The sequence below is a fragment of the Crinia signifera genome, chromosome 6 (assembly GCF_055691185.1).
Source record: "Crinia signifera chromosome 6, ASM5569118v1, whole genome shotgun sequence".
Classification (NCBI taxonomy): domain Eukaryota; kingdom Metazoa; phylum Chordata; class Amphibia; order Anura; family Myobatrachidae; genus Crinia; species Crinia signifera.
The window spans coordinates 145,640,635-145,784,813 of NC_139222.1; the positions used below are offsets into that span (position 1 = coordinate 145,640,635).

The 144,179-nt window shown below is 43.3% G+C and overlaps 2 protein-coding genes across 2 annotated transcripts; both read right to left on the reverse strand.

Annotated features, from left to right (window-relative positions):
• Positions 1-3,711: 3,711 nt before the first annotated feature.
• Positions 3,712-107,229, reverse strand: RND2 (Rho family GTPase 2). The gene is made up of 5 exons (XM_083147544.1): positions 106,944-107,229; positions 95,200-95,287; positions 48,053-48,162; positions 11,043-11,177; positions 3,712-4,419 (listed from the first exon to the last, which is right to left on the reverse strand). The coding sequence occupies exons 1-5, from the start codon at positions 107,130-107,132 to the stop codon at positions 4,171-4,173; spliced, it is 771 nt and encodes a 256-aa protein (XP_083003670.1). The 5' UTR covers positions 107,133-107,229; the 3' UTR covers positions 3,712-4,170.
• Positions 107,230-108,840: 1,611 nt separating this feature from the next.
• LOC146009660 (uncharacterized) lies at positions 108,841-111,426 on the reverse strand. The gene is made up of 2 exons (XM_083150113.1): positions 110,452-111,426; positions 108,841-110,271 (listed from the first exon to the last, which is right to left on the reverse strand). The coding sequence occupies exons 1-2, from the start codon at positions 111,424-111,426 to the stop codon at positions 108,841-108,843; spliced, it is 2,406 nt and encodes an 801-aa protein (XP_083006239.1).
• Positions 111,427-144,179: the final 32,753 nt, after the last annotated feature.

The following is a 144,179-nucleotide window of genomic DNA, read 5'->3' on the forward strand; positions in this document are numbered from 1 at the left end:
TTTAAAGCATTCTTCATTTACAGCATGTTTTCCATACCTGGCTAAAGCTTTTGCAAAGAACTGTACTTATGCATACTTGTGTATTTATATAAGTCCTTGCTTAAAGTATCATATCCTGTGACATTACCTTACAATTGTTAATGATAGAACCCAATGTACCCGTTGCTAGCACACCTACATTTAGCACCATTTTGTGTGTTCACATGTGTCAGCATAAGAATATACATGGATAGTGGATTTTGTTGCATGCAAATGTAATTAACTAGTAATGTCAACAAATGCCTTATTTGGACATGAATCAGAACAATGTATGTCCAAATAAGGGCCTAATGTAACATGTGTAGAGAGTTAGATTTGGGTGGGGGTGTACTTCAAAATGATCTCTATATTGCAGTGTAAAAACAAAGCAGCCAGTATTTACCCTGCACAGAAACAATAAAACACCCAAATCTAAAAGGTGCCCATACACTGCTGCGACGTCTCGCAGCACTGTTTGGACACCAGATATCCTGGCAAGCCACCAGGACCTTCCAGGCGGCAGGGACGCATGTGATCCGTTGTGATGGATCACATGCGTCCCTGCTTTCCACCTCCCTCGCCATCAGGAGGGAGGTCCCAGGACGGGTTGATGGACGGGCAGCAGGTCCAACCACCCGGTCGGATCCGATGCAAACGGGACCGCACATCAGACCTGATGGCATGTCAGGGAGAGACGATTTGGTCCGATTAAAGAGCTGATTGGTCGCAATTGGCCAAAATCAGACCAAATCGCCTCAGTGTATGGGCACCTTTACTCTCTCTGCACATGTTATCAGCCCCACCTGCAGTGCACATGGTTTTGTCCATTAGAGAGTTATTGTGCCTTTGCGAGTAAACTAGACTAACCCCAAATGTACAAACCAATCAGTTGTTAACTGTCCTTTTACAGCATAGTTGCTGACTTTTTTGGCTGCCTTTGGGCATGGCTTTACTGGGTGTGGGGGGGTCCAATCCGGGAGACATGCCCACGTTCAGCAGCCTTCTGGACATTCATGGAGATGTGCAGTGGTTAGAATTACTGCCTCACAGCGCTGAGGTCATGAATTCAATACCCATGTTTGTATATTCTCCCCGTGTTTGCGTGGGTTTACTCCGGGTACTCGGTTTCCTCCCACAATCCAAAAATATACTGGTAGGTCAATTGGCTTCCAACAAAAATTAACCCTAGAATGTCTGTGTGCGCATGTACATGTGGTAGGGAATATAGATTGTAAGCTCCACTGGGGCAGGGACTGATGTGAACGATCAACTTTACTCTGTAAAACGCTGCGGAATATGTGTGCCCTATATAAGAAACTGTTAATAAATAAATAATTGATCAAAGCTTGGAGAGATAAATTGGAAAGAGGTGAAGTACCAACCAATAAGCTCCTGTCATTTTTCAAACAAAGGAGATCGATCACAGAGCGTATTGAAGTGTGTATGGGGCTTTACTTCATCAAAGCCAGCCAGCTCTCATACTAAACGACTGCCCCATGCTCACTGCCATCTCCACCTGTGTCACCCATATCTGTCCGCGTGCCTCTTCTCTTTAGAATCTCTCATGAGCAGGGCTCTCTCAATTCAAGTGCTCAAGCACTTTTCATTTACTTACTTCTGCTATCATGTACTCCATAACCCCTACAACGCCTGGCTTCTGCATTACTGATGCTTGTTTGATTGTTATGACCGCTGATTTGGCAAAGTTTATAAACCATGTACATGTCCTGCAATGTTTTTTATTGTCAAATCACCGTTTTCTTGTTTTACTCATTTGTTGGTATTACTTTGTTAGGTTCTGCGGAACCCTTGTGGTGCCATATAAATAATGAATAATTATTATGCACACTTAAAGGAAATTCTATACAAAAAAATGCTTGTTGAAAAAAAAATGTGTCATGTGGTTTCCTTCTCAGCAAAGTAGAATGTTTACTTAATACATTATATTTATTTTATCATCATATGGAAGATATGCTCTGAATGTGGGATTTGCACTGCCAAGAACAGATGTCTGCACATCTTTCATTATGTGCTGTGTATTCTTTCTGCTGGAAGACGTCACTGTTCCTCTGTCTCACCTTCTGACCCCCATAAACAAGTCACATTAAACTTCTTCCTATCATAGCTCCACTCTCCCTTTTAGGCTATTACATTGTGTGCCATCTAAATCTCATTAGTGTGGCGTCCTTGAAAAGGCCATTGCAATTTAGAAATAAAAAGCGGCTGATTTAAGATCTTCCTAGCAGGATGAGGGAGAAAGTAATCCTGAGGAACACAGGCCTGCGACAGGTGACCCCCATAATAGAGACAGTACATCACGTACAGGATTGCTAACACAGGGATTAAAAAGGAGTCTTTGTTATCTCTGCTAATAGCTATTCCCATAGACTCGCTATCTTTCTGGCAGTTTCAAGAACCAAATCACACATTTTTCTTATGAAATAATGTCAATATATATAAAGTTTACAATGCTTATACTCCTACATTTAATAAACCTGTATTTCATTTTACTTATCCCAATACAAAGGATTTACATCAGGGAATTGTGTCTGAATTCCTCCCACATTTACAGTTATTTTTATTTATTAACATGTTCTTATAAAGCGCAGCATATTTTCTTGCACTTTACAACTTTTTCTAGTATGCTTGACTGTTGATCAACCGTATATTCATGATATCGGCAAAATGTACTAAGAATCAAATCCAGCCAATGAATGCATAGATACTAAGATTAGTATTGCAAAAGGACAGCTCGCCTGACAAGAGCTTCCCTTTGCGATGTTTGAGTTTCTGGTTTAGGGAGATCCAATTGGATCGCTCTCAGGAAAAAATGCGGAAATAAGCCTATCTTTATGGTAACCCACCACATCCAAGCCACGGAAAGCAGCTTATTCGGGATCTTGGTAAATGTGAGAAATTGGGCCAAAGTCCGAAAACATTTCACCACATTCTCTCTTTAGTACATCCAACCGTATGGGGTTGATCCTATAAGCCACAGTGAATTCAGGGGTGCGAATCATCATTTTAGTGGATTCGCTTTATGGCAGCCCAAATTCGCAGAAAAAAATATCAGCGAATTTGGGGCAAAACAAGCTGGCGAAGGGTGCTATTGCCAGCATTTTAATGCCATTGGAACTGCACCTCGCATCATTCGCAATTTATAGGATTGACCCCTGTGTGTGATAGGTCCTGTTCTAGTAAAAGATACGGTGACACTGCATGTCTCAGTCAGTGGGGTATATTTATTAAAGTGTGGGTTTATAGAAGTACAGATTTTGCTCATAGCAACCTATCAAAATCTAGCGATTATCTTCTAGAAGGTGTTAGATAAGTAGAATTTTATTGGTTGCTATGGGCTACATTTCCACTTCTATATACCCACACTTTAATAAGTATAACTCAAAGAGTGGCCTAGCATGCTGGGAATTGTGGTTCAACAACAGCTACATAGCAGCAGCGTAAGTGTACCTATGACTGCTGTTGAACAACGATCAAAAATGACAAAAGTGTAATTATATTTCTTATAAGTATTTTATTGTTTTATGATTTATATGTGGCATTACCCGCTCTATAAAGCATATAGTATTAATAACAGTGTGAGTGGGTACATGGTTAGAGACCATTAGGTCACCCTCATTAGATTATCCTGTCAACAAGTAAAATTTTAACACCACAAAAATAGCAGCAACAGCATAACAATAAATTGAATTTAATTATATTTTTGGATTACAACAATGCTTCAATTATCAAACCAACACAACCTTCCAAACCTCTCCATTGCACAATGTGCATTATCTGTGTGTGTATATATACATATAAACATACATACATATATACACACATTACATAGGCTTTACACGGACGCCTCCTCTTAGCTCTGTACAATGGGCGTGAGCTGTGTGCGCATATAAATACATTTATGGGGACAGAATCAGCAGGACAAAAGCAAACTCTTAATGCGCTTTTTTTGTTTTGTTTATAACGCCATTGACTTGCATTTTCCATCTATTTTTATTTCTACGGCGATCCAAAAATAGTTCAGCGTCTTAACTATGCTTACACAACACTGGCCAAAGCAAAACCTGCCATTTCTGTGTATTAGATGCCCCAATACTGGTGAAAAGTGTAACATCTACACAGCCAGGCAGATTTTCACATGATAGAACAGCTCTTGGCACGGTCTTTGCGTATCTCTGTCTCGCTCAATAGTTCAGTCCGTCCAGGCAGCTGCGATACGCGCTTCAGTCCCCTCTTGGAGTTGCTGCGTTTGAGATTCTTGTGAATACGGTTAACAGAAGCCAAGGTAGTTACATGAAAGACGTCCCTCACGCTGTTTTCTGACACCTTGGATGAGCACTCAACGTAGGCCACTGCTCCAATCTGCCGGGCCTGCGTGCTGCCCTAGAGTAAGAAAGGGGTAATTTCAGTTCAGTTTTGCAGAAAGATGTGCATATTAATCTTATAATATTCAGACACAGTAGTCAAAATACAAATTCTTTATAATTGCAGTTTACCATATATTTGTCTATTGCTCAGAAAATTTTTTGAATGCTCTCTGTAGAAATAGTGGCATTTGTGGGATTTTTTCGGTTAGTCTCTTGCACCCCTGGAGGACTATGCAGACCTCTCTTATCCTAGTAAAATGGGCAGGATGGGGAGAGAACCAAGGGAACTGACTAATGTCATTTTAGCCCCACCCACCCCACAAATTGCATAATTTTGCTGTGTTATGGGGGGGGCTAATGACATGAGGGCCCACCCACCCCCTGGAGTGGCCAGCAGAGTCTCCTCTCCAGGCTTCTTCCAGACAGGAAAAGCAGTCACATAGAAGTTTAGCATTTGTCTACATTTATTTAATTTATTTCATATTATGATCTGTCAGGATTCTGGGCAATAATGGCCAAGTAGTTTGCCATGGTCATATTCAATAGAATATACTGTTGACCCACGGAAAGGGACAAAATTAATCATGCACAAGTTCACCATGCAGGGAAATCGCTGTGTTTAATGCCTGGAATTATTCACTCAGACATTTCCCTGCATGGTAATCCATAGAGTCCTTGTAAAATGCTGGAATCTCTGGGTGTCCACGCTCCTGCACAGAGTGGCTAGACCTAATGGAATTGGTCAGAGCCAACAATTAACAGACAAAAATAGAATTTGATGGTAGGTACGAGCCACATGGCCATCTAGTCTGCCCTACACACAAGATAACCCCCATGTCTAACTGAATATGCCCCATGGTGCTATATTCTAAAATATATAAGAAAACTGAATTTTAATAAGCCGAAAACAAAAATTGACATTGTATACAGACTGCAGCTGTATGTCTGTAATGTTGTAATATGTGAATGGCAGTGGTTCAGCTGCTCCTCATAGCCTTAAAGGCTTGTTGTGCAGCTTCTGAAGTTGATAAAATGTGTAACAGATTCTTTCTAAGTTCATTTTCTCATCTGCATGTATAAATAACATTTTCGCTTTTTCATTTTTGTTTAGTCTGCAGAGGATAAACTGAAAAAGAGTTAACATTTTAAATCCATGGTCTAGGTATGGGAATATAAGCCTCTTCTAAGCAGTTTTCGAGAGGATGTGGAGTATGACATGGTAGGAATGAAGTGTGGGAAATGTATAAACAGCAGCCAAGTGTTTCCATTTTAGGAACACCAGAAGGTTCTCATCATAAAAAACCACGCCACTGCTTTCCTTGTACAGAGAGTGTTGACATCTCTGTATTTTAGTACCGAGCCAGCATCATATAGAATTATTACAAAGAAAAAAATGTTTATACAGGACATGTATTGTAAGTCTCTACGTGCAGAGTAGATTAGAGTGCTCCTACCCCCCCGACTCCACTGTTCCTGCTCTTCTTCTCCCTCCCTTGGATCTACCTATGCAGACTTCATGACAATAGTAAGTACTATGGACAGTTGCTATAGCATTGACAGTGCAGCCTATGTGATGAGACACTGCTGTAAATAAAAGTACAAATTCTCACTCCTCTCACTTTATATCATGGGTAGGTAGAATACATTTGTTAAAGATGAATGTACTTCCTAGATTCCTTTATCTCTTTCAGACCCTCCCAATCTTTGTTTCCTCCTATGTGTTTACATTTCTAAGATTTCAAACTTCCCATTTTGGGCAAATAAACATTCTGGAATTTGTTTGCAAATATTACAGTGCTCCACACAAAGTTGAACACTGAGTATTCCAGATTTTAGGCAAAACTATATTGCAGCCCAGTTGGACAGATATTGAGGCTGCCAATTTGGGGCTCTCCTCTGTTTCTTCCATTCTCTGGATCTTGAGACCCAAGCAATCCTAAAGGTATAGCTTCCCACCCGATGTGTCTCGCTCTCTGTGTGGGAATATGTAAATAAGAAATATAGCCTAGCTCCCAGCCCATCCCCTATTATCCCTATCTTACATAATTCTGCTTTTCCTCTGGGCATACACAAAAACTTTGTTTCCCCCAGTGGAAGAAACAAGGCATACTGGGGCAGATGTATTAAGCCTGGTGAAGAGATAAACTGGAGATAAAGTGGAAGGAGATACCGCACCAGCCACTCAGATCCCAACTGTCATATTTCAAACACAGCTGATTGGCTGGTGCGTTAACTCTTCCAAGTTATCTCCACTTTATCTCCAGTTTATCTCCAGTTTATCTCTTCTCCAGGCTTAATACATCTGCCCCATTATTTGTTAATGACATTACCAAAGATGAGAGCTTTCCCCAGTTCTCTCAAATCCAAGCCGACAAAGGTATTCCCACTAGGAACTTTTTTCAGTTCCTTCAAGTTAGACATTTTCACTCTACGGTGAAGCATATTATCATCAAACGGCCTTATCTACATTTGAAGCCTTGTTCCGGGATACAATTTAAATCCCGGCGGTCGGGATCCCGGCGTTCAGAATCCTGACCGCCGAAATCCCGACACTTTCTCCCTCCGTGGGTGTCCACGACACCCCTGGAGGGAGAATAAATTAGCAGGCCGAGCGTATCGAGGCACCGGGCCCGCTGCGTGGCGAGCGCAGCGAGCCCGCAAGGGGGGGCAATCCACGTCCCCCCCTTGTCAGGATTTCGGCAGTCGGGATTCCGGCGTCGGGATTTTGAACGCCGGGATCCCGACCGCCGGGATTTCATACTGAATCCCTTGTGCCTTATACTGTCTTCTACTAGAAGACTGAGTGCACTAATTAATACGTTGCTCACCAATATTTCCACACCCCAGCATACATGTGCCAGCCTATTCTCTACAGGAAGAGGAGCCACACAGCACCCACATAATGGTAATACCTGGAGGATGCTGCTTGCTGCTATCAGTGATCATTGCCTTTCTCTGTATTAATCCCAAAAACCAAGGTTGTACCCTTTCAGACAGCTGGGGATCCGGGTTTTTTTAATTAAGTTCTGGGAAAAACCCTGGTAAATTCCAGGGTCAAAGCCCTGGCATTTAAGATCCGGATGGACCCTTTCAGACAGAAAAAAAACCCGGACCTGAACCAGGGTAATTCCCGGGGATTTTTTTCTGTCTGAAAGGGGTATCAGAAATTCAAATCTGTTTGGTCTCCTTGGGTTTCTCTCCAGCAAATCACCTCCACCTTCACTATTTGATATTGAGCCTTGTTGACCGACTCCTAATCTATTATTTTATACTTGTACTCTGCCAAAGATTTACCCTTCTTCTCTCTCGTCCTACCTTCCTTTTCTATCCTCTTGGTCTCTGCCTTTTCTTTTTTGTTTTACTCGCTCTTTCCCTTGTCTCCAGTGGCGGTTTTTACCTATGGGCTGCAGGGCTGCAGCCCCCCAGGTAAAATCTGCCACTGTAGTGAAGCCAGATGCAGTCTGGGAGACTGCACTGGCTTCACCGTGACTGGCAGTGACTTCCTATTGGAAGTCCGACCTACCAGTCACCAAGGCAGTTGCACTGGGAGGTGTTACCTCCCTCCGGGATGCCTTTCTGCTGGCTTCCGCACAAATTCGCTGATTGCGCATGCGCAGTACCTATATCGGCACTGCACACGCGCTGGTCCCGGTGCCTGTAATTTGTATCATGCAGGCGCCGTGACCATGATTCCTTCTCTGGGCTGTTGCCGAAGCAGCCCATAGAAGCTGACAGCATGCGCAGTACAGAAGTTTGTACTACGCATGCGCCAGTCCAGGTGCCTGTCATCAGAGCACAGGTCCCGGGGGGAGGTGCCTGGGGGGGGAGGTGCCTGCATCGTGGTACCCCGGCAGCACCCCTCCCTCCTCAGAAAAGGTACGGGCCTCTACTGCTTGTCTCATATTTTCTCTTCTGGCTCTCCTTTTTTCCTTCATTATTTAGATTTATCTTCTCCTTTTTATTTCTTTATAAAATTGTTAAAATGGATCAGGTTTTAAACTTCATCACAAATTACTCTTCCAATTTATTGTGTGTACTTTTATTCTCTTGTATTATTGAGTTTTTTCTCTGTTGTAATGTGATTTACAAATAAACACATTTTGAAAAAGAAAGTGCAAATTCTCCAAAAGTAAACTTACAAAAATATGCTTCATGAGCATCACAGTATCAAAGAAAAAATATCAGATTTATTACTGATATAAACAGAATACATATGTTTAAAACATAAACAAACATTCGATTTTAAATGTTTCTACAATTAAGAAACGCAATGTCTGGCTAAAATTAATAAATATATTAGAATAACATTGATGATCTCCTTGCCATGGTTCCAATAATGGGTATAATTAAGTGCACTCCTTAAGTGCAAATGAGAGAATCAGCGTATATCTTTTGTGGATACAAGATTATAGGGCGCGATTCAGACTGCGAACTCTCACAGCGGATGCGTCACGCGTCACGCTGGACAGTGATGAAGTCCTCGTACATTTTCTATTCACAAGCCGTTTGCAAGATGATTGACAGGAAGTGGGTGTGGCAACGGGACGTTTACTGGGAACGCCAAGAAAAGTGCTAGGCGTGCCAGAAAAAACACTGGGAACGTCAGGGAAAATGCAGGCATGGCCACCATTTTAGGGGAGGGTGTGTGACGTCAGCAACATGCCTGATATGCCTGTATTCATTGCAGCCTCCAAGTAAGTATCTGGCTACTCCGAGCCTGCAAAGAGTGGTGACCGATGTAAAAAAAACAGATGTTGAGCGTCTTACGAATGGATTTGGTGATTTTCGCTCGGCTGTGCAAAGTCTTTACTAGGCATACATATTAATTTGCAAGGTGGGACTCTAGCAGGGTGGTATCTACCTGATCACTGGCCGCTACACATTTGTGGATAATCTATCAGGTCAAAATTACCCCCATAGTACCTGCAACATCGTTGAGTATTCTCAGAGCTTTAATTTTTGTTTCTCAAAAAGCCAGTATATCCAATGAGTTATATGGGACCTGGTGTGTTCTAGCAAACAATCAGATTGTGCTGACCAGGAGGTCAATGATTCTGGCAGTGGTAATGGTGCCCATACACTTTGCGCAATCTAATGAGATGTGATTTCCCATCGCATCCGAAGTGCTTTTTTCCAGCACCCGATGTCACAAGCCACTTGAGATGATACATCGGATGCTGGAATAGAAATGGTGGGCAGTGGTGTAGCAGAGCTGGTGGCAGGAGGGCTGGCAGGCGGTGGTAGCCAGCGGCAGAATTTAAAAAATAATTATTTTTTTTAAAGACCTCTGACTGGCTGGGAGAGCCCCTCCTTCCACCAGCTCGGTTGACTACAGCCGGCCACCAGCCCTCCTGCCACCAGGATTCTAGCTGTTGCTGCTGCTGTATGAAAGCTTTGGGGTTAAAGTTGCTTAATGCAATAAATAGCAATACATTTATGTAAATGTGTCCCTCTGATTGTGGACGCAGGAAAAGTACTCTGATGCAATGCTAAACATGCATGCACGCACCACTGTCAATGAGAAGTTCAAGGCTATTGCTGGTGCTTTATCTTCTATCCATACAACATATTTATATGCAGCTTCTATCTTTTGCAGTTAAACACTTGAGCATACTAACTAAACAGTTTTATAATTATACTCAGTATTTGATCCACAAATATTAGTATAAAAAAAAAATACTAATTTGTATGCCACTACTAAGCTTGCAATAAAAATCTAACAAAGGGGCATACACACGGAGTGATTTTGTGCTATTTTCTAAGCAATTTGACTAGATTGCTTAGAAAGAAAGCACAGATCTCTCCGTGTGTATGCCCCGAGAGATTAATTGGGATGCAGTCAAAATCCCGACGGTCAAAATATCGACAATAATTGACCGATGGTCAAAATCCCGTCAAGGTCAAAATCCCGGCATTTAAAATCTCAACATGGTCAAAATCCCAACAAGGTCAAAATACCGACATATAGAATGTTGACAGGTGAAAAAGTCAACATGACTTTCAGTCGACACAGGTTTTTTTACTGTTGTTTGACCCGAAATGTGCCGACAGGTGTTATTTCATGCCCTACCATCCACTAGGGCGTGGCGGGAGAATAAAATAGTATTGTGAGTGAAGCGAGGGGCTGCGGTCGACTTCCAATTGTGTCCATGTTGACTGTCGACATTCGGGTCAAAAAACTGTGAAAAAACCCATGTCAACCTCGCGACCTGTCAACCGAAAGTCATGTTGACGTTTTCACCTGTCTACATTCTACATGTCGTATTTTGACCTTGTCGGGATTTTAAATGTCGGTTCAATAGCTGTCGGTATTTTCACCGCCTGGATTTTGACCGTCGGTATTTCATACCGAATCCGATTAATTATCTCCTGCTCTCAGTGCATGCAGATATTTATTGCAACCTCTCATTCTGAACCACTACCCGGCTTTTTTTTTTGCTTAAGCAAAATCGCTTCGCACAAATCTCTGCACATGTATGTGCTTCACATGGGAGATCTGGACACCAGGAAAACGCCTACCATAAATAGCTTAGCACACATCTCTACGTGTGTATGCCTCTTAATTCATCAAACAATATATTAATGATTTAAACAATTTAACAAAATGTTTCTAGAAATACTATGCATACAAACTCTTACCTGTTCATGTGTAACTGGGATAAGTCTCTGTTTGGACAGTTCCCGCAGAGTGTTCATATCTGTTCTCATATCAAGTTTACAGCCCACCAGAATGATCTTGGCACTTGGACAGAACTCCTGAGTCTCACCTTGCCACTGTGAAAACAATGTAATTAGCTCACAAAACCTTTACAGACTGCTGGCTCATGATTCAAGTTATTAAAAAAAAAAAAAATTGGAAACCAACATTAAAACATCAACGCACAAGTTTAAGCAGATTATTTTATTGCTGTCTGACAGTTTAAGAATATCATCAATGAAATAGAGCAGACTTGAGAGTCAGACATTTTCTCACGGTCCTGACTGGCCAGTAGCCATTAACTCAGTGGTTCCCAAACTGTGTGCCGTGGCTCCCTGGGGTGCCTCGGGACACTTACAGGGGTGCCACGGGTTGGTGGTCCAGGACCAATTCAAATTATTTATGATCAATTATTTGTGGACAAAACCAGCGATGGTGGCTGCCAATCATAAAATATGTACAATCAGAAGCAATTCCTGCCCTTTACCACATAACTGAACCTAAGAAACACATATAAACACAATCTACTTCATTTTATATATTTTTTGGGGGGCCTAGGGGTGCCGTGGAAAAATTCTGCTACTATAGGGTGCCGTGATTCTAAAAGATTGGGAACCCCTGCATTAACTGTTTTCTTGCATTACACCAGTGGTTCCCAACCCTGGTCCTCAAGTACCCCCAACAGTACATGTTTTGCAGGTCTCCACACAGAATCACAAGTGCTATAATTAGCTGCAACTGTGGATCTTTTCAAATGTGCCTGAATAATGAGTGCACCTGCCGGGTGACCTGGAAAACGTGCACTGTTGGGGTACTTGAGGACCAGGGTTGGGAACCACTGCATTAGGTCATGAAACCGCTTATCAGAATCAGGGTCCGGTTCAGGTTTGTACGGAGTTGTGCAACTGCAAGGAAGCGGCGGTACTTCTTTACTTTCACGGCGCCAGCATGGCGCCGTGCTACTTCCGGCTTCTACGCTCGCCACAAACTATGTAAAATAAAGGAACTTAATGCCATGCCAACATGGATAGTTCATACCTCCACTATCCATGTTGGCATGGAGTTGATTTTAAATAGCGTGGCGAGCGTAGCGAGCCACCGAGCCCGCAGCGTGGGCGAGCGAAGCGAGCCCCGCAAGGGGACTAAGACGCACGGCGCCGTGAAAGTAAAAAAGTACCGAAGCGGCTGAGCAAAGTCATCTAATTAAAATTCAAATGCATTAGGAGGCATCTGTAGTAGATTGACCCTTGCTAATGCCAACAGGGGGAATCTGAGTACTGAGGATATAGCCTTGGACCACAGACCTAATTTGTGATAGTCACAGGTGCCGGCCTTTAATTATTTCTGAAGATTACTTGGATTGGCCTTTAAATCTAGACATCAGGGTCCAGGAAGTCTGTGTCCAATGGCGTAGAGCCTGGACTCATCACAACTTTAAAACGGAGTGAAACGCCCTGGTTCTGGGTGCCGCCCCTCAAACTTTGCTGAGGCTGAATGGAGGCTGCGAGCGACATCACAAGACCCGTTCTTCACATGCAAAAATGTGAATCAGGCCCTTAGTCTGTAGTTCTGATCATTGTTGGATAAAATGTCTGTGAAGACTTGTCCAACGTAAAAGATCCATTATGCCTCATATGACTACATAGATGGAAAGTTCAGTTGGACTGTCTGCATTGGCTCTTTAATTGTTGCTTACCCTGCCTTTGCCAGATGCCTGTACAAATACGCTCATGTCATGATATAAGTGAGGTGGAATTTGAAGTCTTGGCATGTAATAACAATCAAATGTACTTGAGTTTTTACAATTGTCACCATTCGGAAAGTTGTAGTTGGGAGAAACAGATTCTGCAAATTCCTGCCTCCTAGTAACCCTGTTCTAATCACACTGAGCCTGCAGTCTGCTTATGCAGAATTATACAGAACATAGCACATAATTGATGAACTGCACATGAAGAGTATTGCTAGTCCAGAACAAGGTCACAGATGCAAGACATACAGCAAGGAGCCTCATACAGGCAAATCTCTTCTGCTTAGTATTAGTGTACTTTCCAGTGCTCCCTGCGCAGAAGATTAATAAATTATCTGCACAGCTCCTGAACCCCTCAAGTTCATTTTCTTGTTTAATGGAATATATTCATTCCCCATGCTGAATACTGAGTAGCTACAGTACATTCTTCTAATTTGCTGTAATCTGTTTGCTGCAAACAGACCTAAACATCACATGAAAACGAGGAAACAAATGCAGCAGAGACCTCCCAGTGAGTGCATGTAGTATTATACAGTGACAACAGCCCATGATAATATCCAGTCAGTGTCTGGGCAGACGCCAAATGGTCGACACGGACATAGAAAATAGGCCCCGATTCAGACCTGCTCGCTGGGCTGCGTGTGTTCGGAGCCCAGCGAGGTTAATGCCCTCCCCCAGCGACATCCGACCCCCGTATGCAGTGCTGTAAACAGATGTGTACAGGTACATATCTGTTAGCTAGCGCCCGCACAGAGGAAAACACCTTCGATGGTTACTTACCAAAGGATTTCTCCTCCTCAGTCAGTGTTTCTATGAGCGCTCACTGTTTGTGGGCACGCACATGAAGCCCACAATTGAAAGAGGGCCTGAATTCGCATCTGTGCGTGCAAGTCAGAATCGGCTCCAAAGGCTGATAGAAGCAAAAGTTTGATATGGCAATGGATGGCACATGAAGGTAGACATGATGTTTTTGGTACTTTTTAAATACTCTTTTTGAATATTTTTCAAACTTTACCACCCATGTAGACTCGGATAGGGAATGGCGAGTGAAGAAATCCATTCCAGGGGACACTGTGCATTAATTTGGGGTACATGTGATCAAATCTACAATTTGACACCAAAAAAATTTAAAACCACATGTAGACCTTTTAACCCCTTCACGACATTTGACGTATATATACGTCATGGCCGGGAAGTACTTCCCGACACATGACGTATATATACGTCATGACTTTAAACTGTCACTGCGTCTCGAGACGCAGTGACAGAGGGACGATGTCTGCTGTCCCTGACAGCAGACATGTCCCTGCATGCCCAGGGGGGGCTGCGATGTCGCCCCCCCGTCGGCGATCGCTGTGATTGGCTGTTCAGTGTGAACAGCCATTCACAGCGTTTTCCTGTGTTACCAGCGAATCAGACGCTTGGTAACACAGGTGTCAATCACCGCCGGGCGTCAGGGGGCATGAGGGGGTCATCGGTGACGATGACACCTCACCCCACCCTCACCCCACCTGCCCCCAAGGCTGTGATTGGTCCGTGGGACCCACGGACCAATCACAGCCAAGGCGCGACATTTAAACTAACGGTGACTGCGCTGCAGACGCCATTCCGGTCTGGAGTAGCGTGCAGAGCGGTCACCGTGCCTATCTGCCGTGATACTGACCTGATCCTTGCTAATACTTACCTGATCCTTGCAAATACCTTACCTGATCACTTGATCACTGCTTGTAGCGTGCTGGACGCTTCCTGGATCTGACTTCCTGAGACTTCCTGCTGCTGCTGCAGTGTGATAGAGAGATAGAGAGATAGAGAGAGAGAGATAGAGAGAGATAGAGAGATAGTGACAGAGAGAGCTATATTTTGTGTCTGCTACCCCCCCTTTTTGGGGGTGCAGGGGTTTTTTATATATAAATAACTGTCGCTGCTGCTGCAGTGTCATAGTGATAGATAGTGATAGATAGTGAGAGATAGTGATAGATAGTGATAGATAGTAATAGATAGTGAGAGATAGAGAGATTTGTGTCTGCTACCCCCCCTTTTTTGGGGGTGCAGGTTTTTTTTTTATATATATATAACTGTCAGTGCTGCTGCTGCAGTGTCATAGTGATAGATAGTGATAGATAGTGAGAGATAGAGAGATAGAGAGAGATAGTGACAGAGAGTGATAGAGAGTGTATATTTTGTGTCTGCTACCCCCCCTTTTTGGGGGTGCAGGTTTTTTTTTATACATATAACTGTCAGTGCTGCTGCTGCAGTGTGATAGATAGTGATAGATAGTGATAGATAGTGAGAGATAGAGAGAGATAGTGACAGAGAGTGATAGAGAGTGTATATTTTGTGTCTGCTACCCCCGCCTTTTGTGCTGATCACTATATCTGAGGTGATCAGCAACTTTTTGGGGGTGCAGAGGTTTTTTTTTTTTATATATACCTGTCAGTTGCTGCCAGTTGCACCAAAGGTTGTGCACCTGCTGCCCCTCACTGGTAATCAGTGTCGCATCACTGATCACCTTTTTTTTTTTTTGTGGGTGCTGTGTGGTCTTTTTTTAATTTTTTTTTTACACACACTGTGATTTTGTGGGTGTCCTGTGGCCACTGTGCGCTGATCAGTGACGTACATCACTGATCAGCTTTTTCGGCACAGGGTTGATCTATTTTTTTTTTTTTTTGATCAAATTCCTGTTGCCTTTGAGCGCTGTTCAGTGACAGACGTTACTGACCAACATCTGTGCTCAATTTTTGGTGCAGGACCTTTTTTTTTGTTTTTTTAACCCCTTCAATTTTTTTTTTTTAACCCCTTCAATTTTTTTTTTTTTAACCCCTTCATTTTTTTTTTTTTTGTATAAAGTATTTTTTTTGTTCTGCACTACATACACACAACACACTACATACCCCCCGGGTTGAAATAAAGTTTGTACCCCCCCCCTACACTATACACGTGTTGAAACATTTCACTACCAGTAACACAAAAATAAAAATGTCATCCCAAATGTCATCCCAGTCATCCAGAAGAATGTATTCAGTGGAGGAGGCATATGCCATGCTTGCCTCTGATTCTGACACAGCCAGTGAGGCAAGCGGGGAATTTGAAGGATTCGTCTTAAGCTCCTCTTCCTCCTCTGGTGATGAGGGACCCCCTCAAAGACGCCCCCGTAGAGCAGCTGAGACCCCCCCCCCCAATAATTGATCTCGTATGGACCCCACCACCAGACAATTTTGAGCCCCAGGTTCCTGAGTTTTTGGCCATGCCAGGAATCCAATTTGATTCCACAGGTCTCAGAGAAATTGACTTTTTCAAATTATTTTTCTCTGATGATTTTATAAATTTAATGGTGGACCAAACTAATTTATATGCCCAGCAGTTTATTGCTCAAAACCCCACGTCATCATTTGCTAGGTGGACCCCTGTAGATGCAGTAGAGATGATGACGTTTTGGGGTCTGGTGTTTCATATGGGCATAGTAAAAAAGCCACAAATTAGGCAATATTGGAGTACAGATGTTCTGTACAGCACCCCATTTTACCGTATGGCCATGACTCGGACTCGTTTTGAGGCAATCCATAAATTTATACATTACACCGATAATGCACAGTGCCCACCCAGAGATGATCCCACCTTTGACCGGCTATTCAAAGTCAGGCCGGTCATTGATCATTTCAGTGCCAAATTTGCAGAGCTATACATCCCTGAAAAATTTATTTGTATTGACGAGTCCCTTATACATTTTAAAGGAAGGGTTAAATTCCGCCAGTACCTTCCCAGTAAGAGGGCAAGGTATGGCATAAAAATGTATAAGCTGTGTGAAAGCACCACAGGGTACACCCACAAGTTTAGGGTATATGAAGGGAAGGATTCAAGAATTGAACCGCCAGAATGCCCCCCCTCCCTCGTAGGTGTTAGTGGCAAAATTGTCTGGGATTTAATGCACCCCTTCCTGGATAAGGGTTATCACCTCTATGTGGATAACTTTTACACCAGCATCCCCCTGTTTAAGGCCCTTGGTTCAAGAGGTACAGCAGCTTGCGGTACTGTGCGCAAGAACCAAAGAGGCCTCCCCAAAACGCACATTGCCCAAGTAATGAGAAGGGGTGAAAGCAGGGGAATATGCACCGAAAATATGTTGTTGGTCAAATATAAGGACAAGAGGGATGTCCTTATACTGACAACAATTCATGGAGACAGTACCACCTCCATCCCTGTACGAGGTACCAGTACCCACACCTCAAAACCAAATTGTATCCTAGATTACAATAAGTACATGGGCGGAGTGGATCTTTCAGATCAGGTACTGAAGCCGTACAGTGCCCTGCGGAAAACAAATATCTGGTACAAGAAGCTGGCCGTGTATATCATCCAGATGGCACTGTATAACGCTTACGTGCTATTCCGTTCTACCGGCCAGAGGGGGACATTTATGCACTTTCAAGAGGAAGTCATAAAGGGCCTAATATTTGGGAACCAGCAGGCAGAGGGCCCCAGTACTTCTAGTACTGGCCCCCGTATTGTACCAGGGCAGCATTTTCCCAACGAAATCCCCTCCACTGCAAGAAAGGGCAGGACACAAAAAAGGTGCAAAGTTTGCTATAAAAAGGGAATAAGAAAGGAAACTATTTTCCACTGTGAAACTTGCCCCGACAAACCCGGCCTATGTATAAAGGAGTGTTTCAAAATATACCACACATCGATGGATTATTAGGTTCATCATTTCACCGTGCATCGGGGGTCTTGCTAATGCCACATAGCACCCACCATTCATTCCACCAGAATCTGAGCTGCAAAATCCAAAAATCACTCCTTCCCTTCTGAGTCCTGCCATGCACCCAACTGGTATTTTTTGGTCACATGTGAGGCATTGCCGTACTCTGGAGAAATGGGGGCACAGATTTTGGGGTGCTTTGTCTCCTTCATTCCTTGTGAAAATGAAAAATTTTGAGCCAGAAGTACATTTTTGTGTAAAAAAATGTAATTTTTCATTTTCACAGCCCAGTTGTACCAAAATTGGTGAAACCCCTGGGGGTTTGAAATGTACACTATACCCCTAGATGAATTCCCTGAGGGGTGTAGTTTGCAAAATGGGGTCACTTGTGGGGGGGTTCCACTGTATTGGTAATGCAACATAGCACCCACCATTCATTCCACCAAAATCTGTGCTGCCAAATCCAAAAATCACTCCTTCCCTTCTGAGTCCTGCCATGCGCCCAACTGGTATTTTTTGGTCACATGTGAGGCATTGCCGTACTCGGGAGAAATTGGGGCACAGATTTTGGGGTGCTTTGTCTCCTTCATTCCTTGTGAAAATGAAAAATTTTGAGCCAGAACTGCATTTTTGTGTAAAAAAATGTAATTTTTCATTTTCACAGCCCAGTTGTACCAAAATTGGTGAAACCCCTGGGGGTTTGAAATGTACACTATACCCCTAGATGAATTCCCTGAGGGGTGTAGTTTGCAAAATGGGGTCACTTGTGGGGGGGTTCCACTGTATTGGTAATGCAACATAGCACCCACCATTCATTCCACCAAAATCTGTGCTGCCAAATCCAAAAATCACTCCTTCCCTTCTGAGTCCTGCCATGCGCCCAACTGGTATTTTTTGGTCACATGTGAGGCATTGCCGTACTCGGGAGAAATTGGGGCACAGATTTTGGGGTGCTTTGTCTCCTTCATTCCTTGTGAAAATGAAAAATTTTGAGCCAGAACTGCATTTTTGTGTAAAAAAATGTAATTTTTCATTTTCACTGCCCAGTTGTATCAAAATTGGTGAAACCCCTGGGGGTTTGAAATGTACACTATACCCCTAGATGAATTCCCTGAGGGGTGTACTTTGCAAAATGGGGTGACTTGTGGGGGGGTTCCACTCTATTGGTGCTTTGGGAGTCTTGCTAATGCAACATGGCACCCACCATTCATTCCACCAAAATCTGTGCTGCCAAATCCAAAAATCACTCCTTCCCTTCTGAGTCCTGCCATGCGCCCAACTGGTATTTTTTGGTCACATGTGAGGCATTGCCGTACTCGGGAGAAATTGGGGCACAGATTTTGGGGTGCTTTGTCTCCTTCATTCCTTGTGAAAATGAAAAATTTTGAGCCAGAACTGCATTTTTGTGTAAAAAAATGTAATTTTTCATTTTCACTGCCCAGTTGTATCAAAATTGGTGAAACCCCTGGGGGTTTGAAATGTACACTATACCCCTAGATGAATTCCCTGAGGGGTGTACTTTGCAAAATGGGGTGACTTGTGGGGGGGTTCCACTCTATTGGTGCTTTGGGAGTCTTGCTAATGCAACATGGCACCCACCATTCATTCCACCAAAATCTGTGCTGCCAAATCCAAAAATCACTCCTTCCCTTCTGAGTCCTGCCATGCGCCCAACTGGTATTTTTTGGTCACATGTGAGGCATTGCCGTACTCGGGAGAAATTGGGGCACAGATTTTGGGGTGCTTTGTCTCCTTCATTCCTTGTGAAAATGAAAAATTTTGAGCCAGAACTGCATTTTTGTGTAAAAAAATGTAATTTTTCATTTTCACTGCCCAGTTGTATCAAAATTGGTGAAACCCCTGGGGGTTTGAAATGTACACTATACCCCTAGATGAATTCCCTGAGGGGTGTACTTTGCAAAATGGGGTGACTTGTGGGGGGGTTCCACTCTATTGGTGCTTTGGGAGTCTTGCTAATGCAACATGGCACCCACCATTCATTCCACCAAAATCTGTGCTGCCAAATCCAAAAATCACTCCTTCCCTTCTGAGTCCTGCCATGCGCCCAACTGGTATTTTTTGGTCACATGTGAGGCATTGCCGTACTCGGGAGAAATTGGGGCACAGATTTTGGGGTGCTTTGTCTCCTTCATTCCTTGTGAAAATGAAAAATTTTGAGCCAGAACTGCATTTTTGTGTAAAAAAATGTAATTTTTCATTTTCACTGCCCAGTTGTATCAAAATTGGTGAAACCCCTGGGGGTTTGAAATGTACACTATACCCCTAGATGAATTCCCTGAGGGGTGTACTTTGCAAAATGGGGTGACTTGTGGGGGGGTTCCACTGTATTGGTGCTTTGGGAGTCTTGCTAATGCAACATGGCACCCACCATTCATTCCACCAAAATCTGTGCTGCCAAATCCAAAAATCACTCATTCCCTTCTGAGTCCTGCCATGCGCCCCACTGGTATTTTTTGGTCACATGTGAGGCATTGCCGTACTCGGGAGAAATTGGGGCACAGATTTTGGGGTGCTTTGTCTCCTTCATTCCTTGTGAAAATGAAAAATTTTGAGCCAGAACTGCATTTTTGTGTAAAAAAATGTAATTTTTCATTTTCACTGCCCAGTTGTATCAAAATTGGTGAAACCCCTGGGGGTTTGAAATGTACACTATACCCCTAGATGAATTCCCTGAGGGGTGTATTTTGCAAAATGGGGTCACTTGTGGGGGGGGGGTCCACTGTATTGGTGCTTTGGGAGTCTTGCTAATGCAACATGGCACCCACCATTCATTCCACCAAAATCTGTGCTGCCAAATCCAAAAATCACTCCTTCCCTTCTGAGTCCTGCCATGCGCCCCACTGGTATTTTTTGGTCACATGTGAGGCATTGCCGTACTCGGGAGAAATTGGGGCACAGATTTTGGGGTGCTTTGTCTCCTTCATTCCTTGTGAAAATGAAAAATTTTGAGCCAGAACTGCATGTTTGTGTAAAAAAATGTAATTTTCCATTTTCACATCCCAGTTGTACCAAAATTGGTGAAACCCCTGGGGGTTTGAAATGTACACTATACCCCTAGATGAATTCCCTGAGGGGTGTACTTTGCAAAATGGGGTGACTTGTGGGGGGGTTCCACTGTATTGGTGCAACATAGCACCCACCATTCATTCCACCAAAATCTGTGCTGCAAAATCCAAAAATCACTCCTTCCCTTCTGAGTCCTGCCATGCACCCAACTGGTATTTTTTGGTCACATGTGAGGCATTGCCGTACTCGGGAGAAATTGGGGCACAGATTTTGGGGTGCTTTGTCTCCTTCATTCCTTGTGAAAATGAAAAATTTTGAGCCATAACTGCATGTTTGTGTAAAAAAATGTAATTTTCCATTTTCACATCCCAGTTGTATCAAAATTGGTGAAACCCCTGGGGGTTTGAAATGTACACTATACCCCTAGATGAATTCCCTGAGGGGTGTACTTTGCAAAATGGGGTGACTTGTGGGGGGGTTCCACTGTATTGGTGCTTTGGGAGTCTTGCTAATGCAACATGGCACCCACCATTCATTCCACCAAAATCTGTGCTGCCAAATCCAAAAATCACTCCTTCCCTTCTGAGTCCTGCTATGCGCCCCACTGGTATTTTTTGGTCACATGTGAGGCATTGCCGTACTCGGGAGAAATTGGGGCACAGATTTTGGGGTGCTTTGTCTCCTTCATTCCTTGTGAAAATGAAAAATTTTGAGCCAGAACTGCATGTTTGTGTAAAAAAAAATGTAATTTTCCATTTTCACATCCCAGTTGTACCAAAATTGGTGAAACCCCTGGGGGTTTGAAATGTACACTATACCCCTAGATGAATTCCCTGAGGGGTGTAGATTGCAAAATGGGGTGACTTGTGGGGAAGGTTCCTAACTTTTAGCACTTATGGTGCCTAGAAACCTACATGGTGCCTAAAAAAAAATCTCATAAAAAGGAGGCTCCAAAATCAAGTAGGTGCTCCTTCTATTATGAAGCCTGTGGTTTGGTCAACGTGCACACTAGGGCCACATATAGGATATTTTTGAAAACACAAGAATTGGGGGAATCAATTTTTAGTCACATTTCTCTAGTAAAATCTACTGTATTTGTTAGAAAAATGTATAAAAATTGAAACTCTGCAAAAAAAAAGAAATTTTGAAATTTCACCTACACTTTGTTTTAATTCCTGTGAAACACCTAAAGGGTTAACAAACTTCCAAAATGCTGTTTTGAATACTGTGAGGGGTGCAGTTTTTGAAATGGCATCATTTATGGGGGTGTCTCACATACAAGTCCCTCAAAGTCACATCAGAACTGAACTGGTCCCTAAAAAAATCAGTGTTTGAAATTTTCTTGAAAATTTGAGAATTTGCTAGTCATATTTGAAGCCTCCTAGTGTCCAAAAAAATGAAAAGGGGGTTGAAATAATGATGGCAACATAAAGTAGACATATGGTCTATGTTAGTTATTAACTATTTTGAGTGGTATGATTATTTGTCTCACAAGCAGAAAATTTAACATTTTGCATATTGCTAAATTTTCCATTTTTTCACGATATTTTGGTATTTTTCACAAAAAAACACAGACTGTATCGACCAAAATTTACCACTAACTTGAAGTACAATGTGTCACGAGAAAACAATCTCAAAATCACTGGGATAAGTAAAAGCAAAAAAAAGTTATCCCCACTTAAGTGAGACATGTCAGATTTGAAAAAAAGGGCTCTGTCATGAAGGCACAAACTGGCTCTGTCATGAAGGGGTTAATCTGTCAACATTTTGTCTATATCCACCTTGTGCATGTCGATATTGACTGTCGACCTTTTATACCAGAACTCCCAGGATACTTGCATAGAGATAGAAGTGCACATATTAGGAAATCCAGTGTTTATCTATATTTCCAATCGTTAGCCATATCTGTTATTGGATGCTGTCTGATAGCTCATTTCTATATCTGTATTTACGGTACTTATATGTTAGTTGGGCACCCACTAAGCTATTTGCTTAGTTTTCCGCATCCGCTCGCCACGCTTCGGGCACGGCGGCTCGCTGCGCTCGCCACACTATATAAAATCAACTCCATGCCGACATGGATAGTGGGGGTATGAGCGTAGTAACCATAGTGGGCACCCAACTAACATATAAGTACCATATTTACCAACACAAATAACCAATGAACCTGTGTTTGCTTTTAATGTGATTCATAGATTTCTATGACACCAGTGGAAGGATATACAGTAGCCATTCAAAAGATTGTTAAAAGTTGAACACAGCTGCTAATATGGGATCAGGGATGATCGCGTTCGTTACACCAATGTCAGCATCCCGACTGCAGTCAAAACACCGGCGCCCACACTACGAAAGGATCATGATACTGTCAGAATACTGATTGGGGGTGGGGGGGTTTAGGATTAGGTGCTATTGGGGGGACTAAGTGGTGTTAGGCTGCGGGGAGGGTTACATTTAGTCGGGTGCCGCATGACTGCCCAACAGGGGGATCCCAACGGTCAGAATCCCGACTGCCGGTGCGCCAACAGGGAGGATCCAGACTGACCGAGGCTATTCTCCCTTGTGGGGGCCCAGTGTGTACAGGGCAGAGATGAGGAGTGAGTGCTGATGTGTGCTCCCGCATCATCCCCGGCGGCCACCATTCTTCTGCTGTTTCATCAGCAGATTGAATGGCTTTCCATTGCGTCTCGCTATGGATAGCCATGCAAAGCAGCAAAAATTGCTCAGTATGCATGCACTGTAATGGGGTCTACACATGTGGTGATGTGCTGAACGTTCTGAGTGACGCTAGTTCACTCAGCACACAGCGAGGTATCTGGCGATTAAAGTAGATTTATACAGCATGCTGGATATTAATTGCCGGACGATAGCAATGCATGGGGCCATGCATCACTATGGCCCCTACACACGTAGTGATGTATTGTAGGGGCATTTTCTAAGCAATCTAGGGCGGGATGTATTAATTTACATCGCCGCCCTTCGCCGGCCGCCACGATGCCAGCGCATATGTACTAACATATTCGGCTAGCATCGCGGTGCAGTGATGGAGGCCCCCCCACGATACCTGTAATGTGGTGTGGGGGGGGGGTCTCCGTCACCTCCCTTCCGCCACCTGCTCCCCTCATGCTGGGGACAGCTAAGCAGGCTGTCCCCGGCGCCTCCTCCTCCCCCCTGCAGCCGGAAGGACGTCTGGCTGCTTTACTAGGGGGAGGAAGGGTTTACCTTCCGGGTCTAGGAGGACCTGGACTAAGGTAAGTCAGAGGGAAGGAGGGGGATCGGCAGGTTTGCGGCGGTGGTGGGTGGCGAAAAGAAGCCCAAAGGTGGCGATACCCTGCTATGCGGAAACATTGCGGCAGGGTATTAGTACATATGAAAATGTGGTAAAACAGGGGTTTTACCGCATTTTCCCCGTAGTACCTAGTGAGATTGCTTAAAAAATACTCTGAAATCGCGCCGTGTGTAGGCCCCAGAAGACTCCCTGTAGAGTGCAGAAAGCCGACCCCCTCGGCACTGGCTGAGTACACTGGCCACATAAGTGATGAGGACTCTCATGACTTATCATAGATCAGCATGACATCTGTATCTGCCAGCTCCTCCAGGCCTGCTCAGTTTCCCTTGGCTGCCGTTGATTACAGCAACATCAGATAGTGTTTTCTTATCTCGACCAGAGTGATAGGGAGAACAAAAGAACAACAATGTGCATCAATTCATCTTGATTTCCTGCAGAGAACACAGCCTCCTCCCTTTGATGGAACATGTCTTGTTTAAATTATAAGTGTAACTTACATCAGCGATGAATGAAATCTGCTCTACCTGATGGGCTCCCTTTCACACTCATATACACACACACACTGCATAAACTGCATAATGATATTTAGGACAGATACACATTACCAGCCCCTCGCTGCTCTGCTTAATGAAACCCAGAAGTGTTGATTGCTCAGCATCATTATGCAGGAACTGCAATATTGTGGAGGTAAAAACATCCTTCCCTTAGGCTTACTGCATTATCACAGGGAATTGTATTCTCCCCACAATCGGAATTTAAAGTGATAAAATCAAAAGTGATCAATTATACTGTACATCACCACCAGAGGACATAGGGCCTTATTATGATCGGTGCGGCCAGATCCGAATATGCGGCCAGGACCGTGCGTGCGAAACACCGCCTTCCATACGGATCGCCAACTCCGTCCGTACGCGGTAAGAAGCTGGCCAAACGGACCGCACGTGTATTTTTCATGGAATACGCCTCCTCCATCTCAGGGAACCTCCCCCATCATTCGATGGTCGCAGACCATCGAATGCAGGACCGAGTGGTCCACCAGCTCCCGTAACCTCAGACCACACGGGCATTTCTCCGTGCAAAAGCAGGGATCTGGGCGGGCAGCTGACATCCGGCGATGTCATATGTCCGCCCCCTACACGTGCGTCACGACTGCATTACCATACGTACGCCCAGCGTTTGCATGGGAACGCCCATGAAACGCGGGGCGAATGCATATGGTAATGAGCCCAAATAGCCCTTCACGCCCCTCTCCACCCCCTGTTCGGAGTGTTCACATTTCACGCGGGATTTGGCCGTACGCCCCGCTCGCACATGCGCAGAGACGCCTCTGCACATGCGCAGACACAAAACATCGGCGGCACGAACGCACGCGGATATTACCGCACCAACCAGAATAAGGGCCATAATGACATCAGTTTTTATTATTGGTTCAATGGCTCATTCAGAATAATAATAATAATAATAATAATAATAATTACATTTTAAACAAAAACAACAAGTTTATTCACAATATTTATTCCTGTATACTATATGTGTGTTACTGCATGCCATATTGCACTCAGAATGCAGAGCTTTAGAGGATTACAACAAACACAGTTGGCTGTATACTGTATATAGATGATACAAGTACACAAACACCCACGCACACAAACTGTCTTCACACTCCTAATCGAGCCAACTGGTCTATCCACCACACACGGATAGACGTGGATTTTCCAAAGCTGAAGCACTGTAGTAAAAACTGTACGCGCACAAACATCTCCAGAGTCTTATACAGCTCTGCTTTGTTGTGAACAATGTCCATTCACACAGCAAGTCTGTTATTAGAGCTACTGTGGAATTACAAAGGGGCTGGGATTCAGGAGGCGGAAACCAGCTGCCGCCGTTTTCCACATCTTCAAGCAATGTCACTAACTGCGTCTAATTTCCATGCAGGAGAGCAAAAGGCACTTGAAATCGCAGCCTGCTGTTTGTTTAATAACTATGTATGCATTGCCATTTACAGTAAGACATATTTGTCACTACACAGTGGTCATTTTCAGCATGCGCTCACAGGACAGGGGACAGTTAAGACAGCTTTGCATGTCTCTCAATTAGACAGTCTGCAATATTCCTTTCACTCTTCTGCAAATGTAAAGTTGCTTAGTCGCTCTCCCCTCCATTAAATGCTCTCAACCAGTATAACATATAATACGATCTTACAATTAACAAACATATCTGTGACATCACTGAAAACAAATATTTATGAGAACACAGGATGGAATCCACTGATCTTGCCATACGCTATTGATAATGAACTCATAGGCAAGTATTCAAATTATTATTGGTTCACATGGCAAAACATCTACAGGCAACATAGCTAACCTTATGCCTCTGCAAACCATTCAATAGGACTCATTTCCTGGAACTTTTCTTATAGGGATGGGTCTAGGGAGGCCAATGGAAGCTCCAATCCCAGGATTCCCGAATTTCAGTGTAAAATCACTGGGATTTAAATCATGGGATTGGAGCTTCCAATTCTGGGATTAATCTGAGCATCCACAATCTATTTTCTTTTTAATGCTGGGAAGCACTGAGTAGCCGCAGTGCATGGTTCAGATGCTGCTCGGCATGCACAGCGTGACATGATATTAGAAGTCAGGTTGTGCAACCCACTTGCTGTACCGTGCCTGCCCACAGAAACACTTCCATCCACCACACTACTGATGCCTGCCACCACTAGCCAGCCCCCATGTAAGTGACACTGTGGGTGGTGGGTTGGAGAATCCCAGGATTGAGACAAAATGCTCCCACCCTCATCATCTGAAAGCCACAACTCCTAGTAGCTTCCGTCTCTAATCTGTATCGTCAAAATCAGCAGATCTCTGGAGGCAATCCAAATAAATTACTTGTTCCTCCTGCGATTCCTCACCATCTCTGCAGGTCTGTGGAGTCAGTAAAGCCAAACCATCAAATCAGTCTCTTATATTTTACTAATATGAGAAGTCAGAGTGGAAGATTTGGCCAACAGACCTGCACATCTCACCTTGTTATACAAACCATTTGACAGCATCATGCACACTATTTAATAAATCGTTCTAACCATTCATCAAAAAGTGTGTGGAGACCTCCCAACACTCTTATTGGTGAATTATCAGTGCCAATCACTGTCAAATTCTAGAACTAGTAATTGTGCGTTCATCCGCTGCATATCTAACATCTAGGGCGGACAAGAGAAAATGCTGCCCAGACTTTGTTTTAAAACACATGGGTGCAGCTTTTTGATGAACACATTTAAAATATATCAACCAGGAGAAATTACACAACCCAACACCTCAGCTAATTCTGCATCAGCTAAGGGTGGCAATCACCCCAAATGCTGCTCCTCTGGATCTGGCTGTGCTCCAAAATGAAATTTTGTCATTGCAGTTGTCAGTGTTTTAAAACTCCATCTTATAATGCAGAAAATAAAAATACAATGCAGATTTATGCTGGAAGTTTAGGATCATGGTGGAGGGTCTGCTTTAGTGATATCAGAGTTTAACTCATTTCCACTCAGGAAATTACTTAAACCACACAGATATAGCTAGCCCCTTGTGAGTTACATACACAGTTAGCCCATTAGGATTATGAGGGTGTTTTTAAAGGCTTTAAATCTTTTGTCTAGCTGGGCCCAAGCCTCATTGTCGATTAACAAAACCTACAAAACCTGACCTGTTGGGGGTACTTATGGACTGAGCTGAGAACAACGGATATACATTATAGCACATTGAGGAAGCAAGAAAATATATTTATCAATACAAATGAGGTTAAGACTCCTCCCCCACCCAAACTTGGGCCAAGGTTTTTGTAAGTTGTAAAAGTTCCTTATAACTACAACCATTTTTTAACCCTTTCAGTGCCAATGGAATTTGTCAAAATATGTGTGTAAATTGCCAAGCAAACCTTTTTAATAAACCCTTTGAGTGCCAATGTTGCTGTGAGAGATCCTCAAAATATCCATTCAAAATGCAGCGCAAACAGCAACTGCATTTTTTGGGGTGCACTATGTAACTGAGCTTCAATTAACTGAAATTAAAAGAACAGTCGCTGCGAGCGATGCTGGCATTTTTAGTGGATATTTTGAGGAACGCTCAATGGGATAATAAAATCTTAATTGAAGGTCAGATAGCACAGAAGCCAAATACCCATATGCCTCAATGGCAATAAACTCTGAACCTGTGTTGTATATAGCTGCACAGAAGAGAAGTCGATAGGTTGACCGTAACTAGATACAGTCAATAGGTCAACCACTATTGGTCAACACATAAAAAAGGTTAACATGCATTAGGTCAGGCAAAAGGTCGACACAAGCAATAGGTTGATATGGAAAAGGTCGACTTTTTGTCTTCAAAAAGGTGGTTTTTCATACTTTATTTTTCCAAGTGGGCATAGAGTGAGACCATAATAGTGTGCCCGAAGTATGGCAAGCCATGCGAGGGGACGTGGTACACTTATATGGTGTCCATGCCGACAGACACCATTAAAACGTAACAAACCCCATGTCACCTTTTGACCATGTCAACCTAATGTATCTCAACATTTTGCCACAAATAAATTACGGACAACCCTATGACCCATACCTGCACAGAACAAAAGCATGGCCTCACTAGTTGCAGCAGACAGCTGCATTTTGCAGTACCTGTGGTATGGTCATTGTTGAATTCCCTTAAACCTGTGTTGCAAGCTGATGTGTGTAACTCAGTGGTTCCCAAACTTTTTTGAATCACGGCACCCTAGAGCATCAAAATATTTTCAAGGCATCCCTAGGCCAAATGCTTCTTATTGAGAAATAAAAAAATATAGATATTAAATTAAGTGCATTGTGTTTATGTCAGTTATCTGACAAGGGACAGGATTTGCTTCTGTTTGTCCACATATATTATGCTTGGCAGCCACAAGCACTGGTTTTGCCTGGTACATTGACCACAAATAATATGAATTGATCTTGGTCCACCAACCCAAGGCACCCCTGCAAGTGTCCTGAGGCACCCCAGGGTGCCTAGGCACACAGTTTGGGAACCACTGGTGTAACTAATGAATCATATTTTAGCTTTATTAAATATGAACAAATCCCCAAAAACATATATTTCACTCCGGTCCTGCTGATTAAGGGTTCCAGCCTCCCTAGGCCAATACAGCAGCGTGCACCCCCCAATAGATTCATTATAATTTATTTTATTGCCTAGGGTTACATATGTCCGGTGCCAAGGAGTTACTGCTTAGAGCGCACCAGCGCTTCCAGAATTTGCACTTCCAGGAAGCGCTGGGCCTTCCCCTAGTTGTCAATTAGGACCTTTTTCTCCTAGAAGGCAGTGTCCATTTTTGGGAGGCCGTTTTTGCCGAAGACTATCCACATGGCTCTCTCACGCCATGCTGCACCTGCCAGAGCCCATTGCTCCAGCCTGATCAGATCTGGCCAGATCTATCTGATGCAGACAGATTTCATCAGACTGATCTGATGCACACTTCCTATATCAGATGTATCTGATGTAATTTTAAATATAATAGGCTCGATGGCTGGGCTACTATGGGGGATATATGAAGCAAAGGGCACTGTAAAAATGCCAGTAAAGGGATGAGGTGGCAATCAGTTTATGAGCATTCAATCCCGATTGAGCCACCCATGACCTTCCCAGGCGGCAGGATCGCATGCAATACATCACATGTGGTCCTTCTGCATGTGACGTATCGCATACAATCCCGTTCCCCTGCTGTCAGAGGGAGCCCCAATTTGTCCTGTTAACATCAGATTGGTCTCACAGATCCATCTGCCATCTCTCTATAGATTGTAAAATTGTGTCTGTCTGTAACTACCCAGTTTGCTAGTTCGAAGTTTCCATTGTAAAGCACAACAGAATTTCCTGCAATATATAAGAAATAGTGAATAAAAATATTTCTTTTTCCAAACACAGCCTGTAGAATGGTAGTTAGAAGTGGATTGGCTGGTAGGTTATCCCTCCCCAATGCTTAATTAATCTGCCCCCAGGAGTATGGCTTATGAGTGATAGATAGATAGATAGATAGATAGATAGATAGATAGATAGATAGATAGATAGATAGATAGATAGATAGATAGTTAGATAGATAGATAGATGGATAGATAGATAGTATTTAGGTATGTATCTACACCACCCACCCTACACAACAAAAGGGAATATGGATGCAGCTTTTCGATCCTGTAATTAATGGCAGAAACATCACAGAAAGTGTGTTGCTAGGCACCCAAACCATAGACAATAAAATATAAAGCTAGAACCTTATGACTATAGCTGAACATATTTGGTGACCTAAGCCCTGGGCTTAGGTCACCAAATCTATCCCTGACAACGAGGTGCAGCAGATGACATTTTCATGGGTAAGAAGTTGCTGGTTGCTTCTCCTTCACGTGGGGGCGCAACGGAGGCATAAAACACTAGATGTGTGACATTCTATGGATGACAATGTCACTCAGGGGTAGATCTATGAAGCAGTGATAAGGGAGGAGAAGTGATACAGTGTCTGGTACTTTATCACCGGCCAATCAGCTCCTGATTGTTAAGTTACAGGCTGGGTTTAAAAAGGGACAGTTAGGAGCTGATTGGCCAGTGATAAATTACCAGGAACGTTATCACTGCTTTATACATCTACCCCTCTGTGCTTTAGGCACCCCCTAACTAGCTGGAGTCACCCTTCATTCTAAAATCATATACAATACAGTAATGTTTAGGTTATCACTAGTGCCACTTAAATTGAAGTAGTTCTAGGCCAGGTATTTCCAAACTGTGGCCCTCCGGCTGTTGTGAAACTACACATATAGAAAGAATTTTTGATGTTGGAGCAGCACAGGATGTGTCGCCCCTGGATGTGGCTATTGCATAGCGCAGGAGATTGGGGTGTACTTTTCTTTAACCAAACTACCTTGTTTATTTAATAGGTTGATAAAAAACAACCTTGTGTCCATAAACGGTGCTAGGTGGTGCTCCCTGAGCTAGAGAAATACATAAATTTGCAAGTAGAGAAAGAAAGCTCTGCTTGAGAGCTTTCTTTCTCTACTTGCAAATGTATGTGAAATTACACATCCCAGCATGCCTTGCCATAGTTTTAGCATTCCTTAATAGCAAAACTGTGGCAAGGCATGATGGGACTTGTAGTTCCACAATAGCTGGAGGGCCATAGTTTGGACATGCCTGTTCTAGGCGCAACAAAAAAACTTGCTAGCTATCCATTGGCATTAGGAAAAAGACCAGTGACACCACATTTCATTATGTCAGGCATGCAGCGATATCTAGGGCTTGCTGTCAGAAGGAAGTAGGTGAAGCAACTGAGGATACTTCATACAAGTACAGAGAAATGGTAAAAGCATGATTTTCAACTCCAGTTGTACAATGACAGTCAGTGGCAGAACTTTGGGAGGCAATGGAGTCATCTGCCGCCGGGCTCCTGCACCCAAGGGGGCACCTCTTCTCCCCTGTGAGTTTGAATTAGTTAATGGAAAGCCGTTGATATTGCTTCTGTGGCTGACTCCTCCTCCCAGCAGGACCATAGACCTCACACTCTCTTTATTCTAAACATAATATCCATAACATAACATACATGCATACATATATTTAAGATGATGTCTGTTCATTGGGGGGGGGGCACCAATATTTATCTTGCCTCCGGGCAACTGGGACAAACTTACGGCACTGATGACAGTAGTGTGATCTGCTTGTCAAGTAATGTGTTCAAAAGCAGCAGTGATTTAATCAATATATCTGTTTAGGCTTCAAGATCCTTACTTTTGTTTCCAGCTTCACAGTCTTTTTAAAAAGTCAACATAAGGTGCAGGCTGTGTCGATATGGTAGTGTTAAATAATAAAAGTGGTTTATAACTAGAAAAGGGGATTAAGGGAAACGGAAGCAATTGAACTCCCTGCATAAACCTAATGAGCCATTAGTAGATCCGCTGATACAGTATAACAAGGCTTATGTAGCTGGCTATTAGGAAGGAATCTAAGCCTCTACATACTGCACTCCACTGTCCCCCTGCGCCCTGCAGTGCCCGTTCTGAGTACACACATCTGTCTAAAACACAGAGGCATTGTGGGAGCTTTGTATGGCTCCATTGTGTGAACTGCCCAGGACACTCTGGTTCTCTGGACAAATTCCAGGCACTTCCTATCAGCTGCACAGGATAAACATGGACTTATGTGGGTCAGCAAGAGCCACAAACGTCACAGGATGCTGACCAGTCTAGAAAAAAAGCACCCCGGTCATTGAACCCTGTGGTTGGCACGGTAGTGATCATTTGAACTAATGCAATCTAGAAAACATTTAAGGCTATCTGTTCACTTTCAGAAATGATTGACTTGGTAAAAAAGTTGTTGGTCAGTTAACAAATAAATAAAAATGTTTCAAGGCTGAGTATTGTACTATGCCAATTCTATGCTGTTCTGTAAATACAAAACTGAAGAATCAGTTAGTGTTAGTATTTCCAATATTCTGCGCTAATTCTAATTAAACATACAAAATGATACTACACAACAGCAGTATCTTTTGACAGCGATACCGTGCCTTTATTTACCAGCACCGGACCTGGCAAAAGTGTCGGTGAATAAAACGGATGGTGTAATAGCATTACTGCCTCACAGCGCTGAGGTTATGGGTTCGATTCCCACCATGGCCCAAACTGTGCAGAGTTTGTATATTCTCCCTGTGCTTGTGTGGGTTTCCTCCGGGTACTCCGGTTTCCTCCCACTATCCAAAAATATACTGGTAGGTCAATTGGCTCCCAACAAAAAGTAACCCTAGAATGTCTACATGTGCGTGTACATGTGTTACGGAATATAGATTGTAAGCTCCTCTGGGGCAGGGACCGATGTGAATGTTCAGCTATTCTCTGTAAAGCGCTGCGGAACATGTATGCGCTATATAAGCAACTGTTAATAAATAATAAATAAATAAAAGCACTGAAACATTGTTTGAAGAAACTGGTGTTGTGGGGGAGTGCTGCTGTATGTATGCCGATATATACAGTATGTCGGGGTCGGGTGCTCTTCAGTACAAATACAGACCAGTCCAAGAAAAGAAGGCACTCCAACACAATTTTGTCCAATAAGTATATTAAATAAGCACAGTCCAAGCACTTTTGGGGTCGCAGCCCCATCCTCGGAGTAACAGCCACTCAACAATATGACCAATGTGAACAAACATTTGATTTTATGTATTTGTTATTTGTATGTAGCCACAACTTTAGTAATATAGTATAGCACCAGAAATATATTATATGTTCTGTTACTGTAACGTTCAAAATACAACCCAAGCAACGAGTTGTGTATTAGAACCTCTTCCATACTCAATGTCCCAGTACAACAAATGGTATCCAATGGACTGGAGAACATTTGATCTGTATTAGGGGAACACAATAGTTTTTTCAAGAATGTGGATCATTCAGAAATTATATTCAATATAATATTATATTCAATAAATACAGTTTATGCATTTACTCATATGAAGAAGAAGCAGAGCCATCTCTATTCCCTTTCCCAAGTGCACCTTCTCTGCAAATTTAGTATAACCTTGTTCTGCTTCTATGTAGGACTGTACTATCTGGTGCTGTGGCGTTTCGGTCACCGGTATTACTCGGAGTCTAAATATTACAGTATTAATGCTAACAACTTTGATGCATAATCCAGAGTTAAAACAGACTTGCATACAGTGTAGGGGGTATATTTACTAAAGCGTGGGTTTATGTTAAGTAGAGATGTTGCCCATAGCAACCAGATTCTAGCTATTACCTTTTAGAAGGTGTTAACAAAATGATTGGTGGAATCGGACTTGTTGCTATGGCCAAAATGTCCAATTCTATAAACCTACACCTCAAATACCACCAGGTAGTTGTTATGTCATCTGAGATTTAGCCATTATTTTACTATTACTCATCTGATGAATATAAGACATGAGATACCTCAATCATCTCACTAGCAAATGTGCTAAGCTGCATGATGTGTCATGGAAGCCTTTACTAATATATATATATATCTAGCCATCACCTGCACCATTAAAAACTAAAAAGTTTTTTGGTTTATTGCATTTATTGGAGTGCCGCCCCGAATCTGTATACTATATATATATATATATATATATATATATATATATATATATATATATATATATATATATATATATATATATATATATATATATATATATATATATATATATATATATATATATATATATATATATATATATAAAAGCACTTACCCCCCTTGGTTGTAGAAGGATAGGAACTGGCACACGGGTGGATGGTGAAGAAGAGTTGATTTCTTGTACAAACATGATTGCACACAACGACAGCTGTTTCAACCGAAATAAACGGTTTTCATCATTATCTCTGATGAAAACCGTTTATTTCGGTTGAAACAGCTGTCAGGTGTACAGCTGTCGTTGTGTGCAATCATGTTTGTACAATAAATCAACTTTTCTTCACCATCCACCCGTGTGCCGGTTCCTATCCTTCTACAACCAAGGACCAAGGGGGGTAAGTGCTTTTCATGTTCTAAAACTTTGTTCCTGGCACCAGGACTTTTTCATTTAGAGTGCCATCCTGCAAACCAAAAGTCATACATACATACATACATACATACACACACACACACACACACACACACACACACACACACACACACACACACACACACCAGAGATATAGAGTGCATCTTCTCGTGTATCACCACCACCACCTTTGATTTAGATGGCAAATAATCACTCGTTTCAATATACAATTTATTAAAAATTGGTAAAACAGATTACAGCATTGTATCATTCGGTAGTTCATAAGGAGTCAAAAGATTTAAGTCATCACAATAACCCAACGCGTTTTGTCACTTGGACTTCATCAGGGGTGAAATAGACTCAATAAAAGGAAGCTTCACATTAAAAGCAACGACTAGACTGGTTCTTCTATGGTCTTGAACCAACCAGAATTTAGATGCAACTCCAGTGTGGAATGGGGCAAAAAAAATAGGTTGAGAGGTTTGTCCATCAATCCTCTAATAGATATGAATGATCTCTTGCACCAGTGCCACTCCAGTGACCTGCAGTTACTGGAGTGGCACTGGTGCAAGAGAACACTCCTGCACCGGTATTGCATACCCACCTTCACAATCATCTGCCTATTCCTAATATCAGGTGATTGGGCCATCAATTGTACAAGTGTGTACTCAGCTTAAGTACATATGTGTGTTTAGTATAGTAAATGTTTATGACAGGTGTTCATTTCCATAAGACACAAGAGACATTTGTAAATGACATTATGTTCTGTACTAACAGCATTAGGATGTGAGTGCCTAAAATCAATGCAATCCCCAACACCCTATGAGATGGGTTAAAGTAACTTTAAAACAGGTTTCTGTTTTTATTTTTACCAGGACAAAAAAACAAAACAGAAATGTGAACAGCAATAATTAGTCAATTATCTATAGCTGTGAGGTGGGGGCAGCAACAGGGAAATAAGTGGTTCGTCTATGGGGATCCGGAGGTCGGCTGTGAAACATATAAAATTCGACCTCCCTGTCCCAACTGTTGTAGGAGCATTAAAAGCCACTTTTGTACTGCATTCTTCATTCAATATCAGGGCTGACATCTGTATAGGTGTGTACCTAGCTTTATTATTATCTGGGAATATAAATTCAAATAGATGGAATTTCATTTCTAAACCATAATACAGAGGTTCATGAGCAGGCGTATGAAATGTTTTCATGTGCAGATTGTACTTCTATACGTCAGCTGTCTATAAACATAGTCTAGAATTCACTCTGTTCTATGTGATCAAAGACTTGCCACCCTCACTCACAGGTCCCTGCTAACAAGCTCCACTAGCAGGTTTCTCGCAGCCTCCATCCATGCTCAGGAGGTGCTCTGTAAATAAGGGAGGTGGGAGCAGTATTCATTTACACCTCTTCAGACAGAAGAAGCTCTGTGTGCATCCTCACACCTCACACACAATGTTACATGAGCAGTCTCTGCAGCTGCAAGGAGAGCATCCTTCTCCCAACATGACAGAATGAGGTGTCCATTTGCTCATATATAGTTACCACAGTAAATTCCATTCCATATTTGTATAGGAGAAGTCTTCTAATATGAAAAAAAAAAGCTGCTATTTTGCTTGAAGGAATAAATGCCAGACTAGACCGTGCAGCAGTGAAGCACAGTTTATATTTGAGAATAATGGTATATAATAGGAAAAGGTATGCATGAACATAAGTTTTATTAATTATAGAAATACTTTGGCACATCTAGGCTGCACTTTTTCATTTATCCTTTTGGCAACTTCAGCCCAATTTGTTCCTTAGGTCAGAATATTCTTATGCCCATCCCAAGATTATTAAATTGCTCAATGGTCTTATGTCATCAGTGATGCAACAATTACTGGGGATGGTGACAGGGAGTGTTGGAGAAAATGGTGGCTTTTCCTCTCCATTTTGGGGAGTGCTTAAGCCAGTAACTGCATATTCCGATACAGACACACCGACTTGTCAGCTCTGTTGCTGTGGACATTCTGAGCAAACTTTTTTTTTTTTAGATGCCCAATGGCCCATAGAATGTTCCCCATGTTGATCCAATGCAGTGTCTTTGGGGGGTATTCAATCTCGGCCGCTATTTCCCACCTGGGGAAATAGCATCTGCTGCCTATTCAATGGTGCAGTTTCCGACAACATTGAAGGCAGATTCTGATGAAACAGATCAGACTTTAAAACAAGTTGGATCTATTTTGCCGTAAATGGCTGTGGATGTAGAATTGACCACCGTTTTTCAACGATCCGCTGCAGTTTTTTGCCGACATGCCAACTTTCAGACACTCGACAGCCGTAACATGGAGTTCCAGCTCTTGCTTTACAGTCGAGCTGGGAAAAAACACCCCTGAATTTCGACTTTTGGGATGTTACGACAGTCCGAATCTGGGACTGAATACCCGCCCTTTGTACGGCTCCTCTGGCATTAGCACACGTTGTCAGATCCTCTGAAGATGTAGCACCGATGCCTTTTACATGCTAAATGCAAAGAAGACATTGGTCTGTGTGATATCTTAAATATAACACTTAATAATGGTATATGGCCTGGATAAAATTGTAATAATGTAAAATTGCAAAGGATTAAACTATGGGGGTATTCAGACTGCATTGTTTTCTCCTAATCTGCAAAGCCCTGCAATCAGATCGCTCCTGCCCAACATAGAAATCCCTCCCTGGGTAAGATGCGGAAGAATGGATTTGCACCTTTTAGCCGATCTGAGATATTTTCATCTCATATCGGCAAAAAGCTGCAAATCCATTCGCAATTCACTCATCATCTAATTATTTTTAAGTGCAGCTTGTGCGATAGAAATGGACTAATTGGAGCCGTAATTAGCGTCACACTACTGCCCCTTAAAAAGCCTGGGAATGCCTGCGTTTTTCCCGACAGTCCCAGAAAACCAGGCATGTCCATACTATGGCCCTCCCTGGCTTCCTGTCAGTCAACTTAGAAATGGCTTGTAATTAGAAAAGCCGCTGGATTTATTTTCAAAGAATGGCCTCACACATGCATGCCAAGATTCATATGCATGCGCAGGCGATCAATAATCGGAATTCGCAGCCTAGCGATAAGGTCTGAAAAGCCCCCTAAGTTTTGGAGAGCCCTTGTTGCCGAGTGTGGTAGCAATCATACTAAAAATTAGGCATGTCCAACCTCCAGCCCTCCAACCAAGGGCGTAACTAACATGGCAGTACGGATGGTGTAATGGATAGCATTACTGCCTCACAGCGCTGAGGTCATGGGTTCCATTCCTACCATGGTCCTAACTGTGCGGAGTTTGCATATTCTCCCCATACTGACATGGGTTTTCTCCGGGTACTAGAATGCCTGTGTGTGCGTGTACATGTTGTAGGGAATATAGATTGTAAGCTCCATTGGGGCAGGGACTGATATGAGTGAGTGTTCAACTATACTCTGTAAAGTGCTGCGGAATATGTATGCGCTATATAAGAAATTGTTAATAAATAATAATAATAATACCATAGGTGCAAGGGGTTCAGCTGCTATAGGGCCCATCTTTGCTGTCTAACTAATATGTTTTACATACATTTATCAGTTGCTAAATAGGGGGCCCTTACAAACTTTTGCTATGTGGCCTACTAATATCTAGCTACGTCTGTTTTTGAAACTACAAATCCCAGCATGCCTTGCCATAGTTTTAGCATTCCCTAATAGCAAAACTTTGGCAAGGTATGATGGGACTCGTAGTTTCACAACAGCTGGAGGGTTGTAGGTTGGACATGCCTGCTCTAGATCATCGCAAATTACTTTGGATCTTGACAATCCTTTGTAACTGAAGTGATTATTGTTCTGAAAAAACGGACAAATATGCTTTTAGATAAATATGACAAAGGTAACAAATTGTAAAGCATCTCTGACTCAAACTGTATAAAAGGTTCCTACTGTAACTATGCAACAAATAAATTACGGTTGCCTACCTGACCCTCTCCATGACATGAGGGAGAAAATCCTCTGTTCCTGGACTTCCCTGTAATGTATCATTGCCATCTCCTGTGGGGAGCTAGAAAGGTGTTTCACCACAGGTGATGGCAATCATACATTACCAGGGAAGTCCAGGAACAGAGCATTTTCTCCCCCATGGAGAGGGTCAGGTAGACAACCATGAAATAAATTAATAAATAAATAAATTGTCATGGTGACATTTTCCTGCTCCCAAACTTTTTGAATTAATTAAATGATCTCAGGTTCAGTTCGTAATGATACCAGTTCTAAAAGTTAGTTTTTTATTAATTCATAAATTAATATGGTTCAACAATCCAATAGTCAGTGATGCACTCTAGACTTGATAAATAACTCCCGGCTTACATGGGTGTCTCAGACTGCAATAAAAGGGCACAGACATCCGCTTTCAGACAGTTTTGAAATCTGCACTTGGTGACAGGTGACTAATGTCTATATACACAGACACTTTGGAATCTGAGCTATACAGGTGAACACTCCCTTTCCCACACTGTCAGCTGTGATCGCTGGAATCCACAACAATTAAAGCAGTTAATTGAAGTAATCAAACCCTCTTGCATACACGTTGTGTTAAGTCTGCATGAATAGTGTTCATCTTAACAGATTAATTTTATAAAAAAGAGATCAACCTTTTTGAAACTCATTGTTTTCTATATGTATGTGCTTTCATACAGAAGCAAGTTTAATCAGTGTGTAGCAGAATGACCTGCATCAATGGAGATTTGGAGATTTAATTAGCAAGACTGAAAATCAGCCCTAACCGAATTGTGAAGAGAGGTCCGGCAGCAGCGGAGTATAGCAGGAATGGAAACACAGTAAAGTGCTAGTATTTATTTTACACAATCCTTTGTGATGATCGTTACACAAAGCCAATGTGCAGAAATATGAACCACTGATAAAACTGGCTTTTCACGATCACCCGTTAGTAATGACGCCACCCAATGACTCTGCACCCTGCTTTGAGTTCAGCACAGAACAGTCTGCAGCCTTCCAAACAAAACCAATTGTTGCCTATGAACCGCCTCTTCTGGGACGGGTGCCCATATATGTCCCTGTGCAAACTGCCCTGCTTAATGTGCTGTATTCCCTTCTCACATTCCGAGCACAGCCAGCCAGGTGTACTATAATAACTTCAAGGCAGCTTTACATCACTTTGAATACTGTGAAATTTTGTATTGCGAGACTCTTCAGCATGGATTGTATTTAATTATTCATTTACTCCTTAATCTCATAGAGCACAATGTTCCAACCTTGACAGAGTTAAAAAAAAATAATAATAATCAACATAACACTTAAAAGTAAAAACGTACACCCACGTCTTTGGCAGGTATTCAATGCTGTTTGCGAGTGGTGACAGCGAGCAGAGCTTCCTGCTCGCTGTCACCACTCACCCTGACAGCATTCAACACAGCCCCCTCATACGCCAATTCCCCCTCGCTCCGTTTTTTGAGCGAGGGGGAATTGGCGGATGCGGCTCCAGAAGCAGCGAGACCCGCGGCTAAAAACTGCGAGTTTTCTACAGTAGCCGCGGGTCTCGCTGTTTTGGGGAATTCTCGCTGTCCTGTGACGGCGAGGATTTCCCCAGAAGGTTGAATAGAGCGAGCAGCCAGCGCGGGTGTTAAACAGCGAGGATTGCTGGTTTTCAGCAATCCTCGCTGTTTAACCCCCTCGCCGGCCGCTCGCTGCGGCATTGAATACCCCCCTTTGAATGGATCTTTTTTCTACCTTTTTTTTTTTTTGTAAAGGTGACACAGAACAGTGCTGTCTATAAACAGAGAAAGTGTACGGAGCTAAAGAATCAACCAACCAGCTCCTGTCATTTTTCAAACAGAGCCTGTAACATGGCAGTTTGGTTGATACTTTATCACTCTCCACTGTATCACTCTCCATGGCTTAGCACATAGTCCGCTAAGTCACCATACAGTAGGGAAAAATATATAACATGGCCGTAGCCAAACTGGAAAAGTCAGTGATCAGAGGAGGGCAGTGCATGCAGACCGATGGTCATTACCTTTCAACGGCATGATCAATTGTGGATTAAGCAGTGTTCCACACAATGAAATTGCTGGGTCCAAACAATATGAAAAAGTTTTGAACCTGGACAGTTGTAGAACAATAAATCTCCAGACCCAAAGCAAAATGGCAGATTCAGTAGAGTCTTTCACTCTGTTATGGGTAAAGAATGGTGGATATATAGAGGTCTGTGAACAGGAGTGCTGGGTTTTGGGTCTTCTGCCTGTAGCCCTGGGAGGGAGGAATTTTGTGCCAACTGCAGTCAGTGTTCTTATTGACATACAATGCAATCCTCTATGTATACTTTCAGGAAGGAATTGTCTAAGCCTTAAAAAAAGGAGCTTACCTAGGTATATACACCAACGTTCCTACAATGCATTTACTGTATATATAACTTGGAGTGCCTCCTCAACACTACAGTCCAAACTAAGCACTTTCAGCAAAACTACTAAATTGGCACTCAAGACTGTCCTTTGCTCATTCTACACCACATTAAAATAAAGGTGCAGATACAATTCTGATGGCCAATATACTGTAAGTGTTTTTGAACTATGCAGCAACATCTGATTTTTATTAGAACGGGCAAAATGTGATCAATTGACGACCACTATTGCACTGTATCTGGAATGGTCTATGCGTCCCTAAGGATCCAGCTGTTTAGCTTGAGCACAGTGGAGCAGAATTGGAACCTGTTTGATTTAAACAATTTGAATGTTTTTGTCCATTTTTCTGGGTTTGTTGTGAGCACATTTCTGAATTTCCTTTACCATAGGACAGTACCATATTTTTATTCCATCCAAGCAACTATGGTTAAATGGTTGGAGGAAAGTTGGTCTGATGTGTGGCCAGCATTAGACATGTAATAATTTTTGCCTAAAGTCATATGAAACAGTCATCTGAAACATACAAGCCCTTCATTATGAATTATTATGAGATAAAGAAGCAGACAATTGTTGAAGATGCCCATAGAACAAAATCAGCATTGAAGTAGCCTTTATTAAAGGCATTCTATAAAATTATAGATAGAATCTATACCTTAGTTTTGAAATAACTGCATTAGGACAATGCCAGATGTGGGAAGATCATGACTACGCCATTTTGGAAACAGTCTTTGTGTTAAATATGAACACTAAAGTCTACTAGATATGCTCTTTTGCTGGCAGCCGGGTATGGATCATTAGGTCACCAGCAGGTTGCTCGGCACACAATTTTATTGTCCCACCACGCCCTAGTGGGGAAAAAAAGTGACAAACCCCATGTCGACCTTTTGACTGTCGACCTAACCCATGTCGACCTAGACCCTTGATGGCTAACCAGCATGCTCTGCATCAGATTTAGCATGGCCAAATAGCAAAACTGAAGCAGAGGATGCTGGGATGTGTAGTTCAACAACAGCTTTAATGTCAAGGTTAGCCATCAAGGACCTAGACTCATGTCGACCTAATGGTGTCGACCTAATGACTGTCGACCAACCTGCTGGTGACCCAATGGCCGTTTCCGGATCCTGCATGGTTTGTTTTAGCTTAGCAGTTTTGAAAAGTTGATCATGAATGTAAAATGTGGAAGCCCAGTGATTTACAATCAGATATACTGCAAAGGCCACATGTGAAACTCTCCTGACTTAACAAGGGGGACACATTACTGTCAATTTCAAGAACGAAAAAAGTCTCTATATAACCTAAGCATTCCTACCAAAAAGTCCTAAAATGGTACTCTGAATTTCCATAATAAGCCATTCAGATTTGCTCCACAATATATCCACATGCCCTCAAACCTCCCGTTGCCACACAACCCAGTCATGGAGTCCCATGTGTACTCCATAACCCCTCATGTGACTCACACTCGATCCTTGAACATATAATGCACTCATCTCATGCCATGAAGACAGCCCAATATACCACAAAGAACTCTTTACATGCAAAGCATCCAAACCACTACACCTGCCTCTCACATGCCACCTTTACATCCTAACTTGCCAATTATGCCTGCCAAAAAATGCCTCTCGTATACCAATTACATCTGAGCACCTCCATTCAGGCCTCCACGGATATGCCACTCCAACCTCCAGAAATGCCCTTTATACCACTATTACATAAGTGAACTCCATGTTAATCTAGTAAAAAAAAATGTATCCACACATGCAAAGCTTGCAGAGGAAGGACATGTGGTGCAGAACATACCAAACTTCCTGTTCATCCTCTGTTTTGCAGGGTGAACGACCTCTGTTCTGCAAAAGGTGGTCACATGACCCATATGCCAGCCGCTTATATAACAGAGGCCAGTCACTTGTAGGTCGCCACTTCACCAGCCTTTTATCCGCAAGACCTAAAAAGCTGTTGCATACCCAAGCTGCAGTTTTACTTAAGCTGCTAGGAGAGTTTTTGGGCCATTATCTAAAACCTCTATAAACCATAGAAATAAGCTGCTTCTGCTACCTAGTTATGACACCATCCTAGATTGCATGTTTGATACCAGTGTGGAAGAAAGCAATAAGCATATAGGAGGAATAAACAATTCACTCCTAAAAAAAATGGGCTCTTCATTTTCTAGGCTACCTTTTGTTGTCAAAATGATGTGGTACCAGTAATATAAAGTGATCAGTGATATTTAATTACTGTTATTAATGCATGTGATCACAATCAGTGGCTACACATTTCATGGTTTTTTTTTTTTAGTTTGTTATTCTCAGGTTACATTTTTATTGCTATAGTTTATTTTTATGACTGTGTTGTTCTCCTTATGCTTCATGAAAGAGCAGGAATGATTGGTTGTTGGATCATATTCCTTACTTAATTAACTGCACACAGACTTCAGATAAACAAAGTGATACAGGTTTTAGCACCAGTCACAGATTAGGATACCCAATTTCTATCACAAATTGCAGAACCTTTTACAACTTATGTACATAAAAACAAAAAAAAAACTGCATTACAGAGGCAAGCAGCAATAAGTAATAGGAATCTGGATATACATGTGCCTTAAAAAGTTACACTGTTTTGTAACAGAAGCTGCATATTAATGGCATACAAATGGGGCGAATTAAGTCCCATTTCTTATACCCCTTTTACACCGCCAGTAAATCAGGGTCAGCGGCGTGTCAGACCCGGATCATCGGTGGTGTAAATGAGGTCCACCCGTGTCCCTTTACACAGGACTTTGGGTCCAACCCAGGTAAGGACCTGGGTCGGCTAGGACCTGGGTCGAGGCCAGTGTAAATTGGCCCAGCATGGGTTGGGAAGTGGAGGCAGCGGGGTCGGGCAGTGCAGGCATCATCACCTCCCCCTGCACATCATCATCACCTCCCCAGGGTCTGGGGGACCCCGCAGGTTACTTCCCATGCACTGGAGGGACCCTGCTGGCGACTTCCCATGTACTGGAGGGACCTCCTGCCTGTCTGGTCTGCTGGACCCTGGGATGATGTTGCAGGGGGAGGTGATGATGATGATGTGCAGGGGGAGGTGATGATGATGATGTGCAGGGGGAGGTGATGATGATGATGATGTGCAGGGGAGGTGATGATGATGATGATGTGCAGGGGGAGGTGATGATGATGGTGCAGGGGGAGGTGATGATGATGGTGCAGGGGGAGGTGATGATGATGGTGCAGGGGGAGGTGATGATGATGTGCAGGGGGGGGTGAGGATGATGTGCAGGTGGGGGGGGTGATGTGATTCTGCAGGGGGGTGATGTGATTCTGCAGAGGGGTGGGGGGGAGATTTGGTGCTGCTGCTGAAGGCCATTTGTAATGACACCCACAAGGAAAGGCAGGGCTGACCCAGGTCCAGTGTAAATGATGCAGACCCTGGTCCGACCCAGGTCCAATTGCTGTGTAATTTTTACACCCAAAATCCCAGATCCAACCCGGCATTTGGAAAAAGGATCCAAGAAGGATTTACACCATTTACACTGCGGTGCCCACCCGCAGTGTAGGCGGAGGGGGCGCTTGGAGATGACAACATGTCCAAGCGCCAGGACTGCGGTGATCCCCGCCAGAAACACTGATCGCCGTGCTGGGGACAGCCCAGCACCAGGGTAAGCTGCTGGGCTGCCCCCGGCCCCCGTGCACCCACCCTGCCGTCGTCCGGGAGGTTAATGTATGCCACACACAGGCATCCATTCACCTCTTCCACTGCTGCCGCTGCTGTCTGCAGAGTATAGCAGACAGCAGTGCAGGCTGTCTGTGCCCACCCATCCAACCTTCGGACGCTGCGGTCCACAGGTTGCACGTCCCCCATTGATGTAAGTGGGAGCCGGGTCGAATGAGCCGTGTCCCATTTACACTGCTGCTGACCCGTGTCTGACCCGCCAAAGACCTGGGGTTTTGCAGCGGTGTAAAAGGGGTATAAATGGGGTATGAAGCAGGTTCCGACCCTGGAAACACCGGTGTTCAAAGACCATGGCCGACCACGGTTTTTGGTGTAAAAGGGGTATAAGTGATCTGACTAGATCGCTTAACAATGAAACTCAGATCGCTCCATGTGTATGCACCATAGCGTTGGCAATGCGCAGTCCTGCACGGCGCCATCGCCCACAGATAGTGCATGCACTGTCTATCCTGCTCGATTGCAATGTTTCGCCTAGCAAAATACTGCTCAGCAAAGATTGCTACGCACACATCGCAGGTGCATTGCTTGCATACTACGATATGTGCTGAGCAATCTGTGCTTACGCACCTCGCTCAGCACAGAGGCAGCATTGCCCCGTGTGTAGGGGGCTTAAGATATTCATATGTGGTCAGAATAAGACCTGTCTGTTTGCCTACTCTAAAATCTCAAATCAATTTAGGTTTTCACAATTCACAAGTATCTGCACATATCTTGGTTTCCACTAGTTATTTCTCCTATTTCCAACATAGCTGTTTTTTTCTTTAAACAACTTAAAATTGTAAGAGATTTCAGTTGGCAACATAAATAAAGCCTCCAACAGTCATGTGATTTCCCGCAAAAGCTACTGCAGGCAGATAGATGGACATGGGATGCTGCTATGCAGACATAATTGCTTCTCTGATAAATTGCAGAGCCCTGCGATCAGATAGCCTCTGCCCGCCAGAGTGAAATCACGCCCACACGCATGTGTACTGTAAAGTACCACTCACATACTGCCTGTATGATGCCTGCATACTGTAAAGTACCCCCACATGCATACAGCAATGTACTGCCCATATGAGAATCAACAAAGTTGTTTACTACGGTTTATAATGGGTACAATGTTTTCACATTGAAAGGGCTTTAAACTAGAGATGTGCGGCGGTCACTTTTTCGGGTTTTGGTTTTGGATCTGGATCTCCCTTCGTGTTTTGGATCTGGATTGGTTTTGGCAAAACCACCCTTGTGGGTTTTGGTTTTGGATCTGAATTTTTATGAAAAAATGCTAAAAATGGCTAAAAAAAACAGATTTTGGGCCTGTTTTTGCCCCTAAAGTATTATTAACCTCAATAACATTAGTTTCCACTCATTTCTAGTCAATTTTGATCACTTCACAGCTTACAAAATTGTTTTCATTTACTGTAGTTGGGCCAAAAGGGTATACCGAGGTAGCTGGATGACTAAGCTAAGCGACAGCAGTGGGCATCACATACATGTGGACCTTACACTTCCAACCTGGCAGAGCGGCACTGCAGGGGCAGACAGGGTGGCAGTTTAATAAACTATCCCAAAAAAAGAGAAATGCTCCAAACAGCAAATACAAAGAGGTATCGGCCTTGTCATTACTGGTGGTAGCAGCTTCAGCACCCCCACTATTTCCTCCTCCATCATCCTCCAAAAATGTGTTTTTATTTTATTTATTACTTTTATCTATTTTTCTTACTTTACACTGGACACAGCCTGTCACACTGGACACAGCCCCTTGGACACTGGAAACTGCCCCTGGACACAGCCCCTGGACACTGGACACAGCCTGTCACCCTGGACACAGCCCCTGGACAATGGACACAGCCTCTGGACACAGCTCCTGTACACTGGACACAGCTGTCACACTGGACACAGCCCCTGGACAATGGACACAGCCGTCACACTGGACACAGCCTCTGGACACCGCCCCTGGACACAGCTCCTGTACACTGGACAATGAATATATGTCACGCTGGACACTGGATATATGCCGTCACACAATGGTTAGATGTCACACTGGCCACTGGATATATGTCGTCACACTGGACACAGGATATATGTCGTCACACTGGACAATGGATATATGTCACGCTGGACACAGGATATATGTCGTCACACTGGACACAGGATATATGTCGTCACACTGGACACAGGATATGTCGTCAGTCGTCACACAGGACAGGACACAGTGACAGGATATATGTCGTGAGTGACTCGTGACACTGGACAATGGATAAGATATAGGCCGTCACACTGGACACAGCCCCTTGTATTAATGCTGCCCCTGTACACAGTGTACTACTCAGCAGCACTGCAGCCCCTGCGTGTGAGCACTGCAGCACTGAGTTAGTTAGTTAAATCACAAAAAAAAACACAGGGTTCAGGGCTAAATAAATCACAACACAGGGCTTAGGGCTAAATAAATCACAACAGGGCACGGGCCACAGGACAGCCCCTGGACAGTGGACACTGCAGCCCCTGCGTGTGAGCACTGCAGCACCTAGTTAGTTAAATCACACTACAGGGCTCAGGCCTATAAACAGTCACTGACTCTCAAGTCTACAACACAGGGCAGTGAGGGCAGGTCACGGAGCACAGCACGGAGCACAGCACAGGGCAGTGAGGGCAGGTCACGGAGCACAGCACAGCACGGAGCACATGGCACGGAGCACAGCACAGGGCAGTGAGGGCACAGGTCAGGTCACGGAGCACATGGCACAGAGCACAGCACGGAGCACACGGAGCTTCCCAACCACCCTCTTCCCTCTCCAAGATTGGAGTGAAGATGGCAGGGCGCGCGTGCGTCTTTTATAAGATCCCGCTCCCGCGACAATCCGACAGCGCGATGATGACGTTCGGCCTCGTTATTGGTCCGGAATTCAGGCGGGAACTCCCGAGCCGGCTCGGATCTGGCCCGGATCCCCGATATTCGGATCTGTCGGATCTCGGGAATCCGGACCCGCTCATCTCTACTTTAAACTTATTTAAACAAATAGGAATGTGTTAAGGTCAATAATACAGGTTGAGTATCCCTTATCCAAAATGCTCAGGACCAGAAGCCATTTGGATAATGGATTATTTCATATTTTGGAATATTTTTATATTTGAATGAGGTATCTTGAGGTATCTCGCATTTATGTTGTATAAACACATGACAAACACAGAAATAGATTTTATTTGTGCACGAAACAAAACATGAAACAATGGCACTGCATTTGAAGGCCAATGAATCCTTTTCTTGCACATATTTAGTGCCAGTTACATATCGTGTCCCCAGTAGTGCCAGTTACAGATGTACCCAGTAGGTTTTTAGCAAAAAACTATTTAAAAAAAACAATAAAAAAAACCAGTACATTCTGGAGACTATGGATAACGGATAATTGGATAAGGGATACGCTACCTGTAATGGGTCAGTTATTATTTCTTTACTGATGAAATGTTATTTATATAAAGTCCACAAATTACCAAAAAGAGAATTATATTTTAAGGTTTATATACTAAATGCAGCAGCTATATTTGCAGAAAGTACTCACCTTTTTTAATACACTGTCTAAAGTTTCCGGCCGACTGATATCAAAACAAATGAGTACAGCATCAGATTCCGGGTATGCCAGGGGACGGACATTGTCATAATACGCTGAGCCTGCAATGAAAAAAGAAAAGAAAAACATTAGCCTATTTTGTTAAACGTCTCCATACCTTACCTCAGGGCTATAGGAGATTAGGCAGTTTCTCTCCATCATTTACAAGAGATAATAAAACAATCTTCAGGGAACACAGTAATATCCATAAACCATACAATGGTGGAAGCAATTTTGTGCACTGAACAAATATCCATGAGACAGCAACATATCTAATTCACTGGGAATTTGTGATTATTATTAAGGGATGCCTCAGAGTGTATGCCTGGCTGTCTGCCTGCCTATCTATCTAGCGCTAGTAGAGTAGAGTAGTGTGCCAGTATGTAAAGGTTTTTTTTTTTTTTTTTACAATGATGGACAGCTTACAGTGCGTCCCTCTGCACCGACGGCTCTACCCCATGTGTGTCCTGATCCAGCTGGCCACAGTGATCAGACAACCAGCAGCACCTCTCCCCACCCCCCCCTTCCCCTTAATAATACTGTTTATTAAAAGGAAACCAAGTCACCATTTCCGCTTATCCGTTTATGTACTCTCTAATTGGGTGTTGCGGATCCCTTGTGGCACATATAAATAAAAGGATAATATTTATAATATTCAAAATATAAAAATATTGAAATTAAACAGTATATTAATGTTAGCTCCTTAATAAAATTCTACATTGGGCTAAAAGACCTTGTTCCTCCCTTACCCTAACCCACCCCTCCTGCAGCCTATCCTTAAACGTCCCCCAGCAGTCCCCCTAATTGCCCTGCTTCCCGCAACCTGATTCTAATTGTACCCTCCCACAGTATATTCCTAACCGCTCCCCCCACAGTCTCTACCTAACTGCCCCCTCCAAAACGCAGCCTTTACCACTCTGCCACCCACAGCCTAACCCTCCTGCAGCCTAACCCTAACTGCTCCTTCCCACAGCCTAATTTTAACCACCTCCTCTCACATTCCTACCCTAGCCAACTATTTTTTTTCTGCAGCCAACCCTAGAAGTCTTTCTTCCCTCCAAACATGCAGATATAAATTAGGTGGCACTTTAAGTCCAAATAAATGAAACTCAGAACACACACAGACATACTACCAGTCAAACCAACTGTAGAACATCCCAAGTTTTTATTGAAATGTATGCAGTATTAATAGACTGTGAAATGAGAGAATCATATATAAGTAAAGGCTAACACTGCTCCTCGTCTATATGAGGGGGGGGGGGGGGGGGGGGATCCAAGTGTTTTGTGCGCCAGGTCTCACTAGATGGCACCCAATGGAGCAATTCAAATGTTTCGTTCAGCCGAGCACAGCAGCCGACATTACGGTTATGTTGTTTCATCGTTTTGAAGGGCTAGTAACTAGTAGAACAAAAATAATTAGAAATAAACCATATAATCATTTTGTTAAACAAATGTTTACAGATATTATATAACCATAAAACACACTTCTGGCAATCTTGCTACAATGCAAATCAAATATTGTTTGAGAAGTTTTTAAATGGTTACAGAAATTCCCACAAAGGTGTTGCACTTGCAGGTTGCTTTGCTTTTACCAATCTGTCTAGTTTATTCCAAACCAGTTTATTGGAGTTAAAGTCTGGAGACTGTGCTGGCCTCAGGGTAGTTCTGACATAGCCTGGAGGCATGTTTTAGGTCATTATCTTGCTGTAGCACAAACCATTTTCTAAGTAGGAAAATATCATTTTATAGTGTTGTCAAATGCTCTGCCAACCATTTTGGTTCAGGTTGCCCACTCCGTATAAAGAAAAAAAACAAAAAAACTCAGACTAATAAGTTTCTGCCTTTATGTTTATGGCTTGTAAAGGATATTTACCAGTGTGCTCAAATAGACCCCTATTTAAAAAAAAAAAAAACATAACTCCTTTCCTTATTTGATGGCATAAAAAACCCTGTATGATGACCTAAATAATTATGATTCATTGACTTATAAGACCTTCCCGTCTTCAGTTGCCCACTGCATGCTTATGGCTCTGAAAGATCATGGCTGCAGGACAATGATCAACATATTAATTAAACCCCCCCCCCCCCCTTTTTATTTTTTTTTTATAGAAAACTCCTAAATAATATGTCAGCACTTTTTTATCTAAACTTATTTGTTTATCTCTATTAGTTTACTGCTTACCTTTGTGAAATTTCAGTTTATTCAATGGACTTGAATTTCAATAAAAAAAATGGGTTGTTCAGAAATGTTTGACCTGTAGTATATGTGTTGTTAGCACTCCTAGACAGATCCAGAACTCCACCTATCTTCTCATCACCTTCCCCAAACTATGTCGCTCCCTGATCACCTCCAGTTGAAAAATCTGTCCAGTGCCCAAACAGCGATAACTCTGCCCCAGCTCACTCCCTCCTCCTCACCAACAGCCACTCAAGTAAATACACCCACTCATGCCAAGCCCACTAGCATTCATGTGCGCACATACACTGGACGAATGGCACTGCCTGCATGTGCAAGCAATCACCTCTCTCTTTCATTACTTACTTCTATACTTACCTACTCTTCCAGAAGGTACAGGAGACTCCAAACTTGTAGGTAGTCATTTGGACCCCCAAAAGAGTGGGTGGATCTTCAGCATCCTGTCCAATTCCTAATAAAGTGGGTAGGATGGGGAAATAATACCCAGAACTGCAGGTTTATATGAAGGTAGCGGAGCTAAAAAGGCACGAATCAGGTCAGGGCCAATTATACTTAACGTCAAGAGGATAAACCAAAATATGCTGAAATCTCTTGCCTCCCCCCCACTACCAGCTATTTTACAGTTGCACAGTTTCAACTACTAAGATGTGCTAAGCTTTAAAAATTATAAAGTAGAGAGTGATAAACCACCAACCAGCCTGTGACCAGGCTCTCGGGAGCTTACTGACTGGTGGTTTATCACTCTAATATATTTTATCCCTTTTCAAGCTTAGTACATCTGGATGGGATGTACTAAAAAATATGCAATAAAAAAAGTGTTTTCTGGGTTTTTACCACATTTTGAAATTCACAAAAGCCACTTTACTGTGAGGGTTACACCAGCCCTAGCTGGCGTAACCCCATAGGAGCTTATTGGTTTCTCTTAGCAGAGCTGCTGTGTGGGGGATCGGACACGGATCCCTCCCAGCATGCCTCGTGATCGCCAGCTTCTCTGGTGAGAAAGTCCAGGTAGCTGCAGGGATCGCAAAGGGAAGCTCTTATGGGGAGAGCTGCCCTTTGAGTTGCTCATCGCATATCGTGTGATAGATATGCAATGAGCAACTCAAAGGGCATCCATTGCAACACACATATCATTGTACATATGCGAGTGAAACGTCACGATGGGCGCTGGGATTTACCACCACTGCTTGGTATATCCTACTCAGAGCACACACTGCCACAGAAAAGCACAATCTGACAGCATATGTGCATCTTTGTACTTCTCTCATCAGAGTGTACTTCTCTCATCAGAGAGAAGTTTGAGATAATTTTGCAGTACCTGCTCACCCAAGTCATAGCTTTGACCACTGAATGGACACTTTCGAAGGTAGACAATATTAAGGAGGGGTAAGAAAACAAAAAAACAGGCAAAGAAAGGGGGGATAGATAAAGAGAAGAGAAGAGAGAAAAGAGGGATGGAAAAGACCAAAACAATTGGAAACAAAAGTAGAAGATTTCAGAGGGGAGGGAATGAGAGGCGAGGCGAGAGAAATGGACAAAGGGAAAAGATGGGAATAGAAAAATAAGGGGGGGGGGGGGGAGACAGGCAAGTCAGGTCGGGGAAGCGAGGGCAAAAAAAAAGAAAAGTAAAAAAGTATATATGGAGGTATAAGGTGAGCTTCTATGTCATTTCATGTTTGAATCCTGATGATATTTCTTATTGAAATGAAACGTTGATATAACCAGTGGTGTGTGATTTCTTTCAAATCTCGGAGTGCCGCGCTGATGCTAAGTATATATTCCTAACTTCACTGGTTTGGATGCGGGGGCACCTGAGTGATTTACTTGCTTAAATAGTGCCGGGTCTACAGCAATTGTGTGTGTGTGTGTGTGTGTGTGTGTGTGTATGTATGTGTATATATATATATATATATATATATATATATATATATATATATATATATATATATATATATATATATATATATATATATATATATATATTTATTAATTACTCTTTACCTAGCACGGCGCCCATCGCGGTCATCGCGGGCATTGAATGCACTAAAAAAATCGGGTGCGATGCGACCAACGCGATGCCCGCGATTTCCCATAGGGACCAATGTTAAATTTCTCAATTGACCTGATTTTTCTGTTCAATGCCTCAATTGACACGATTTTTCCATAGGAATCAATGTTAAATGGCCCACAGAGGCCAAATAGCCACCCTGAAGTGTGAAATGGCCCCCACAATTGTTAACGCCACCCCACGATCAACGTGAACCCGAAGCGTGGCGAGCGCAGCGAGCCCGCGAGGGGCGGCGGTACGCGTCCTACGACCTTTTCATACCCCCACTATCCACGTCGGCGTGGAGTTGAGAATAGAATAGTGTGGCGAGCGCAGCGAGCCACCGAGCCCGAAGCGTGGCGAGCGCAGCGAGCCCCGCGAGGGGACGAGGATACATGTGAAGCCCGCGAAGGGACGCGTTTACCTGTGAAGGTATCCGCGTGCGCTCGCCACGCTTCGGGCTCGGTGGCTCGCCACACTATTCTATTCTCAACTCCACGCCGACGTGGATAGTGGGGGTATGAAAAGGTCGTAGGACGCGTACCACTGCGCTCGCCACGCTTCGGGTTCACGTTGATCGTGGGGTGGTGTTAACAATTGTGGGGGCCATTTCACAATTCAGGGTGCCTATTTGGCCTCTGTGGGCCATTTAACATTGTTTCCTATGGAAAAATCGTGTCAATTGAGGCATTGAACAGTAAAATCGGGTCAATTGAGAAATTTAACATTGTTCCCTATGGGAAATCGCGGGCATCGCGTCGCACCCGATTTTTAGTGCATTCAATGGCCGCGATGCCCGCGATTTTTTTACCTGCGATGCCCACGATCAAAATCGTGGGTGCCGTGCTAGGTAAAGAGTAATATATATATATATATATGAGAGAGAGAGAAGGGGGGTTGTGTCCCTATCCTGCGCCTATAGGTGAGCAGCAATCCTCTAAAGGCTCCACCGCTAATGGGAGTCTGATGTACAGGATAGAGAGAAGAAGGTGTAGAGGTGCGCTCAGAAGGTGATATATCACCAATCCACAATTGTAAAAATACAAAATTTATTTCATACAATAAAATAATTTAAAATACATTTGTTATGAGTGGTTTACAGAGATTGTTGGTGGATCGTTGTAATTCATAATGATTCCGAACATAGGTGTAGATAGATCTTGCGAAATAACCCTACGCGTTTCGTCCACTAGGGACTTCCTCAGGGGTAGTACACCAATATCTATGGAATCTTTATACCTTGGTACAATACATATACATTGAAGTACACTCTTTATAAGTTATTTAAGGAAGGTGTGGTCACCGCTGTGAGTCGGATGACCCTGTAGTGCTCCACTATAACAAGCAATGATATCAGGATAAAAAGGCGAAATAACACACCTCTCCGACTGATGTCAATTTCGGCTATATAGTTGATTCCAAATCAACTATCCACAGTCACGATCAGCTGATATCAAGGTATAAAGATTCCATAGATATTGGTGTACTACCCCTGAGGAAGTCCCTAGTGGACGAAACGCGTAGGGTTATTTCGCAAGATCTATCTACACCTATGTTCGGAATCATTATGAATTACAACGATCCACCAACAATCTCTGTAAACCACTCATAACAAATGTATTTTAAATTATTTTATTGTATGAAATAAATTTTGTATTTTTACAATTGTGGATTGGTGATATCACCTTCTGAGCGCACCTCTACACCTTCTTTATATATATATATATATATATATATATATATATATATGAAAATGGAAACGTTCAGAGTGCGCTAAGAAAGGTTAAACACCATTAAAACAAAAGTTTTAATTTAATAAAGCAATGCCCCATGGGCAGCATATGAACCACAAATAAAACACATTTAATACAACACGTGTTGAGAATTTTTTCAAAGCTTTGGTCTTTCCAATAGTATGATAGGACTAACGCGTTTCGTCAAAAAATGACTTAATCAGGGGCTTAGATAGCAGAAAGCCGATTGACACTTCAGACAAGGAAAAATCTCATACTGACATGGTGAAATCTGTGTATCATGCCGCCAGAATATGTACCAATGAAAACTGCCCGATAGTAATCAGTCTCAAGTACTAGATGAATGGGGGTTTTAGCCCCAATGACAGTACAGCATCAAACTTTAGAATAAAAGCCCATATGTATATAGGACTACCGGATGTGTGCTCTCTGGAATCCAAAAGCTGATTCAGCAATAATATATATAACACACACACACACACACATACATATTCATGGAGTGCCACCGCAACCCCTAATGCTGTGTGTATATTATATATATATATATATATATATATATATATATATATATATATATATATATAAAATGGGGAATACCTAACCGTCCGCGCCTTAATGGTGGCTAGCAGCAACTCTGAAAGTCCCCTGTTAGCCGGGACTTAAGACAGATAGAGATAAAGAAAAGGGAACAGAGTGCGCTTATAGGTGAAGGTACACAACTTATTCCTCACTTTTGTTTAAAAAATTTATTCAATAAAAGCCTTAACAATTCGGCTCATATAAAATACACAAATACATATAGTCATTTTGAAGATAACTATTAACGTAATGTACAATTTTTCCAATACAACAGCTGGCCCAACGCGTTTCGTCACCTGCGTGACTTCCTCAGGGGCACTTGATGACTTGGTTGACAAAGGTACAATTGCACTTTATGCAGTATCTCAAAATGAATGGGTACAGAAAATAGTTTTTTTTGCAGGAATATATATTTTACCAGTTAACAGCGCTCTTGTTATGGCTGGCCCATACAAATAAACAAAGTTTTTGTTTGTCCCAGTTTCACTGAGTACACCCACTCAGTGGCAGATATCAACATCCAGGTCAAACAATGCTGTGTGACCAGGAAGCAACCTCTAGTGTATTCAATGGCAGAATCCATATATATATATACACACATACACACACACACACACACACACACACACACACACAAATACATGCGCTGATGGTGCGGCACTCCAACCTGTATAATAGCTTTCAAAGAAAAACACGCAAACACGTGTAGCTGTATCAACGTTTAAAATATAATTTGTCTTCAGGATAATATATATATGCAGTATATATATATATATATATATATATATATGCAGCATTAGGGGTTGCGGTGGCACTCAATGAAAGACACAGCAGACAGTGCTTGGTCACCGACTGCGGTGTCTTTCATTGAGTGCCACCGCAACCCCCAATGCTGCCTTAAACCTAAGACAGCCGTGCCCTGCCAAACGCTGGAGGGCACCTATTTATTCATCTGATAACTTGCTTGTTCTACAAACCGGGAGTGCCACCAGAGGACACACCCACACTTATACATATATATATACATTATATAGCAACCAGCATACAGTAAACAAAGCTGTTGCCCAGCAGAAACAAGCTGACGCAAGTATACACGTCTGTCACTGGCGCACGCCCCCCGCTATCCGAAAGTTCGGCTGCACGCTGCCGGGCAGACTCTGCAAACGGGATCACCTGCACCACTCTTACCTGTATATAAGGTAAGACTTATCACTGTGTTTTTGTTATTGTACACCTTGAAAAAGGGGCGTCTGTAGCCCCGAAACGTCGGATCACCCATTAAATTTAAGATTTTTTCCCCAAGACCGCTGGAGTGACAGTGCTTGTTTGAGCTGAAAACTATATATACACACACATACACACACACACACACACACATATGTCAAATAGCTACACCCGTACATTTGTTTACTTCGAGAACCATTATTTATAGTGCTGCCACAGTCCTGATGTATGATGTATGGCATATCAGCTAGAGTTACCAACAGACGTGCTATGATGCTATATTTTCACCCCAAGGTTTTACCATTCTGGTCGCAAGCCTCCTCTTATTGACATTCAGCTATCCATTGCAACACACGATGAAAAATACTGAGCTGACAAATTTTCAGCAGTGGAATTTGGCTGCGAGCAGAAACCCAAAAATCATTCTCGTTGCATCAAAGCATACCAGTGACATACGCACACAGACCTCGCCTTGTGTAATCACAGAAAGTCACCCAGAGCTCAGCAATCAGGTCAGACTGGATAACAGAATCCAGGAAAGGTAAACCAACTTGCCGTGCTGCAGACACACATGGCAACATAATGCACAAGACATAGATATACGTCAAGGCTAGTGTCCACAGAATCTATCTAATCTTAAAGTAAATGTAACACAGGCAACCTCCATGTTTAAACTAGCTTAGGTCTGGGAGGAACAGTACTCTAGACTATTACTTCAGTTCAACATCCCATGGGCTGTTTCTTCTCAACCCACACAAAAGGTGAACAAGAATACCATACCATGAAAGATGGCTAGTAAAATCATTGTCCTTTAAAATGCAACCACACCAAGCTAGGCTTTCCCTTAAGTGGTCGAATTGGATACAATTGTGTCAGAGAAACCTGTTTGCGGTGGCCAGAACGAATTCGGGCACTGATGGGTCACAGTACATCCAGCCATACCCTCGGTTGCCATGGCAACCCCCCCCCCACTCCCCCCATGGTATGTCATTCCGTAAAGTCTCTTGCGATTAATTACATTGTTAAGACTTCCAACTTCATAACTATACTGCTGTAACTAAACAAAGAGGCACGTCCTGGGTGTTTTCTAGGGTACTTTTAATTGCTAGTCAAAGATATAATCAGCTCTTCAAACTTATGTGATTTAATGCAGTCTGCACTTTCCAGCTGTAGGCCGTCCACTTCTAATCAGAGATTATTACATTGCTAACTGGCATTAGAAAGGATCCTCATTACCTCTTGACATGTAATCATAAATATAGAATCATAAAATATGATAACTCATGTGTCACCTGACGCATGGCTGCCATTTTGAGATGAGAACAAGTGTTTTACAAGCTCCTTTATAAGGTTAATGGTCTGGAAAGTTACATCTTCCCCTTTCCTGTATCCACAAGCACAATGATTTCTAGTTTAGAGAGGAGAGGCAAGGTTCTAAATTATGTATGACCCCCATGTCCAGACAGCATCAGCCACTCGCAGAGCAGGTGGTGACAGCTGCGGGATGACACAAAGTGGCAAAGTGATTTTCAGAGTCAGAGGAACATGTTTAGTAAGTAAGATAATAGAGGTAAAAGGTCAAGGACTGGGTGAACCAGGTACAGAATAAATACCATGCTCACAGATATTGTGCTCACATTGTACAAAACAAAATGCATTGCATTACATTTCTTAATGGGGCATTTATAATTAATTAGCAAATTATATAGCACTTTTATAGTATGCAGGGATTTACAGACATACTAATCAGTCCCTTTTCTCATTGGAGTTTACAATCAATATTTCCTTTCACACAGACACACAACAGGGATCACTTTGTCACCTGACCAGTATGTTTTTAAAGTGTGTAGGATAAAACTGAAGTACCTGGATTCATCCTATACATACAAACATATGGACAACAGGCTCCACAGATAGGCCCTATCTGCTGCTGTTTTCTAAATGGAGCAAGGGATCCATTGTAATTGCACTCGTAGTGAGGTAATGTTTGCAGAGTAATTGACAAGGAATTAACCATTTGTGGGAGGTAACAGGGAATGGCGGCAAAAAGTGCTGGTGTGCCATGACATTTTTTGGGGCGTGTAACCAACATCCACTGCGATAGTGTACTACCACATCATACAGTCAGGTCCATAAATATTGGGACATGGACACAATTCTCATATTTTGGGCTCTAGACACCACCAGAATGGGTTTGATATTAACCAAACAAGATGTGCTTGAACTGCAGACATTCAGCTTTAATTTGAGGGTATTTACATCCAAATCAGGTGAACAGTGTAGGAGTTATTATGATTTCTATATGTGCTTCAAACCTTTTAAGGGAGCAAAAGTAATGGGACAATCGATTCAATAGCTATTTCATGGACAGAGGTGGGCTAGTCCCTCATGATTTCATCATCAATTAAGCAGGAAAAAGATCTGGGGTTGATTCCAGGTGTGATATTTGCATTTGGAATCTGTTGCTGTCGACTCTCAATAGGAGCTCCAAAAGAGCAGACACTATCAGTGAAGCAAGTCATCATTAGGCTGAAAGGGATGCGGTGTAAATCCCGACGGTCAGGATCCCGGCGTTCAAAATCCCGACGCCGGAATCCCAACACTTTCTCCCTCCAGGGGTGTCCATGACACCCCCGGAGGGAGAATAAATTAGTGTGCCGAGCGTAGCGAGGCACCGGGCCGCTGTGTGGCGAGCGCAGCGAGCCCACAAGGAGGGGCGATCCACGTCTCCCCCCTTGTCGGGTTTTCGGCGGTCGGGATTCCGGCGTCGGGATTTTGAACGCCGGGATCCCGACCGCCGGGATTTAATACTGAATCCGGCTGAAAAATCAAAACAAACTCATCAGCGAGATAGAAAAACAATAGGTGTGGCCAAATAAACTGTTTGGAACATTCTTAAAAAGGAAAAATGCACCAGAGAGCTCAGCAACACCAAAAGACCTGGAAGACCATGGAAAACAACTGTGGTGGATGACAAAAGAATTACTTCCCTGGTGAAGAAAAACCCTTCACAACAGTTGGTCAGATCAAGAACACTTTCCAGGAGGTAGTTGTATATGTGTCAAAGTCAACAATCAAGAGAAGATGTCACAAGGAAGACCAGATTAGAGTTTGCCAAACAACAGCTAAAAAAGCCTTTACAGTTCTGGAACAATATCCTATGGACGGAGACAAAGATCAACTTGTACCAGAGTGATGGGAAGAAGAGTATGGAGAGGGAAAGGAACTGCTCATGATCCAAAACATACCACCTCATCAGTAAAGCATGGACCTATGCATATACTTTCTGGCCGTGAGTATTGGGAGTCTAACTGCCCAGCAGTCTTCACCAGGGTCCCCCTCAAGGGAGTTTGGACTTCGCTGCATCTGAACAGCAGGTCACGGCCCCTCGCTAGAAGAACTCACTGGTGGCTAGAAAACAAACAGAGACTGGAGGTAGGTAGAAACACCGTGACTTGAGGAGTAGTAATGGAGAACTGAAATAGCTGACTTGGCGTATAAACTTTGGGTCTTGTAACAGGAAACTCAAAGTGCAGACTTGCCTTCAGGAAAACAAACCTACAGTTGGAGCCCCTGTCAACTTTGTTCCTTAGGTCGTGGCTCACCATGGCTAGCCATGGCTATCCTATTGTTCTCAGCAGCAATACAATACATAGAACAATACAGTAGGAGATTAGCATAGTAATCCTATTACTCACTTAATCCAATTAACAGGCTAAATGATGAGGGCTCCATATGTAGGTAGCAGGATAACTCAAAGGGCCGTGGAAGACTCCGGGTAGGTATAACTGGAACTCAAGTGGGCTAATTGGCTTCAGGGAGGACGGACCTTAGGGTACCAGGATAACTTAAAAGGACCAAACTCGGTAGACAGGAATGCAGGCAGTGACAGGAACAGAGTCACTAGGATCAGTAGGGTCTAATGCAGGCTTTTAGATTGGGAACACTGGTTCAGCACAATAATGACACTGAACACTGCCATCAGCTCCAGAGCTGTGTACCTGCAATTTAGAAGTTGCACCAGCGCAGGAGGTCACAGACAGGGATAGGGCAGGATGATTGACAGAGGACATAAGAGGTCCCGCGACATGAACAAGATGGCAGCGCGCAGTCTCCAGAGCTGGCGCCTCAGCTGCTGGTCTGCCAGAGCCCATGGACCCGCTGATGGCAGCTGCCTGCCGGACCCCCGCCATGCGCCAGGACCGATGTGAATGGAGTGGTGATTAGCCGCGCCCGCCGCCATCAGCCAGCCGGGTTGTGACAATGCATTTCATTTGATGAAGACAGAACTGAATGCCCCAAGTACGAACAGGAACTGAAGATTACTTTGGGACCTTTAAAATGTGGGAGGCACATATAGAAACCATCAAATGATTTGGATGTAAATACCCTCAAATTAAAGCTGAAAGTCTGCAGTTAAAGCACATCTTGTTGGTTCGTCTAGTTGGTTCATTTCAAATCCATTGTTTATTTAGCCAAAAATAAGAGAATTGTGTTGATGTCCCAATGTTTGTGGACCTGACTGTATATCAGGGTTGCCGACCCTCCCGAAATTTCCGGGAGTCTCCCGAAAATCGGGGCTCCCTCCCGGCCCCCCGGAAGGGTGGGCAACCCTCCCGGATTCAGGGGGGACCCCCCCTGTCCCCCGGATCGCGGCATTAAAATGCCGCAATCCTCGGGTCTCAGAGGAGGGGGCGGAGCTAAAATGACACAATCGCGTCATTTTAGCCCCGCCCCCTCCACGGAGATCACTGAATTTGCTGGTTTAACAGCATGGGGGCGGGGCTTAGTGATGTCACGCTTAAGCCCCGCCCCCTGAGTGGCTACTGAATCTCTCCTCTCTGGGCTTCTCCCGGAGAGGAGAAAAAGAAAGTCGGCAACCCTGCTGTATATCCACCTGTCCTAGCTTCACTCTAACACACAGCTCTGTGTATAACATAATCACCTCCTATCCTCAGAACATGACACAGCTTTGTCCATTATATCATCACCGGTGGTATCCAAACTACAAGACTCAGCTCTGTGCATGAAATGAGCATGTGTCCTAACCTCACAACAGGGCCAAACATTGTACCATATTCACCACCAATCCTATCCTTGCTATAGCACCCAGCTGTGTATTATACAAGCAGCTGTCCTATCTTCCCTACAGGACCCACCTCTGTGTATTATACCAGCAACTGTCCTATACTCCATACAGGACCCACCTCTGTGTATTATACAGCACCTGTCCTGTCCTCCATACAGGACCCACCTCTGTGTATTACACCAGCACCTGTCCTGTCCTCCATACAGGACCCACCTCTGTGTATTACTGTATATCAGCACCTGTCCTATCCTCCCTACAGGATCTTGCCTGTGCATAATATCTGCATAGCTGAAAACAGCCTTTCTAGGAAGTAATGTTCCTACTCCACATTACACCAAGTTGGATAAGGAATAATTAGCCACATTGCAGAAAATAACAGCATGAGCGGTATGAAAATCGCAGTGTCTCGAGAAAATGTTTAACTCTTGTACTTCCAGATTCTTACATAAAAGAAAATGGAGCTGCAAGACAACTTCGCCTTAGGCAATACTTTAACACTCCAAAGACTTAAAATAATTTAAGAGTAATTATATTCCTTTTACAATTGAATAGACAAAGCAATAACCTAGCAGCCAGAACCTGCCTTAACCGTTAATATTTAATGTATAAATCAACAGACAGTGCATGCACTACATACTGTATCTGTAGGTTACTGAAACTTGCATAGCAGATTAGTCATTGATAATTCAGTCTTGATAACCGTTTCTAAAACAATTAACTGAAAGGACATGCTGTAAAATCTAAATCATCCTTAGTTATGGTAACGTAATAAACTACAATATGTTGAGTGATCCAATAATGATTTATTGATTTTGGAGTAGATCTGAAGCAGCTGTAAAGCTTTTCATTTTCCACTGCAAACTGCTGTAATTGCTCTATTTCTCCTTTCATCTCACTAAATACACTAAACCTAGCTAATGAGTTTTTTTACATTATGTGCACTATCATTTACTGTACGTTTCTTATTCAGTGGATTTAAATGTAGTTTATTAGCGCTTTATTACACGATAGAGTTCTGATAACCATATATATTAAAATAATTTATTTGAACCAAGGGACCAATTTATTAACACTTTTAACCATTTAAAACTCCTTGCATATGAAAAACGTCACTCCAGCAAATCAGCTCCTGCCCCGTCATTTATCGTATGCAAGGAGTTTTAAATTGCAAAATTGGTAAATGGGCCCATTATTGCTATATGCTTTACAAACTATGAGTGCAAATTAGTATTAAATACCGTTCTTATACCACTTTCACACTAAAATAGTAAAATTGTTCAGTGAGTATGCACCACATCTTTTGTCCAGGACAGAATTGGCCACCAATGTCATTCAGTGCATACATTTTCCAGTGCTTATGCACCCTTGGAAATGCAGCACAAATCGCTCCGTATGTACACCCCATACCAATAGCATTGCACGGTCCAGTGCATATCCATCGCCAGCTCAGCCCTTGTGTGTATGCACTCAAAATCTAGTTAGATCACTTAGCAAGTGAGTTGAAATCGCTAGGTGTGTGCAGACAGTGATCTATTACGTAAAGTTACTTTTTTTGTTTTTCCTTAGCACACATCTTAGCATGTAAAGGGTGATGTAGAAACCGCCTACTCTAAATCACTTGGCACAAAAGGCTAGCACAAATCTCAACATGTGTATGTATACTCATCATTACACTCTAAAGATTTCTGCCACACTTAAGATTTTAGAATTTGGAAAACCTATATCTCACGCTGCAACATATGATGCAAGTACAAGTAAACTGTACTGGTAAAAGGACAATACCTAGAATCCTGAAACACCTTTTCCACACCTTATTTGTCCATAGTCTATGTCAGCGATGGCCGCAGCACCACGGTTACTAGGTGTGCCGCATAGATGCCTGCCTGATAAATTTAATGTGCTCCTACCACCGTTATCAATAGTATGTCAGCAGCTGCTGCCGGGTACATAACTTGCTGCGCTGGGTCCTTCGGCAGGATGGTGTGTGACCTGTGATGACACAAAAGGTCACACATGCCAAATCGCCTTCCCACGCACCGCTGCTGCTCCTTCATCTGCTGCTGTACCTTCGTCCTTCCCTGCGCATCTCTACACAACCTGTGTGAAGCACACTTAGCAGGTATGCCAAAGTTTTTTAACTGAGTCCAACTATAAAGGCAATGCTGTAGCTCCACTATGTCTGGTGTCCCATGGTGGTTAAAAATAATAATAAAATGTCATATGATTAAATTGTGTGCAATTACTAGGCATGGAGAGGGGGGGGGGGGGGGAGTTTGGCAGGCAATTATTTAGGGGGGTGTCGGAAGGTAGTGTGTAATTACACTTTGCCATCAGACACTCAGTATATTATATTTGCTGAAAAATGGTGTGCCTTGGCAATTCTTAAATCTTGTTTAGTGTCTGGTCTAGGTGTTAACCAGCCCTGAAGGTGGGGAACACTGGATGATTATTTGCAATCACAGGTAAACCAGTGGCCAGCATAAAGCTCTCCCACATTGGTATATGTTACATTCTCACTCCATGTCACCCGCATCTCTCTAGTTCCAGAAAGCAGATACTCCCAGCCAGAAGACAGCATACAAATTCTGCTGTTTGTTCTACAATTCAGCTGACTCCTTAACTGCAGAACCTTCATGATTCAAAATCCCTATGTACACACCAGCCAAATACTGCCTGCCTGAAAGTCGAGGAGGAAGGTTTACTCCCTTTAATGTCAATACATTGGGATTACGATATGAACAAGTAATACAAACACTGCATCAGTTTCCAAGGTGCCTAAGCAAGAGTTAAAGTATAATGGTATCACACCATTTGGCACTTTGCCAGATCTTTGCAGTGTCACAGTTCACACACTTCAAGGAGGACAGGAGTGAAATAAATTCTGCAGCCCCGTTACATTTTCTGGCTGTGACTGTATCCCGTGCCAGCCATTGGAAAGGCATCGTTAAGCAGTAATGAACACATTTAGGTCTACCACAAAACACTAGACATATTGCCAGTGTGTTCTCAAAATTGCTTGGGGGGAGAGGAACAGATGTATATTTAGAAAATAGGAGCGAGTCTACAGTGAACTGCACACTGCAAATTCACAGAAATTATAGACAGAGCTACCTTTCTGTAATTACAGATGCAACTCCCCCCCCCCCCCCCCCCCCCATTCAGAGTCAGCATTTGTGAGGTTCGTAAAAAAATAAATAAATGGGGAATTCACATTTTTAAATAATTTTGCATAAGTTTTTTTTTTATTTAGGCCCCTTCACTGTACTGTCTTTTGGGGTTGATTCAGAGATGGGTGTAGATTGCAATGTTGCTGCTGTATGCAGGGGCTGTACGGTAATCTGCTAATGCTGCAGTAGATGAGTTATGTAAATAGATGCCACCTGTAGGCTTCTCTAAAACATCAGTCAGGTTACTCAGGATGGCAGAGAAATTCACGCTGCTGAAGCCAGTAAAGCTGTATCCAAAGGGCACAGCCATTGACTTCAGCACACCCAGAAAATGGTGTTGATGCGCATGATTTCTGCACCACTGCCTGTCGCCACCCTCAAACGTCAGCAGCATGTCGTCTATTACTACATTTGGGGCACTGTGAAGCTTGCCATAAATCAGGGTTGCCTATCAATCTGACCTTCTCCTTCAGGGAGAAAATGTTCTGCTCCTGAATTCTCCCGTGATTCCAGCCCATTCTTGAGCTGGGCAGGAACACATATGATATATTGTATGCAAAATGACTATACAGTGTATCGTAATGCAATCCCAGCCAAGCCTGCCTAAAGGCTTGTTGATCCGACATATCTATCCTGCAACCCTGAGGCTACGATGGGATACAAATGGGGTGGCACATCTCATGTCAACAACATGCAATTTGGGCACCCTGTATGCGATTTATCACCGCAAATCGCATGTAAATCACCATCGTATATGGGCACTAAGACATTGCAACCCCAGATTTGCACATGCACAGTACAACTCCTATGCAGATCTAAAAACATCAGATGTATATAAACATCAGGTTTATGCACATCTTTGGCCCTTTGAGAGATACTTGTACAAAATAGCAATAATTCATACCCCTTTTACACCACCTCAAAAACCAGGGTCATCGGCAGGTCAGACCCGGGTCAGTTGCGCTGTAAATGGGTCATGCCATGTCCCTTTACATGGGACTTTTACCCAGGTCCTGACCTGGGTAGAACACAGCTAGGACCTGGGTAGAGGACGGTGTAAACGGGTACACCGGGTCATCCGACCCGGCTCCCGTTTACATGAATGGAGGACGTCCAACCTGCGGACTGCAGCCTCCGCAGTTTGGATGGGGGGGGACACACACAGCCTCTGCTGTCTGCTATACTCCGCAGACAGTAGTGGCGGCAATGGAGGAGGTGAATAGATGCCCGTGTGTGGCATCCATTCACCTCCCGGGCGACGGTTGGGGGGGGGGGGGGGGCAGCAGCTTACCTTGGTGCTGGGCTGCCCCCAGCATGGCAATCAGCGGCAGGGATCCGGCGTTTGGAGATGATGTCATCTCCAAGTGCAGCCTCTGTCTGCACTGCGGGTAAGCACCGCAGTGTAAACTGGGTAAATCCCTGATCAGACCCGGCTTGGATCCTTGTTCCAAATGCTGGGTCGGATCTGGGATTTTTGGTGTAAAAGGGGTAATAAATAACTTACAGATATAAACGGACCTTTTCTGCAATTTGCTGTTCTTATTGAGGCAGTCAAAGGTTATAGAAACATAGAAACATAGAATTTGACGGCAGATAAGAACCACTTGGCCCATCTAGTCTGCCCCTTTTTTTAAACATGTTGCCTCAAACCATATTTGATCCTTATTTTTTTGTAAGGATATCAATATGCTTATCCCAAGCATGTTTAAATTGTACTACTGTATTTGTGTCTATAGAAACATTTTGCGTCTATAGAAACAATTTGCGTCTATAGAAACAAGGTTGTAATAGCTTTTAATTATTATTTATCTGCTGATTTATCTCCTCAAATACCAAACTCATGGAAATTCCATGCAAAGAACCCTTCAAGATACGCTCACAATCTGCTATTTCCATTTCAGACTTTTACATCTAAAGAAATATCGTACTGTATGTGGGTGCTTGTCATTGCCTGAACAGTCCTAGTTTAGGTAATGGCTACACACCTATACAAGCCTCAGACAAATTTCAACCAGTTTGTGAAATGTAGTAAGAGCGTTGACTATAATTCTTTTATTTGAAAAGCACAGACCTCTAGGTAGACTGTAACAGTGTGTACTTATGAATCTACATATTTAGCTAGACTTAAGTGTGTAGCCAAGTACACATTTTGTTAGGGATTTTTTCCCAGTTGTCCCAACAATTAAGGCAATTTGTTGGCAAATCGAATGTGCCAATATCTGAGCTATACACTAAGCATATTTTCTCTTCAAATAACCAATTTCCTGCCTGCCACAATACCAGAATTAGCAAGCGTTTACCCACAATTAGGTTGATGTAGTCAGGACCTAGACTATTTGGCTCCCAGTACGAACATTTAAAAAGGTGCGTGGGCTGAAGGGGTTTGGCCTCACAAAAGGGATGTGGCCTTGTAGAAAAAGACTAATGCAGGGTACACACCAGAACGACAAGGGCCCAATCCCGTCAATCTAGATCCATTCCCGACCGATAGGATGTAGATTGGGCCCTTTTTTGCGTGTTCTGATCCGATCCCGATCCGATGCGTGGCCCCGCGGGTCGGACGGTCGTTATTGCAGCAGGTAGGATCTGAAAATGACTATACACCCGGGTGCGGGTGCACATTGTGAGCGGGTCGTGCGATCCGCGTGATTGTGAGCGGGTCGCCCTGGTGTGTACCGGGCATAACTTACACCTCAGTTTTGCCCTGCCTGCCCAGAGATTGTCCATCAATGGGGAAAAAAGTTCTGATTCATGCCCCGTAAGGTCCGTACACACGGACCAATAAATTGCTCAGTGTCCCGTCTCTGGTCACTGATGAAAATGAGACACTGTCAGAGGAAGAGGCAGGGAAACAGCTGACTGCCAGGGGAAGCCGACTGTTGCTGCCTCGTACACATGGGGATATGGTTGCTTAACAACCATATCCCTGGCAATTATTGCTATAATCGCACCGTTTAACATTTGTAATTTTCTTCTTTATAGCAATGCCCCTTACATATTATTCCACACACAGTAATGCCCTTTACACAATATGTGAAACACCATAAAGTCCTTTATACAATATGCCACACACCGTAATGCCCTTTACAAAATATGTCACACACATAAATGCTGCCATCTCCATAATATACCCCACACATACAAGTATGCCGCACATAAACGCTGCTAAATACTTTGACACCTGCTTATTGATGGACGGTGTCATGTTCATTTGTCTGGGATTTTATGCTGCACCAAGCCACCTTTCCCGGAGCCCCAGCAGCCAGTGCAACCAAACTCACTATCGACAACCCCACATTCCTGATACTTCCAGGATTGGGCAGTGTAAAGCACTGTACATAGTATTACAGGCAGGTAGTCTGCATGTAATACTTCTCTTTTACACCAGCGGGCGCCCTGTGCTCCACAGGGCTCACCTGCTGGTAAAAGCAGCTCAGTTGTTGAAAGACATGGAAAATATCCCCAAATTGTTAAGAATGCTTTCACCCTGCAGGATATCTGGATAATGAGGCCAAGATTGTAACTTCTGACAGATCAAACTGATTAGCCAACTGCTGTCTTTGTGGGCAAGATTTTCGCTATTAGCCACACCGAAACAGTCATTTGGACACTCTATGAGAAATCGGTCCCATGACCAGATTGTTAGGAAAGTATTAAAATTATTGTACAATAGCATCTCATGTATGACCATATAAGTGTGCACCTAGCTTAGCCAACCTTTAAGTACTATATTTGCTAACAGGGAATGGATGGTCTTGCAAAAACAGATAAAAGCACTTACAGAAGGTGTTGCTTATCTGGAAAAACATGCATAAGCAGTCTACTTCAAAAGCTTTGTATTAGGGGCTTTTGTCATACTTTAAAAGGCTAAAGGGCTAATTTACTAGTTTTGCATTTACAGTTGATGTATTATCAGATTAACACTGGGTGTGAGCATGTCCTGAGGGGTCCCAGGCAAGAAACTCCACAATTCTGGTATCTGGGAGAAAAGGCAAATTGCTGTCAACCACAGCATCCAATTACAGAGCAGCATTTTATCTATTAATGAAAGACAGACTGAGAAAGCAAGTGTCTTATGGATTGCTATGCTATAGGGAAAAAATGCACCTGAATGCGATATAAATAGACCTACTGGATCTGACCATATTAGCCTGGAGAATTTCAATTACAGGAAACAAAGAAAATGTATGAATATTAGCATTATTTATTGATTTACAGTTTCTTATATAGAGCAGAAGATTCCGTTGCGCTTTACAATAGTATTAACCTCCACCATTAATAGACGCCATGCTGAGAACTACTGCTGAAATATGAATAAGCTATGTGGATATCATTGAAGCCTTAGGTCTGTGTGAAAATCACTGAACAACTCTGGAGAGCTGTAGAAGTGTCTTCACTAGCTGCAGTCAGGCTGAACATGACTGCAAAGGCACTTCCAGAAAAAAAGTGGTTGGTAGTGATTCAACATCCCCCATTAAAATGATAGCAACACAGTATATAGCTACATCCCCCCTTTTGAAATAAGATAGTACAACAGGAGTTAAGTGCAGGGACAGCATGCAACAAAGAGCAAAAAAATGAAAAATAGGAGGTTAGATAACATAGGGGGTTCTTCTAATTCACTCCTTCTGACAAATTCCTTCTTAGATGGACAAAACCATGTGCACTGCAGGTGGAACAGATGATACTTGTGCAGAGGGTGTTAGATTTGGGTGGGGTTTTACTCCAAAGTGAGATCTATATAGCAGTGTAAAAATCATTTTCCTGTATAGAAACAAAGTAACTCACCCAAATTGAATTCTCTCTGCACGTTACATCTTCCCCCTGCAGTGCACATGGTTTTGTCCATCCAAGAAGGAATTTGTCAGAAGGAGTGAACCAAAATAACCTCCATAGTGCTAGAATTTTATATTAGGCCTCAAAATTCTCACAGACCTGTATTTCTCCCAATTAGGTGTGTCAGGTTTGGGGTTCTATGTGTTCCTGGCTGTGACTCTAGTGGACCAGTGGTAGAAGAAGCTTGATGTAGAAAGCTGGGTGACACTAGATCCCTGATGGCTAACCTATGGCATGTGTGTCACTCGTGAAACGCCAAGGCACTTTGAGTGACACGCGTGCCGGTGTGCAGAGAGATATGCTGGGCGCTTGATTGGTATGCCTGGGCAGGGAGCTTCACTCTTCCCAGGAGCCGTGGGCTTTCACGAATGCAGCCGCCTGCTGGTTCAGCAGATTCGGAGATCAGCGCATGCCCATCTGTCTTGTCTCCTTCTCCTGCCCAGGAAGCCCACCAAGCAGCATTAACAAGTCACCGAGAAAGTGAGTGACCTATTTATACTTTGCAGGGGTGGCACAAGCTGGCTCAGAATGGGGTGGGGGCAGTGGTGTAACTACTGTATAAGGCCGCAGACCCTGCGATGGCTTGGAGGGGGGACAGCCGTGTCTGCGGTGTGCACACCCACATAAAATGCCTTTTTTCCCCTCCATTCAATCAGATCTGGAACAATGGATCAAGGGCCGGACACTTATGGAGAATGAATGGTTCCTTGGCATGATGGACACAAATATTGCAGAGGGCACATGCAGAGACAAATTGCACAAAATAAGTAACCAACAGGGCATCCTTAGCCCACCATAGAAGCACAGCATACATCTACAGTAAGGAGGTTGTAATTCCATAATATAATATATCTTCTTATTACAAATAGGAGTTGATAAATTTTTTGAAAATTAATTGATCTGATATTTATTCTTCAAGGTTAAGTAGGACACCTTACCCAGTATCAACTTATTTATTAGTTAGGTGATGACAATCTCTTGACTACTGCACTTAATGGTGAACATGAACATGAATCAGCCCCAGTAATGTATGTAGTATAGTATTAGACGTATAGAGGTGTTACAGGATAGATGGGAATCTACAGCTGCCAGATAGATAATTGGCTTTATTACACTTAGTATGGGCTGTCTGACATTGCCAGGGTTTAAAGAAACGAGTGCATTCTGCAGATGTTGTGAGCATTCCCACACTAGGGATGACAAAATAAACAGCCATGACTAATGAACACGTTATCGGTCACAAAAATATGTTAGGAGTTGAACACAGCTATTTACTATGTGTGGAAATTTCCATTCAAATATTTTTAGATTATATATATATATATATATATATATATATATATATATATATATATATATATATATATATATATATATATATATATATATATATAGAGTCTTGTTCTGTTTAGTATTCATTCTTCAGAGTCACTTGGTACTATCTTCAACAGGAATCGTTAACCCTTTAACATGCATGTAGATTATCCACATACATAGAATACCTGTGAGACCGTCCTAAGAGCCCATGAGCTCTATGCAGTGTACATTCCTATTTCTGATCATCCTTACTTATTATTATCATACTTAGTTGTATTATAATACACCAATAGGTATAGTGATGCAGCTGTTGTTTAGCCCCGCTGAGCAGACCTGATATGTTTGTATATTTCTAGGCACGGAAAACCACTGCCCGATGCTAGCAGAGACAGCAGCTGTGTGGTGAACACTGTCTCATTCACAGGCAACACAAGAAGACCAGTGTGCAGATACACAACAGCATTACAGTATTAATTATATATTACAGTGTATGTGTTAAATAGTTCAGCTGGAAGGTACCAGGGTGTATATTTTATTTGCAAGTTGCTAGTTTTATTTACAGAACAACTAAACAGCTACAAATGAAGTGTTCCAAACATTCTAATACAATGGTGTATTCCACAGCTGAGTCTGTAACCATTTGTTTACATGAGATTTAAGCCCCAAACACACGGGCAACCTGGCTTATTGTGCTGAGAGATGTGGTGCAGCATGAACACTGAGCACACTGCGATGCGGTTTGCTGAGCATTCGTGCTGATCGGGGGTTTTGCCTATTTTTATAATAGGCAAACCCTAACGATCTGGAGAAAGCCAGGGCAAACACTGGCTTACCCAGCCAGCGGCACTGATGCCCTTACCCTTCTGCTCCACGGGAGTATTTTGTCCTCCCTGAGCTTGCCTCAGGACACCTTTGTTATGGTTTGACAGTTGTCATGCATTGGCATCACTGCAAGGCATACATACAGAGCCTTGCAGTGATGCCAATAGACAGATCGTTTAGAAAAGGCACTGAAATCGCCTCGTGTGTATGCCCCTTTAATAATTTTGGTGATCGTGCACTGTTCTTGCATGAATTAGACAGGGAAGTGCTTCAAAAGTAGTGGTGTTCCATTCTGAGCAAAGTGCCTCTTGTTGTTGGTTAGCCATAACTGCCTATAACATGACACTAGCCACATTTCTCAGTACAAGATGCCCCTTTTTTCTCAAACTCCAACTGGTCTTCATATCTGTGATTTGGCATATAGCAATGCAGCGAGAATACAAACTTCTAAATAACTGTGGTTGGGGCCCAAAAAGGCAATACTAGCTGATAATCGACATGACAGGTAACGGTGTCAGGCCGTAACTTGATGTCCCGTCCCCTCTTTACCTCCATGGGTCTAGTTAATTGGGTATTGATCATTGGGTAGACAAGTGTCTAGGTCGATAGTGAATATGATGACATTGACAAAATGTCAACATACAAATGGCCAACGTGATTTTTTTTTTTATATGTTATTGTGCCAATTTCGACACCTGATCACATGGACCCCCAATTAGTGTACAGACTTGCTCGCTATGCTTCGGCCTTTACCATTCCCAATCGGAATTCATTAGTATAAGGCTAACCTGTTTAGTTTTAATCAACACATTAATAAATAAATGAAACATAAATTAATTGTGTTTGAGCATTAATCAACGAATAACGATGTCTTCAAGATCGCTCTTAAATAACTAGTCAGTTTAGAAATAACGATTCATATCAATTTTTGTACATTTCAGGCTGAAGCCAGAATTTCTTCACAGCTTAGAGGTAAATGAAATGTTGCAAAGACTTTCCGTGATAAAGAGCTGACTCCATGGGGAACTGGAGCAGTCAGACTGATAAATGCTACAGGCCGCTATGCACAAAAACAAATGTGTACACACATTATCACATGCATCACTGCTGAAGTCACTTCACTAGGACTTTTTATACACAAACACTGGCTGGAGGCATTGGAGTCAATATGTATACGGGAATGGTTACAGCAAACTGCAGGTCTTAAGGCAAACAAAAGCTTACCTCAATAACAGCTGCCTAATGAGGGCAGTTATAGTACAATCCCTGTTCTTTTTAGTTTTCCTGTAATTCAGACTTAACTCAGTGGTCAGTATTAATCAATACCTGGGAACCAATCAATCCAGATTTGGCCAATGCAGTACATGCATGCTTTGTTATGTATGGATGAGGTTGGTCATTAAATATACTTTATATACTATATAAAAGCAGAGGAGCGAACATCGGTACTTGTTTCCTAGCAGGGCGCACAGTGCACTATTTGCGTACAGGGCTATTCTCCGTACCAAAATCGCATTGCATGGGCCATTTTAGTGCGGTGCGATGCTATTTTTTTTGCTATTACTTGTGCCTGTCTTGTGTTTCCCTCCTAGGTCCCTATAGATTGTAAGCTTGCAGCAGGGCCCTCATACCTCCAAGTCTGTCTGTTGTTACCCAGTTTGTTCAATCTCTGATTACAATTGTAAAGCACAACGGGATCTGCTGCGCTATATAAAAAACTGTAAATAAATAATATTTTATAATGTGACCATTGTACAAGCTGTGCATTGTAGTTTAGTGAAACCTCGCTAAACCTTAACCGAGTCAGGCCCAAACCTGGGCACACACGATATTTTCAACAATTTTGCAGATTCTGACTGGCTGGAGTGACAAAATGTGTAGAAGCTGATTGATTAGCATTCTATCTCTCACCAAGCTGAGAATTGAAGTAGAAGTATAGAGTTCCATAGTAAAACTAGAAATTGGCTTTATGGTCAAAACACATATTGCTCTTTATATCAGGTTTTGATATTTCTAAAACTATAATTAACTGAACAAAAGAAAAAAAAACAATTAGAATAATGGTCTTCAGATGTAGATTTATGGCTTATTGGCATAAGATTTGAGTACTGCCTATTGGCACTTAACACCAGCTGGTGCACTAGTCTTCAGAAGTCCTACACGCAACTACACTGCAACAGTGTTCCCCATTTCCCCCATAAACCTCACTGCCATTTCTGGTCCCTGGGTGCTGCCATGTTACTTGTGGTCAACTGATCACATTTCTTCCAATCAGTTCCACCAGTCATCGCTCAGCAGTAAGACTAAGAAGGACTGGCCGGTCATTCAACATTTACCCAGAATCCAGACTTCTGTGCTTTGGATTCCTGACTTCATCAGTTCTGTTCTCAGCATTGTAGTTCCCACCAACTTCAGAATTGCTTGCATTCCATGCAATCCTTTTGCAGCCAGCAGTTTTCCAAATATTACAGTTCCCCGCAATTGCTGCTGGTTCTCTATCTCACTGTTCAATCCAGCCGGTTCCAGTCTGGGCTAACAAGCGAGTGTCCATTCCAGCTTTACTTCTGTACCAATCCAGTTGGTTCCAGTACAGTTAAGAAGTGTCAGTTCTAGCCTGACTTCCATTTAAGACCAGTCTGGCCAAGAATTCTGAGAGTGCAAGTCTCAGCCTCACTCTGTTCTATTCTAGTATACTTGGCCACTTACATCCATATCTTTTATACTGATAATTCAATATCACTTTTACTGCTCCAGTATTATCCTATATGCAAGAACTATTTACGCCCATACAGATTCCTACAAATGAACCACTAATGCAGGAGTGGGCAATAAGTTTCCCTCCAGCTGTTGATGAATTATACATCCAGCATAACTTGCATCAGCTTTAGAATGGGCAAATATCAAATATAAGACAAAGCATGGTGGGATGTGTAGTTCATCAACATCTGGAGGGCATCTTACTACCCCACCCCTGCACTAGCATCATCCTCTGTGACACATGGATCTTCTGATGTGACACTTCTGAAATTCCAAATGTATCCAATATATATATATTATAGTTTTTATAGATCCTTGAAGGCTCTCCTATCTTATGGCCAAGAGCACAATGAGCCATAATGTAGGAAATGGTTGTGCTAGTGTCCAAACTCTATGGTTTATTTAGGTAAGTAGTTGAATGACAGCTCCCTTCAGTGTTAGGAGGAACCTTATGCAGTTCTATGTAAAACCATACAAATCTTTAACGGGAAAAAATTATTGTTTAGGTTTGAAGAAGCAGCCTGGGAAAGAAGACCTGGACAGACATCAACGAGCAATATGAATTCTAAAAGCAAAGTAACTCAATATTCACATTCTCCCAGAATCATTTATTCAGGGCATATTGGAGTTGTTGTCTTGCTCTGATAAACACAACTATTTTACTTCCAGTTACATTGACAAAAGGATGGTGAACTGGCTGATGCAAAGTTCAGCAAAGGCTTCTGGGGAAACGCCATGAAATTAGCATGAGAATGATACAGCTCTGAGTGAACCATTGTCCCCAGCAGGGTTGGGAATGGAGGAGCGTGAAAACAAATGTTAAAAAGCCAAGCTAAAAACCTTCCAGTAAAAGGAATAGAGAGCTGGCTTCTTGTAAACAAGGGGCAGCCTGGGAAAATTGTCACCTCTGCCTCCCTGAAACATAGCTTTCAATGATATCGTGATCTGGCTACTATAAAGATGTATAATGGAGGATTGTGAATGGCTTTTTTTATTCCAGTGGTCAGTGGGGCATAACTCTCAGCACAGGTCTGAACAAGTGGCTAATATAGCCTTTGATACCCCTTTCACACCGCACTTGTTAAACGGTATATTGCTGTTTTTTCCCCCACTTCAAAAACGTCTAAGGCTGCAGTGGGAAAGCGCCAGAGTTGATTTACCGGTTAAAGATAACCGGTATTTCAACACGTTTCACAGCCATTTTCTGAGCCGGGGCTGGTAAAAAAAACTATTTCTCTTACTGTGGAACTACAAGTGCCAACGGGCCCTTTAATGCCCCGCATGCTGGGACTTGTGGTTCTCCAAATCCTAGCATTCCGGGGAGGCTTGCTGGGACTCATAGTTCCACGGTATAAGAAAATAGTTTTTCATCTGTTTTTTACACAGAATCAGCTCGATGCCCAATGCCCAGGGGCATCGAGGACAGCACCAGGCTTCAGCCTGGTCAGGTAAGTCCCCGGGGACACCTTTATTGGGGGGGTCCCTACTCCCCCAGGACCCCTGGCCAGGCTGACTGGTCGGTAGGGTTAATGCTTTGGCCGCGGGACCTTATATAATAAGTGTCCCTCCGGCTGTGGCATTACCCTGCTGGCTGGTTGGGCCTGGGGCTGGTTCTTAAAATACGTGGGACCCCGACACATTTTGTCCCCCATATTTTGGGAACCAGCCCTGGCCCTGGAGCCTGGGGCTGGTTTTAAAAAATCAGCGAAGCCCTATTTGCCGGGTTTCCTGATTTTTTTAATACCAGCCGGGCTCTTCAGCCTGGTGCTGGTTACGGCAGTGAGGGGGGGACCACCGTTTTTTATTTTAATCCACCCCCCCCCCCCCATCTTTACTATGGGTTAAACAGGTTTTTAAACGGCAGTGTGAATGTGACAAATCGGCTTTTAAACAGTAAATTTACCATTTACAAGCTGCAGTGGGAAAGGGTCTTTATGGCTCTTAACCATTTAAAAACCTGTTTTAAATAAAAGGTCATTACTAGAGACAGGATTATATGCAATATAAAAAGCTTGAAATATGCATGCAAATATGCATGAAAAATACTTAAAATATGCATGAAAAGTGTTAAAATATGCTACATTAAATAATAAAAAAAGTCATTTTTAACTTATTTATTTAAAAATCAGCAAATAAACCTCAAAAATACTCCCACAGCATCTGCAGATGTCTAGTGCTATACACAGGGCTTTTTTTCTTCCAGGCTACTACAGCAGACTGCGGCGTCCTAGGCTCTTCTGTTATCAAGACACAGACCCTCATCTCCAGGGCAGATGGATCAAATGTCAGCATAGCATGTGAAAGCGGCACAGTGGAAGGCTTTCTCCCTGCGCCGCATACTCACTGTGACCCGGAGTTTCCTCCGCGCCGCGTGATAGCACAATCCTTCCGCCCACCTCCTCTGCTGCAGAACTCTCTCTCTTGGCGCAAAGTCCCAGGGCAGGGGCAGGCAAAGGTTCAGGAGCTTTGTGGCATAACCCCCCCCCCCCCCAACTGACTTTTATTAAAATAGATTGGCAGCCTAGAGCAATGTCCCCAACACTGCGCACATATTGGCCCGGCCTGCACACTCTACCACTACCTGGCCAGCAGGAGGGCAAATCAGTGCTGTGATTTGTGGGTGGTAAGGTGGTGGGTCCTAAAATATGCACCATCACTAGATTTTAGGTAAAATATGCAATAACAAGTGAGAATGGGCAAAATATGCGAATGCATATGCAAATATGCAAATGCATATAATCCTGTCTCTAGTCATTACCCATTTAGGCAGTATGCGTTTACAGTGAAAAAGAGATTGTTTATCTCAATGTTAACATTTTCTAACTATCCAAATGAAAAAAAAAAAAAAAAAAGTGCACATATATAGACTGTCAGTTGGTGCTGCTACAAGTTGTGCTCAATAAAATGTATCAGCTACACATATACAGTAGGGTTGCCATTGTGTTGGCAAGGTGAGTTCAGGAAGCACTTATTTCAGCAGCAGCTAAATGTTACTGTGCTACAAAGTTGCAACAGACGGTCACGTTTTACAACTATAGGATTGATGTGTAGTGTCCAGCATGAAAAGCATGCCGAAAGAGACCAGTGGAGATGTTTCCCATATCAACCAATCAGCTTTAAAGTGGCAATTATCAAGTGCATGCTATAAAATGATAGGAACACACTGGTTCATTGCAATGCACAATTTATCCATTGCACCCACTTCTACACTGTTACATCAATCCTTATGCACAGTACCAAGCATGCACTTTATGGCTTGGTTAGTACATCTCACCCAATGGGGCAGATGTATGAAGCCTTGAGAAGAGATAAAGTGGAAGGAGATAAAGCACCAGACAATCAACAGACAATCAACTCCCAACTGTCGTATTTCAAAACACAGCTGATTGTCTGTAGCGTTATCACCTTCCACTTTATCTCCAGTTTATCTCCTTGCCAGGCTTAATACATCTGCCCCAATATGAGAAAAGTATAAAATGGAGAATGATAAACCACCAACCAATCTGCTGCTACCTGTCATTTTTTAAACCCAGCCTGCAAAATGGCAGTTAGAAGCTGGTGGTTTATCACTCTCCATTTTATCACTTTTCAAGCTTAGTACATCTGGCCCACAATGTGCCTGGTCTATTGTAAGAGATAAATTGTGGTTGTTAACCCCAATGCCTTCTTGTTCCCAAAACATTTTCCTGAATCTTGTGAGTAAATGCTTTTATATTGATCAAAAAGGCTTTAAAAACTGAATGTGTGAGTAGTAAGTAACGTGTCTAGAAGTGATGAATCATGTGCTTTACCTGGAGTGCTAACCTGAGTGAAAAATAAATAAATAAATGCATTTTGAATTAGAAAACATCACCAAAAAAATGCATTCCAGAATTAGGTATAGGGCAGTATTACGCGATGTGCAGCGAATCCTGTTTAGGATTCGCTGCACGTTCGCAGGGTTCCGGAGGGCTGGAGCATTTGCTGCCAGCCTGCCCTGTCACCCTATTGAATGCTGCAGGGGCTCGCTGCCCCGGATGACAAATTTTAATCACTGCAGCGAACGCCGCTGGGAGCCGGGGGACGGCGGCAGGCATGGAGATGGAAGCCTCCCTGCCTACCCCAGAACATTTGGGGGCTGGAGGAGGGCTCCCGGGGACACAGGCAGCCGAAGCTGCCCCCCCCCCAGGAGAACTGGCAGGGGACAGGGTAGGGAGCAGCTGCACTGCTCCCGCCGTGCATATGTAATGAGCGGGAGCAGTGTGAAGTGAATAAATGAATATCTAATGAGCGGCTCCATGCTCCCAGCCCCCTGCTGGCGAATGTGTTAAAAATGTAATTAAATATATATTCATGTGCTCCAAGCAGATGAATAAAATAGAATGCCCCTTCACAGAAAAAAAAAATATATGATTTTTGACACCAAAAAAAGCCTTTATTTTAAAAGATCACTTTCCAGTTCACCTTAAAAAGATGTTGAATGCAAAACAGTGAATCATGGTTGAAAATCATGCTGAAAGCAGTTCTCCATCCTAGCATTGAATACACTCTCGGCGAATCACGGTGAAAGCCCCATTGAAATACACCAGCGACTTGCAGCAAGCATGAAACGGAGATCTGGCCGGCATTCATGCTTTCGGTGAACAGTGAACATTGAATGGGGTGAATCTGATTTTCAGTGAAAAAGATTCACTGAAAGGAGTGAAAACAGCCCGATTAGCCGAAAAAACGGTGAATCGGGAGCATTGAATATTGCCCATAGTTGTGACTTCATTTGAATGTCAGCTTTTATTTCCCTTGTTCAAAATACCAAATTGTTACCTCAGACAAAATATACTAAACTGAGAAAAAGAAACTACTGTAGCATGGATTAAGAGGTGTGCAGGGTAGAGTCATCGCATTTCACTTTGGTACAGAACCATTAGGACTATGAAATGTGAAAGACATGGACAGTGGATGAAACAAAAAGTTGGAGCATGAAACATGTTCCTATAGTTCCCACAAGTTGAAGGATAGAAACACAATCGTACTCCTAGGAAGGATATGTTGCAGTGGCGTAGCTACGTTTTGGGTGCCCCCCCCGCCGCCACCCCGCCAAGCACCCGCCGCCCATGCAACCCCCCCAATCCCCCGCAGCCTTACCTATTGCGCTGGTCCCGGCGGCTCCGTTCTTCTGCTGAGGACCACCACAAAATGGCCGCCCCCATACAGCAGACAGTTTCAGAGAACTGTGTGCTATATGAGGGCGACCATTTTGTGGTGGTCCTCAGCAGAGGAACGGAGCCGCCGAGACCAGCGAGATAGGCAAGTCTGCGGGGGAGTGTAACTATAGCACCGCAGCCCCCGGCGCCCCCACATGCACAGCGCCCCCCCGCGGTGGCGGGGGCTGCGGTGCTATAGTTACGCGGCTGATATGTTGGCTAATTTAATGGATCTAAAATGTTATCATGATAAAGGCAAGCATTGTGTAACAGAACTTTTCTATTGAAGTATCATGGTCACAACTGTACCATCATTACTGGACTTTGCCCTTTAAACACAAATCAAGGCTTTCAAAGATTTACTTGTAATGCACAGAAAAAACGGTCATAAACCACGCTATTTATTATGTCTAACAATTGCGCTAAAATAAGCACCTTAAAAATGAGGATCCCAGCATGCAAAGGGTTAAAAGAAAATGTAAAACAGTAGTTAATGTTACTTAAAAATCAATAAACAGAATACACAGACAGAAGGCTATTGAACCAATAATCAATTAACGTAGGCAGTAATTAGGAGTCTTTGAATAATGTATCAGCGAGACATTAGTAGAGTAAGAAATCTGTTCAAACTGTAATCATCATCAGTCGGAGGTATTTAAGGGCTTTGGAATTTTGCAAAAAAAAAAAAATTGGAATTAAACAGAAGCTAAACTCAAGGTTTAAGGGCTCCTTCAGATAAGTGGCTCTTGAACAATTACTTTTTGCAGTGAAACGAAGCATAATTAAAGCTATGAGGACATGATGCAGACAAAAATGGTTGTCCACCTTAGAAAAGCAAAGAAGGCGCAAAGGGTGTGTCTCACTTCATACACCTGGGCAGATGCTTCAAACCTATCATGACGAGATGTTTCTAACCAATGCAGTACAAATACATGATAGGATATAACCTACAGATGTGTCATCACTGCAGTCAAGCCACGCTGCCCCCTCTCAGAGCCTGCTCCCATGACCCTCTGCTTGCACCAGGCACCTTTTTTGCAAAAAATGACAAAAGGTTTGGCTAGGTCGCACCAGTGGACTGCGTCGCGTTGCTGCCAAGATGTATTTTTGGCATAAAATGACGTCCAATGCCAGCACGGTTGCATGGAATCTGGTGGCTACCTCCTGCCAGACATCTCTGTGTGGTGTACGGAGGCTAAATGAATGAGGACATATCTGTAGGTCCATCATATATCCATAGCACAGAAGTGTATAGATGGCTATAATCTCTGTGTATGCAAAGAGTTAATGGAGGGGACCTATGAGGAGCTGTGTAAAGCTGGGTACACATATGTACAATTTCCTTTTTCTTGCGACCGTTCGATTGACCGAATACACGTTCGGCCGTCCAAAACATACGACCGTTCTGCGCGTACACATATGTACAATTTTACTTGCGACGTCCGATGTACTCCCGTCCAAACAATCCCAAGAAGAAGTATATGAGAGACCCTGTAACCCTTTGCCTGCTGTTTTAACTAATGTGTGTTTAATGCCTCACTGCTCAACACTTTAGATGCATCACTTTAAGACATTAATCAATGTTGAAGTTTTAATAGTGTGTTATGGTGCCCTAAAAAGAGCTTCCAGCCCACTCTATTAAAACTTCAACATTGATTAATGTCTTAAAGTGATGCCTCTAAAGTGTTGAGCAGTGAGGTATTAAACACACATTAGTTAAAACAGCAGGCAAAGGGTTACAGGGTCTCTCATAATGCAGCATACCACCGTGCTTTGTCAAACTGTCAAGCATATCGATCGAACGTGCGTACACACTTCACTTTTGTTCCGATATGGAGCCGTCCTGTCGGATGAAATATTAAGCAGCAAAGAACCTTCGACCGACCGACCGTGGACGGCCAAGAGCGTTTTTGGCCGTTTATCGGTCGCACAGCAGCAATTGGGACAGCGTACACACCTATACAATCGAACGGCCGTTTGCCCCCAGATTGGAAGAACGGCCCGACGATTGTATATATGTGTACCCAGCTTAACTCCTCAGCAAGAATATCAATACATGGAATGGGCTGTCAAATCATGTACAGGACTACACTGAAGAAACCACAATATTGTTGAATGAATGTGACAATATTCATAAGAATGCAGTGTATTCATTGTTTGAGTCTTGCATTTTTTAAGCATTTTATAGCCAAATCTTTAATGAGGATTGGTTCTTAGCCAAAATTCAGCTACATTCTCATGAACATTGGTCCAGACTACGACAAATGTGCTACTCATAGAGGGACATTTAAAAGAAGAAAAAAAAGGAAGAGGGAACTCCCTATTACCTGGATTATAGCTATTTTCATCCTGACATCGTTCTCTCCTCAAGCACTTCCCCAGTGGTGAAATATTGCCATTTTCTCTACATGGAGGACGGATAAGAGGACAACAAGAAACACAAGGGAGACTGGCAATGGCATGAGGAATCCACAGCCTTGCTGTTTTAGAAAGGTTAGAATAGAACCAATTTGTCTTCGCAACTGCAGTATGGTCACACTGTATGAGCGCATACCCTTATTTTTTATTATACCGGTCTTTATGTCTGGTTGGGTGTGGCTATAGGGTCGACAGTTATTAGACTGACAGTGTCTACTTCAACCCCAAAAGATCAAAAGGCACTAGGTCAATAAAGACAAAAGGTTAACATAAGAAAATGGATACATGAAAAGGTCGACATGAGATTTTTTTTAAAAAAAATATCCTTTTGGAGATTTCAGCACATGGACCCCAAATTAGTGAATGGCTTCACTTGCCATGCTTCTGTGACCACGTGGAGATTAATGTAAAAAAAAAACTAAAAATACACAAAAAACACCTCATGTCAACCTTCTCATGTGCTGACCATTTGCCATGTTGACCTAGACACTGGCGGCATATCATGCATATGTGTATGCACATAGTAAAGCTGGTAAGGATAGGCTGCTATACCAGAATTATATAGTGAAGAAATTTTATGTCAAAACACCATGTTTTGCGTTTTCATGGTAAAAAGGTATTGATAGTGGAAAAAGAGCGCTTAAAGGGATATATAAATAAAGTTAATGGGGTATGAAAATGATAAAAAAAAGGGGAGGGTATATGAGTGTAATAGAGTGGTACCTGTAAAAAAAACTTGTAGGTTAGTAAATAATGTTTACACCCTTTTGGGGAAAAATTATATTATTGTGAGGAGAGGTCCAGTGCTGCTGTCCCTAGCTTACCCTACGATCCAGTGCTTGCAGAACGGCAGTTTCTGATGGTAATTATGCCATATCCATACCGCTATGGCCGGAGAGGTCGTCAACCTTGCTGGAGATGGAATACCTGCCGGTGAGAGGACCGTGGTCGTTGCGGGGTGGTGTGGCGTCCTGTGCACGATGTTGTTTGCACAGGAGACTGATCGCTGCCGTTCTGGTCCGGTTTAAGTTGTATTCACCGCGTGGTGCGGGTACCAGAAGTAGCGGAAGTTACCGGAGATGTTCCGGAAGTCAGCGCCAAGCGCTGTGGGGATCGTGAACGGGTCTGGAAGAGAGCTGAGCTGGGTGTCCCTCCTTGGCTCCAACGCGTTTCATGAACATTTGTAAAAGGCAGGTTTGCTTCTCACACAGAGACTCTGCAATCTCCCAGGCAGCTCTCTTCCAGACCCGTTCACGATCCCCACAGCGCTTGGCGCTGACTTCCGGAACATCTCCGGTAACTTCCGCTACTTCCGGTACCCGCACCACGCGGTGAATACAACTTAAACCGGACCAGAACAGCAGAGATCAGTCTCCTGTGCAAACAACATCGTGCACAGGACGCCACACCACCCCGCAACGACCACGGTCCTCTCACCGGCAGGTATTCCATCTCCAGCAAGGTTGACGACCTCTCCGGCCATAGCGGTATGGATATGGCATAATTACCATCAGAAACTGCCGTTCTGCAAGCACTGGATCGTAGGGTAAGCTAGGGACAGCAGCACTGGACCTCTCCTCACAATAATATAATTTTTCCCCAAAAGGGTGTAAACATTATTTACTAACCTACAAGTTTTTTTACAGGTACCACTCTATTACACTCATATACCCTCCCCTTTTTTTATCATTTTCATACCCCATTAACTTTATTTATATATCCCTTTAAGCGCTCTTTTTCCACTATCAATTCTGTTTAAACTATAAGAGCAGCTAAAATCTAGCGCAGAAACTCCATTTAATCCCAAATGGTAAAAAGGTAGGAAAAAAAATGGAGTGCAGAAAAATGTGGAGAAAAAAGAAAACCATACATAAAATTGATTTTTTTTTTTGTTAAAAAAGAAAAAAAAAAGAAGTGAGAATAATAGCTGAATGCGATACCATACAATTATTATTTATTTACAGTGTTGTATATAGCGCAGCAGATTCCGTTGCGCTTTACAATTGTAGACAGTGATAAAACAAACTGGGTAACAACAGACAGACTTGGGGGTTAGAGGGCCCTGCTGCAAGCTTACAAGCTACAATTACCATAACCCACATATGTAAGTAATCTGCAACCAGAAAAACCTGTTGCAGTAATATCAAGTTGAAAACGCACAATATAATAAGCCGCCCTGAAGCGAGAACACTGAGGAGCAATTAAGCAGGCCTTGTACAGCTTAACTGACGCTATAAAAACTGTATCATTAGCAGTATGCGGGCAGCGTTGTGTAAAGAAATTCCCTCATTACCTTGCTATAATATTTTCTAAGAATGGAGAATCTGAGCTCAAATATATGCAGGTATTTAGTCTGCTTGGGCTACAACTTAATAGTTTCTTAATTTGCCCGTAATTATATGGCTTTTTACATAAATACTTCAAGACTGTTTAATGTGAGATTTTGTTTATTGGGGATGGAGTGCCAAACACAGGATTTCTAGAGGGGGGTTTCCACATGCAGTACACAATCTCCCACTCTGCGGAACATTGCAGCAAGTGTGGGAGTTTGGGGGATGGGTAGAAGAACCTAGTAGTGACACTGGACATTAATGTAAACATTGTATTTTTTTTTATACACTGAACACTGTATGGAATACGGTACAAATATCGAACACTATAGAACAGACATGTCAAAACTATGGCCCTCCAACTGTTGTGAAACTACAAATCCCACCATGCCTTGTCAGTGTTTTGCTATTAGGGAATGCTAAAACAATGGCAAGGCATGCTGGGATGTTTAGCTTTACAAGAGCTGGAAGGCCACAGTTTGGCAACAATTTGGTTTCTAGTTTACGGTAGTCTGTATATAACATTTAAATATAAATTAATGGTCTGGAAAAGGTTAAAATACAGATGATCATAGAGTTCAATTGGTGACTTCTAATAGCATTATACTCTTGAGTATATAGTGCATAGACCATAAATAATTCAGACAACAAAAACAATGTAATTTATATGCAAGTTAATTATTACTATTACTAAATAAACAGTGATAATTACAAGTACATATATCAGGAATTTCCATTTATATGGCAACAAGTTGATGACTTAATTAAAAGCAACAGTATTTCCATAGAAACTGGAAACTATGTTGCACAAATCTGAAACCAGCAAACAACATACGACAAAGAAAACAGAAAGCTAAAGGCTGTTGAAATTTGTTCTTAAGTAATAGGTAAAATTTGTTTTATTAGATATATAGGGTAGGGTTGGTGGGGGGAGGGGGGCCGGGGGAAGGTGTAGTATACTTAGCTAACCCCTGTAGGGATTCACTCATTCGGTATGCCAGCGTCTGTATTCTGACTACAGGCACTGCCGGCCATCCGTAGATATCCCTACCAAACTAATATATAGCAAGGTAGGTGACAAAAAAAAAACAACAACAACAACAACATGGAATACTCCGTTAAATTAGCATGCTTGCCATCTTATTTGATTAACTATCACACCAACATAGAAGGCCCATATGTTACAACAGATAAAGTATGGCCTATCTTTACCACATAACACTCTGCTTCTAAATATGTACAGTCAGGCGATGTGTGATGGGAATGGTTTTCAAACATTTGTCCATTTATTTTTACATGGTTCTATTCAACAGCCTCTATTGTGAGACCTCATATCTGGCAATGTTTTATAAAGGCCCCCATACATTGGTCAGACTTCTCTTACCAGATTTACCTTTAGCTCTCCCAGCAACTCTCCGGAATGGTTCACATCAAATTTTGGCATTTTTTTACATGTGATAAATGGCATTTGATTTAATCGCATGTAAAAGGTCTCCCAGGAAGCTGACAGGGAAGTCAAATGTGATACATCGCCAGTGCTAAATATCACCCGCAAAATGCTGCTGGTGGCCGAACATATGATGTATCTTATGAGCAGCACGTCTGACCTCCAACTCAAAGCGCACAGGCCCGCGCATCAGGTCGGAGCAGATGCCAAACACATGCGATTTGGCCTGATTTCATCTGATTTCTTAGCCCGATCCGTCAGAATAGGGTGAAAATCGGGCCAATACAAACTAGTGCAGGGGCTCTCAAACTAGGTCTTCAGGACCCCACACAGATCACGTTTTCCATGTCACCTGGCAGGTGACCCATTTTAAAAGATCTAAAGGTGGAGCCAATTATGTCACTTGGGATTCTAGGCCAGATGTATCAAGCTTCAAATGTGATAAAATGGAGAGTGATAAACAACCAGCCAATCAGCTCCTACCTGTTATTTTTCAAACCCAGCCTGTAATATGACAAGTAGGAGCTAATTGGCTGGCTGTTTATCACTCTCCATTTTATCACTTTTTGAAGCTTGATACATCTAGCCCCATGTGAGGAAACCTGCAAAACATGTACTGTGTGGGCTCCTGGGGACCGAGTTTGAGAACCTGTGCACGAGTGTATGCGACCTTAAACGATAAATCAGCATTTTTGCATCTTATTTGATTAAGTATCAGATAAACCAGAAGCCCATACATTAATCCCATAAAGTGATTACTGTGCTCCACTTGTAGTCCAAATGTAAAAAGGAGATTTTTGTGTCGTACTTGTTTCCTAGCACAATCACATTATACAATCGCATCGCATGCAATATAGCGGCATGCGATTTTTAATTGTACAAGCAACCTGATGGGTGCTTACAATGTGAAATGCACCCCCCATTGTCAATGCCACCCCCACTATCAGCGCCAACCCGAAGCGTGGCGAGCGCAGTAAGCCTGCGAGTGGCGTCAGTACGCGTCCTCCTTCCTTTTCATACCCCCACTATCCAGTTCGGTGTGGAGTTTGATTTTAGATAGTGTGGCGAGCGCAACAAGCCACTGAGCCCGAAGCGTGGCGAGCGCAGCGAGCCCCCGCGTGGGGACACGGATTACACTTTGGGCTCGTATTCCGCATCCGCTCGCCACGCTTCGGGCACGGTGGCTCGCCACACTATCTAAAATAAACTCCACGCAGACGTGGATAGTGGGGGTATGAAAAAGGTCGGAGAGCGCGTGCCGCCGCTCACCACGCTTCAGGTTGGTTTTGATAGTGGGGGTGGCGTTGACAATGGGGGTGCATTTAACATTGATAGAGAGTAGGGTGTCCAAAGGAGGACAAAGGAAGAACAAAACTAGGTTTTTGGGGCACTCTTCTTAGAAATATAATGTGTGAGGTAGTAAGATGATTGGAATAAAAAATAACTTTTATTAGAATTCACTTAAAAAAGGTGTTTGGCGTCAATAATAAATGAGTGAAACATATCAAGTAAATACAATTTTAGAATGGTGCATCACAGTATGAGTATACAATATAGAGTCACACAGACTAGGCGAAAATGTTTTACACCGAGGGGACCACCCCCTGTTAGGTTGAAAAAAATGTGTTCAACCCGTGAGAATTCCCTTAAAGGGGTAAATGATGCGGAGGTACACGGAAATGACACTTCTAAACTAGTCAGTAGACTGAGTTATGAAAAATGAAGGACAGAAAAAATAGAATTACTAGAATGAGTTAAGAACAGGCGAAAATGGTCATTGGTGTCGTGCCTGATATTCGGGGTGTTCCGCTGTTCATACGACACCAGATATTCCCTATCAGTCGCCCGATTAGGTACTGATCTGGCCAGTGTCTGCACTCGCCACGCTTCGGGTTCACGTTGATCGTGGGGTGGCGTTAACAATTGTGGGGGCCATTTCAGACTTCAGGGGGACTATTTGGGCTCTGTGGCCCATTTAACATTGTTTCCTATGGAAAAATCGCGGGCATTGAGGCATTGAACACTCAAATCGCGTCCAATCACACTTTTAACATTGTTCCCTATGGGAAATCGCGGGCATCGCGTCGCACCCGTTTTTTAGTGCATGCGATGGCCGCGATGGGCGCCGTGCTAGGTAAAGAGTACCGACTTAAATTGTAACAACAATAGCACTGGTATATAATATGATCAATAGACCTGCAAGCACATCATGCAGTGTAAGGGAAAGAGCAGAGCTGCTGCACATGCCCAGTGTAACCAGCTTCTTCTACCACATTTACTGTACGTGTGGATCTGAGCCCTCAAACATCGCAATGGACCAGAGAGTAGATGCCAGGCGGAAGAGACAGGAGCCTTACCATGAAGTGGGAGATTGTGAGCTTAGAAAGTGCAGTACTGGTTCTGTTATGTTTCTGTATTTATTTATTTATTTATTTATTATAGGTTTAACCTTTTCCTGACCACTTATCTTAGTTGTTAAATGTTTGAAAGAGCCTATACTATAGACCATCTGTACTGTTAAATATTAATACTGTATTCCATACTATATCCAGTGTATAAAAAGACCAATTTTCGGGGCTGTTACCGCTCCTCCAGACTCTAATACTTGCTCCAATGCCCTGCAGAGTGGTAGATTTGGAGCACTTTAGGAAACCCCCTTCTAAAATCCTGCATTTGCCACTGCAAGAGCCAGCGACTATCATTGTGAATCATCTTAACATGGCACATTAGCAAAACTTTCATCGCTACCATCTTTTCACAATCTAATATAAGACAGAAAAGTGCAGCAAGTCTAAAGGCCCCCATACACTATGCGATTTGGGCCCGATTTCACCCGATTCTGGAGGATCAGGCTGATAAATCGTGTGAAATTGCCCAAATCACGTAGGGTATGACATCCAATCTGATCCGATGCGCGGTCCCGTGCGCATCGGATCAGATCTGGATGTCGGATGGTCTGCACATAAGATAAATCTTATGTGCAGCCGGCATTGAGCTGGTCTGGGGGAGTGAGGACTGGAGAGCAGGGTCCGGTCCATGTGTGATGCAGAGGGGGTAGTCAGGTGGCGGGGTCCGGTCCAGCTGTAGGAGGAGGGGTAGAGAGCTAGCGGGTGGACTGGAGACTAGGTAGCGGCAGGCGGGGAGCACGGAGCGCACGGCGCATAACAGAGTCCGGCTAGCGGCGAGCGGGAAAATAGGAAACATCCTATTCAAAAGACTGGGCGGCCGCCGATTGGCCGAGAGCTCAGCCAATCAGCGACCACCCTGCCTGCCCAGTCTTTTGAATAGGATGTTTCCTATTCTCCCGCTCGCCGCTACCCGGATTCTGTTATGCGCTGTGCGCTCTGTGCTCCCCGCCTGTCGCTACCTAGTCTCCAGTCCACCCGCTAGCTCACTACCCCTCCTGCAGCTGGACCGGACCACGCTCCCCGTCACCTCTCCTGCCGCTAGCTGACTACCCAATCTGCATCACCCACGGACCGGACCCTGCTCTCCGGTCTCTGGTCATCCCCCCCGCAAGCTCCCCCCAGACCCTGCTCTCCCACAGCTCCCCCAGATTTACATGTGATAAATCGATCAGATTTATCACATGTAAAAAATGGCACATCAAGTGCCAAATCTCATTAGGAGCTGCCGGGGGAGCTCAGGGGAAGTTGGGGACAAGTCGGCGTAGTGTATGGGGGGCCTTTACTAGCATACAGATCTGTAATTTAGGCTGGCAGAGACATATACAAATCCATATATCATTCCAAATCAAGGTGAGGAACTGCCTATGACTCATTAATTGTTGCCTGTAACCGATCTGAATTTAAAAAATTACAGATATTTGGTAATTACAGTGGTGTGCAAATTAAATTGGACATGATATAATCTCTAATATATATATATATATATATATATATATATATCCAATTTTGTTGTTTGGCACTCTAGGATAAGAGTCAAATGCCGGGGTGCCTCCACGGGTTTATATATATATATATATATATAGATCTCACAAGGTATCCGGCACTCCAAACCAATGATACATTACTCACTCCGGTGTCTTCCCAAGGGTACAAGCCCATGTGTATCAAGTAAAGTGCTTTATTCAAGAAGAGGGTACAATCCAACAATTGTTTCAAGCCGTGTGCTCGTCCTCAGCAGGAGTGACAAAATGTGTAGAAGCTGATTAATTAGAATTCTATCTCTCCGCATTATCTCTCACCAAGCTGACTATTGAAGTAGAAGTGTGGAGTTCCATAGTAAAGTAGAAATTGGCTTACTGATCAAAACACATATTGCTCTTTATATCAGGTTTTGATATTTCTAGTACTATAATTAACTGAACAAAAAAAAAAACAATCCAGTTGGTTCCAGTTGGTTCCAGTACAATAAAGAAGTGTCAGTTATAGCCTGACTTCCATTTAAGGCCGAGAAGAGAGTGCAAGTCTCAGCCTCATGGATGTGTCTATGTGGAATTAAGTCGACATGGACACCGTATACTGTAAGTGTACTGCTTCGCTCGCCATGCTCGTGTTGACCTTTTTCATGTGTCGACCGAGTGACTGTCCTCCTGCAGTGGTCGACCAAATGCTTGTAGACCCAATGACTGCATCCCCTTAACACTAGCCTCACCTGCACCTCAACTTGTTTGATTAGTTTAATGGTGTACAAAGACAGAACTTTATGTTTACACCAGAAGTGCAGAGGAGTACCCAACCTACTGTATTTAATATGTTATAATCACCTCTGGTTAAGAAGATATTTAATAGACAATATTAGCAATGCTCTTGTCTACCTACTCTCTTTAGAAGCCATCTTAAAAGGTGCGTACACACTGGGCGATATAATGAAAGATGTCGCTAATTTTGGCCATTCTGTGTAATAATGTTCATGATATCACATTGCTGCCGAGGGCCAAGCTGCAGAATGGCCCCTGATAAATGCCCCACTACTCTCCCCCTTAACCCTGCCGGGTGCCGTAGGCAGATGATATCGGCAAGTGTGTGAGGCTTAAATGATAAGCATATAATTTTCCATTTTGGTGTTGAATCGCCTGCAACAATAGCTGCCAGTATTAGAAAAAAAAGGCCCTCTTCGAGCCAATAGCTGAAATTAAGACTTTTACTGCAGTAATGTGACTTATTAGGAGTTTTCCCTTTCCAACTTTCATACAGAAAAACAGGCAAAAATGACTCCACAGCCAACATCTGGTTTATATTAGCCTGTGCAAAGAATTCATTTGTTTCTCAAGACGTCCAGCTCAATCAATAACCAATTTATGCTTAAAGGTTTACTCCCTCATTTCAGTCGCCATATAAATGCTCGCTTTTTAAAGGTGCATACACACTGTACATTTTTTTTGACCAATTTGGTTGAAAGACATTTCCATTGAACCCAGTGTCCTGGACCGAAGATGTTGACAAAAGATATTGTCAACAAACAAACGAATGAATGATGATGCGCATACCCGCCAGTTGTTCATCAAGATTGTTCGTCAACTGTGCATGCAGCTCAATTTGAATATCTTTCAAAAAGAGCCTATAAACTGTAGCTAGACCTTTCTTCTTTCGTCTGTCGTCAATATCTTTCGTCAACATCTTTAGTCCAGGACACTGGGTTCAATGGAAAGGTCTTTCAACCAAATTGGTCAAAAAAATTGTACAGTGTGTATGCACCCTTAGGACTTCATTTTACTTTTGGTGATTTGTTCACAGAACCGCAGTGATAATAAAGAAATAAATGAAGCTTATCAAAATGTACAACATCTTTTCCGAAGTTGACATTACCCAGTCATCTATGTACCATGTCTCATTTCACCAGAATAGGGAACACGGTGACGATCCTACCTGACAGGATGCCAACAGTCAGAATACTGACCCGAGCATCGCGACTTGCAGCCAGAAGACCGATACCAGAATCCAGACATCAATGAGGATGCCAATGCCGGAATCCCGATCACAAGTATGCAGGGTAGGTTAGCGTTAGGCCAGGGTAGTGGGGGTTTAGGTTTAGACAGCAGGAGACTAAGAAGCCAAGTGGGGTGTTATGGTTAATGTTGCTGGGCAGAAGGGTTAGGTTTAGGCAGCAGTTTTAAAAGTTAGGGTTAGGCTGCAGTTAGGGTTAGGGGCACAGAGAGAAATCCTGTTGAGATTACCTCCTTTGGGATGCCCGGTCTGTATCCATATGTGAACATGGGTTGGGGTTTGTGGGAGAAGCCAGTCATGGTAAACCACAGGATACGTAGAACCACAGTTTATTTTATTATGCAAACCAGATCCTATGTGTATATTGTTACAGATGAAGAAACTTTTCCCGTACAAATGCTTAACTCATTACCATTTCTGGGCTATTTCCTTATCGAGTTTAAACATCTTTCCTAAAGTGTGTTTGGACCTCATCTATTAGGGGTATTCAATGCTCTGCCACCAAGCAGTGCCGATAGCTCCCCGTCAGAGTATTTACACCTCACCGGAAACGGCGAGTGTGGCCATTAAAACGGTAGGGATCGTCACAAAATGCAGTGGACTCGCCATTTAAGGGGATACTCTCCGTGATTCTGGCCAAACATTTAATACGGTGAGGGGGTTTGACGAGGAGTTTGGATTTACCTTGCCGAAAAAAAGCCATCCTCGCCGTAGAAAACCCCTCTCGCCATGGCATTGAATACCGCCCTATGTCTTCAATATGGGAAATGGGAAATCCTTTATTTTATGTTGAAATTTCTGTGTTTCAATGTTTTTGTTACACAGATAATGGGATCACCCATATAAAATACACCTGGCTGCTGTAAATGATGACCCATTAAAATGATAAGCTATGTACCAATTACCACAAGGGGATATTTCTGAACTAACCCTAGAATGCACTCTTCACCCATTAAATGTCACTAGTTTATCCCATGACAAGGTTTTGTTTGTTAATTGGTATAAAAAACTGCTGCCTGGTTATAGATCTCCACTAAACGACCTCTTCACTGTCAATCTCAAATCTCATTTTTACGTGTGGGCCCAGAATAAGGCATTTCCCTGCACCTAGTTTAGAAGCAGTAGGAAACCCCAGAAATATAAATCACTCAAACAAGAAAAAGGAATGCAATTTTCTGGGTGCACTTGGACCCAATAACATTATTTTTTTTTAAAGTCACATTTTTATTGAAGTATTACATTTCTGAATGTATATAGGTCTCAAAAAATGTGAAAATCCAGTGTGAGAAAAAGTGAAAGAAATGTATTGACTTTAATCTCTACTTATTAAGGTATTTGTAATTAAAATGATTATAAAGTAATAGAATATTTATAGGTTTTTGCCCTTTAAAAGTAATATTTCACTGTACATATGCTAATACAAGAACTTTGTGGGCCCAAAGTAAAAATTTGAAAGACACCTTGTACAAATGCTTCAAGAGAGACACCTCTATACAGTAGTCGTTCTTATTTTCATTCCCCATAAAAGTGCCCTAGTTTCTTTTTAACCATAGTAGTGCCTTAGTTAATGTTATACACCATAGTAGTGCCTTAGCGTATTTATGAACCATAGTAGTGTCCTAGTACATATTATATCCCATTACAGGGCTGCCAGTAGATAGTATGAAAACATAGTACCTCCAATTTACATTATGATATACAGCAGTGGTTCCCAAACTGTGTGCCGTGGCTCCCTGGGGTGCCTCGGGACACATGCAGGGGTGCCGCGGCTTGGTGGTCCAGGACCAAATCAAATTATTAATGGTTCATTATTTATGAGCAAAACCAGTGCTGGTGGCTGCCAATCATAGAATGTGTACAAACAGAAGCAAATCCTGCCCTTTACCACATAACTGCCACTAAGAATTGCATATAAACCCAATCAAATTAATTTTTTTGGGACCTAGGGGTGCCATGAAAAAAATTCTGATTCTCTAGGGTGCCGTGAATCAAAAAAGATTGGGAACCCCTGATATACAGTGTTCCTAGTTCATATTGTGCCACATAGTAGTACCACTAGTTCATATTATACCACACTACATTACCTACACTGCATATTGTGCCACATAGTATACATCACCTGATGTAACATTATAAAACCCTCCAAGTTATTTAAACCATTTTACAATGAGCAGGTCCACGGGCATAACCAAATATATTGTATGTCCTAAACAAACTTTTGTACGAGCCCCCATATATGTATATCAAGTGTGAAAAATGGATGCAACATAACTTTGAAAGGAAAGGTGGGCCCCTCTCACCCCTTAGCCCCATAGCAGCTGCATTACATGCCCTTGTACACACAGCAAATGAAGCATTACAACGCTACCATATACTAATCATTAGAAGCACTCTGCAATAAAAATAATTGCAATCAATTTGACAAAAAGGAGGAATGCTTTATGAGACAAATATGTGCCACGTATATACATATTACAATGTTTTAATGTTAGAATTCCCGTTAAGACTTGGGTTTTAAGATGAAGTAGGCTATAAATGATGTGTAATGATAGACTTCTTTGACATTAAACCAACAGGGTATTATAATGGCGTTACTTTGAGAATAAAACACATTTACTACTTTACATTATGACAGCTTCAAAATGCCAATAACTGTATATATAATCGCTGGTTGACCTTACTAGCATTCAAAGTGATTTACATTGTCATGTAACACTTGTACTGAGTAGGTGGGTAGGTCCTGTGACACGGATATGACAAAGCTAAAACGTTTGATATATTGGTGAAGAAAATGGTGCATAATTTTTATTTAAATTCTCTTACTGCACGGGACAACTCAACTTCAAATGTATTAATAACCATCAAATATTTTATAGTCTGAATATAAATCTGTCTTTATTTACAAGAAGAAAAAAAATGTCCATATATCTGGGGACAGATAAATCACTGCTGTGTGTGGGAAGAATGGAAAATATCTTTGGCCAATAAATAAACAGGCCCCAAAAATGCCTGACATGCGAAGATAAACAGTGCTTATAAAGCTGCATTCTGATTTACCCGATGAGCATTTACAGTATCAATGCTCGCTAGTGTATTTCTATGAAAGTATTTTTACACCCACTTTTAAAGGCAGTGCTTAAACAATAAGAAACACACTATCTTATTTTTACTTTTGAATGTGCCGTAGCCGCACTGCGCATATGCAGATCTGGGTCTGCGCTGTTGCTTGTAGTGCCACAAAATGCTGCAGCGTGAGCGAGAAAATGGGGTAGGTCCACATTGTATTCTGAGAATACGGAAGCCACTGGCTTTAATACAAAATCAGGACAACCTAAGCATTGACTAATAATTCCTTATATCTGTTTATTTCATGCCCCTGATTTGCCATACAACTCAGCTCAAAATATTAATATTAAAATCTAGAGTCCCCCATACACTTTGCGACTTCTATGGGAAAGTCGCATCCAATTCCCCATGAGTTGCCTTGGCCCTTCTGCATGCGATGTATCGCATGAAATCCCCGCTCCCTGCTGCCAGGAGAGTGTCCAACCCAGAGATTTTACGTGCACCACGTATGAGGAGACCACGCATCAGATCGGATGTCAGACACATGCTACTTGGGCCAATTTCACCCGATTTCTGGGCTCGATCCGCCAGAATCGGGTGAAATTGGGCCCAAATCGCATAGTGTATGGGGGGCCTTTAGAAAGCATGTTAGAACTAAGGAGCTAATTGTTTACAGGCATTTCTGATTGACAGGCTGCGACCATTTAGGGAAGGGGTCATGCCAGAAAGCATTTTATTAAACCGGGGCAAGTCTTCCAACTTCTGGTCGTTTAGACCATTCACTGTACATATCAACCTCTTGTCAAACCATGTCGACCTATTGTCTTCTGCCAATAGTGGTCGACCTAATAACCACATACATATCTGCGCATGTAGCTTTTATGATGAACATACAAAAAAATAATTGATTTGAGTGTGCGACACCCATCATGCAGATATATATCAGAGGTAGAGACTTACCAGACGTATCCCACATATTGAGCTCGATCCTCTGCTTGTCAATCTCAAAGCTGGCTGTATAGTTCTCAAAGACAGTGGGGACATAATTCTAAAATAGAAAAACAAAATTGCTGGTTAGCCAGGACATAAATAACAAAAGCCAACCGGTCAGTTTGTTGGATGCATGGTATGAATTATGCATGCTTTTTGCCAGTAACTAAACATATATGATGAACACATACCAGCATGGGAGGAAAGATAGTTACAAGAATAAAATGGAGGCCAAACAGTCAGTTGGGTTTCGGAGAAACGACCCTCGGAATCCCAACTGTCAGTATGTCATTTGGCACCCGGTTAGAACAGCATTAACCCCGGGCTTTTACAGCTGTGAAAAAGGTATTGCTTTCTCTGTCAATTCTCAGCCAATCCACACATACACACATGATACATACATGATATAAGCAGAGTGAAGCCTCTTCACAGCATACATTTACATTATACTGTATGTAATCTTTTAAACAGACGTATAACTTGCTGATGAGTGCAAGGTGTCATGGTAGGAGACAAACCCTTTCCCGCCCCCTCTCCCCAGGCCCATAATGGCCACAACTCAATAGTTGTAAACTATATTACGAAGAGTATGATGTTAGGGATTGAGTGCACCCCTTTAATCCCTTGTTACCCAGTCCTGAATTTTGCTTCAAAAGGTAAAATTATTGATCAATACATTATTAAAGCGCTATGTAAAATGCTGCCACTATTTCAATATTGCTAATACTAATAATGCTTAGAATAATGGTGTGTACACACGGTAATGCTGTGTACACACGGTCCGATTTCCTTTCCGATGTTGACGATATAGTCAACATTGGATCGCCATCGGATCAACATCGGATGCAGATCGCAAGGGTTTTAACCCTTGCGATCCCGATGCGCGTTCACGTATCGGAAGCCAGAAAGTCTTGGCTGCCTTGTCTATATAGTGCAGATCTGCACTATATAGTCAAGATAGGATGCAAATCGGATGTGCCTTAAGATCCTATCCACGATCCTATCTGATCAGATCGTGGATAGGATATTAAGGCACATCTAACGTGTGTACACACCATTAGATGTGCCTTAAGATCCTATCCACGATCCGATAGGATCAGATAGGATCGTGGATAGGATCTTAAGGCACATCCGATTTGCATCCTATCTTGACTATATAGTGCAGATCTGCACTATATAGACAAGGCAGTCAAGACTTTCTGGCTTCCGATACGTGAACGCCCATCGGGATCGCAAGGGTTAAAACCCTTGCGATCTGCATCCAATTCTGATCCGATGCCGATCCGATGTTGACTATATCGTCAACATCGGAAAGGAAATCGGACCGTGTGTACACAGCATAAGAATGATAATAATAATAAAAAACAACAATAACAACCAGTCCCAACTGGGGCCAGATTACAAGGTGGAAGCATTAAAAACTTTTAAATTCCAAATATCTCTATGTACCTAACCAACTGCCACCAATTAATTATTGCGGTTAAACAGGCTGACTAATTAGAGAAGAATCTGGCTGGCGGTTGTGGGTTACACAACTTGTAGCAGAACACCTGATTACTCATGCAGGGTGGCGTTTCCTATTTACACATTGTTTTACAGCACGTTCCAGTTGCTGCATGCAGTAATAAACACAAAGCAGCATTTCTCTGCAACCACTCTTTGTTTGCTCTTACAATTTTCCACTATGCCAGCATTTTTTTCTAGATGAATTCAGATTTAAGCTATTAGACTTTCTTATTTAAATATAATCTGAGTGATAAATCAACCACGAGCATTTCTCCATCACGCGATTCATCTTCTAGAGTGAAAGAAAAAAAAAAGGAAGAGGCCCTTGGGATTCAAAAGAAAATTATCAGGTTAACACGTTATGTAAATGAATGTTGGATAGAAGTAAAAGGTACTATTTGCAGATATAGCTACAATAGAAGAGCTGGAGCGCTCTGGATGAACAAAGAAACAGTCTTTGCTTACAATATATCAAAAGTGTGCATTTTACAATAAATGAATACATATAAGGACAAAAAAAAATGTATGTTGCCTATATATATTTTCAAAGACATTTAAAGCTGCACTCGCTATTCTACCATAGACAGCTCAGCACAGGAACTTCTAAAGTAGTAGAAAGGGTAAAATGGAAGCCCTGATATGTTGCATGATGGGATAATAAATAGGTAATATTTAGAGGGGGAGTGCGGGGTAAGGCATGACCTATGTAGAACACAGGCATGTCCAAACTGTGGCCCTCCAGCTGTTGTGAAACTACACATCCCAGCATGCCTTGCCATAGTTTTAGCAAAGCTGTGGGAAGGCATGATGGGACTTGTAGTTTCACAACAGCTGGAGGGCCATTGTTTGTCCTAAATGCCTTTGCTTAAAACAAACTACCACATTCACATGGACCAACCACCACACTTAAATGCAAACTTCCTTTCTGCTTCGCAGGTAGGGGTTACTCCGGCCATGCTAGTGCTTTCTAATGTAGCAAAGAGCTTGCCTAGTAAAGTAGGCATTCCTAAAACTTTGTGGGAATGGATACGGCATGCTTAGGAGAGTTACAGTTCTGTAAGAATTTGCAAAACAACAACTTATGTTGAATCTGGCTCAATATCCCTTAGCAACAACAGGTAACAAATCATACGGTATATCAAGACAGACAGCAATTTTGGCTTACTGTTAACAGCTACTGCCACAGCTAATAGGGTCAAAGTGAACACACTAATTTCTAGCACATACCAATAATGCAAAATTACCTGTACATCCACTTTAGTGGTAAACAGTGTTCCCTCTAAGCTGTGCGCGCGCACACAACTCGATGAGCGTGCGCACAGACATTACAACAGAGCACACAAAGCAGCCGTGGTCCCTTTTTGCAGTTGTGGACCCAATTAATGTGTGTTTCACCCAATAACTACATTGTGTGCTGTGTTTTGAATGTTTAAATGTTTAATATCATTTTGAAGTAAAGTTAACACAAATGCTGAACGTCATTTTCAGTTATATACTGTAAATGTGACGCACAAAAATTAAAATTTCCTTCCAAAGTTGCACAGCCAAAATCTTTTGCCGCACACAGCCTTCGTAAAATTAGAGGGAACATTGGTGGTAAAGGATATTTTGTGATATTTTATGACAATATTTTACAGGAACACAATTTCACATAACTAGGTTGTCTCTAAACAATGAAAGGGTTTGTATATATTACAAACCCATTGTTACTGTGGTATTAAGTAGGTCTTTAGTAGATTTTTATACCGGATGCTGCAGCTCTGCTGCTGGCTGTTATCAGGCGTCCCAAAGAAACATGCGTGTATCTAGTCTTAAGGTGTCCATACACTTATCCGATTTGGGCTGATTTCATCCAATGCCAACGGATCGGGCCGAGAAATCGCTGTTTGAAAAGATATGCTGGTCTATCTTTTATAGGCCGGCCACTGATTGGCTGAGAGTGCCTCTCAGCCAATCAGCGACCGGTCTATTTTTTGAATTTTCTAATTCTGCCGCTGCTGTCTGAAGTGTCCGCTCACTCAGTGCTTCCCTAACACTGCAGACTGCCCACTCCGCCACTGCACCCACAACCCCCAAGCACTTCCTGCAGCCGGGACCCGGACCCCATGCTGTCCAGGTATTTTTTTTTCTGCCCCCGCAGCTGCCGGGGGAGCTCAGGGGAAATTAGGTGTTATCGGGGCCTTTAGATTTAAAGGGCTATGTGTGACAAAACGTGTTGTCTCGTTTGAAGCCAGTTTCAAACACTCCACCTATAAAACCCATACTGAGAGCAATGACATGTGAGTAGGGTACAACAAAGTCCACATGCCCTTGCGGGAGTCCCTTGTGAATGCCATTGGCACGTTAGAATATGTACCTGGGTACATTAGAACAGTTCTGGGTAAATGCCAACTCCAAGAGTATAGACAGTATCCACATAATACACGACAGCTGCTGCATAGTTCCATAGAAGCCGTAGGGACGCATGTTGAATACCCTGCCAAAGACAAAGCAATATTTTTTGCCATAACATTCACCTCTCCGATTTAGGATCATTAGAAGGAATTACATTTTTTGTACAAATCCACATTCAGGATTGGCTACATACAGTATTGCCTTATTTCCAGCGTAGCATGTTTTATTTTATTCTTTTCCATAAAGAGCCTAATTCAATTAGTCGTGGGCTTGTAACAGTGCCAGGGGCTATTCAGTTGCAGCCCACATGATGCATTTGCCACGGATTTGTGGCATCCCCTCCAGAGCCTTGAACAGAAATCTGGGTACTTGTTTCCTATCTGGGCGCCCAGGTTTTCTACGTACGGCACCGTAATGAAATCGGATCGCATCGCATCGGATTCGGTACTCGATGATGTACGATGGCATACGATGCTATCCGATCCGATTTCATTTTAAATCGGATCACATCGCATGCGGTGACGCGATCAACCAGATTTTTACATTGGAATCAATGTTAAATGGTCCCTGAGACCCGATTTTACATTGATTTCAATGTAATAACCCCGCAAACCCACGATTTGTATAGGAAACCCCCCTGATGGTTTAAAATGCGCCTCCATTGTTAACGCCACCCCAGTATTGACGTCAACCCGAAGCGTGGCGAGCGCAGCGAGCCCCGCGAGGGGCGGCGGTACGCGTCCTCCGACTTTTTCATACCCCCACTATCCACGTCGGCGTGGAGTTGAGAATAGAAAGTGTGGCGAGCGCAGCGAGCCACCGAGCCCGAAGCGTGGCGAGCCCCGCGAGGGGACGCGGATACCTGTGAAGCCCGCGAGGGGACACGGATACCTGTGAAGTATCCGCGTCCCCTCGCCACGCTTCGGGCTCGGTGGCTCGCTGCGCTCGCCACACTTTCTATTCTCAACTCCACGCCGACGTGGATAGTGGGGGTATAAAAAAGTCGGAGGACGCGTACCGCCGCCGCTCGCCACGCTTCCGGTTGACGTCAATACTGTGTTTCTGTGCAGATGTGACAAGGGGAGGGCTTTGAAGGGTAAATAAATACAGTAGTGTTCAGATGGGCCATCCTATGGGCCAACCATAAAAGCGGGAACAAAATCGGATCGCATCGCATCGTTCAATATCGTGTATGTGCATTTGTGGTATCCGATGCGATGCGATCCGATTTTTATACGGAGAATAGCATGGTGCGCAATTAACGTAGCGGGCGCCCAGATAGGAAACAAGTACCGAAATCTGTAGTGGGTAGCAGTTAAACTGTACTCTACTGGCTTATAGCGTAAGGAAATGGGATTGTAACTTAATAGCTCCAGGCATTACAACCCAAGGCTACCAACAGTAAGTACTGTGGCTAAATCCAGTCAAACAGTCAATTAAATGCCAGCATAAAATGAATGTGACAAAATACCACCTTTTCTGGTACATGGTTTGTGCTGTGATAATGTCACATTATGTCACCTCTGAAGCTCATAGCAAACCACTGCTCCCACTCCTATCTTTTCAGCAGCTTAGCAGGGAAGGCTTGAACAATTCTAATGAGGTTGATTTCACATGAAATATACACTGGCTTTCATTGTCTGCCCACTGTCTATTACCTTACTTTCCCTTTGTCTTCCCTGCAACCTTTCCGCATAACAGAAACTTGTATCATATAGTATCAGCCTGATGCCACCCCCCCCCCCCCCCCATACCCCCTATGGCCTCCTCTGCCAGATAACAGATACTGATAATTATGTGACAAGATGTCCATCTTCCATTCCAGAGCAGAAGTGCCGAGAATGGAAGCACCTTCTTTTACTTAATGCCCCATACACCAGAACGACATTGGACCTGAATGCACAATCTTGACAGGCCGTGTGAAGGAAGGTGCGCACATTGATGTTCAGTCCTGTGGGTCGTGAGGTTGGCCCTCAGATTAGACGGCTTTCATTGCGGCCGTAAGCCGATCGTATGTGCCTTTTACGCACATACGATCGCTTGTTCGACCGATCCACGACCTGCACATGGTCAGCTCGTATGCAGGTTGTCCTGATGTATGGCTGTCCTTACAAACATAAGTCAGGCCTTTAATTTATTTAGACAACACAGAGGCCATTTGTAAAGAAGGATGCTGCAGCTACTGCAGTCAGTCTACAATGACAGAGCAACAGGGACAGAGTATCAGTTAAGAAAAAGAAGTAATGCTAGGTGTGGGGGAGGGGGGAGGGGAGGGCAAGCAGGCATGCAGCATGTAAAGAGAAATGTAAATGAAAGATCCTGTAGGGAAAAATGTGGTGTGCAGGGAGGCATGTAGCTTGAAACTGGCTGGGCAGTAGGGGTATGGATCATTAGGTCTACAAGAGAATGGTCGACCCAATGCTTGTCAACCTAAGGACCATATCCCAGGCAGTAGGGTATGGGCAGGATGCACTAAAGCCTAAATACAGTAAAGACCCAGTTTTTGTGGTTTTACAACATTTTTGAATGCCAGAGGTACCACTCTGGGGCTTTCCTACAGAAGCCTATGAGTATGAGCTTCTCTCTGCAAAAGAGCTGTCCTTCGCGTTAATAAAAATTGCATAGGTTTGTGCAAAGTGATTTGCGGAAAAATATGGTTTGCAGAAGGCACTATGATAGGCAGAGAGATGCAAGAGAAAAGGGTTGAGGTGTGAGAGAGAAGTGGGACAGAGTGACATGTGAGAGAAATGGATGGGCAGTAGGGGTATTTGGGAGAAAGGAGAGTAAGCTCCAAGGGACATGGGAAGTGGTGGAAAAAAAGGCTGGGGGGCAGTTGAGCAAGTGACCAAAGATTGAAGTTGTACTGGGTGATGGTGACAAGATATTTTCTTTCTTCTTTAACAATATATACTCTGGGAACCACAGTTTTATGGTGGCATATCAACAGTAGGTGCACTATGTATTCAGAATAAGAGCTTGGCCACATGGCTTCACACACTCAGTCATACTTTCCTACATCTTACCAGCCAATACCACTACACCCCATCCCTGAATGATTATGGTGCCCATTCCGGTCATTTTTCCTGGATCTGCCAATGCAAATTCAGAGCAGTTAAATCATGGTCTGCAATCTAAAGGCCCATACACATGTGGAGATTTTGGCCTGTTCTCTAAGTGATCTGTCTAGATCGCTTAGAAAGTAAGCACGGATTGGTTTGTGTGTACACCCTATAGCGATGGCGATTACACGCCCATGCGTCGCCATCTCCGGCTCAGTCAGACAGTACATGCAATGTCTTTCCTAACAAGATCATTAAGCAAGCATAGGAAAAACAGTGGTTAGCACATCACTCAGCACAGAGCTCCCGGTGCCCTGTGTGCATGGGGTTTAATACTGCAACCACAGTTTGACTGACAACATGTTTGAAAAACTCAAAAACAAAATTCTAAATTGAATTATACAAAATAATTACTAATACAGTGTACAAATATGCACACAGTCAATTCAATAAAGTTTTTCAAAGATTTCTTAAAACATCGTGTCCAGGACAACATGATAGCACAGTTGCTGCACAATCTGATTGGTTGCTATGGGCAACATCACATTTGAAAACCCGTACTTTAGTAAATATACCACTAGGCCACTGAAGTATATGGAAATCCCAGCAAAGTTCATGGAACCAGCTAGAGGTGACAAGTATCTTCTAATATAGCATATTACCTTGTTGGGAGTAGCAAACAGAGGGGCAGATGTATGAATCAGTGATACGGTAGAAGTGAGCCATAGGAGAAGTGGCCCACGACATCCAATCAGCACTGAAGTAACATCTATCATTTGCATACTATAAAATTATACAGAGCAGCTGAATGGTTGCCATGAGCCACTTCGCTGGCTCACGTCTCCTCCCTTATCATTGCTTCATTCATCTACCTCAGAGTATATGTAGTCTGTGGGTATGGGTCATTGGATTGACCTACATTAGGTCAACATGCATTGGATGTACAACTGAAGGTCTACATGGCTTAGTTGGGACACCTGAAATGGGTCAACATGCCTAAGGTTGACATGGATGGAAGGTCGACACAAGCATCAGGTCGACACTGGCTATGTCGACAGTCAAAAGGTCGACATTGGGTTTTCACTTTTTTGTCCCAAATGTTGACATAGGCAACCTAGACACCAGTATAGTGTACCGCTATGCTTGGCACACTATTCTGCTCTCACTCCATGACCTAGAAGATGGTAGGGCATGAAATACCGCCTGTCGGCTCACAAATAAGTGAAAAAAAAACATGTCGACCTTTTGACTGTCATCTTAGCCATTGTCGACCTTCCATCCATGTCAAACCTATTTCAAGTGTTAATCGAAGCTATGTGGGCCTTCAGTGGTCGACCTAATATATGTTGACCTTTGGTGTGTCGACCTAACGCCCTTGGACCCCGGCTGCTGAGCATGATGACTATATGACAATATCTTTGACAGGGCTGTATCGGCATGCTCACACAACGATTGCATGCACAGCCTGGTGCAGCAGTTTTACTTTGCATTTACTGCCTGTCCCAGTTGACTTCTACAGCTTCCAGATCATGGACACATTTAATCTGCAGCAGCCATGTCAGTCTAAAACAGCCTAATAGGCTAGCAAAAATCCCACTTGATATAAACTGTCCTGGCGTTTCCTCCTCCAACAAAAAAAGAGTGATGTCTGTATTTAAAGAAAGCTAAAGCGGAGACTGGAGGCTTTACAAGGTAGCATAGAAGGCTACATGTGGTGCCTTACAGGAAAACTAACAATGCACAGGACTTAAAAGAAATAAAAATATTATAAAACATATATAAAGGAACAAGCATAATAACAAAATGTATGAACTGTTCTGTCTATTGCTGGTAAAGAGTGAGGACATATCATAGGGAAAACATGGATTTAAGATGACAAAATTGCTATACATTACAGAAAAAGAATCCACAGGATTTAAACATTTATGTTCAAGGATAAACAGGGTGTGAAGGACAGAAATAACAAACAAGCCCTGGGAAAACAGGCTAAATGCATGAAACCAACATGTGCTTCACACAGAATTTTAGGAATGCAGCTGAAATATATTTTCCATGCAATGTACCATGTTGTTGTTTTTTGTTTTTTTTAATTGACATCTAACATATATGTATGAGGAATCGGTTGTGCAGCCTAGTAATATTTTAAATGTATCATTTATCAATGTATCAAATTGTTCATCCCAAAGTGCATTAACAGCAGATAGGAGTGACTCTCTGCTCACACAGCTCTACAATTTGTTACAGAATAATTATGTATAGCGGTTTCCTATTGAAACCACAGAGGCAAAGGTTGCAAACAAAAAAAAAGGCTATATAATATAGTGTAACAAAATAAATGCAAGTATTGCTTACAGTTGCGGTCTTCATTTATAAATAATTCATATTTCATTCATATGCAGCAGCAACAAATATGTAACTTCTGCATGCTTTAACTCTCCCCACTGTTAAAATATAGCTCTAACAGGGCAGATATATGGGGGAGGGGGGCGACGACAACTATTTTGATCAGCTCACCAATACATATGACTTTTTTTTTTTTAACTCCGCAATCAAGCTAAAGTTACCATACGCCACTATTTGGCCATACCAAAACTGATGCAGGGCATGCTGGGATGCATAGTTCAACAACAGCTGCAGCGTCAAGGTTAGCTATCACTGTCATACACCGTTCTATCTGATCTGTTGGTCAGACTTTGTGCTATGTGGTCAAATTTGAAATATCCAGTAATTTGACCAGGTACATGGTCCTAAACCTAAGACAAAGATTATCCATGGCAGCCATCCTTTCCTGGACAATGATCAGTGGGTGATTGAAGACTTCTGTAATTATATCAACATAAATGATGAGCTGTATTGTCATTTCTTTTAATTGTTTTGTACTGATGTCATCACTTCAGTGATCATTAGGAAAATGCAATGAATGAACAATGATGTGATACCATCAGGATGCACCAATTATAGGAAATGACATCACATATGCATGTAAAAGTCAAAGGAGCTGGAAAGAAATACAGAAAATAACAGTTGCCACATTGGCTAGTACATCAGGAACATGATTAAGGCGAAGAATTAATAGGTTGTAAATTTAGAAGAAATCTCTCTCAGAGACAAGAGTATCCTTGGTGTGAGAATAGTCATTCACAGATTTGTCTTCCCCTTACATAGTGTGTTCTTATAAGCAGTGATACTGGCTGTGGTTATAGAGAACTGCAAATCCGATCTTTATAACAAACAGGCACAGTTTATAAATTATTAACCAATTGCGTAAATGGTGCAGCAAACCTAGTGAATTTTTTTATATATTTTTTTTTTGGGGGGGGGGGGGGGGGAGGTGCTAGAACATTGAACTCCCTTTACTGCAAAGTTGTGCAAAAAAAGTATTTTCAGTGGCATTACATTGAGAGAAGCTACATAGATCAGTTAGCAATAAATCTACAGGCATCCTATTCTGAAAAACAACAGTGCATCATTCGGATTCGTTTGCATTGCATTTATAGATCTATAGGAAACCTTTCTGGAAGACCTGCACAAGGATTATAGGGTCACACTTGGCATCTGTAAAACAAAAATGCCAAGGAACACACAGTGAACTTTTCCTGCAATGCATTTGTGAGTAGAGAGGAGCACACTCTTGGACTTCTATAAAACGGAATATTGTCTGCACTGTTTTAAAAAAAAAAATAGCACTGCACTCCTGGTATATGCATTTACACTGTTGCATTGCACTGCATTTCTATGTATCTAACGCTGCACTAACATTATTTTCCTCTCTACATTTTCCATATGAGTAAAAAAGCATTAAAAGTACAATTACACTGTACTCCACTATAAACTGACATATGATTCCACTTTGGGGCGAAAAAGGGGATATCCAGCCAAGCAGCCTAAAATGAATGTTACTGTAATAGCCTACTTTAACCCTACACCGCTTTTTTTAGCTGTATAAAGAACAGTTAGGATACCAGCGAATCTTGCAAACATAACAGAAATAGCAGTCAACAAAAACAATGAACAGCACACCTGGATATGACAAGTACTTATACCTTCCTAAGAGTCTCTATTCTTCACATATACACTGACAAGCACAGGCTGATATACAGGCTATAAGGGACTAGTGTATTCTGCAAGCAGTGTGCTCATCCTACATACCGTTCAGTTCTGAGCATCTAGTCTAGTGAAAACCAGCAGAAACCTGTGTGATGCGATCACCTACTGCTCTACTGCATGATGACTGTTCCTACAGTGTACACTGCTACTTCTACAGTGCACACTGTTGGAGATAGAATCGGAATGATACAAACAAACCGAGCTGGCTCACAAGACTTTAGTGAATGCAAACCAAATATTTATCCGCCCAATTTAACCCTTCCAAGCCCAGATAATACGGTTCCACTATAACCAAGTACCTGACTCTACACATTTACACACCTTGCAGCTTGCACAGTAAATAGCATTAATACAGGTCTAATAAAGTCACACTTATTGCTAAGGAACATCAACTCAGCCAGACACCCGCACTTGTAATCCGTCGCATGACCTCTGGTATAGGCTATATGCCGGTGTGACTCCGAATTCATAGGAAACTTCACTTTTCCCCATAATAGCCTAGCCATAGATGCACGCCACATAGAGAGAACTCTATACCATGTCAAACAAACAGTACAGGGATAGGGGTCGGCGCGGCGCCGGTGATGTCACTGTATGCAGGAGCAGGCAGGTACAGTATATGTACAGCTTGAGGTTACACAGACCCACCTCTGGGTAGCAGTCCTTGGCGAAGACATGGAGAAGAGCCGTCTTCCCGCACTGGGTATCTCCGACCACTACTATTTTACAGCGAGCCATCTGCTTGTCCATTATCTCCTCTGTGTCCTTACACCTCCGCTCCCGCATGGAGAGCCCCCCTGCCCAGCGGAACACAGCCCCCCGGTACAGTCCGCACATTCACTGCGACCCTCAGCCTCCCAGCATTGCTTCCTACTGCACACGCCGCCCGCCCGGCTGCTGTTAGCGCCGCTGCCACAGAACAGACCTGGCTGCCAATGCCAGAAACACTCCTCTGCTAAGGGATCCTCCAATCAGGAGGCCACGCCAGTTACTTAATCACCATAATGGGCGTGGTATAGAAGCGAGCCCTCGTTATATTCCATGAAGCGAATGCTCTTGGTGCAGGACAGGTATTGTAGTAGTGATACGGTCACACGCGCCGTGAGTGTGTGCTCACTCTACACAGGGAGTAATAGGGAGGCAGAGGGGAGAGTGTTCCAGTATTTGTGAAATTAACTATGTGGCTACATACAGCAAACATGACAGTTCTGTTTACTACAGGCTTTGGGGTGGTAAGTAAGCCAGGTCTCTGAGATGTACTGAGGTCTCTGAGATGTACTGCTACATCTCACAGACGTGTCATACAATGACTTGCATCCAAATGTAGATGAGCCCTAAAGCAGTTATTAAGATCAATTGTACTTGTTGAGGAAAATACTCAGATACGTGTCAGGGCTTGTCCATGTATTGTGTTTTATAAGTGGTACCCAGTGGCGTAACTATTAAATTTGTGTCCCCTGACGCAAATTTGGGCAGCGCCCCACCCCCCTCCCCCAAGGAGGGTTAACAAACCCCCCCCTCCCCCCCCCTGTAGGGTTAACAACCCCCCCCCCTGCGGCCGGTACCGACTGCCGCCGGCGCTTCTTTAGGGTCCTCATGGCTCTCCTGGCTCCGTCAGAAGCGCCGGTAGCAGGAGGTACCGGCCACAGGGGGGGGGTGTTTTTATTGGCAGCAGGAGCTGAGAGATGACAGAAGCGCCGACAGCAGGGGCAGACAGCAGCTGGTAACAATAGCCCCGCACACCTTCTCAGTGCCTCCCCGCCACTGCGGAGGCTGCAGGGCTATAGTTATGCCACTGGTGGTTCCATATAAGTGGCCACAAGAAATTCATTCATTTAAAAGCATGCAGCCATATGGATCATTCATTGGGGCTAGTGTGGCAAATCCTGGGAGCGGGATCCTGGGATTTTGGCCCTAAAATGGATGCCAGGCACTGTCTAATTGCCGGGCGCCTCTAATTGGAGCAGATATCAGTGGTGATAAGGTGGTGATAAATTGGAAGATGATAACGCACTAGCCAGTGAACTCCTAACTGTCATTTTTCAAACACAGCTGGTTGGCTGTTGCGTTGTCACCTCTAACTTTATCACCGTTTTATCACTTTATCACTTTACCAGGCTTTATACATTTGCCCCACTGTACTTTATAACCAATGCAGGGAAATGGCTCTGATGATCCCATTTCATTGTATATATCTCTGATTTATTTTTTTCCCCAAAAAAATGTAACATCTGTATAATGTGGGTTAGGTGATATCAGGGAGTTTCCTGCAGAATGAAGTAGGGTAGGCAACTATTGCATGTGCATTTTTATGACAAATGTGAGACACACTTTGGTACAAGAAAATTATTACAGTTGTACAACATGCATCATTCCGGCTGCTGTGGAACTACATATCCTAGCATGTCTTGTAATAATAATAATAATAATAATTTTATTTATATAGCGCTCTTTCTCCAATAGGACTCAAGGCGCTTAACAGATAGAATGAATGTAATACAGTACAGGAACAATAAAGTACAGAAAAGCTTTTCATAAACAATACTTAAGGGACTGAAGGAAACGCTTGAGTAAATAGGAAAGTCTTAAATCTGTTTTTAAAGCATTCTAGAGTTGGGGTCTCTCGAACTGTGCGGGGAAGTGAGTTCCATAAAGTCGGAGCTGAATGGCTAAAAGCTCGACCCCCAGATGAATTACGGGAGATCCTAGGTACTGCTAAAAGTCCTTCATCTACAGACCGCAGTAATCGGGTGGGACAGTATGGAATCAGAAGCTGCTTCAGGTACCTTGGGCCTTGGTCATGTAGGGCTTTGAAACTCAGTAGATTGATCTTGAAAATTATTCGCCATTTTATTGGCAGCCAGTGAAGGGAGTAGAGAATGGGAGTTATGTGGCCAGAACGGGGCTGGTTAGTTAACAGCCTGGCAGCTGTGTTTTGTACCAGCTGTAATCGGTGCAGTTCTTTTGCTGGTAGACCAAGGTAAAGGGCATTGCAGTAATCCAAACGAGATGATACAAATGCATGTATGACTTTTGGCAGATCTTCAGATGGGATTAAGTGTTTGATTCTGGCTATGTTCCTCAGATGAAAGAATGAGGATTTGATTGTGGCTGATATCTGATGTTTAAGTGTCAATCCACCATCTAGTACCACGCCAAGATTCCGCACATGATCAGAGTTTTGTAATTTTGTACCCCCAATTGTCAGTCCAGTTGGGTGGCTGTGCTGCAGTCTTGTCCTTTGATGTTGAGGTCCAATCATAAGGACCTCTGTTTTATCAGGATTCAGTCTCAGCCAACTGGCGCTCATCCATTCCTGGAGCTCAGCAAGACAGCCATTGAGGGTTGCTATTGGGTTTTCAGTGCCCGGAGCAAAGGACAAGTACAGCTGTGTGTCATCTGCATAGCAGTGGTAGACAAGGCTATGGCGCCTAATTATTTCACCCAGTGGCAGCATGTACACTGCAAAAAGCATGGGGGATAATATAGAACCTTGTGGGACACCGCATGGCAATGGCACAGATGCAGATGAGTATACTCCAGATGAAACTCTCTGTGACCTGCCAGCGAGAAATGATTTAAACCAGCTTAGTACTGTGCCATCCAGGCCACAGAAATTTTTTAGGCGCTCAACCAGAAGCCCATGGTCCACAGTATCAAATGCTGCAGAGAGATCAAGAAGGATTAAGATTGAACAGTCACCTCTGTCTCTTGCCATCAGAAGATCGTTTAGCACATATACCAGGGCTGTTTCTGTGCTATGTCTTCTCCTGAATCCTGATTGGAATGGATCATACATATCATGAGATATAAGGCGGGTTTCAAGTTGATTTGCAACCACTTTTTCAATGACTTTTCCTAGAAAAGGAAGGTTTGATACCGGTCTGTAGTTGGTCATGCACTCTGGATCTAAATTAGGTTTTTTAAGAAGAGGTCTAACAATTGCTTCCTTTAGAGGTTGAGGAAAAATTCCTTTCTGCAAAGAGCACTGAACAATTTTTGCAAAGACAGGGCCAATTATATCCATGCACCCTATTAGGAGCTTGGTTGGGGCAGGGTCCAGATCACAGGTAGTGGGACGCAAAATCTGGACAATTTCAGCAATGTCCTTTACATCCATTGGGTCAAAGCTGGTCCATGAGGATAGGTGGCTTACATTGTCAGGCTTGATAGTTTGGCACTCCTCTGATGGAACTGTGGGGATTCCAGCTCTGATGGCGGATATTTTATCTGAGAAGAATTTTGCAAACTCATTACATCTTGCCTGGGAGAGTGTTTCATCGGGTTGCAGGCATGCTGGCTTGCAAAGCATTTCCACTGTGCGGAAAAGTTGAGCAGGCCTATTGTTTGTTGCCATGATCTCAGTTGACAGGAACTCTGACTTCTTACGGGTTATTGTTGATTGATATTCCTCAATATGCTTTGTTAGTTTTATCTTGTCCTCCAAAAGGTTAGTCTTCCTCCATTGTCTTTCAATTCGACGTCCCCTTTTCTTGAGCTCATTGAGACTGCTGTCAAACCAGGGAGCTTGACGATGTGGTTTGAGACGTTGTACACGCACTGGGGCTATAATATCAATTGCAGCGGTTATATCCCTATTATAGTTATGGACTAGGGAACAGGGATCTTCACAAGCTCCCAGTAATGCAGAGAGATCCAGATTTGCTGCAAGAGCCTGTGGAGTCATACCCCTTCTCGGACGATACCTGGTCAGCTCCATTGGCACTGATCTATTTTGAGGGGTTGCAATTGAGAACCAGAGGGAGTGGTGGTCTGACCACGTGACTGGGTTTATTTTTAGGTCAGTGACTTGTAATCCAATCTGAAAGACGAGATCTAGCGTGTGACCACTTTTATGTGTGGCAGAAGGAATGATTTGTGTGAAGCCCATGCCATTCATTGTGCACAGAAGGTCTTGGCCAAGGTGTGAGAGCTCGTCATCAACCCATGCATTGAAGTCCCCGAGGATGAGCCATCTTTGGTGCTCCAGAACTAGACCAGCAACAGTGTCTGCAAGTTCTTGTAGAAATAACTTTCCATCTCCAGGGGGGCGGTAAATGAGGAGTACTCTGAAACCTAATCCTGTCGAACTCCGGGCAGCAATGCACTCAAACGAGCGAGTGCTTTCCATGTAACAGTTTTGCTTTTAGGGAATGTTAGTATGTGTAGCACCACAGCAGCTGAAGTGTTGTATGTTGCCTACCCTGATATATGGAACTGTATAACAGCTTCTAAAATCGTATTCCTATTCTAACTGAATTTATATGGGGGCCTGTTTATGAAGGAAATGGGTCTGTTATACAAGAAGTAGTTTCTAAATATTTAATAATTAAAACCTTCACCATTGCTGATAAATCTCCACTAATATAAATTTATCAACCTTGACTAATACTTGCCTACTTTTGAAAACTAGTTCGAGGTAGATTATAGTTGGTAGTAGATTTTTGCACAGCACCCCTTTAAGGGGGCGTGTCATGCTCCACCCAAAAGGCATGTCTAGTTATATATATGGAGAAATTGTGAAAAGAGATTGTGAACATGGCACCTAAAAGTGTGGATGTGTACTGCTACATCTGACAGTAAAATTACTTGTATCCAAATGTAGATGAGCCCCAAAGCAGTTAGTAAGAGATAGTATACTTGGTAAAGTGCTGGGAAATAGTGCTGATGATTCAATGTAAATGTATCTATCTCTCATTCCTTTTTTCCCCAAAAATGTAACAGTGTAATGTGGGCTAGGTGAAATGAGGGAGATTGCTAGACTAATGAGGGAAAGAGGGAGATTGCTGCTATTTCAGTGAGTCTCCTGCAGAATGCAGGAGGGTAGGCAACTATGCCTTGACTGTGGGTACCAAAGCTATCTTTGGATTATATTTGCTCGCCATGCTTGGCTCCTTCCTTTTGGCGGGTCTTCCGGCCCACCTCTGGCTCCATCATCTCCTCTGGGTGCTGTCTGCACAGAACGGGGGACTCGCTAGTCAGGTAGCGTTACTTTACTGTATGAGTGCACAGGGCTCCAGCAAAGAGAAGGGGGAGATTAACCCCAGCAGCGTGTGTGGAGGGAGACGTTTTAATATTATTGTGGGTGTGGTAGCAGTGTAGGTGTAATTTAGAGGGAGATTGACTGTAGTCCAGTGTGTAGGGCGAGCAGTGTAGCACGTAGTGTATTTAAGCATATAGTGTAGTGCAGCATGTACTGCCTTTTTTTTCCTATATATTCGATAATCTGGCTAGGTTATTATTTCCTTAATTTTTTATTTATTATTCATTAATTTATTTAATTTGTGTCAGCACATATTTAGAAACCCCTCCATAGAAATCCAGCGTTTGCCCCTGCAAATTGTGGCATTTTGGTGGTATGGCCTAGTGACTTGCAGACACACTTCGTCATAATTCTCTGTGAAATCTCCCCACCCTGTACACTTTATTAGTTAGCAGGTGGGAAGCGGGAGATATGGCCACTTTACCATAGTTGTGGGGAACACACATATGGAGCAATACTGCACCACTTAAGTAGTTTCATGTCTGCCTCCACTAGTTAGATATCAAATTTCCCCTGGGCATGTGCATACCCTCCAACTGTACCGAATTTGCCGGTACAGTACCATTTTTTTAACAGACTGTACCGGCAAATAAATAATGTACCAAATGTACCGATATATTTACTTTGGACCAACTCCCCTGGCATCTCTCCTCCTCCTCCTCCTGGCTCCGGTGCCACGACAGTCTGCTTTCTGACCTGCCACTGTGCGCCGCTCTCCCCTGGCCCAGCATCCGGCGTTCCCAAGGGTGCATTGGGGTCCTGTGCCAGTGTGTGCATCATAACGTCATGACATTGCGCGCTGGCACCGCGGACCCGGTGCACTCGGGATATGACTGTCAGCGCTCTCCACATGTGCAGTGACGGCCTGGGTGGGAAGATCACAGCGATGAGAGCAGGGGGGGAGATCACGGAGATGAGAGCGGAGCTGAGCCCAGCAGTTCAAGGAGCACATGAAATACCCTCCAACTTTGTGTACAGGGCTTCTGGCCACGCCCCCTTTACCAGTGGCCATGCCCCCTTTCCAAATTTGTACCGATTTCTACCCATCAGAAGTTGGAGGGTATGCATGTGTGATTTTTTTAATCAAAAGGCCCACCTGAAGCATATTTATTCTTAAGGAAATAGTCTTGTTAGTATTTAAAAAAGAAAGCAGGAGACATCTCCAATATCTATAGCTTTCCAGTCAGTAGTATTTGCAGAATCTGGTCATTAAAAAGCTTGCTTTTGGGAGCTTGCCTCCGTAAGCTCATTTTGTTCAAAGGAACAGCCCATGTGCCAAGGGGAGCTTATAGGCTACAATGCTTAATGTCATCTAAAGATGGCAATAGCATAGCTAGCAGGGCCAAGCTCCAGCAAGCTAGATTATTTAAGTGTAATAGGACTGCATTCTGCAACTTTATTTAGACTAATGCAAGAGATATTTCTTATACTGTATCTTCTGCAGTAGGCTCTTCTGAAATATGAAAACGGCTACTAATGCATTATTTTATGGTAAAAGGGCTTCATAAATATTTGTTTGTTACATGGTTGACATTTTCTATATGTTGGGCAGTACGGATGGTGTAGTGGTTAGCATTACTGCATCACAGCACTGAGGTCATGGGTTCAATTCCCACCATGGCTCTAACTATGCAGAGTTTGTATATTCTCCCCGTACTTGTGTGGGTTTCCTCTGGGTACTCCGGTTTCCTCCCACAATCCAAAAATATACTTGTAGGCTAATTGGCTCCGAACAAAATTAACCCTAGAATGTCTGTGTGTGCATGTACATGTGGTAGGGAACATAGATTGTAAGCTCCACTGGGGCAGGGACTGATGTGAATGTTCAACTATACTCTGTAAAGCGATGCGGACAATATATGCGCTATATATGAAACTGCTAATAATAAATAAATGTTGAATACCATCATCATTTTCATGCAGATTTTACAACCATAGAATTGAATAAATTGAAATAGTGTTTTCTACAGAAAATGTCCACTGTCAAATCATCTTACTAACATCAGTGATTTTGAAGCCTCTTCTGCAACTCACTTCCTGCATTGGGAATTGGGGAGCTACTAATGTCAGCATATGAGACAGCAGTATCTGTGGGGCTGTAGGATTGCATATAAGCCCGTTCTGTCCAGAGGGATTCAACTGCTAAAATATATAGCTATATTCTGTATCTAATAAACTACAGAAGATAGGCAAGTACGTTGTTGAATGATTCTTTGCGTCTATGGAGTATAATTAATGGGAAAAGAGAGGTAATATATAATTTATTACTGCAATAAGATACTGCTATTGAAAATCTAAATCTATATATTTTTTTATTCTAAAGCACAACCATGCCCCACAGCACTGTCAAATACAAATTTGGAACACAAACGTATCAGAAAAAATTAATTAAAGCATAACACTTGTTAACAATGATCCCTGCTAAATCAAAGGTGTATTCTTGTATTTGATGTTTCCGGTTGCAGTAAGTCTTTGTATATGGCCCTTATGCCATTCTAATTATGTATTCTTATAATGGACTGGTGAGGCCAGTGATTCTACTCTGGAGGTATCCTATCTTTTCCCGGCTTCTACAGCAGACTATGACATGCATAATAAAATGAACTGTTCTATCTGCCAAATCTCTGTTATTGCTAGTGCTTAACATTTACAGCCTCAGCTCAGATGTTACAGTCCTGAAGCATCTACTACATGCAGTGATAATTGTGATGGAACACACAGTACTATTTACTACACCTCTGCTACGGTTTTCCAGAGTAGTAAGGTCTCATGTGGTTATAACTCTTGAATGTATTAATTGAATTAGCTTGACTTCATCTCCGAAGACTTTAGAAAAGATCAGCTATTAAGTGAAAGCACTTTATCTAGTTATACATATTAGCTGCGGCACAGTACACTAAGGGCCTTATTCTGGTTGGTGCGGTTCTGTCCGCGTGCGGTCGGTCCGCCGATGTTTGGTGTTTGCGCATGTGCAGAGGCTTATCTGCGCATGTGCGAAAGGCAGGCACGTCCAAATACCGCATGAATTTTCTACACTCCGAACAGGGGGAGGAGAGGGGCGTGAAGGGCTGTTTTGGCTCATTACCATATGTGTACGCCCAGAGTTTCATGGGCGTTCCCATAAAAACGCTGGGCGTACGTATGGTAATGCGGCCGTGACGCACGTGTAGGGGGCGGACATATGACATAGCCGGATGTCAGCTGCCCGCCCATATCCCTGCTTTTGCACGGAAAAATGCCCGAGCGGTCTGGAGCACTCGGTGCTGCCTGACCACTCGGTCCTGCATTCGATGGTCTGCGACCATCGAATGATGGGGGAGGTTCCCAGAGATGGAGGAGGTGTACACACGAGAAATCCACTCGTGCTCGGTGCGGTCAGCGGCTTACCGCATTCGGACACAGTGAGCGGTCCGTACGGAAGGCGGGGCTCAGGACGCTCGGTCCTGTCCGCATATACGCATCCGACCGCAATGACCAGAATAAGGCCCTAAGTGTACTGATTGTGCCTTACTGCAGGCCTGATTCAGTGGTGGACACAGAAGCGGGCGCAACGTCCGCCAGCAACTTTATGCAAATGCCACTACAAACCCCCCTCTTTGTGTATATCCATGCAACTAAATATGCAAGGACTGAGATGCACACATTTAGCATCCGTATAAATGGGACCGTAACTCTGGATGTGCAAGGGGTGCTGGTGCACAGAGAGGGCCTCACCTCTGTGGGCCTCACCATCGAAGCCATACAACCTTTGCTTCTGGTTAGCAATGTGCCTGGAACAGCACGCTACAGGCAATGTTGCTGCGGCAAAGGATATGCACTATGCTGCCTGTAAGTACAGCCATCCAGAGCATATTTATTTATTTATTAACAGTTTCTCATATAGCGCACACATATTCCACAGCGTTTTACAGAGAATATTTTAACATTCACATCAGTCCCTGCCCCAGTGGAGCTTACAATCTATATTCCCTACCACATGTACACGCACACACAGACATTCTAGGGTTAATTTGTTGGGAGCCAATTAGCCTACAGTATATGTTTGGATTATGGGAGGAAACCGGAGTACCCAAAGGAAACCCACGCAAGTACGGGGAGAATATACAAACTCTGCACAGTTAGAGCCATGGTGGGAATCGAACCCATGACCTCAGTGCCGTGAGGCAGTAATGCTAACCATAACACCATCCGTGCTGCCTGCATATGCAGTATGCTCTGGGGTCTGAGCAGTTCTATATTCCCCCAGTGCTTACAGCCCCACCCCCAGTGTGCAGTGTCATGGCGTAATGCGCTCATAGGCGTGATTCAGATGTGGTTGGAAAGAGCATTGCAGTTGCTGACATGGAAACAAGGACAGACTGCTGCTCGCATTCCAGTCTACACACAAAAATGGGGTGTAGTCAACGTCTCATGGGCACATGCCATGAGTCACAGGTGGCCTGGTTTCTCTGATTGCTATGCAGCTGAACAGAGCACTGGGAGAGTCGGAGCTGCTCAGTCAGCACCTGTCCTTCTGTGTGCTGTGCTGTGCTGCAGAGTAGAACTGTATGGCCAGGCTTCTTGCCCTTTTTGGAAGCAGCAGTGATGCTTGATATTTTAATGAAGCAGGAGGTGTCTGGTATAAGCCGCAGGGCCGGTGCAAGGCACCGGAGCGCCCCAGGCGAGTCGGGGTGGGGGCGCCCCAGTGCCGGGGGGAGGGAGGGGGCGGGGGGGGTGGTACCTGTATAAAAAATTGCTGCCCCGGCGTCCCTGCAGTGCTGGGGCGGTCAGGGGTGTCCGTGCCGTAGGGGTACCTGCGGCGCCGTCATGTGTATAAAGCTGGCTGCGGCCGGCGGGGTCCCTGTAGTGAATAGCAAATAACTAGCGCTTCCGGCGCCGTGATTTGCTGCATATTCACCGCGTTCCAGAGGGCTGGAGCATTTTCTGCCAGCCCTCCCTGTCGCCCTATGCAAGGCTAGCTGCCCCTGACGGCAAATTGTAACCCCTGAGGCGAATGCCGCAGGGAGCCAGGGGACGGCGGCAGGCAGGCAGATGGAAGTCGGAACATGGGGGGGGGGGGGGAGGGCTCCCCGGGACACAGGCAGCACAAGCTGCCCCCCGGGAGAGCTGGCAGGGGACACGGGTAGGGAGCCGTGCATATATAATGAGCGGGAGCAGTGAATATATGAATATGTAATGAACGGCTCTCGGCCCTCTGCTGGATGTTATGTGTAAAAAAAATAAAAAATTAATTACAAATTAAATATATATTCATGTGCAGCACGCACATGAATTAAAATAGCATGCCCCATCACCAAATTTAAAAAAAGACAACTATTTTTTAAAAGGTAACATTCCAGTTCACCTTAAAAAGATGGCGATTGCTACACGGTGAAGCCATCCAAGCATTGAATACACAGCGAATCACAGTGAAAAACCCATTGGAAAACAGCAGTGAATTGCGGCGACTAACAGATGGTGAATTGGCCTTCATTCACAACAAATTTTGAGTGTTGAATAGGGCGAATGACTTTTCCAGTAAAAAAAATTCGCCAGGGAGCACGAAAATAGGACACATTTGCCATGAAAAGCGGCGAATCAGCGTAACTGAATACTGCCCTATGAATTATGTGTGCATTTGTAGCCACAGCCCTGGAATGCCTATCAATTTTCCACTACATTTATGGTACTGTGCATCTCAAATGCAACAGCACATATGTGCGTACACTCTGTGTAACACGTGCACTGTACAAGGTTTTGGGGATTGCATTGCACTGTTTACATTTGTCACTGGCTGTGGTAAAGGCTCCCCAATGCGTTTCCAGCACTATTGGGACTCACATGATTTACCTTTTAAAATGTCACAATAAATTCCCCTTCCATTTCCTATATTTTTTTTTTGTATAATCTGGGAAAATAGTAGCACATAGTTATCAGTGTACAGGGCCTAGTTTTCTTTGTATAACCCCTAAAGCAGCCTAGGAGAAGAACAAGTTGAGTGGAGGGAATGTGTGATATTTGACAATTTTGGTGTCATTAGTGAGAAGCAGAGAAGCCAGCTGAACCAGCTCTTTGCATTGAGTGCAACAGTAACATAAAACCACCACCTTCTCCTCTCCTGCTGACTCACTAATGTTCATTATGAACCCCCTCTGGGGACAATCCATCTCCCTTCCCCCAGTACAATGATCGGGGGCTATGTGCTTTAAAAAAAATCAATCTGCAAAACTTTCTGCATTTAGAAGCTATATTGCAGATATAACTTTTCATTACCTCTGTAATATGGCTAAACAGTTTAACTTGACTAAGTGTATAAGTGTTAATATAATGTTCTCACTGATTAAAAAGTTCTGTTAAAAAAGTACATTCCTCTAACTAATAGATTATAAAAACATCCCACTTTTTAAAAACACATTTCTTAGTTGCTGTAATTCTAAACTAAAGCACATACTAATATTTATGTAATGAATTGGCTACTACAGGACTTTTTTCTTGTAATTTAGAAGATTTCTGAACTGAATGCAGTGATAACCAGCAACTGTAAAAAGTATGAACTAAAATGTAAAATAAACATAAATAATTAAGTGTAGGATAGAAGTGGTTATCAGTGCATCGTGCTTGGTTGGTGCTAGTGGCGGCACTTGCCGTTTTGACCACAACGGCCGGTGTAGGTTACAAATAGTAAAGTTTGTTTGTGCCGCGCTCTGCTCCTTTTGTGGGTGTGATTGAAGACTGACAATGTGTGGGTATTGTGCTAAAAACGTAAATGCTTTACTTGGAATTAAAACAAAGGTATAACATAGGTATAACAATAGCTTTTCATATAATTTGTAAGAACATCAGGGTCATAACACATCACAATAATGCAGTACGAATGATGATCATGATATTACATAATGCGGCAATTGTTAATGAGAAATATTATAAGAAACATCATATAACATTAATGCGGTATGCATTCAAGAGTATAGTTACACATATAATCAAGTGAATGGGATATGATGCACAATTGGGGTGGTGCACAATTGGGATATGATGCACCATTAGACTTGTATGCAGCGTAGGGGGTGGTGGGTCGGGGATTGGGGTTTGCTGCGTGGTAGCAAGAGTTTTTGAGAGGACGTTGGTGGTAACTTCGTGGGAGTTGGCAGCCTCAGCTTGTTTGTTTTTAACCATTGTTTTACATTTTGTTTTATTGTTTGTTTTAATAATCCCCTTTTTTTGGATCATGAATGAGACCTTTTATTCCCTCCTTCCTCATTATATACCACTGCTTGTGGGAATTGAGATGAGGTCTGAAAATGAATAAAGTCTCTCCAAAAAAGATACCTTTATATGCTTCAAACAATAAATGCATCCAGTGAGTACGGTACGCATCTGAGGAAGCGTGATTTTTTTATTTTTTTTTACCTCGGTGTGCAAGAAAATCGCCAATATACGGACAGTCTTCATAAAAGAAAACCACAAGATCAAGGAGTCGAAGAGGTCGGGGGCAGTGCAGACAAAGTCTACGTGCCACAGCTGTGGGATTTCAAATAACTGAGCTTCCTCTTGGAGAAGCAGTCACCGAAGGAGTCCATAGTCGTGATGGCAGAGTCAGAGGAGGTAGGATTTGGAGGAGCGCAATGAGGTAAGTTGTTAAAAAAAAAATTCTGATGGCTTCCTCCTGCCATGCCACAGCTCCCTTCCCATTGAAAAAGCATTTTAGCTTTCATGGACCTGTTTGGCCCTTGCCGTGCCGCATAAGGTTACTGCAGGAGCTGACACTGAGGAAATCTGCACTAGCTCCACTGGCTGGTTCAGGTCTTCTGGTCCTGCTGGGAGCATTCTGCTGGTGGCCTTGTGTCGGATCATGTTGTGCAGCATGCTGTTACTGCATAGTTAATTTTGTCCAGCCTCATGTTGAGGGGTCGGTGGAAGATCCTGAACCGGTTGCTTAGAATTCCAAATGCATTCTCAACAACCTAACGGACCCTAGAAAGGTGGTAATTGAATATGAGCCTTTCGTGGTTCAGGACTCTTTGTGGGTAGGGCTTCATTATGTGTTCGTGCAGTGCGAAGGCCTTGTCTGCCATGAACACAAATCTCAAGCCATTCTTTGTCTGCTCAGCAGGCGGAAGATGTATGGAGTTGGTGGTGAGCCTATCATAGAACCGGGTATTCCTTAATGACCCATTAGCTGAGCATCGGCCATTTCTCTCAACATCCAGGAAAATAAATTCATAGTTTGCGTTGACCACCGCCATGAGAACAATGCTAAAGTAGCCCTGGTATTTAAAGAAGTCTCAGTTGCTGTTGGTGGGTTTGGTGCAGCGCTCATGTTTCCCATCTATGGCACCACCACAGTTTGGGAAATTCCAGCGACTGTCAAATTCCTCTGCTATGGCTTGCCATTCTTCCACACTTGTAGGGAACTGTAGGAAAAAAGAGAATTTTTTTCCCACTACAGTCACAAGACCTACTACAGGCACCTGAAGACTTCAGCCATACCATCTCTTAAATGTAGGGTGATTTTATTGAAGTCTATAATACTGCACCAGAAATGTAAAACCCCTATTTAAAGTTACATTATTATAAAGTTTGAAAAGGTTTGTAAAACCATACCTATTTTAAAATAATAATTTTTTTGTTCACAAATGTATGCATGCCCTGATATTAGTTCTACAAGGGAGCAGGGAACTGACATGTTTGGGTCACACAGCACTCTGAGGGGGAGGTTGGGGAGTTGTTTGTGCTCTTCTGTCTATGGGGGGAGGGCTTTGCTGGCTATCTATAAAGGGCTGTGCTGACTACAGCGGGCTGATCTATCAATGGGGGGGGGGGGGGCTGTGCTGATTGTCTATGGGGGGAGGTGCTCTTCTGTCTATGGGGGTGGGTGCTGGCTATCTACAAAGGGCTGTGCAGGCTATCTACAGGGGGCTGTGCTGACTGTCTATGAAGAGCTGTGCTGTGTATGGTGGGCTATGCTGATTATCTATGGGGGTGCGGTACTAGCTATGGGAAGCTGCTCTGTCTATGGGGGGCTTTGGTATAGAGTTCTGTGCTGTCTATGGTGGGGCTGTGCTGACTATGGGGGTGCTGTTCTATCTATGGGACAGTGCTTACTATCTATCGGGGGTCTGTCCTGTCTATGGGGGCTATGCTGACTATGGGAGGCTGTGCTGTCTATCTATGGGGGAGCTGTTCTGACTATGAGGGGGGCTGCGTTCTCTATGGGGGCCTGTTCTGCCTATGAGGGGCTATGCTGACTATGGGGAGCTGGGCTGCGTTTCTATGGGTGGCTGTGCTGACTATTCAAGGTCTATGGGGGGGCTGTGCTATCTATGAGTGGCTGTGCTGTCTATCTATGAGGTCATTCTGTGCTGGCAATCTATTGGGGGGGGGGTTTATTGGTTCTATAACCAACTATTTGGAAACCCCTTTCAAAATCTGTTTATGGTATCGGGGGACCAATCTTTCTTCCCCATGCTGCATGTGTGCATTGCAGCCGTGTCTGCAGGGCCACTCAACGTCATAGTAGCAGAATGCACCACATCTGTTGTTATATTGTTTGCTAAAGTTCAACCATGTTGGCCACTTATTTATAAGACAGTGGTGTTGTACTGGAGCACCTTAATAATGGCCTTGCAGGTTTCAGGGATGATGTGTCTCAAAGCCTGCGCAGAGATGCATGTCCCTTTAGGTCCTCAAATAACTGCCCAGTAGCCAGATACCACAGGGTAGCCACAAGCCTCTCCTGAGCAGAGATAGGAACCCGCTATCTGGTCTCCCGCTTCTCAATAAAGGGGGTCACCAGACCCAGCAACTCCTGGAAGTTGTTATCCATAAGCAGGAAATTGCGGAAATCATCAGGATAATTTTCACATATATAAGCGAGGAGGACTGATTAGGTCTTTGCAGTAACCAGGCCCTCATCCAGCAAGACCTCTCTCCTCCTGAGCTGTGCTCTCTCCCTGTCTCCCCTCACCTTGAGCACACTGTAGCACCTCAGAGCCTAATAGTGAGAAGAATCCATCTCTACACACAGCAGGATACAAGCACTTTATAATGCAAGCAGAATAAAGCAGCGCACAGTAGCTAGCAATGTGGAATGAGCAGCAGGTATAAACCAAACCTCTCTAGTCACAAAGCAAAAAGGATTGCAGGGAGTTTAAAATGGCTGCCTGTTTATATATCCCCCAGATGACCTAGCAGACCCAGCCCTCTATTTAAATTTTTCGAGATCTGTTCGATAATCTGGTATGTTTTTGTCAGCTCTCGATGCAATCGCATTCAATTTTGCCCGTTTTTTTTTTTTATCACAAGGGGCATGCGATAAATGTGTGCATAATTGTACGGCAAAAAAAAAAGCATTTACAATGTGATTTATCAAAAGATGAGCTTCAAGGGAAATTGAACCCGACATTGTGTCGAATGCAATCGCACAAGTGTATGAGTAGCATAAGGGTGCTTTTATTACTTGTGTGTCTGCTGCATAGAATATTCTATCTGTAGCTGTGGTTGGGTTAGGGAGGCTCTTGTTCTCTTTAGCCGTGAGCTACAACTCCAACCAATTCTGTTATAATCCCCAGCTAGACAATAGACTAGTGCCAGTATTCTGTCATCTCATAGTATAATTACAGACCTCTAATTACAGGAAAGGTACACATTCTGGTTTTATTTTTTTCAACTTAAGGGTTTATGTTTCAGTGAAAACTTTCATTACTGTTCAGAAGCTCTCTCATAACAATCTTCCATTCCTATAGAACACTGAGTCTGATTCAGTGGTGGATGCTGGTGTGTACACATTTGCATCAGTTGGTAGAGATAGAGGAGTGATAATATGCAAATGATAGTTTCAGCATTCCCTTGTGGAGATCCCTAATGTGCCAGCACTGAGAAGCCAACTTTCTTTGTCCCTGATGCAGTGACATCTCCGGTGGTTCTAGACACTCCAACATTGGCAGACCTTCAATACTTGCATCTGACCACAGATGGATCCACTTCTTTCCTGTCCCGTAACAGTGGGCACTGTATGGCAGCGCACAAGCATATCATGCAGGGAGAGAGAGAGAAGGTTGATAATAACAGAATATTTGTCCACTAACAGAATATTTGGGTCATGGTAAACACATTCTTTAAGGGGCCCCCCCTTCTCTGGGCCCATGGCAGATGCAGGCTGTCAACTGAGAGTTTGCCATACGTGATTTATCTGCATATGTGATTTATCTGCAAACAGTGATTTCAGTTGGTATTCACTATTCACATGGAGGAGCACATGGTCCAGGAGACTCCTGCCCAGTAATATAAGCCATGTTATCATCATTTAGCAGTGGTTCTTCCAGCTCCCTCCTGTATCTCTAGCTCCAGTGCCAGTGTCTTTCCAGCCCCCATAGTATCCCTCCAGACCTAAGTGCCAGGGTCTCTCCAGTCCCAGCATCTACCCAGTCGCAGTGCCTCTCTAGCCCACACTGTGGGCCTTATTCTGGTTGGAGCGGCCGGGCCGTACGCGTACGTCCCGGGATTTTTTATAATCTGCGCATGCGTACATTCGCTAATGCGCAGGCGCGAACACTCCACAACGCTTACGGACGGGTCTCTACGTGCGAAAAAACCTATACGCGAGTGTACGGGCATTGGGGGCGGCATAGGGGCGTGATGAGGGGAGCGGCCGAAATAATGAGGGAAAATGGGCGTAAATATGGGCGTACACGGGGGTGTGCACCAAAAATGAGCGGTGCTACTACCGCACGATCGACTAAAGCACCGTTCATTTCGGACACAAAACAGGCGGCCGCCAACCGCCATCTCAAACCACCCCTACAGATACCGCATGCCAGCGTGCGCCTGGATTTGCTAATTTACGCTGATTACTACCAAACACATACACCTGAATGTAATAACCAATGCTGCAGTCTATTAAGTCCAAACCATGATTTCACTACCTGCAAGCCTACACACAGCACTCAAACACATTGGAAGCTTATCTTTCGAAACTTCTCTACATTTAAAGGTTTGTTTAATTTAAGGTAAGAATCTTTGCAAGACCTGCTTATATATGCTAAGGTAGGTATTTGTTAAACAGTTATACACATTCACTACGTGCTTTCATAGACTTTACACAGTAGCACACTCAATCTACACAAGTCGACATGTGTCAACGTGTTCACTCTAATACAAACATAGGTTTTGTATTTAGGATACAATAACATAAACCACATCTAACACCTACAAAGGATGTTTCAGCAATGTTTTAAGCCCATGGCCACTATTTTGCACATTAATTAATTCAATCAATTAATTAATTTTCATAATTATAGTTGAAAGGCAAGATTTGCAGGTCCATATATGTGAAGGGTATGTCAGCGTACACGGACGTACGCTCACTCTCACGAACGGTGACATAAGCTGACTTTTCTATTGAAAACAATAGGGACCCGTCCGTGCAAGCTGGCGTACGCTCAGATAGCCGCAAGAAGTCGGTGGTAAGACGGACGAGAGACGTCCGTAAACGGTGGTGTACGCTCAATTGTACGCCAGTTGTCGGAGTGTAAGGGCTGGCCCGTCCGTGTACGTTGGCGTACGCACATTTGTACGCCACTCCCCTTCGACGTTGTTTCTGGCCGTACGTATGTGGCTGAATTGTGGGTGGACTTAACCCCAACGGCCGCGTACGGATAGCGTACGTTGTTTTGGAATGTACGCACGTTTGGCCGCTACGATCAGAATAAGGCCCTGTGTTACATGCATTTGACATACCAGATAATAACTTTATTTTGGGAATAGCAGCATTGCTTGTGGTTTGTATGCATCTCTGAATTACGATATCTGTATTCCCAGAACTTAAACTCTAATTTGTGATCATTTATCAGGTGCAGTTTTACATGCAATGGCTACTAGTACTACTTTAGTCTGTATCTTAAGGATGTCGTCTAAATCATGAGAAATGGTAATTGGAGTTGACCATGGAAACCTTGGCCTATTCTCTAATCTCAAATGAAACTATTTCTGCAGCATTGCAATCCATGTATGCTACTACTACTACTCCACCCTCCGGCAACTTCACCTAGTACTTCTACCCATTGGGGGTGATGCAGATGTGGGTGGAATAAACATTGCTGTTGCTTACTTGGAAGTGGCAGCGATGCTCAGCTATGGTGATGTAGCAGGAGGCATCTGGTATAAATAGACACCTCATCAATACATGATCCTCTGCTGTGTCCGAGGATGCAGCATGAGGTCACCTGTGACACAATCAGTCAGCTGAGTAACCCATTGGGTTACACAGACCAGCAACCTCAGCTCCATCGCTGAGGCCAGTAAATCCCCATCAGAAGATGGAGGCCGTGGCACTTCCACAAAGCAGATGCGACCTGTCGTGTTTTTTGTAAAGGGAGCCCCAAACCAGCTACACATGGTCAATTAAACTAATGTCTGCAGCCATTACATGTCCACCAGCTCAGGAACCATGTGGCACATGTACAGACCATGTCTGGTGCATGTATAATATACTGGCCATCGAAACGTGTACTTTTTTTATTTGAGACAGGACAAGATTCCAGCAGTAACAACTCACAGTCCCTGCACAGAGGGCTCCATTAGGGAGGGTGCAGCATCACTGATTCCACTTTCTGGAATAAGTGCACTGATGCCAGTGGAGAAGGAATACACACTAGAAGATAAAGTGAGAGATGTCTTTCAGCAAGCCCTTTCTAAAAGATAGCAATAACGCAATATTTTTAATGGAGCGTGCATCGATAACGACCCCCTCCCTCATCCAGCATGTTCGGGCAAGGGAGGTCCTCCTCATTAGTGATGGCCATGATGCAGTAACAGCACGACCATTGCTCATTTCAGATCCGGCATCAGCAAGTATGTATGCACTTGCCGATGCCAGTGTCCCCAGCTGGGTCCCCACCGCTGCTGATATTGGCTTTGACTTGGTTGCCTAATGTGTACGTGGCTTTACTGTTGCTGCCAGTGTGGTTCACAGAGACACAGGGCAGTAGGCTCTTTCAGAGCTCAGCAGTTAGCAGTGCGAAGACGTCAGGACTGAGGAGTCAATCTGCATGTGCTCCATGCTAATGAGCCAGATAATAAGGAGGATCTTAAGGAGAAGGAGATGGATCCAGGGAGCTGCAGCCGCAGAAAGGCATATACATGTATCATGTGGGAAGCATTAGTCTGTATGTACAGAGTAAATGTGTTCATTATTTGTCTGTGCCACATCCACCTGTCTACCTACATTTCTTTATGCCTGCATCACCGCCTGTCTTCCCTACTGTGCCACATCCATCTACCCATCTTCCCTACTGTGCCACATCCATCTACCCATCTTCCCTACTGTGCCACATTCACCTACCCAGCTTCCCTACCCAGCTTCCCTGCTGTGTCACATACACCTACCTATCTTCCCTACCATGCCACATACACCTACCCATCTTCCCTACGTGCCACATCCACGATAAGCAGATAGATGTGATACAGTAGGGAAGATGGGTTGGTGGATGTGACACGGCATGGAAGCTGAGCTGCAGTACCAACCAAAGGCTATAGGGGCAGCCAGCCAGCCCATATCAACATACATGTAAAGTTGTATGTAAGATATGTGCTTATCAGGCTGCCGTACCTGGGGATCAGCAGCCTAATAAGCCCACCCAGCGACCTCTAAGGAAATAGCCAATATCACTCAGTGGTGAGCTTATTGATGATTGAAAGGCTGAGCACTGTGAGTTTGTGTCCAATGTCCTGTGCTGCAGTGGTGGCTGTTGATGCATAGGTAAGGCAGTCAGCACATATCTTATGCTGGGTACACACTTTGAAAACAAAACAATGCCACTCACAATTTCCTTGGAACTCCCATACAAACAATATTGGGGCTTATATAGTAAGACCCACAGAAGGGCAAAAATCCCTATAGCACTGGAAAATCAGGCCCAGAACTAGTCTCCAACACTCCAGGGTCCATAGTCCCTCATCCCCAAGTCAATTATCCAGTCACTAACTGGCATTAGGAACCCTGACTGACCCTCTGCTCTGAAGAGCCCTTTAACAGAAAACCACAGGTGATGTTAATTAGCCGAACCATGATTCCAGGATATCTTATAGGAAAACCTGGACTGGACCTAATCAGTCCTGCTGCTGCTCTACGTTCTGATCCTGTTGTTCCACATTCACTTCATGTGGAACTATGCTGTCCCTGCCACAGCAAGAAAATAGTGCAGTTAACTGCTGCTCCTAACAATTACTATATCATTTGTCACATATATTTGCCAGGAAATACACCCAGTATCATATATATATATATATATATATATATATATTATTTCTAGAAGGCGATTTTTGGTGACAATCCCTTTTTCTCCCTTCATACTTAACCAAAATCGATAAATGAGGCACCATTTTAAAGAATAAGTTCTCCGCTTCTGACATATTGTTACATTTAGAATTGCACATTGTATTGTTTGTTTAAAAATCAAAGTTAAAAATTTACTTTTGTCCCTAGACCCTTTCCCTGGATGCGTCGATACGGCACGGCTAAAATTATCAGTTTTGCTCGGCTACTCGAAATGGCTCTTTCATCCTTCTACAAACCACCAACCTCGCTATAAAATGAATCGTATTTTATTTGCATGCAAAATGTTTGCACGGGCCACCTAGTTAATCATAATGACCTATTCACTACTAATCCGCAATTAAATACTTAACAGTTTATGATGTGTACATACAGTGAGATTCAGGCTAATGGCCAAATTTGATTATCCTATTTTGACTATTTGATTTTAACTAACTGCAAATAAGACTTACTTTAGATGTACACTATCTTGATATTTGACCCTAGGCCAAATACATTCTACAGACAACATACCGTATATACTCGAGTATAAGTCGACCCGAATATAAGCCGAAGCACCTAATTTTACAACAAAAAACTGGGAAAACGTATTGACCCAAGTGGGACCCTCACTCGAGTATAAGCCGAGGGGGGCTTTTTCAGCATTAAAAATGTTCTGAAAAAGTAGGCTTATACTCGAGTATATATGGTAGTTAAGATAGACTTGCCTGCACAGTCTATTTAATCATGCAGGATCCTATGCGACTGAACACTGTGATTTTTACTAACTTGCTATGTGATTTTTCCCTGTATAGTCAAAACTGATAGCCAAAATTGTACCATTTGTACACAGTTAGACTCTGAAGATAACTCCACCCTTAAGTACTGAATTTAGAATCTGCTGTTTAGTGCAATAACATTAAAATAAATAAGAATTACAGCTTTTGTGTGATTAATCTTTGAAGAACAACGAGGGGTTGCCTCTGGCTCTCTAGAACAAAGAGTCCCACCAAATTACTTAATACTGCTCTAAAAAAAGGGTTTCACTCTTTGACTGCCGGAAGAAGCAGCAGACCAGCGCAGAAGCAGCAGACCAGCGCATTGCATTTACTGAGACTTTTCACTTTTATTTTTATGCCATTTATTTTGGCTATTTGATACTGTGACCATATTTCCATTTTATAGTCTAATGTTTCTTTTTTTAAACTATTTTGATGCCATGTATTGTCTAAAATAGCGAGAAAAGTATATTGTGCAATATTTATACATTTATTTCCATGACAATATATTTACTACTTTCTTTCTTTCTTCTAACTTGTCATAAAAAAAAAACCTGTTGTTTTGACCTTTCTCCTATAATTGGAAAATCCTGTTTTTTACAATATACCTCACTTTGGCCCTTATTCTGATTGACGCGTACTTTACCGCATACTTTCGGATCGCGTCTTTACGGCGTCTGCGCATGCGTGGCGAACGCCACGCGCATGTGCCACGCATTGACTCCGTACCTGTTCGGCCAAATCCCGTACAAAACTGTTCACCGCAATCAGTCGGGAAATATGGGCGTATTATGGGCGTCATGCGGAATGACACATGGGCGTAGTTTCAAAGTGGGCAAAACGGGGCGGAAACATGGGCGGACACGGGGGAGTACACTTATGTTGGGGGGCGTACATTCGGATAGCACTCCGAATGCACGCGAACAAAAAGGGAAGAAATGTGCGGTGTCCAAAAGGCCACTATTGCTTTGCGGACACCACTCGTTCCTGCGGGAGGCGAACGGACCGCCTAATGACTACAAGCATTAACACCTGAACCCAATAGAATCGACTCCTTTACTCATTACTCACTAATAGGACGCTTGTCAGTGCTTTAATTGAAACCATTGCACTTCAATTGCTGTAAGGGTTAATGTGTGCAATGCATGTGTTAGGCATGCTTGTAAGGATATATTGGCATCTAATTGATTCCAATTCCAAATAAGAAGTTTTTTATGAGGATAGGTAATTGAATAAGTGGGTCATGTGATGTATTGCAGAAGATACATAATAGTGGGTTGTTTGGCGTAAATACTCCGCTTACGGGCGGTAGCACCGCTTGGCTCCCGTTCGGATGCGGTATTCCCGAGCATAATCTGTAATACTCTGTAATACCGTGCAGAATCTGAGTGTTTCTCCCGCACACGCATGGTTTGTATGTCGTCCGTAAACACGCCCTGTTCTTAAAGAGTGAGTCCGTCCGAATGCGGAGGACCCGTGGGCGTTTCTACGGACGATGGCCGCACGCGGCAGAACACCGTGGCGTGCGGACCGCTCCGTAAGAATGCGGGAATATCCGCACCGATCAGAATAAGGGCCTTTATGTAAGTGAGGTATTTGTCCTATTGAATGACAGAGCGTCATAGACACCAGTCACATAGATGACTCATATTCATGGGAACCAGGCACATTACCCAAAACAGAATTACAGTGTCATAGGGGGATAAGCAATCTGCCGCCGCTATTTTCCGGAAATAGCGGCGGCTCCCTATTCAATGCTGTCATTAACGACAGCATTAATGTGGGATGATGGCAGAACGGGCCCGACTTCAGAAGCTGTCGGGCCTGTTCGGCCGATAACGGCCGTGGATTGTCGTTATCTGGGCTGCAGATCGACAATTCACGGCCGTTTTCACGGCCACGCCCCCTTTGCGCCCATCGGCAGGCAGGACATTGAATCCCGTCTATCGTTATGCGGTCGATCTGACCACAAACGGGCCTGGATCATGGCTGTCGGTGGGTATCGACAGCCGTGATCCAACATTGCATACCCCCCATAGACACTGCACTTAATTTAGATCTGATCGCATAGCAAATTTGTTCTCCAAATGGAAAAACCATGTGCACTGCAGGTGGGGCAGATGTAACATGTGCAGAGAGAATTAGATTTGGATAGGGTGCATTCAAACTAATATCTAAATTACAGTGTGAAAATAAAACAGCCAGTACAGGAGTATCCCTTATCCAAAATGCTCGGGACCAGAAGAATTTTGGATAATGTATTATTCCGTATTTCAGAATATTTTTATAAATATAGTATCATGTGGTATCTTGCATTTATGTTGTATATACACATCAAACACATGAAATACACATAAATATATTTTATTTGTGCATGAAACAAGGTCCTAAAATGTGAAGCAAAGTTTTTGTCCTATCTCAGGCACTGAATTTGAATGCCAAGCAATCATTTTCTTGCACATATTAAGTACCAGTTACATACATATTATGTCCTCAGTAGTGCCAGTTACAGATGTCCCCAGTCAGTTTTTAACCAAAAAAACTGGAAACTATGGATAAGGGATAATTTGGATAAGGAATATTTGGATAAGGGATACTCAATCTGTATTTACCCTGCACAGAAACAAAATAATACCCCTTTCAGACATACGCAAAAATCCTGGGATTTTTTTCCGTGAATAATCCGGTGACTAACGTATGTAGGCCTCTACCCGGGATTTAAACCGACTAAAATCCCAGGTCCTGCGCACCTGCAATGGACCCGAGATTTTTAAAAACCCAGGATTGTATTGGGTTTAAAATCCCGAGTAGTATGTCTGAAAGGGGTATAACCAGTGCTATTTTTGTAGGAAAATAGGTTCAGGAACTGTGGGCGGGGGCACAAAGTGGGCGGTGATGTGGGAGGAGCTACAAAAGGGGCGGGGTATTACATAAAAAAAAAACATAATTCCTCACTCCGTCACTCTTATTATACATATGCCACACACAGAGATTCCCATTATACATATGTCCCACACGCAGGGGCGGATTTAGGGATGAGGGCGCCCCTAGGCACAACAATAATGTTTACTAAGTAGGACAGTTTATAGGGGCAGTATCTGCATGTCCTATCCATTTACACCACCCTCCCTACGCCTCTGGCCACAGAGAGGGGTGCGGGACCCGGCCCAGCTCCCCGCACCCCGGCCCGGACTCCAGGAGAGCTGCTAAAATGCATATCTCCCGCTGGACCGCTAGCCAATAGGCGCTCGCGGTCGAGCAGCCACCAGTTGATTGGCTGCTGGACCGCAAGCGCCCATTGGCTAGCAGTCCAGCGTGAGACGTGAATGTTACTGCTGCACGTCTCTCTCCTGGACTCCATAAACAGCGGGCAGGGGAGAGGGGTGCGGGGAGCGGGCAGGCAATGCGGGTGCTGGGCAGCCTGGAGCAGGTTCCGGAATGCCGTTCCTGATGACGTAATTTTTAATTTGAGCTTCAGGAACGGCGTTCCGGACCGTTCCAGCTGAAAAATAGCCCTGGGTATAACTCACCCACATCTAACTCTCTCTGTACATGTTACATTTGCTCCACCTGCAGTGCAGCATGGTTTTGCCTATTATGAGAAAAATTTTTTCCTGCGATCAGCTTGGAATTAGGCCCACTATCTCTAGTGCTTCTACTTTGCATAATATTCTCCTCTGTGCTTATGACCACACGATTACTGACATCATATTTGTAACACTAGCTTTTCACACATAACATTTTTGTCTATGTCATGTTTCTAGTTTATGAATCAATATGTTATCAGTCTGAGGATCTCTAGGGGCTGATATAGAGTTGAATACAAGTCATTTTTGAAGACGTATCCTGAGTGTTTTCATTTGTGCATACTCCAGAACTGAGTGTACACAGCTAGGACAATGCACAGTTGTTTGCATAGTTGTTTCTATAATAGGTGCAATGTGTGCAGTGCACATAGGCCCCTGGTCCAGGGGGGCCCACAACGCACGCACTGCAGTGTTTTGTTATTACTTACCTTTCCAGAGTCCCGCACCAGAACTGCAGTCATGTTGAAAAATCGCCACCAAAATGGTTGATGTATATGGGCAGTAGCGATTTTGCTTCTGGAACATGGAGGGCACGAGCGCAGTAGTCTGTGACAAGATGCCAGAATCTACTCTGCCATTAAGCTTAGGGCGTCCACCTGGAGTCTACACACGGGACCCCTCCTTTGTTAAAACGCCCCTGGTTGTATGTAAGTAAACCATTTCTTCAAATACAGGTGAAGTGTAGTAACTAGGTGGAAATGAGGTGCTTGTATATAGTCATAGTAGACTGACTTCAGAATCCCAACTGCCGGCACTCCGACAGCAGGGGGGGCACAATGAAGCCCCTTGCAGACTCACTGCGCTTTTTCCATGCTGCAGGCTTGCTGCGCTCACCAAAGGTTTTGTTCTCCCTCTATGGAGGTCGTGGACCCCCACAAGGTAGAATAGTCCCTGTAAGTCAGGATATCAACTGTCAGGCTTTTAACAGTCGGGATTCCCAACTGTCGGGAGGTCACCCAGCACCTCAAATAAAGAGCAAGAACACTGTTAACAGGAAGGAGCTGAGCACCTATAGCCAGGGCTGCAATTGGGGGCTGCCATGTCTCCAACTCCAGGCTCAGACAGAAAGGGGGCCCAGGACTGCAGGACTTCAAGTTCTGAAGACATCGGTGGTCTCACCAGGCACACTGGTGGTTCCATAAGGGGGAAGGGACCCTGTCTATTTTGTCAGTCCTGGGCCCCACAATTTCTGTTGGCAGCCCTGCAATATGGTTCTCTAAGCTGCAGCCCTTTGCAAGCCAAACACTTGTGTCCAGGGGTGTTTTTAGAGAGGAGAGGATCCACATGCAGCCTTTGCTGCAGGCCCCCTGACAGCGAGTAAAGTCTGCAATATGCCAAAGTCTACTGTGCATGCACAGGTCTCTGGGAACATGGCGGGGAGAAATGATGCTATCCCCTAAACCCTGCAACCTGGGTGGCAGCACAGCTTGCCCACCTTTAGTTACAGCGCTGTATAGAGAGTGGGACGTTCCAGCCAGAGTGATGCATATGAATTAATAATATAGACATTGTGTATAATATAAACACAGTGTAACCTTCGTAGTGTAACCTTCGTAGTGCACCCACCTCTCATCTGGTGCACTTGTGGATGGGATGAAAAATACATGGACCTGAGTATACACTGAAATCACTTATTTTTGGTAATTTATTTTAGGAGTAATCTATTCCCCCCAGGGTATTCCTACGCAGAGCGCCTAAAATGGCTGCCTCACATGTCAGGGTGGAGAAAACAACCCATGGAAGTTATTATCCAAAAAACTGCACCAATCCTGCAATGTGCTTACTGTGTGCTCAAGGGTTTTTTTTTGTCTGTGACTGTACTATCTATATCCTCTGTTTTATGTGCATTGTTTATTAATGTCTGTAAAGCGCCTTGAGTCCTGTTGGAGAAAGTGCGCTTTATAAATTAAACTTACTTACTTACATTTAGTGGGGATTCCTATCCCCTGTGATAAATTTGCAGGTGCCAGTAAATGCAGCTGTATTATATATAGCTGGATATACCAACAAATTCTGTTTTGCAGCCTCATAGGGCTGTGAGCAAATGTGCAAGTTCGGCACCAGAAGGGGTTGTGAGGGGTGCGAGTTTAAATACCATTGCAACTTTCACGCTTCACAGGGAATAGGATTCCCCCTTAGTTAAGTGCACAAATTGTGGGTTCAAACATAGTCCATTCTGTGGAATGCTATTCCATATTAGTACATCCAATCTGGCTACCTACTTTGGCCAATCTGGACACTTATTATGATTGGTCACTAGCAATGAGATGAGGGTCAGATGCGTGGTATGAATTGTCGACTGTCATCTGATCAAAAGTCATCAAGTAGACATAACAATGTTGATATGGCTGAACGGTCAACATGCAGATGCTAGAATGTTCAGCATGTTGACAGTGAAAATGTTGACATTCGTCATGTCTGCATGGATGATATGGCGATATGATGAACAGTTGACAGACCAACCCTGGTCGTTACGTGGCGTCTTAACATCTCCAGAGGGCAGCATCATCTTCCAGGTCCTGGTGGGGTTGCGAAAGTCATCATCAATTAGGTATTTCTCTCCCTATTCCTAACCCTAATCTGTAACCCTTTTCTAGTGCCAAACCCCTACCTCCCTCCTCTCCAACCCGCCACCTGAAGTCTAACCCTTCACCTTCTGAGAGTACCTAAGCATAACTGTTGCCATCCTGAAATTGTTTCACATGGCCACATTTCATAGGTCATAATTGTCGACCTGTCGCCAGCTTGAGGATGTAAGATTGGCGCCTGTTGACAGTTTTAACCATGTTTGTGCTCTGAGACTGACTTTGTTATATGAAGCTTATGAACGTCAACACCATAACTGGACCAGATACCCTCATGTGGGCTTTTGGACACATCACAACAATGCTCTTTAGGAGATAGTAACCCTCGCAGTATACAGCAGTAGGGAGGTTTGTGTACGATGGACAGTAAATTGTGCAGCTACTGATAAAATAAGCTTCTTTCTTACTGATCATAAATACATTTTGTCCTCATACAGAGTAATTAAATGTATGCAATATTTTCATGTGTGTATATGATTACAGCCGGTTACATCGTTTATATATTTTTATGGACCATGGAAATTATTTTCTCAATGTTATTTTTCTTGGACCCTCAAAAAATAAAAAGGTTACAGCTTAATTTCCCAGGGATTGCAAGGTTAAACGGAGTCAATAAGGTTTCTAAATCCATTTTTCACACTTGGGATATTTTGAGGTGGACTGAAAAGGCTCTGCCTGCAGAAGTGATTGACCTTTGACCATCTTTTGTATCCCTGGGCAATGGGTCAAAGTGCCTCCTGTAAAACAGTAGTACTAGAATGTAGCAATGAACATTTGTGGACAAGAGAGAATTTTTTTTTGTAAATGTATCTTTTTTATAGTATGAAGCAAAATAGCAAGACTTGGGGATTTTGTCACTTTCTGGCTTTACTGAGTGCTCATACATTTCTCATTTTCTATTAGATTTTCTGTTACTTATTTTGCTAATAACATTAAGACATAATAATTATAAATGGTACTATTTCCCAGTACTTTAACTGTCCTTAGATTAGCATTAGGTTAATTAGGTTACGGGGGGAAATTTATGAAGAATACGAATACGATTTCGTATTCGTATTCTTAATGTAAATTAATATGAATGCATATGGCTGTTTTAGCCATATGCAAATTAGTTTTCCGGGGGATAATTTACAAAGCAGTCAAATACGACTGCTTTGTAAACCCCAATGGCGTATTCATTCGTATGAATTCGTATAGACGGTAACAAGCACCACGGCCACGGCCGTAACAAGCACCAGTCTGAAATAGCCGGGTCTGGTTCTAAAAAATCAGGGAACAATTGACATAGGGATCTTTTTAGATATAGGAACTTTTTAAAATCAGCCCCAGGCTCCAGGGCCGGGTCTGGTTCCCAAAATACGGGGGACAAAATGAATAGGGGTCCCCCGTATTTTAAGAACCAGCCCCAGGCCCAACCAGCCAGCAGGGTAATGCCACAGCCAGGAGGAGACTTTTTATACAAGTCCCCCTGGCCAAAGCATTCATCCCTACCCACCAGTCAGCCTGGGCAGGGGTCCTGGGGGGTGGGTACCCCCCCCAATGAAGGCCCCCCTCCCCTCCAGAACTTACCTGCCCAGGCTGAAGCCTGGTGCTGTCCCTGGTACCCTTGGGCATTGGATACCAGGCTGATTAAAGTGTAAAAAATAGGATTATAAACTACTGAGTCCCAGCATGCGGGGCATTAAAGTGCCTGCTAGAACTTGTAGTTCCACAGTAATGGAAATAGTTAAAAAAGCACACTGACACACATGAAAAATAAAACTTTAATAGGTACTTGTGTAGTTTCACGGTGCCAGCATGGCGCCATGCTACTTCCGGGTTTTACGCTCGGCAAACTATCTAAAATATAGTAACTTAACTCCATGCCAACGTGGATAGTTCATATCCCCACTATCCATGTTGGCATGGAGTTGATTTTAGATAGTGTGGCAAGCGTAGTGAGCCACCAAGCCCGCAAGAGGACTCAGATGCACGGCGCCATGCTGGCGCCGTGAAACTACACAAGTACCCTTTAATACATCCAAAGCCCACACATACTGATACTTACCTTTCTTGAGCTCGTAGGTAGCCCTGGGTCCGGTGATCCTGGATCCGGGGTCCGTAGAAATCTTTTGTCTGACCTGTGTAAATAAATTCTACTTACCAAGGTCCGCCGGCGAAGATCGGTCCTCTTGGTTCCGCCATAGTCCCGGGAGCTTCAGAAGAAAAAAAAGCGCAAGTGCCGTACCATCGCACTGGAGAGGCGCTGAAGTTTCATCTTCAGCGCCTCTCCCCCAAATGATTCTATTGGCCGCCTAGCAGCCAAACAGGAGCCGAATATCTCGGCTCCTGATTGACCAATGGTACAGTACTACTGTGCAGGTATTATATCAATTGTGATAATAGTAATACCAGAACATAATGTTATCAATGTAAAGAGACCAGTTTAACTATTGTAGGAAAAAAACATGTTATTGCATATTATACTATGCTTCTGGCACAGATTGAGTACGAAATGCCAATGTTTGGAATCCAACAGCAGCATCCTGACAGTCAAAATTCTGATGGATACTTTAAAAATATCAATCCAGCAACTAACCTTAACCCACAGATTCCACAGCCCATGCAGCATAATACTAATCATCCCCTCCCGCAGTCTAACACTAACCAGCCTCCCGCAGCTTAACACTGGCCGTCCCCTCCTGCAGCCTAACACTAACCGTCCCCTCCCGCAACCTAGCACTAACCGTCCCCTCCCGCAGCCTAACACTAACTGGCCTCCCGCAGCCTAATGCTGGCCACAGATCAGACCAACACTGGCCGTCCCCTCCTGCAGCCTAACACTAACCGCCCCCTCCAGGCGCCTAACACTAACCGTCCCATCCCGCAGGCTAACTGACACTAACTGGCCTCCCGCAGCCAACTTTCCTCCCACCATGAAACTAGTTGGTTGGATGGAATAAAAACCTAGTACTGGATAGGAGCAAATGTAATTTGTAATGAAGTCATTTGTTTCCCAAATCGGAAAATGGACAACAACTGTCACTCAGACAATGTACTGTAGTTGGACCACTGAATGTTTTTGTCCATTCTCCTGAGTTTGTGAGCAAATTGCTTATTGCCATTTGCCCCATCCAGTACCAGATTTTCATTCCAACCAAACAACTAGTTGGATGGTTGGAGGAAAGTTGGTTTGATGTGTGGCCAGTATAACACTAACCATCCTCCCGCAGCCTAATGCTAACCATCCCTCCCACAGTTTAACCCCAACCCTCTCCATCCCCCATAGCCTAACCCTCCCCATAGTGCATTACCTAAGCCCTTAGGGCCCCCATATATTAGGCTGACTTGTCCTAAGGACAAGTCAGCCCAGACTTACCCTGAACAGCTCCCCGGGACAGCTTGATTAGATTTGGCATTTGATTTGCCATTTTTTACATGTGATAAATTGACTCGATTTATCACATGTAAACCCGGGGAAGCTGCAGGAGAGCAGGGTCCGAGATGAGCTGCAGGAGAGGGGACGGTAGCAGTAGCAGCGGGGTCCAGGTCCGTGGCAGGAAGTAGGGACCGAGCGCAGAGTCTGGTTCCTGCGGTGAGCGGTGGAAGAATAGAAACAATCCTATTCAAAAGACTGGGCAGCCGCTGATTGGCTGAGAGCTCAGCCAATCAGCACCTCCCAGTTTTTTTAATAGGATTTTTTTAATATTCTCCAGCCGCTCGCCGCGGGGACAGGACTCTGCTCTCTGGTCCCCGCTCCCCGTCCGACCTCTGGATCTGATCTGATGCGCACGGGACCTCACATCGGATCAGGTCGGATTTCATACCCTACGCAATTTGGCCAATTTCACACGATTTCTCAGCCCGATCCTCCAGAATCGAGTAACCCAAATCACGTAGTGTATGGGGGCCTTTACTTTTTGTCAGAATCCCAACTGTCAGAATTCTGATCTTGACCAAATCACCTTACGCATTGATTCATGGGGATCAAGTATTACTTGGTTACTGTATTACTTTAAAGAAGTTCTGTATTGAACATTAATATTGCAACATTTCGGCATCTGCATGCTGGAAATTATCATACACCATAATTATCATACACAGCAATTAGTGTTCTCTGCTTTGTATTCCAGGAATGGTATAAATGTAAGTCAGTGGTACCCATGACCTAATGCTTTATTCTGGGCAAATCCTTCAGATTGTGGAATTCATAGCCATAGTCTCCAGAGACTACTGAGAATGTTTCTAAAGACCAGTATCCACAGTGCCCAGCAGTGGGAAAGGCAAATTAACTTCACATGAAGGTTTGCAGCTGGGAAATGTGGAGATCTTTGTACTTCTGTATAAGGTTCTGACCTCTAGGTCAAAAGGACCCTGTAGATCACTGACAATCAAGCGGGCCGACTAGCATTTTCCCAAAAGTGGAAGTAACGCAGGTGTCTGTCACTACAGTATCTTCATCACTGTTTACAATATATTTACTCAATATAGTAAGTTACCAGTTCTTCCAAATTCCATCTAGAATGTATTCATACCAGTGAGTTTTCTCTCACCACGATAAATACATTATTAAAGACTTGTGTAATCTGCATTTATAAAGTGCGCTTGTGAAAGTAAAGGTCGAGTCAGTATTGATAGGCACCCAGAAAAGGCGACTTTTCGGCTGCTCTGCCCAGAAGGATTGCGTGCATGGTATGGAAGCTGGTTTGCCCCAGTAGGGGCTCTGTATGGCCGCCCCGGGCCCACTCCACCCTGTTGTTAATCTGACACTACTCCTACTCACTATTGCTACCCTTCACCAATGTTATTATTAGAGCTGTCAAATTCTGGTTTTTCAAGCTAGACATGTTTTTTCACTCCTGGAAATTTTCCTTTCCTTTCAACCCGATCTCTGCGACACAAGCTGCTCTGTCATGGGACAGGCAAACCAATCTGCTACACCTGTACATTCAGATGCTTTAGTCATCCTGTAATTATAATATAGAAAAGGGCCGGTAGAGGAACAGCCAAACCACCATAGGGCTGGCAAATAACCCTTCCATTTTTTTGAGATCTCCTATTAAAACCATCCACACAATAGCTTTTTCCTGCTTAAATAAATAACGGCAAATAAATGTCTCAGGTTGTTTTATCTCACCAGCAAATAAACCCACAGGACCATTATGTTATTTCATCTCCTCATGATAAAGGTGATACACTCAGTGCCTTTAAGAAAAATAGTGTCACATGGGTGCCTTGGACGATAGCTCTTCTCTGCTATAAAAGCACTTAAGTTCATAGCGTTCAAATTGCTCTAAGCTGGAACACTAAAGTGAATGGGGAATCCTCATCTTCTGCCAAGGGAGAGCTTACATTCAGCAAACACTGCAGCAGACTTGGGTAACAAGAACTCATTCTGATATATTAATGGCAGATGTTCTACCAAGAACTAATTCACTGCTTCAGTATTCTGGGTTCATTTTGTTTTTTTGTCAGTCTCCCAGCTGGTATGAATTGTGCAATTTGCTAGTTTAGTACAAACAAGAGTGCATCTACTGTATGTCTGGGAGATGTGCTATTGGGGCTGATTCAGATGCGTTTGGTCAGTCTGAATTTAGACTGACTTTTATCTGGGTAACAGGGGGAAAACATTATTAGATTTTTCTGTACTCATAGTTGGACCGGCCCACATGGGCACTGGGGAACCCCATGGTGGGCTCCACTGCCTGCAGGCCCACACCCACCTCTAAGGATCAGGTTCCAGACTCATTATACCGCACAGTACTATGTGTAATGCTGTTATTAATCTGGTACACAATCATGCATGCAATAGCAGTAAAAACAATATCAATTTATCAAGGTGCCCAGATCATGAACCGATGGTTAGACAAGTCTATAAGCATGGCCCCTCCCATTGCATTTCCTATGGGGGGGAGTCTCTATGCCCCAGTCCGACACTGTCTGCACTGCACTGCAATCGAAGGACCCGTTTTGCACATGTGCATTTATTTACTTCTTTATTTATATTGCATGCAGGTCAATTACTGGCTGCTTTTGCATGTTGCCCATAGATCTAGATGGCTATACTGGAAGCAATGTCTGATTTTGGACACAACATTCTTAAATCTAAATGCACATGTTATATCTACCCCACCAGAAGTGCAACATTTACTTATTTACTCCCAACTCAGAATCAGCCCCAGAGTACGTTATTGGTTGTATATTGTGTGGCCTTTTCATTCTTCTGACCATAGGAATAAGTTTGACACATGGTAAACCAATGAAATGTTTATAAAGAAAATAAACATTTTTATAGAAGTAACAAACAAGAGTAATACTCTTATGCTGTGTACACATGGTGAGATATGACATTAGATTTTGAAAATATAGTCAAAATCGAATGCAGATCGTATGCAGATCGCACAGGTTTTTTACCTTGCGATCCCAATGCGCGCTCCTGTGACAGCACAAATCGAAACCCAGATAGACATGGTATCTAATGTAGATAGCATGAATTGTATGTAAAAAGTACAGAGATAGCAAAGATTGCGTAGCACTCGAATCTCGAATAGCAAGGGAATCTCACTGTGTGCACACACCATAAGATGCAATGATCATTGCATGTATGCCAATGACAGTTACATAGTTGGCCTCTCAATTTATGTCTTGCTTGACCCTTAAGGTTACAACCAATCTCAGCCTGAATAGAATGTTCTCAGAGCCTCAAGGGACCCTAATCAGGTATTAACATGTATATGCTATGCTGAAATAAAAATATTAGCCCCACGTATATTGGCATATATACTGTATAGCAGCATTTCTTGAGTATGGTCCAGCTTCCCTTACACCCAATTATGCATCATGTGCAATTACATAGGGATCAATGGTCCACGTTTTTTCTTGTACAAGGTGGTTAATTCAGACCAGATCTCGCGGCTACAAATTCGCATTGTGGCCGAAAATCTATACACTGTGTACGCGTACGGCTTATAGTACACATATGCGAGGCTGTCTAGCAATGAAAGCCTGCTACATTTTCTATTCACAATACATTTGCAAGCTGATTGACAGGAAGTAGGCCTCTGGAGGTGGAAATTGGCCATTTCATGGGAGTGAATGCAAGGGTCCCAAGTCCCAACTGACCCCGCCATGATGTTGGGTGGTATGCCTATATCCCTAGGGGACATTCTGTCCCTGCCGGTTCCTTTTATCTGAAGTTAAAGAATTGCCCTATATTAACCTCCTCACTGACCCAAATACGAGGTACATTTACTAAGATGTAAGTTCCAGTGAAGATAGGATGTTGTCCATAGCAACAAATCAGATTTACTTATATAGTTAGCACCTTCTGGAAGACAATAGTCCAGGTATTGTCATTTATTGCGAGAACCCAGATGGATGCTGCCATTACTTCAACTGTAAATCCAAACAGCGCCTCTGAGACAGTCAGTAGAAAACCCTACCCATGCCAAAATTTGGAACATCTTTATGTCTGCCCTGTCTTCACCACTGAAATATTTCCCTTGCATGCAAAATTCAAGGAAATCTAATTTGTTTGTGATTTAGACACTTAAAGTGGTGCATAATTGAAACAAGATTAATATTCTCTCAATGTGAAAGTGGACCCGTGGGTGCTCAGGCTTCTTGTCATGGTCCAAAGACATGCTTCTAGATTAACTGGCTCCTAACTAAATCAGCTATTGTGTGTGTGTGTGTGTGTGTGTGTGTGTGGAGGGCCCGCAGCAGGAAAATTTGATTTTTTTTTAATCTCTACTTAGGAAGGGCATGATGTGCTTAAATGAAGAATCGGTGTAGCAGGTGCCTTTTATATTATGAACTATCACAATAGATGAAAATATTTCTGGTATAATAAATAATATTTGACTCCATTTAAATTACAGGAATATTTGCCAACAGAAACATCCAATAATACAGAAGCAGTAAAATCTGATATTGCAAATACATTGCGGCACAGTGATTTCAGAGATTTATGGCAACCATCATTTTTTACGCACTTGAGCGACTATGGTTCAACTGAACATGCACCTAAATCGCACTGAGCATGTGTCGCAGTGATTTTGAAATAGAGGTCTCATTTAGGATATATTCAGAAAGTGATTAAGAGTTAGGAACCATTTGGGGGCGGCTTACTTTTGTTTTTCCTCACTTGGGGACTACATGTCATAAACGTTTTTGGGGCATGTCTGTGGTACAGTTGCAGTGGCAGTGGGCATCACAATACAAATCCAGCCAGCTGTGCCATTTGCAGATTTTTGCAGCAACTGCTTACAGTCACTGCCCCCCCCCCCCCTTCCCTTTAATAGACACTGGGTGTATGCATCTATTCACTGCTGCTTAGCAGAGCAGCGAGTGGCAGGGGAACTCCCATCTGCCCCACCGCAAGTCGCTGCTGCCCATGGCTGGGACAGCAGGACTTTCGCAATAAAATGTTACTGTCCCATGAAAATGTGTGACAGTTGGGAGGTATGGAACTACAACAGGCCACAGTTCTGTTTTTCTGTTTTAGGGATTTGGGATTTGTGGTGAATGAAATAATGTATTGTTAACAAGTAGCGTTGGCCAATATTAAATACCAGGACCATTTTCTTGGACAAAATCTTCAAATTTCTGTCTGCACAACTCAGATTAAAGATATCTGGCATCTGTGTTACAGTGTAATATAGACATTTGTCACTTCTGGCGGAGCTATTTCTGGTCCGTGCTTTTTATCTGACTTGCCAATTTTTCAAACCTCACAGTAAACGTCGGCTCTACTGGCTGAAAAGATCATATATGTGAGATTCCTTTGTATACATAAAAAAATGTGGGTATTGGGAAGACATTTAGATATATCATGTATATTGTAGGTAGAGGAACCCCGGCGGTCAGAATCTAAACAGTCACAATTCTGAAGAATCCTGGTGAGTATTTAAACCCTACCACTAACACACCCCTCCTGCAGTATAACCCTATCTGCCCTTCACTTTTCCCCTGCTGCCTAAATGTAACCCTCCCCCATTGGGAGTCTGACCACTGGGCTACTCTGCTGAATATCCACTCCATGTGAGAACCAGAGTGTAACAGTGAGTATGACTCTATCTGATACCTTTAATAAACCAGCGACACTGGTTAAGTAACTGGGCTATTCATAGTGTGAGCCACCTGTGTATACCTATATGCCTATATGGAAAAGTGAACACCGGCACACATATTATTTCGTAAACATCTTGTATAAAACCTAAACACAACTGATAAACACACACACTAGGCAACAGGATAAGCATATAGATAAATATAGTCATGACTTGGTGAGTAAGGAAATGCCAAAACAGTTAGCAGTTGACAGGGGAAGTGACAGTAGTTGGCACTGAAACACAAGTAGGTACACGATAACACCGAATCAGCAAACTTGTGACTGCAGTGCAAACATTGGGTTTTGTGAGGGCCGGCTCCACCAATAGGCAGGTTTAGGTAGCTGCCAAGCGAAAAAAGAAAAGAAGGTGTTCTCTAAGCAATCTTCCAGAGAGCATTCCAAGGACCAATGTACATGGCACAACATACAAGTGATTGGCATACAATGCAGATAGTATCCTACATAAAATACGTAGAGCATCTAAGTACTTGCCATACTGTGCAGAGA

What these genes read in the sequence shown, in the direction of transcription:
- RND2 (XM_083147544.1), bottom strand. Translation starts at nt 107,132, where the DNA reads ATGTGCGGACTGTACCGGGGGGCTGTGTTCCGCTGGGCAGGGGGGCTC. An exon ending in CAATATGTGGGATACGTCTG is followed by an intron (nt 48,163 to 95,199) that starts GTAAGTCTCTAC and finishes TTTTCATTGCAG; the next exon opens with GCTCAGCGTATTATGACAAT. An exon ending in TAGACAGTGTATTAAAAAAG is followed by an intron (nt 11,178 to 48,052) that starts GTGAGTACTTTC and finishes TTGTTTTCACAG; the next exon opens with TGGCAAGGTGAGACTCAGGA.
- LOC146009660 (XM_083150113.1), bottom strand. Translation starts at nt 111,426, where the DNA reads ATGGAAAGCACTCGCTCGTTTGAGTGCATTGCTGCCCGGAGTTCGACA. An exon ending in AAACTATCAAGCCTGACAAT is followed by an intron (nt 110,272 to 110,451) that starts GTAAGCCACCTA and finishes TGCTCTTTGCAG; the next exon opens with AAAGGAATTTTTCCTCAACC.